This window comes from Acomys russatus, chromosome 29 (assembly GCF_903995435.1).
Source record: "Acomys russatus chromosome 29, mAcoRus1.1, whole genome shotgun sequence".
NCBI lineage: Eukaryota > Metazoa > Chordata > Mammalia > Rodentia > Muridae > Acomys > Acomys russatus.
The window spans coordinates 16,823,941-16,968,119 of record NC_067165.1 but is presented as its reverse complement, the minus strand read 5'-3'; the positions used below and the strand labels follow the sequence as shown (position 1 = coordinate 16,968,119).

At 42.4% G+C, this 144,179-nt stretch overlaps 1 protein-coding gene and 1 non-coding gene across 2 annotated transcripts; one reads left to right on the top strand and one right to left on the bottom strand.

Moving 5' to 3' along the window:
• Window positions 1-11,263: 11,263 nt before the first annotated feature.
• LOC127212102 (small nucleolar RNA SNORA17) lies at window positions 11,264-11,398 on the bottom strand. Its single transcript, XR_007833487.1, has one exon. It is a non-coding gene; the product is annotated as a small nucleolar RNA SNORA17 (small nucleolar RNA).
• A 43,246-nt stretch (window positions 11,399-54,644) lies between these two features.
• On the top strand, window positions 54,645-117,960 carry Rlf (RLF zinc finger). Its single transcript, XM_051172018.1, has 8 exons — window positions 54,645-54,911; window positions 79,854-80,008; window positions 81,767-81,848; window positions 86,410-86,542; window positions 91,726-91,928; window positions 104,180-104,316; window positions 108,628-108,769; window positions 112,738-117,960. Exons 1-8 carry the CDS (start codon window positions 54,669-54,671, stop codon window positions 117,388-117,390), a joined length of 5,748 nt encoding a protein of 1,915 aa, XP_051027975.1. The 5' UTR covers window positions 54,645-54,668; the 3' UTR covers window positions 117,391-117,960.
• The last annotated feature ends 26,219 nt before the right edge of the window (window positions 117,961-144,179 follow it).

Below are 144,179 nucleotides of genomic sequence, written 5' to 3'. Positions count from 1 at the left end.
GCAACAAACTGCCCCCTCGGACTTCTTGTTATCCATACCCTTAATATTCTGATTTAAACATTTTTAGAAGTTCAAGACGGTCGCTTCAAGCTAACACTTTCTAGGACTACTTGGTCTTGGATTGCACAAACAAAAAACAAAGTCATCTTGTAGTGGATCAAAAAGTTTATTTTCCAAGCACCAAGCACTGGCACACAGACATGCATCTCCAAGCTAGGAAGTTGGAACTGGGAGTCTAAACAAAGTCATTAAATATCTTTTTTTGTTTTGTTTTGTTTTGTTTTTCGAGACAGGGTTTCTCTGTGTAGCCTTAGCTGTCCTGGACTCGCTTTGTAGACCAGGCTGGCCTCGAACTCACAGTGATCCGCCTGCCTCTGCCTCCTGAGTACTGGGATTAAAGGCGTGCGCCACCACGCCCAGCACTCATTAAACATCTTTTAAAGCAGAAAACCACATGGCTGGGGTGGGAGAGGTGTGTGAATTACCTGGGCTTGCCAGTACCAGATGGAATTTTTATTTTTAATGTGGCTAAAGTCAGCTGGATGTGATAAAAAATAAAAAATAAAAAAAAAAACCAGGGAGTCAATATACAAAACCCAATGAATTTAAAATAACCTTATTTGTGAGTAACAATTAAGACATTAAGTTGGGGAGTAGATTCAATAATCTACTTTTTGTTCTATTATCTCTATATATTTCATTATCCTCATTCTCTCTTTTCAACCCCTATCTTCAAAAAAAAGATAAAGGAAAAGAGAAACATCCCTGAGTCCAACCTCATTTTCTCTCTGAATAAGACCAACAATAACTTGTAACCAACTCCCAGTGAAAATAAGCATCTGTAGCCTAAGGGAGCAAACAAAAAACCTACCCAACCCCCCTTAGGGGAAATGAAGGTCATTCTCTTAAGGTTTCTTCTGGCTGATTTGGGGACATTTGTAGGGGCCTAAATAAGGTGGGAGAAATACTTAAACAAGCCAGGAATAGCATTTGTGATCCCGGTTCTAAATGTTGAGAAATTCCAGGCTTAATAGGAGTCCTATGTGGGACAGTCTGAAATGCTGGACCAATTGGGATGAGAAGCTTTCTTTGAAGCTGTCCTGAGAGCTGTCCTGTTCTGATGAGTAGCAGCAACTGAAATGCCTGGGACTGGAACATGAAGGACAGAGGGTGTCAGCATCTAGCATGCTGAGAAGAATGAATCCTGTCAGATCTGATCCATCATCAGTGTCCAGTTCTTTTGTTCTGAAAACATGTAATTTCTCACAAGCATTATATAGTCCTAAAATTATAAATGTATGAGGTGTGCAGGATGCACAGAACAATTAAGGCTGGTTCTCTGCTCTTTATATGAGCAGAAGAAAAACATCTGCAAATATTTATCCACCTGATACGAAATTGGTATCTAATAATGTTACAAGAATTTTGTGACCTACAAAATGCTTCGTCTATGCGCAGACATCCATGTCTCAGCCATCTAAGAGCTATTCCCGTGTAGTGGGATTAACTATATAAGTTACCTGCTTGTTCTGCCATTTGAAATTTTTACACCGCAATTGTATCCCTCATTGCCTCCCAAACCCACCCTCCTTCACTCATCTGCTCTCCCTACCTCCCCTAGTCCCCAGAAAGAGGAGCCCTCCTCCCCTAATATCTGACCTCAGCCTATCAAGTGTCATCTGTACTACCTGTGTCCTCTTCCTCTGTGGTTTGGCAAGGCCACCCTACCAGGGGGGAAGTGATCAACACTGGGAGGCCAGAGTCCATGTCAGAAGTAGTCCCTACTCTCCATATTGTGGGACTGAAAAAGGACTGTGCTGCCTGTCTGCTACATCTGAACAGAGGGTTCTTGGTTGGTGTATCAGTCTCGGTATTGTAATGAGGTATTAAGTGGCTAATATCTGCTTATGAGTGAGTATATACCTTGTGTGTCTTTCTGGGTCTGGGTTACCTCACTCAGGATGATTGTCTCTAGTTCCATCCACTTGCCTGAATTTTTCAAGATTTCCTTGTTTTTGATAGCTGAATTGTATTACATCATGTAAATGAACCATAGTTTCTTTATCCATTCTTCGGTTGAGGAACATCTTACATTGTTTCCAGATTCTGTCTATTATGAACAAGGCTGCTATAAGCATAATTGAGCAAATGCCCTTGTTGTATGGTGGAGCACCTTAGGGTATATGCCCAGGAGTGGTATGGCTAGGTCTTGAGTAAGAATTATTGCTAATTTCCCGAGATAGTGCCAGATCGATTCCCAAAATGGTTGTATAAGTTTGCACTCCCACCACCAATGGAGGAGTGTTCCCCTTTCTCTGCATCCTCACCAGCATGTGCTGTCACTTGAATTTTTTTTTAATCTTAGCCATTCTGATAGGTGTAAAATGTTTTGAGAAGCATTTCCCTGATGACTAGGGATGTTGAGCATTTCTTTAAGTGTTTCTCAGCCAATCGCTATTCATCTGTTGAGAATTCATTGCTTAGTTCTGTACTCCATTTTTTAATCAAGTTATTTGGTTTGGTGGTTAATATCTTGAGCTCTTTGTATATTTTGGATATCAGCCCTTTGTCGGATATAGGGTTGGTGAAGGTCTTTTCCCAGTCTGTAGGCTGTCATTTTGTTTAGTTGTCTTTTGCTTTACAGTAGCTTTTCAGTTTCATAAGGTCCCATTTATTAATTGTTGATCTTAGCGTCTGAGCTGCTGGTGTTCTGTTCAGGAAGTTGTCTCCTGTTCAAAGAGTTCAAGGCTCTTACCTCCACTTTTCCTTCTAACAGATTTAGTGTGTCTGGTTTTATGTTGACGTCTCTTTAATCCATTTAGATTACACTTTTGTATAGGATGATAGATATGGATATATTTGCACTTTTCTACATGTAGCCATCCAGTTAGACCAGCACCATTTGTTGAAGGTGCCATCTTTTTTCCATTGTATGTATTTGACTTCTTTGTCAAAAATCAAATGTCTATATGTCTTTGAATTGATTCCACTGATCAACCAGCCTATTTCTATGCCAGTACCAAGCTGTTTTTTTTATTACTGATGCTCTATTGTACAGCTTAAGATTTGGGATGGAGATTCCTCCAGAAGATCTTTTATTGTACAGGTTTTAGGTATTCTTGGTTTTTTCTTTGTTTTGTATATTGATGTAAAATAAGTTTTATTCTCATACATTGGTATAGAATTCAAATTAAGATTATTCTTCACACACATTATATATACCTGTACTCTATAAATACAAGGTATTGTACCCATACGACTCAAGTAGAATACAATGTTCACTTCTAATACCTTGAAAGTGCTATTGCAGACTGCTTAGGATAATTAATTAATACAAGCTAATTGTCAGTTGATCAAATCATGGTCGTGTTAATAGCCATTCTATTTTTATCACAAGAATATACATCCTAGGTTTAACAGATAGATATGATTCTATAGCTATAGAAGGTAAAATAGGTATATAAGGACTTCAAACACCTCAGAGACCTACAGAATATGGCATTTAAAGATGTTTTTTACTGTTTTAAGGAATCTTTGACAAGACAGGTTAACTCCTGGCAACACCCAGCCTACCTCAAAGAAGAAGGTGAGCATCAAAGAACCTCCTTAAGGAGAAGGCTTCAAATGTGGCAAACAGTTATGGATTACATGGGTGATAGGAGAGCGGGGATAGCTGGCAAAGAAGGGGCAGCTCCTCTCTGCTAAGACACAGCTGAGAGAGGAGGCACAGTTCAGTTCCTTGAGGTCAGTAAAATTGTCAACACCATGCCCTTATGCACCAAATGGGAACATTGCACGAGATCAGTTAAAGGACAGCAAAACAGCTTCTGCTGTGTGGTAAGCACGGAATAAAATACATGTCAATAATGATTCTGCTCCAGGGAACACCCAGACTGTGGTGTCGAGCAGGGGCGTTGTCACCTGTGTCCCTGCAGGGCATGTGATTTCCAGCCATAGGTGTAAGCACTTGTCACTGAACTAAGATGGTGTTGTCCGGCTCCTAGTGAGTCATAAAACAATTTGGGGACATATGTCATTTCTTCTCCTATATAGGTTCCAGTTATTGTACCCGGGTCGTTATGTTTAGCAACAGGTGTATTTTCCCACTGTAGCACCTACTAACTTTGCCTGTTGCCGTCTTTAGTCCCCTATAGCCCAGGCTAACCTAGATTTTTTTAAGCCACGGATGCCCTTGAAACCCTGATCCTCTTGGTCCTATCTCCCATGTGCTGGGGTCACAATCCGTGCTGAGATGGCTGATGAACTTGACTCTTGGAGACAGTGAATCATGCATCCCAGCTTGTCCTGCGTCTTGATATGTTGCCAAGAAGGAATGTTTCCTTTTTCTTTCTGTCGATTTTATTTTAATTTGTTTTGTTATTTTATTTTAAGACAAGGTATCACTGTGTAGCCAAGAATGCCTTGGCACTCACCAGGTAGTCCAATCTCTCTGTCAATCTTCTTGCCTCCACCTTCTGAGTGCTGAGATTACAGGAGCTGCGAGGGCTCCAAAGTTAGCCTTGAACTCCTGACCCTCATCCTACTTTCTAAGGTGCCGGGTTCAGAACGTACCACTATGCCCAGCTCCTTGTTTTCCAGGGGAGAGGCGCTTTCTTACCAGTCTCAGTGTGTAATGCAAGCTGAAGTAAACCTAGGATCCCTCTGTCCCACCTCTGGAAGCCTGTGATAGCACACCCAGCGTTGGGCTTCGGACACTGTGTGAATCTGATCCTGTTTTCACACACCTGGGAGGTGATACAGAGGTGTTGGCACAGTTGGGCACTTTAGTTATATGACATTGGCCTCTGGAAAATTTCAAGTCCTGTCATGTGGTGAGCTCAGTACCAGGAGTGAATATGCCAGGAGTGAGGCTACCTCAGCTGCTGAAGGTGGAGTGGACAACAAGGAAAGACCCTAGGAGAGAGAGAGAGGGAGGGAACATCCCGAGGAAACAGGGAAGTCAGGAGAGCTCAGTGTCCTGGAAACAACTGAGGCAGAGAGGGAACACCCTGAGGGACAAGAAGGTCAAGAGAGTTCAGTGTCCTGGAAGCCACTGAAGAAAATGTTCCCTGAAAAAGGACAGAAGCCACGAGTGATGGCTGACACCTGCAGCTCCAGGGCTGGGGAGGCTGAGGAAGGTAACTGACTGCAAGTTCAAGACCAGGATGGGTTGTCTAGTCACCAGTGAGATTCTAGTGAGTTCCTAAACAGTCTTGAGTGGCATCCCACCTAAAATAAACAAACACAAACAACAACAACCGAAGGAAAAACAGCAGGTCATTGGGCCAAATGTGCACAGGTCAGTTAGGAGCCGCCTGGGAACTGATCATTGGACTTAGCCCAGAGAAGACTGGTATCCACGTTGACAAAACAGTTTGAGACTGGTCTTTTGGGAGAGGGTTAAAGAAGTACACAGAGAGGAATTAGAGTCCATGTACGTGGACAGCTCTTGCAAGACTGCTTCAGAGACCAGGCTCAAAGAGGGTGTAGTATAGATGATTCCCTCTCTGGCACCCAGGCTGTTGCTCAGAAAGTTGTGTTGTGCTGGGGATGCCCAGCTCATGGTGCAGGGGTAAAGGAGCTCATAGGAGCAGAACTGACAAAAACACTTGAATGAAAAAGAGACACTGGGCAGAAGCTCAGCTGGCTCAATCTCAAGGAGAGAGGATTGTGCCACAGCAGGAATGGGGCACTTGTCCCACAGTTAAGAGAAGCTGCCTGGCTTTGCTTCGTTTTGCCTTTTGTGTACTTGCTTGAGCAGACCGAGTGCAACAGCTCACTATTGGTTAAGCTGTGACGCACAGAGCAGCATTTGTCCTCTATAGGGCTGGCCATTTGCGGTACAGGCTCTCTAAGGTGTAGTTGTTTGCAAAATGTCACAGATCACTCTGTGAGGATGTGAAAAACAGGCGAGTTTGATTTTCTTTCTTTCTTTCTTTCTTCCTTCCTTCCTTTCTTTCTTTCTTTCTTTTTCTTTTGGTTTTTTAATACAGGGTTTCTCTGTGTAGCCTTGGCTGTCCTCGACTCACTTTGTAGACTAGGCCCGGCTTAAACTCACAGAGATCCTCCTGCCTTTGCCTCCTGAGTGCCGGGATTACAGTGGTGCGTCACCGTGCCTGGCTTGATTTTCATTTTTAACTTTTGCTTGTGCATGCTTCAGACACTTCATGTACCTCATCCTGGAAATATTCCTACTTCAGTCTTCCCGGGATGAAATTACAGATTGATGTCAGTAGATCTGGCTCCGCCCCTTCTTTTTTTTTTTTTTTTTTCTTATCCTAATTTCCTAATTATTGGATAATAACCATGAACTTCTAATCCTCTTCCCTCTGCCTTCAAATCTCTGGGACAGTATGTGTGTACCCCTTGCCTAATTCTTAAAGTCCTGGGGGTCCTACCCAGGGCCTGGTGCATGCTGGGCAAACACTCTATCCCCTTCGCTACTTCTCCAGCCCCACGTGGCCTTCTGACCCTTGTTAACACCTGATAGATGGTGCTGAGCAGGAAGTGTTCTGTTGCCTGCCATTGCTGAGATGAATTTATGAAACAGCACAGTTTTCACCGCACAGTTCAGTGGGGTTGAGCCTGCCCACCAGCTGAGGCAACCACAACTTCTCTCTAGTCTCAAGACTTGTCAGTACCCAGGAAAACTCCATATGGGTTAAGTCATTGTTTCCTCCCCACTCCTCTCACTCCTGATAACCTCCAGCCTATTTCCTATGCTTGAGGGGTGTCTTGTTCAGGACTTAACAGTTAAAAGGGACTGCGTACGTTATGTCTTTTATGTAGGGTTATTTTAAGTCCCATGCTTTGATGTTGATCAATTTGTAGTGTAGGTCAGGACTTCATTTCTACTCATGTGTCACTACCATCCCATGAATTAATATACCACAGGGTATTTATCCAGCAATGGGCATTTGGATTGTTTTCACCTCTTGCCAACGATACTACTGTAAACATTTGTTTTATCTGAATGTATGCTTTCATTTCCTTGGGTACAAAGGGAGGAGTGGGATTGATGGGTTGTTTGATAATGACCATTATTATTATTATTATTATTATTATTATTATTATACATTCAAAATAAAAATTAATCTTTTAAAAGTAATATGTCGATTCTTGAACTTCCATCCTTGATTTTAATGGCTAGGAGAAACAACAGGTATGGATGACACTGAAAAGATGGCTCTAATAGAAACACTTGGAGCTACTATCCCGTCTGTAGAGATTTGGAAGCACATGATGGAGGTAAGATGTCAGCTCATTCCCCGAGTAGTTTGTTGAGGGTTTGATGAAGAGTGCTATTTGAACACTTCACCTTGAAAAACACATCCCCACTGGTTTGTTTTATATTGTTTTGGGATGCAGGATATTGCTCTATATCCCTGGCTGGCCTGGAACTTGATCGTCTTGCCCCAGCCTTGTGAGCGTTAGGATTGCAGGTGAACTGCAACGGAGATACGGTGGGCTCAGCCTGCATGAGTTACTTTTCCTGTTGCTGGGATTAAAAACCTCAGGATGAAAAGCAACTCATGTAGAGTGTATATGGGCTTATGATTCCAAAGGGGTAAGAGTTCATCATGGCAGAAAGGAGAAGGAGCAGGAGAAGGGAGGTGAGAGAGCACAGCTTCTACTGCAGCATGAATCACGGAGAGCAAACTGGAAGTGAGGCAAGGCTGTGAACGCTTAAAGCCAGACCCAGTGATATACGTCTTCTATCTGCACCTCCGCATTAACATCCTCATACACCACAATACACCACAACCAACCCAGGACTATATGACTATATGTTTAAATATATGAGCCTATGGAGGACATTCTCATCCAAGCCTATGGAGCTTCCACTTTAGAAAGGATCCAGTTACCAACCGTGCCATCCTTTGATTTCTCGCTGCTCTCTCTCTCTCTCTCTCTCTCTCTCTCTCTCTCTCTCTCTCTCTCTCTCTCTCTCTCTCTCTCTGTCTCTTTAGGATGTAGAGAACAATGTGTCGAATAACAGTCCCAAATTGTGTGTGCTTCCTGCTAAGGATCCTAAGTTGCGGCGAAGCTACACAGTCTCTGGGTTCTCTAGCAGATTCCAGATGCTGTAAGTATCCTTCAAGTACATGGCGCTACATACACAGAACTAATGCTTCTTCTATTCAAATAAATTGGCTGTAATTATTTATAGACTCCCATAGCAATGAAAGGAAGATATTCTTAGAATATCCATGTAAGAATCTTTGTAGAACTGTGTGTGTGTGTGTGTGTGTGTGTGTGTGTGTGTGTGCATGTTGCTTTGTGTGTGAGCACATTTTTTGAACACTAGTGTGGAGGTTAAAGATCCGTGTTGGGTGTCTTCTTCAATTGCCTTAACTTTAAAAATATATGTTAAACTTTTATTTGTTTGTTTGTTTCTTTATTATGTTTGGTTTTTTCCAAGACATAGCTTCTCTCTGTATCCCTGGCTAGCCTGGGACTAACTCTGTAGACCAGACTAACCTGGAACTCATAAATATCTGCCTGCTTCTGTCTACTGAATGCTGGGTTGAAAGGTGTGGGCCTACACCACTGGTAAAATTTTATTTTTTATTAACCATGTGTTTATGTATTTTTGGTGGGGTGTGCATGTCACATGTGAGTGAAGTACCCATAGAGGCCAGAGGAGGGCATCAGGTTACCTTAAGATGGAATTACAGGTGATTGTGAGCTATCCATTATGGTTGCCTGGAACTGAGTTTGAGTCCTCTTGAAGAGCAGGAATCCCACTTGACCACTGAGCCATCTCTCTAGTACTCTACCTTACTTTAAAAAAAAATTTTAAACTATATTTGTTACTTAATGTGTGCTTCCTGGACAACATAGTGATGATGATAATAATGATGAGGTCATTGACGGTGATGATGATGAGAAAAGACTCTCCAGGAACCTGTAGCTCACTGTTGAGGTAGACTAGCTGCTTGGCAAGCCCAGAGAATCCCACACACACCTATCCCTGCCTCCACAGTGCTCATAGTCCAGACTATTTCTGAGTCTGGATATTTACCTTTTGTTTTTAAGATGGAGTATGCAAACCTCCACACTAATGTTCAAAAAATGTACCCACACACAAAGCAACATGTATACACACACACACACACACACACACACACACACACACACACACACACTTTGTTCTTCATGCTTGCATGACAAGCTCTTCACTAACTGAGGCACCTTCCCAGCGTCTCTTGATTTATTTTCAATGCTAGATTTATATTCAGCTTTAGGGGATGAAGACCCTGTAACCCTGGTATATTAAATCTTGATCTGGAGGGGACTATTGATACATTCTAATCTGGCCATCACAGCTGACAACCACCTTTGTTTCCTCCAGGTATGCAATTCTGAGAGATGTGATCACAGTTGCTGCTATAAATGAATAGAGGTAACTTCTGTTCTTTTAATTTTTTTTTAATTTTTATTATCTTGTGTGCATGTGTGTTTTCCTGCATGCATATCTAAGATAATGTTTAAGTCTCTGGAATTGGACTTACCATTATGAGATGCCAAGTCAGTGCTCAGAATCAAACTAACCTCAGCTCCAACAACTAAACCTTCTCTCCATGCCCAATGTTGGATTTACATACAATTGGGAGCTGCCAAGCCAGTGCTCAAAATTGAACTGCACCTGAGGAACTTAACTAACTTAACTCAGGCCCCAACTACCAGGCCTCTCTAGACCTGACCTTTACTATTTTATCCCACTGTTCTCATTTTTTTTTTTTTATTGATTGTCTGTGAATTTCACATTATGAAGCCTAACCCCACTCATCTTCCCCTCCCTTCCCACCCTTGTAACATCCCTGCCAATAGGGGAAAAAAAAATCTCATTGTGAAAACTGTAGTGTGTCACAGTGTGTCCCACAGTATACCCTTCTGTCCACACTTCCTTGCTTACAAATGTTCATTTCAGTGATTCACTGCTCTTGTAGGAGGCCCCTGGCTTCTGCTACTCTGTAGATACTGTAATGTCACTGGGACTCCTCTCAGATACCTCAGAGAACCTGTATTTTTGGATCTGTAGAAATGGCCCCTTCATGCACTCCATCGGTTCATGGAAGAGGTAGATGTTGGGGTGGGCCAATTAAAAGCCATGGATTTGGGCCTGAGAGGTATCTGACCTGGTCACCCCACTTGCTTTTTCACTCTCACGCCCTCGGGGCAGGCTTACTTGTAACCTTCTCAACCAGGGCCAGCTCTATTCAGGTGAGGTACAGGACCCACTTCCCTGAGTGTGGCTGCTAGTGAGAAACATGGCCAGTTCTCCCACTCTCATGACCACAGGGCCAGCTCTCCTGTCTGCCATAGGTGAGGATAGTCTAGGGAAGGGATGAAGGTTTCTCTCCCATCTCTGCATTACTACACAGCAAACTAGAGGCAGAGCTAGCTCTTGTGTGTTTATGCCCTCACTACTGGCTCACCTACAACCCCCAGGTCCAGAGGCAGCTCTACGTGCTGTCCAGGCAAGGTGCATGGCCTGCTCTCCTGAATTCTGAAGGAGGTGAGGGGAAGGACCCACTCTCCTGCTCTGAAGACTTTGGGGTGGGTCTCTCACCTGCCTTGCAGATGAGGAGAGGGGGGGGGGAGGGTATCTCCCTGTCCTCCACATCACTTCACAGGAGACAAGAGGCAGGGCCAGTTCTCTCATGCCCATATCCTTGGGGGGGGGGGTCTGTTCACATGCAACTCCAACAATGTTCTAGCCCCGCACTCCCAAGTACAGTAGCTGGATATGGGCAGGGCAAGCTCTCCTGTTCTCATGCCCTAAGGGCCAGCTCTCCCAGAATGCCCAGGTTAGTGCTAGGGCAACTTCTGCACAGTCCACAGACATCAGCATGTCCCTGCGCAGCAGCCCAGACCAGGGACATTGGCCAAGTCTTTGGTGGTAACAGGCCCGGCTGTTAGCAATACATGGTCCCTGGGGGTGGCAGCACAGGCCAGGACCCCCCCCCCCAAATGGTCCCCGGTTGCATCACTGGCTGCTCACATCAGGCTGTTCCTCACTACCCTCAAGTCTCCGCTCTTCATTGTGCCCACCTCTTTCTGTTTCTGTTTCTCTTCCATATCTCCACTACTTACTTGTTCCTTGTTGTGGTGTCTAGGGTCAATCTCAGGAGGGCTATGCCCTACTCATGCATTTTTTGGCACCAGAAAGAGATCATCATGGACATGGTTTGCCCTACCAGGCCTGTAAACTGACCTACTGGACTGATGGTCATCTCAGGCTGGCTTTTTTTCACGGAGTGTTAGGCTACTAATCGTGCAGATGTTCACAGGTCAGAACACAGTGCTTAAACGCAGCCTCTTTCCTCTCAGCCACCTACTGACACACATGTGACACACCAGCAACAGCAACTTCATTGCCTCTAGGGACAGGATTGTTCTCATTTCTAACCTGTCTCCACCTGATAGTTTGAATTTCTGTTTTCTTTCTGAGATAAAGTCTTGCTTTGTATCCCACAGTATCCTTGAACACCAGCAGCACTCCTCTCTGCTGAGTGCTTCTGGGTTATTGACATGTGCCATAACCCAAAACCCACTCATTTAAAGAAAAACACTAGTGGGTTGATTTGTACACCAAGTCAACTATCACTGCCAAAGGCCATTTGTGCAACCTAAGACAAACTAGCCATCACTAATGAGGAAGGAGGAAGTTTCTTGGGACTGCAAAGCTCTGTGCCACAGGCAAAGCATTAGGTATGCATCTCACTTTCTGAGATCAACTCTTAATTGACAAGAGTTCATAGAAGTAAAATGGTTCCAGCCATGTGGCAGGTAGTAGCTGAAGTGTGTGTGGCGCGGGGTGGGGGTGGGGGGGGGGGGGGGGGGGGGGTGTCTGCAGGTGCCAGAGAGGCTACAAGAGGGTATCAGATCCCTTGAAGCTGGAGGCAGGCATCTGTGAACCAACTGATGTGTGCTGGGATCCTAACTTGGGTCCTCTGCAGGAGCAGTACACACTCAACTACCATGCATCTCTCCAGCACCTAAATTTAATTTTCATTAAATTTATATATTATTGTGTGTGGCCACACTCATGCCGTATTGTGCTCGTGAAGGTCAGAGGACAATTTAAGGGAGTCAGTTCTGTCTTTCTTCCATAAGGTGCTCAGGGACTGAACTCAGGTTGTCAGTCTTGGCAGCAGGTGCCTTTACCTGCTGTGCCATCGCCACGCCCCAGGTGACGATCTTAAGTGAACTCCTCTGCATTCTTACGGAGGACAGGTGCGAAGAACGTGGATAGATTCGTGGAGACTAGTGGGAAGCTTTGTAACAACTCAGGGTAGAGTGAAAGGGAAGGCTGCTCTCAGCAAGGTGGTGAGAAGGGGTCAGAGCAGGATATATTTGATGATGGAATGTGATCAGAAAAGAGAGGGGTCAAGGATGCCTCCCAGGTCATCAGTATGAGCAACTGGCTGAGTAGCATTGTCCTTACAGTGACAGGGAGCCACTGGGGAGGGGCAGAGGTGTGTATGTTGTTGGTTTGTTTAGGCAGGCCGATGGACTGTGGTGTGAAAGGACGGGATGTACTTCATATGTGAGCACACTGTTTGAGATGGCAAACAGAGCTGTACCTCAGGCCATTGAAAATACATGTCTGAAGTTCAAGATGGGGCAGGGCTGGACGCGCTCAGAAGTCTCCAGGATATAAATTAATCCTGTTTACTTTAACTGTTATTATGGGAAGAGTATAGATACAGCAGAGAGAGTAATAGAAGGAATATCTTTGTCATTACTTTTATCCCTTCTTAACAATTGTGAATTTTTGTCTGGTAAAGTGGCACAGTGGATTAAAAATGGTTGCTAGGAAAGCCTGACCTGCTGACTTGGACTGTTGGATCCCTGGTGGAAGGAAATACCAACTGCAGCATGTCATCGCTGACCTGCACAAATGTGGCCTGGCACCCACATTCACACATAGCCTTTTTTTTTTTTTTTTCTTTTTTCACTGTGAACATTTGACAAAAGGACAGCAAATTTCTTGAAATAGATGTTTACTTATTTTTTTTTTTTTTAAGATTCGTTTAGTTACTATTATGCATACAGTGCTCTGCCTGTGTGTACACCTGCAGGCCAGAAGAAGGCATCAGATCTCATTATAGATGGTTGTGAGCCGCCACCATGTGGCTGCTGGGAATTGAACTCAGGAACTCTGGAAAGGCTGTCAGTGCCCTTAACCTCTGAGCCATTTCTCCAGCCCGAAATAGATGTTTAATTAGCAGTTAAAAAAAAAAAACAAAACAAAACAAAACAAAAAAAAACCTTCATATTTAATCAGGCTCTTAAAATCAGGTTATATTTTTTCAGTTTTTAATTATAATTTATTCACACTACATCCCGATTGTAATCCACTCACTCTTACTTTCCTGTTCCCACCCTCCCTCCCTCTTCTGCCCTATTCCCCTCCCCTAGACCTCTGACAGGTGGGATCTTGCTCCCCCACCACCTGACCACAGCCTATCAGCTCTTATCTGGATAGCCTGCATCCTCTTCCTCTGTGTTCCCACAGGGCCTCTCCGTCAAGGGGCAATGATCAAATTAGAGGCACCAGAGTTCATGTCAGAGGCAGGTCCCCATTCCTCCACCCCCTTCCCCATGTGGAGAATGAGCTGTCCGGTGGCTACATCTGAACAGGGGGTCTAGGTTCTCTGCTTGCGTTGTCCTTGGTTGGTGCACCAGTTTGTGCAGGGCCCCCCCCCCCGGGTCCAGATCCTCCAGCCTTGGTGGTCTCCTTGTGGAGTTTCTAACAACTTCCCCAGCCCCGACACAGTCCTTCCATCCCCCAGCTCTTCCATATAACTCACAGCTCTTCCCCCAGAGTCTGGCTGTGAGTCCCAGTATCTGTCCGGACCCCAACTGGTGTTAGTCTCTCAGAGAACATCTGTGTTGGACTAATATCCACTTATAAGTGAGTATATACCATTCCTGGCTTTCTGGGTCTGGGTTACCTCACTCGGGATGATCATGTCTAGTTCCATCCATTTGCCTGCAAGTTTCAAGATTTCCTTGTTTTTGATAGCTGAGTTGTATTCTGTTGCGTAAATGTACCAGTTTCTTTATCCATTCTTTGGTTGAGGGACATGTAGGTTGTTTCTAGATTCTGGCTATTATGAATAAAGCTGCTATGAACATAGTTGAGTGAGTGTATGTCCTTATTAAATTGTGGAGCATCTCTTGGGTAGCTGGGTCTTGGGGTAGCACTATTCCCAAATTTCTGAGAAAGCACCAGATTGATTTCCAAAGTGGTTGTGTAAGTTTGCACTTCCACCCAAATGGAGGAGTGTTCCCCTTTCCCTACATCATCGCCAGCAAGTTTTTTATCTTAGCCATTATGATAGGTGTAAGGTAGAATCTCAGAGTCATTTTGATTTGCATTTCCCTGATGGCTAAGGACATTGAGCATTTCTTTAAGTGTTTCTCAGCCATTTGATATTCTTCTGTTGAGAATTCTCTGTTTAGCTCTCTACCCCCATTTCTTTAATTGGGTTATTTTTGTGTGGTGGTGTTTAATATCTTGAGTTTTTTATATATGTTGTATGTTAGCCCTTTGTCAGATGTAGGGTTGGTGAAGACCTTTTCCCAGTCTGTAGGTTGTTGTCTTGTTCTGTTGACAGTGTCCTTTGCTTTACAGAGTCTTTTCAGTTTCATGAGGTCCCGTTTATTAATTGTTCACCTTAAAGCCTGACCTGTTGGAGTTCTGTTCAGGAAGTTGTCTCCTCTGCCAAAGAGTTCAAGACTTTCCCACTTTTTCTTCTAACAGACTTAGTGTGTCTGGGTTTATATTGAGGTCTTTAATCCACTTGGACTTTAGTTTTTGCAGAGGGATAAATATGAATCTATTTGCATTTTCCTATATGTAGACCTCCAGTTAGACCAGCACCATTTGTGGAAGATGCTATCTTTTTTTCCATTGTATGGTTTTAGCTTCTTTGTTGAAAATCAAGTGTCCATAGTTGTGTAGGTTCATTTCTGGATCTTAAATTCGAGACCATTGATCAACCAGCCTATTTCCATGCCAGTACCATGCTGTTTTTATTACTGTTGCACTATAGTACAGGTTCAGATCCAGGATGGAAATTCCCCTGGAAGATCTTTTATTGTACAGGATTTTTTTTTTTCTATTCTGGGTTTTTGTTTGTCTGTTTGTTTATCCATATGAAGCTAAGAACTGATCTTTGAGGGTCTGTAAAGAACTGTGTAGGAATTTTGATGGGAAGTGCATTGAATCTGTAGATTGCTTTTGGTAAGATGGTCATTTTTTATGTTGATTCTCCCAGTCTATGAGCATGAGAGATCTTTCCGTCTTCTGATATCATCTTCAATTTCCTTCTTCAGAGTCTTGAAGTTTTTTTTTTTTTTTTCATACAAGTGTTTCACTTGCTTGCTTACAGTTACACCAAGATATTTTAAATTATTTGTGGTTATAGTGAAGGGTGTAGTTTCCCTGATTTCTTTCTCAGCCCGTTTGTCATTTGTATACAGGAGGGCTACTGGTTTTTTTTTTAATTAATCTCGTATCCAGCCACTTTGCTGAAGGTGTTTATTAGGTGTTTTTCAGTTCTAAAGATGGAACCCAAGGCTTGCAATTACTTGGCAAAAACTCTACCACTGAGCTATACCCTCTGCTCCATTTATAGATTTTTTCCTCTTTTTTTCTTTCTTTTTTAATTTCATAGTTTTAATTTGTTCACTTTACATCCCAATTGCATCCTCCTCCCTCCCTCATACCCTCTCCCTCCCTCCCCCTAGTCCTCAGGAAAGGGAGCCCTCCTCCACTAACATCTGACTTTGGCCTATCAAGTCTCATCTGGACTGCCTGTATCCTCTTCCTCTGTGGCCTGGCAAGGCCACCCCCCCCCCGCCAGGAGGAAATGATCAACTTGTGGGGGCTTCCATTGATGGTGGCAAGTGTCTAAAAAAGAAGGGGAAAGAAGGAGAGAAAAGAATCACACACACACACACACACACACACACACACACTTATGCTAGATGACAAAGTAAGACAGATTCCAGCAGATAGGTTTCAACAAGCTGCTTCTTCCTTTTATTATTCTTATTTTCATCCCTGTTCTTATTCTTCTCTGTGTTCTTATCCTTTTTCCTTCTTCTTTTCTGTTTTCTTCTTCTTCTCACAGTTTATCTACCCCAACAAAATCTTTCAAACAGTACAAAAATCACAATGTATTTCCATTCTATCTCTATAAATAAATGATTACAATGGAGATACATAAGAAAATCATGTTCCCCAATACCTTCACATAATCAGATGTTTTACCTATTATGGGTGAGGAACAAACATGAATAACAAGTTATTTCTAAGAACCCACATACATTTGTACATAAGCAACTTGTTACGTATTAACAGAGTATAAGAAAGCAAGGGAATTTCTCAGCCAGCTTTTCTTTACTGGCAGGCTGCAATTTGTGGTTATAAAGAAGGAATCTTAAGCCGGGCGTGGTGGCGCACGCCTTTAATCCCAGCACTCGGGAGGCAGAGGCAGGCGGATCGCCGTGAATTCGAGGCCAGCCTGGTCTACAAAGTGAGTCCAGGATGGCCAAGGCTACACAGAGAAACCCTGTCTCGAAAAAAAAAAAAAAAAGAAGGAATCTTAAGAAATAATCTTATAACGATCTTAAAAGAATCACAAATCCAAACTCCTATATAAAAATAATCAGCCATTTCTACTTTAAGTCCTAAAGGTACTCATCTACTCATTAATATGTTTTATTAAATCATATCAGGAAGCTGAGGGCAGAAATTAGAATAAGGAAATCAATCGTCATCTCAGTCACCAGCCCAGCTTGAAAGAGTCACATAAACCAATGCTGCTATGGGCCATTGTTCTTGCTTTGCCAACCTCAAAAAGTCCCTAGCTTTACTAACAAGAGTGTACTTTCTATTAACTTCAATTGTCCCCTAAGATTTCCTACATCAGGGCCAATAAAAAATATCCTTACTTTGCTAAACAATCTATTTTACCCTAAGACTTTCTACATCAGAGCCATTAGCAAAAACATCTTTACCTAATCTTATTGAACAATCTATTTTTCCAAATTCTTTCTAAGGGTAACGACCATTGTTAACAATCTACACCTGTAGATTGTTTTCAAAGTTGGTAGTTGAATCATTAATCTGCTCCAACAGCAATGCCTGAAAGAGATCACTGTTATTGAGTATGCCAATGACACTGCCCAGTGAGGGGCTGGGAGCCCCCCTTCAGTACTCACACAATTCACATATTAAGGGAATTACAAGGACTACAAAGGTAACAAGCTGAGCTATACTCCACAACAGCATGAAGTCCTCAGGACACATAGTTCTTGCAGTTATGCCTTGCCGAGACACCCATCTTGGGTTTGCTAGCCGGTGGGCCACATTCCGTGAGTTCTAGATCTGTTTTTCTGTTCCTCTTGGATGGACCCCAACACAATATATAATGATGAAATTACGGAGTGGGAAGCTTTAGCTAGTGAGAGGAAGAGGAAGGTGTCTTATGAGAGATCCAGCCAAAGCTTCCATGACATCATGGACCAGCATGTCCTGGTTGTAGCAGAGAGATGTGGAAATATGGCTTCTTCCTGTGCAAGCTGCATCTGGTTTGTAGCCAGAGACTCTTGTTCCCCATGCCTCCCCTCTTTAACGCCTTGTGTTCTGTGCCCAGATTCTCTCTTTCTAGAATCATTGTCTCACCTACTCAGTTTTTTTTTTCTGAGAAACATTGAAAATGTGTAGATGAGTCTGTTAAGTAGGATGTATCCATGGTACAGTGGGATTCTACAACATTGTCTTTATAAAGGATGAAATAATGAAAGCCTTTCAGTATCACACACACACACCTTTATCTTAGCAATTAGCAGGTAGAAGTAGGCAGATCCCTGATCCCTGTGAGTTCAAGGTCAGCCTGGTCTAGAAAACATGTTCTGGGATGGCCAGGCTATATAGGGAAACCTTATCTCAAAGCAAAAGGAAAGAGAGAGAGAGAGAGAGAGAGAGAGAGAGAGAGAGAGCGGAGAGGAGGGAGAGAGAGAGAGAGAGAGGAGGAGCGAGGGAGAGAGCTGAGGAGGAGAGAGAGGAGAGGAGAGAGAGAGAGAGAGAGAGAGAGAGAGAGAGAGAGAGAGAGAGAGAGAGAGTCATTAGGTCAACACAATGTGTTGCATAATATTTGATCCCATTGTAAACCCTGAGATTGTGAACTGTAAAAACCTGTGTCTTGCTTGGCATGGTTCAGCCCTAAAATGCACCTTTAATCCAAGAGCTTTCTGTTTATTGTAAGCAGGTGATTATGGTGTGGCTCAGCCCTAGCACACACCTTTAATCCAAGAGCTTTCTGTAAACAGGATTTAATAAATAAAGTTAACCCTAGGTCAAGAAGTGAAGCAAAAAACCACCTGACAGGGATTAAGTAGATGGGAGGGACTTTGATGGAAGACCATTTAAGACATCATGGAAAAGAGCTCTTTAGCATTTTGGCTTTTAGCTCTCAGCTTTTTCCTCCTGGCATATAGGGTGAGCTAACAGGTCTTTTCCTTCTGGGCCATCAGCTGAGCTAGCAGGCTCTTTGGCTTTTGGCTTTTGGCTTTTTCCTTCTGAGATGTGAACTGAGTAGGAAGGTCAGCTGAGTGCTTTCTCTGCCTCTCTGAGCTAGCACATTTTCACCCCAGCATCTGGCTCCTGAGCCTTTATTGGTAAAATTGAACATTTTGGATTTTTCGCTCTTTATAGCAACACAATGAGTTAGCATGTAAAAGTCCTGCCTACCAAGCCTGAGGATCTGAGTCCCACAGCTGGTGGGAGTAGAGAACCAACTCCTGAAAGTTGTTCTCTGATCACATACATCCATCATGATACATGCATGCCCAAACACATGCTTATACACACACTAAATAAATAAACAAACAAACAAACAAACATAGGGCTAAGAGAGTATTCATTGTTAAGCCCACTCATTGCTTTTTGAGAAGACCTGGCCTCGGCTGCAGGAGCCCATAGCCATCTGTATCTCCAATTCCAGGGAATGCAATGCTCTCTTCTGGCCTAGCAGGTACCACATATGCACATGGTGCACAAATACACATGTAGACAATCACACAATAACATAACATTATAAATGAATAATTTTTAAAAATTGTACTAAAAACAACAAAAAGAAAAATAGGCTTGGGGCTAGGGAGACATCCCAGTCAGTAAAGTGCTCGCTGCAGAAGCCTCAGTTGGATCCCCACACCCACAGGGGTAGACATACGCCCCTTCATCCCAGTGCTGAGCAGCAAAGGCAAGGGGATGCATAGGGATTGCCGGCCAGACAGTCTGATCACATCAGGGAGTTCCAGCACTAGTGGGAAATGCTGTCTCAGAAATAAGGTGAGAGGGACTGAGGAAGAAATTAGATACATCTCAGTAGCCCAGGTTAGCCTGGAACTCTATGTAGCTTTGGATGACCTTGAACTCTTGTTCCTCCTGTCTCTGCTTTGAAAATGCTGTGATTATAGGCCTGGGCCACCATACCCAGCTCATTTTTTTTCTTTATACACTGCTGTATGGTTTGTATTCTCACAGCAAGAATATATAGCAAGGCTGTCTCCGTGTCCGTGTGTGTGTGTGTGTGTGTGTGTGTGTGTGTATGTGTGTGTGTGTAGAGCAGAAGATATCCTCAGTGTCGTTCCTGAGGAGCTATCTACTTATTCTTGAGACAGGATCTCTCACTGGCTTGCAAATTGCCAAGTGCCTTAGGCTAGCAAGCCAAAGATCCCCCAGGGACCTGCCTGCCAAGTGCTAACCAGCATGCCTGAAATTTTTACCTGGGTTCTTGGGCTCAAACTCAGGCCCTGGTGCTCACAAGGCAAACACCTTCCTGACTGGGCTATCCCAGCCCTTTGTTGGATTTAGATATTTACTTACTTACTTATTTACTTAGTACGTATGGGTGTTCTGCCTGGATGTGTATTTGTGTAGCCCATGGATGCCTGATGGCCACGGAAGCCAGAAGAGTGTATCAGATCCTTTGCTACAGGAGTTACATGCGGTTATGATCCATCATGTCAAAGAGCAGCTAGTACTCTTTACATGCTGAGCCATGTATGCAGCAGCCCCCACACACCCGCGCCACCAAGTCTTTTTTTTTTTTTTAAGACAAGGTTTCTCTATATAGCCTTGGATGTCCTGGAACTCACTTTGTAGATAAGGCTGGCCTTGATCTCAGAGATCCACCTCTCTCTCTCTCTCTCTCTCTCTCTCTCTCTCTCTCTCTCTCTTCTCTTCTCTTCTCTTCTCTCTCTCTTTCTCTCTCTGCCTCATGAGTGCTGGGATTAAAAGTGTGAGCCACCACCACCCTACCCCATTATATAGTTGGCTGGACTGGAAATATCCATGTAAACCAAACTGGCTTAGAATTTGTGGCAATCTTCCTGTTTCCCAATGCAAGAATTACACACATGTGCCACCATGACTTCTATGAACACATAACTTGATGATGATGATGATGACAATGATGACGATGACAGTCACCATCATCATCATCATAGTCATCATAATTATTTTGGTTTTTCCGATACAGGGTTTCTCTATCTAGCCTTGGCTGTCCTGAACTCACTTTGTAGACCAGGCTGCCTCAAACTCATAGCAATCTGCCTTCCTCTGCCTCCTGAGTGCTGGGGTTGCAGGTGTGCACCACCACGCCTGGTGGAAACATAACTTTAAAAGGCAGAATAAAATAATATATGCACATCAAAAATGTGATGTAAAATGCTGCACCAGCCAGTCATGGTAGCACAGGCATTTAATACTAGTACTTGGAGGGAAAGGCAGGTGAATCCCTGTGAGTTCAGGCCAGCCAGGACTTCATAGTGAGTCCCTGTGTAAGACAAAACTAGACCAGCCAAGGCAGAGACTGGTTTTGTTGACAAACATGGGGGAAGGTTGCATTTCCCTCCCTGAGGTTGATTGTTGCAACCCCCCCACACCCCAAATGAAATCTACATCCTGTTTCTTCATAACACAGAAACATCACGTTTCAGAACACACAGAGGAGCCTCCTCCACCCAGATCGAGGCAGCTGTCACCAGCCACCCAGACCCCTGGCCATCCACACCGCTGCTGCTGCTGCTGCTGCCGCCACCTCCAAGAAGAAGCACACACACACACACACACACACACACACACACACACACACACACACACACACACACACACTTTAGGGATTTCTCCGTGCTTAGCACTACCAACCACTATACCCAACACTGTAACAGGATACCTTCCCCAAGCTTTGGGGAGTTCACAGCTATCCCCACCCCCCTCCAGTCCTTCAGCCCAGAGTGCCTGACACTATCACTACTCCCAAGAGCTATGTAGCCCTAGAGCAGTGGACCACTAAAATTTAAAGTGGCTCGCTGCCCAGACTCCCTTCCTGTCTCAGGGCAGTCAGCCCCTCCTTCCCACCCTGGGGCTGTGGAGACCTGGAGATAAATGTTGGCGGCTCCCGTCAGAGCCTCAGGGGGAGCTGTCCATGGTGACTATTCCTGCCTCAGCCAACTAGACACCTTTCCTGCCTCAGAAAGCCTGCTGTCGCCACTATGGGAGCTGTCCATGCTGACGACAACCTTTCCTGCTTCAGCCTACTGCCTTCACAATGGACTATTTGTACATTTTGGACGCATTGTAAACTTTATTACCCCTCAAGGCAATTGAACTTTAATATCCATTTATTACACAAGAGAGCTCCAGCAGCCTAGCCACCACCACCCCTAGACCTCTGTAACTGCCATCTCAGCCCCTCACCCCCAATCTCTGAGCATCCTCCAGCTCAGGCTTGAAATCCCACCAATCCACACTCTGGAAATCCCTGCCTTAGGAACCCTACATAAAGGTTGTGTTTGTCCACTTCTCTGCTGCCTTCTCCTGGGAGCAGAAGCAGCCACTCCTGGATTCATCCCTCCAATAAATCTCTTTTAAGAGATTTACTGCCTGCTGTGACTCTTTCATCGGAGGAGGAATAAGAAGGAGGAGGAGGACAAGGAGAAACAGAGAAGGAGTGGGGCTCAGGTTCCAAGGCTCCTTGGTTCCTCAGAGTTTAGGGGCAACCTTACCCTGGGAGTTGCATCGTCTCTGTTGAAGAGGCCTCTTCTCAGAGCTGTGAGGTTTCTGAGCTTCTCTGCCCCAGGATACCCTTGGGACACTGTCCCACCTCAGGGCTGGGATACCTTCCCAGCTCCTGGAGTTGTGGACACCCTTTCCACCCGAATGCCAGAAGGCCAGCCACACAACCCACACAATGCACATAGTAACAATACCTTCCCAGGCTTTGGAGTTGTGGGTTTCCTGGACACCTTCCCACCTGGGCAGAAAGGCCAACACTAGGGGCTGGAAAGATGACTTAGTGGGTAAGGGCACATACTGGTCTTCTCTAGGACTTGAGAACTCAGCACTCTCATTGGTTGCCTCACAGCTGCCTACAACGCCAGCCCCTGAGGATCTGAGGCCCTGCTCTGTCCTCCACAAGAACCTACACTCACAGGCACATACCTCCCACCATGACATATTTAATAAGCTATTTAAATTAAAAAAAAATTTAGGGCCGGAGAGATGGCTCACACTGGTTAAGATCACTGGCTGCTCTTTCTGAAGACCCATGTTCAATTACCAGCATCCATATAGGGGCTCATGACTGTCAGTACCTGAAGTTCAAGCAGATCCCTGTGGCCTCCATGGGTACCATGTTTGTATGTAATTTGCATATATAGATGCAAGCAATGCCCCTTAAACATAAGATTTTAAGTTAAAATAAATAATTTTAAAAGAAAATGTTATTCTGACCAAGCATTGTGGTACACACCTATAATTAAAGCACTCGGAAGGGTGAAGCAAGAAATTTAAGAGTTCAATGCCAACATGGCTTACATAGCGAGATGTTGTATCAGGAATGGAGGGAGGGAGGGAGGAAGGAAGGAAAGAAGGTCTCATGAGCACATCATAAAGAATCCTACAAGATCATCTCAGTCTTTCTGCCCAGTCTGCTCTTCCCGGCATCTGCATGGCTTGTATCCTCAATCCTACTTCTAAAGATGCTACAGGTTCTGGGGAGAGGAAGAACCCACTAACCTCCCTCAGGGATTTATGAGGAGAGATAAAGCACGGTGGCCACAGACAGTCACAGTGGGGACTTGAAAGAAAAAAGCCTTCAGTTTGGACACAGAGTTTCTGGCCATTTCAGGTTTCCAGGAACTGGGGAAGGTTCCATGCCACATGACCTGCGTGTTATAAACCATGAAAGCAGGGGATAAAAGTAGGTCCATGCCGCCATAACTTCACATCCAGCCAGAAGTTAGCTTTGTGTCTCTGATTGGAGTGATTTTGAGCAGAGTGAAGAGGGAGAAACTATTCTGAGCAGCTAAAGATAAGATACATGTTTTCAGGCTTTATTGGTTACATGAAAAACTCCCTTGGAATTATGGGTAACCCCACCATGCCTAGCCTTCCTTAACACCAAGGTCTTTTTGTTTGTTGTTTGGTTGGTTTTTGCTGTAGTTATTTTTTTAAGATTTGTGTATATTTATTTGTAGAGGTATTTTACCTGCATGTGTAAGTGCACTGCATGTGTGCCTGGTGCCAACAGAAGCCAGAAGATGGTGTTGGATCTCCTGGAATGAGAGTTATGAATGGCTATAAACCACCATGGGGGTGTTGAGAAGGGTACCTGGGTCTTCTGCAAGAGCTGCAAGTGCTCTTAACTGTTTGTTGAGCCGTTTCTGTAGCCCCAGGCTTAAGTGCACTTCTTTCCTGGCTAAACTGCAAATTTTTTCTAAATTTTCTCAGAGATATTTACTTCTTCTCAGTACTGAGGATTGAACCCAGGCCTCACGCATGCAAGACAAGCACTCTACCACTGAGCTGTGCCCTCAGCCCTAACTTTTAAAAATGATTCTGTTCTCAATTTTCACTGCAGAGCTGATTTAAAAGCAGCTAGAACCTGGCGTGGTGGTGCACACCTGGAATCCTAGTCCTTGGGACTGTGGGCAAGAGAATTCTACTTAAGATAGGATCTTTCTATGTGGCCACCCAGGGCTACACAGTAAGACCTTTTCTCAAACTAAAGTGGGGGAGGAGCTATTTGTGTAGCATAGTGGCAGAGTCCTTACTTAATATATGCCAGGTCCGCACTTCCCCTTGGTGGGGAGACCTGGTGACACTCAGAAGAAGAGTAAGCAGGCTGCCAGGAAAAGACCTGATAGGCTGTGATCTTATAGTGGGGGACGAGGTCCCCTTCTGTCACAGACCTAGGGGAGGGGAATAGGATGAAAGAGGGAGGGAGAGGGAATGGGAAGATACAAGTGAGGGGATAACAAATGGGGTGTAATCTGAATAAATTACTAAAATAAAAAATAATATGCAAGGTCTGAAGTTTGTTCCCCAGTACAGAAGAAAAAGTGTCATAGCATCACAGGAGAAGAAAGTCTTTAAATTTCCATCTTGCACGCAAAGCAACTACCAATTACACACTGCATTCTAGATTTTATTTGCATAGAGATGACTTTTTGCTATTTTGCAAATACAAAGACACAACCAAACTTTCCTTTACAGAGCATCCCCAAAGTCCAAATGGAGCCTGATTCTTAAAGCCATTTGTCTGTCTGTGGTTTCTCCAGTGAAGACGAGCCATAACCCATAGCCATCTGAACAGTCCAACCATGCAGAAAGTGGGCTCTAATCACCGCATAACTGTTGAGGAAGAGCTTATCAAAGACCAGCTTCAACATCAACTGGGGAAACTGAGGGTGGGTATAGATCCATCAGCTGGCTGGTCACCCTGCAGACTTTCTCTGAGGACAGCTTTCTAGGCCGGAACTGATTGTTGCCGGCAATGGCTTCCACTGATAGAGGCAGACTGAGGGGCCAGAATTAAATTGCTGACGGTGAAGCCAGTGCTGATAGCTTCCTGGAGGGGGCTTCCAGCTACCATGTAAGTGGCAGCGGGGGAGGGGGGCGGGGGAGCGCTTTCACTTGTGGTGGCAAGTGTGTAAAAATGAAAAGAAAAAAAGAGATAAAAGAAACACACACACACACACACACACACACACACACACACACTTACACTTGATGATGAAGTAAGACAGACTCCAGCAGGTAGGTTCCAACGAGCTTCTTCTCTCAAGCTTCTTTTACTTTATATATTCACACACATACATACATACATAAATACATACATACATGCACATATACACACACACATTCACCTGTTAGGTGGACGGAAATGGATTCCCAACAACCTTACACATGTACATATATACACATACACACATCTTAGTGGGTGGAACAAACTCCAAAGACCGAGCTCCAACAACTTTATTATGTCTCCCACAGCTCATATATCCTAGCAAGAGCCTTCAAGCGCTACAAAAACCACAGTGTGGTTACATTTTATTTCTCCTTAAGTGAAGGATTACAGTGAGTATACACAAGAAAAGCATGCTCCTCAATACCTTCACATGGTCAAATGCTTTACCTATTATCAGTGAGAAACAAACATGAAAAACAAGCTATTTCCAAGAACCCATATACATTTGTAACTAAGCAATTTGTTATATAGTAACAGAGGATAAGCAAGCAAGGTAATTTCTCAGCCAGCCTTTCTTTACTGGCAGGCTGCAATTTGCGGTTACAAAGAATCAATTATATTAAAAAGCAATCTTATAAAAATCCTAAAGGAATCACAAATCTAAAATAATATTCCATCTTTACTTTAAATCCTAATGGTGCTCATCTACTCTAATTATTTCTATTAAATCATATGAGGAAGCTGAGGGGAATATATATGAAATTAGTCACCTTGAAGTCCAGCTTCAGTGAGAGGGTCACATCAGCTAGTGCTGGTTGCACACCAACCTCAAAACGTCCCTAGCTTTAGCATTAAGAGTTTTACCTTGTCCCACACGCCCGTTCTGAGTATGCTAACCAGTGGTTAGGGCTCCATGAGCTCTAGGGCTGTTTTGCTATTCCTCCAGGGCCCCCAAAGGTCCTGCTGCTTTATTCATTCACCCAAAGGCCATTAAAGTCTTCTACGGCACCTCACAAATGCTTTCTCTGCTTTTAGAGGTTCTACTATGTTCCTTATTATGGCAAGCTAGCAGGTACAGGATAATTTATTAAACCTATCCCACGTTGGATTAAAGAGCATTTATGTCTCCTTCACTTGACTGTCTTCTAAGTGACATTGCTGCCATCTTCAGGAGTTTGGGAGCACCTGCTCCCAAAAGATCATCACAGCCGGGCTTGTTGACAATTGACATTTCCTCACTGAAGGAAGAAGTGGGGAGGGCCATGCCACCCTCACATGAGTATCCAGTCACCCCTCCAATCAGTGCATGGAAATCTGTCTGAATTACACACATGGTTTTGGGGCATGGGGAGGGGCTATAGCATTTAGGCAGGAAAGAACTAGGGGAGGGACTCCATCTACACAATCCTGGGGGCGTCATCTTCCATGTTGAATGTAGACATTCCAGTGTGGCTGCTTTCTCCAAGGCTCTATAAAAAAGTAAGCCTTTTAAACAAGCTCCTTGGAGGCTGGAGAGATGGCTCAGTAGTTAGGGAGTACTGGTTTCTCTTCCAGAGGCCCTGGGTTCCATTCCCAACACCCACATGGCAGCTCACAACTGTCTGTAACTCCAGTTCCAAAGGCTCCGACACCCTCACAGAGATGCACATGCAGGTAAAACATCAATGCACATGAAATAAAAGTAAATAATTTTAAAAAGAACAAGCTTCTTAGTTCCTCAGACTGGACTTTGGTAGAGCCTTCCTGTTAGTGGCTGATGTGCCTACTTAACATATCGGACTCTGGCTACAGGGTTCTTCTGCATCCCTCAGTCCCTACATGTTACAGGGCTCTCCTGGCTGGCGTAGCCCACTGGATGCTCTTCCTTATATAAACCCACCATTTGGGTAACCCTGCCCTTTTTGGGGGCACCCAGGCTGTTACATCTGCTTCCTCTCTCCTGTCCCCTCTCCTGTCCCCTCTCTCCTTTCCTCATATGGCTCAGGGTCATGTCCACTCTGGACCCTCCCAGCTGTTCTTGCCTCTGACTATGCTCTTCCTTTAAACCACAGTGAACCTTCTCCCCCACCGTACCTAGGAGCAGTTATGTCTTTTGCTTTTTATTTTATTAATTTTTTTTCATTCACTTATTTCAGTTTGTCATTGGGCCCATAGAAAGAGGGGGTAGGTATTGCTTATGTCATCTCTAGGGAAGGAACAACAAAACTTTATTGGATCTTTGCAAGGCAAAGACAAGAGTTTCTCTGTGTATCCCTGTCTATCCTGGTACTCACTCCATAGACCAGGCTAGCTTCGAACTCAGAGATGTGCCTGCTTCTGCCTCTCAAGCACTGGGCTAAATGTATGTACCACCACTGCCCAGCAACTATTGGATCATATAGGACCCGACAATTAGCTCTATCTGTGTGGAAATTATTGTTTTCAACATAATCTTTTCTTATAGTATTGTTATCTAGTGGAAAACCCTAAATAATTTCCGTAGCTTCATCTAATCTCAGTTAGCTTAAAAATTACTAGTTCTGGAGGACACACAGCTGGATAACACATTGTTATTCTTCTATTAGCTTTGTACATAGTGCCTGCCTTTACCATGTGGGTTATGATGACAATGGTTGCCTAGGAAACTTCTTAGAAACTTGAAAGAAACTTTTGCTGAAAACACTTGATTATTCACTTTGAGCTGTAGGAACAAGAAGAGAAGGCTAATTAACATCTCTGTCGTGTGTGTGTGTGTGTGTGTGTGTGTGTGTGTGTGTGTGTGTGTGTTGGTGTTTCTATCTTTAAAACATATTGTATAGCACAAATACCGTGGAGTGCATGTGAAGGTCAGAGGATCACATATGGAAGCTGGTACTCAGGCTTGTGGCAAACTCTTGACCCACTGAACTATCTTGCTGGTCCTTCTTTAAATACATTTTTAAAATTAAGAGCATATGCTGCTTTTCTAGAAACTGAGTTTTCTTCCGAGCATCAAGTCAGGTGGCTCATAACTACCTATAATTCTGGCTCCAGTGGCTCTAACACCAGCTTTCGACTTTTGCAGGTACCTGCATACATGTGGCATACACACATATAAACACACAAACACACACATAACTAAATAATAATTTAAAGTGTATTTAAAATTTTTTACTTTGTGGGGGTTTTCTGTCTGCTTGGTTGGTTGGTTAGTTTGGCTTGGTTTTCGGTTTTTCTTTTTTTTTTTTTTTTTTTTTTTTTTTCTTTTTTGGTTTTTTTTGAGACAGGGTTTCTCTGTGTAGCCTTGGTCATCCTGGACTCACTTTGTAGACCAGGCTGACCTCGAACTCACAGCGATTTGCCTGCCTCTGCCTCCGAGTGCTGGGATTACAGGCGTGTGCCACCACGCCCAGCCAGTTTTCGGTTTTTCAAGACAGGATTTTTCTGTGTAGCCCTGGCTGTCCTGGAACTCACTCTGTAGACCAGGCTGGCCTCAAACACAGATCCATCTGTCTCTGCCTCCCTGAGTGCTGGAATTAAAGGTGAGTGCCACCACCACTGCCCTGCTTGCTTGTTTCCTTCCTTCCTTTTTTTTCTTTTTTCTTTTCTTTCCTTCAACACCAACTGCTTTTTATTATGAAGTTTCAGAAAGCTTTCACAAAATGGTTTTAAAATAATCCCAAAATAACTTTACAACTATGGCTAATGTAACAATTTTCATTGTTCCCGGTCAACTCTAAACCCACTTGGTGCAAAGCTTAATTTCCCATGCATCAAAATGACAAATCGGGTTGTGAATTCCTTATTCTTATTCATAGACGCCTATACAGGTACAGCCATACTCAAAGCTTTGGGATAATTGTCCAAACTTTACAGTGCTGTATTTGAGTTTAACATATGAAATGTAAAGTCTACACAAAACTGATTTTAAAAATCTGATGCCAGGACTGGAATGTAGAGCCCACTGTGGGAGGGAGTCTTATTTCAAGTGCTCTGCACTGCTGCAGAACAGGCAAAGCGAAAACGGGAAGCTTTGTGGTTAAATTATACACTCTGCAGATGTTGTACCAATCGCAAACCCTACACATAGATCAACACATCCAGAAATTGGCAGGTCCAGCAAATGCGGACAGTAAATCTGCCTGTGCAGCCACCAAAGTGCTTCTGTTGCCCTTCCTCCTTATGGCTTAGGAAGTTTGATGAATCGGGTACCCTTTACTGTTGGTTTCTGTTTCAAACCTTTGTCTACTTAGCTACAATTGTTGAAACTCTTGTTGAATAAATGATTCCTTAATGCCAAATTCAGTTGCAGTGTTGACTTGGTCCCCATAAGTGCCCTGTAAAGGGTCTTCGTTGTCCTGTTTCAGCCTTTTCTTCATTAGTTCAGCATCTTCCCTGTAATAGAGCTGCTCCTCTCAGCACAGTCCTTCTATTTTAATGTACCTAGAGTAGGCTAAGGACAGACTTAGGATTTTAGAAAGGTCTGGGGCTATGGCTCAACTACCGCAGTGCTTGCCAGGCATGCGCAAAGTCCAAGGTTCAATTTCCAACATGACATAAATCAAAAATGGTGCCACACACACCTGCAGTCCAGGAAGGCAGAGACAAAGGGATCAGCAATATAAAGTCATTCTCCCTTACACAATGAGTTTGAGACCAGCCTTGGGGTGGGAGGAGCATTGGGGACTGGGAAGAAATGTCACCACTTTTTCTAAGGGGAAATTTTTCATTAAAATACAGAGAACTCTTGCTGTGACTCTTGAAGATAAACCAAGGAATGACATTGAAGTGGCCAAGCTCTGTCAGTGAGCCCAAAGACCACAAAGCTCACAGTAGCCTTGTGGTAACAAAATACTAGGTGTCTGAACCCTCATGAGGGATTTCTAAAAATTCCTCTAGTTGTGGCCATCCCCTGAGAGATGAGGAAAGGACTCCAGATGTTACTCTGTTTGCCTGGAGAAAGATGGGAAACCTACCAAGATTGATAGAGAGACCCTGGGATTGTAGATGACTCGCTGGCTATTTTGTTTTCCTGAACACACAACTGAAGATGCCATTGACAGCTCTTCGGGTCAGGAGGGAGTACTGGATAGGGTGGGCAATTAGGAAGAGTGTGGTTTCAATCCTATTGCTTACTCCTGTGTCTACTGGTACCCAATAAGCAAGCACCCATCCCACTCTTATTAATGGCCTCGAGTTTGGTGGGCTCCTCTAAACCATCTCCTGTGGCTGTGTCAGGAAGAACTGGAGCCCTTCTGTCTGACCTCCCTGTCTCACTTGGGAAACACTTAGAACAAAACATAAGTATCCTCCTTGAAGGGAATGCTTTTACCCGCTGAGAAACAAAATAAAGTACTAGCCATGCAACCCTGAAAAGCAAAGGAACGATGGAGGTTGACCAGAAATACTGAGCTGTTAGAGTAAAGAGAATCCATGTAAGTTGTTGGAAGTAGAGTCATGAGGGACGATCAAAGACAGAGGTCACTCCAGGAGGAAATATGGCTTTGCAGGCAGCAGGGAGGTCCAGCCTCTGATGGTCTGACCTTAAACCTCTGTGTAGAAGCATATTTATTGATTGTTACACAAAGTTGTTGTTGTTGTTGTTGTTGGTGTGTGTGTGTGTGTGTGTGTGTGTGTGTAAAACAAGTTCCTCATACCAGAGCCGCTGGTCTTATCTATGTTTCATGAAGGAAAACATCACACCCCTGCAATGTTGGTCCTCACTGTGCACTGTTTTCAGTGCCCAATAATGCAAGCCATGCCAGGTGTGCCAGGACTGCCTTGTGACCAGTGTCATGCAAAGGCTATAAAGCTCCCTCAGAAAAACAACTCAATAATTCACAGAAAACAATCGCTGTTTTCTACACTGATTTCATCAGGTCTAAGTACTTCTAGAAAACGGCTACTTCATTCTGATGTTTACCCTAGATACAATGAGTCTACTAATTTTTCCTCTACAGTAAGTGAACGTAGTTCGTTATTTACTTAGAACAAATAAAACATTTATTTATTTATTTATTTATGTGTGGGAGTGTGCTTGCATGTCATGACATTCATGTAGAGATCAGAGGACAGTTTAAAGGAGCCAGTTCTCTCTTTCCACCATGCAAGTCCTAGGGCTCAAACTCAGATCAGCAGCCTTGGCAAGTGCCTTTACCCACTAAGCCATTTCTCTGGTCCTCTATTTTACTCATTCATTGTTTGTTTGTTTACTTGGTAGAGGCAGGGTCTCTCCATGTAGCCTCGGCTAGCCTTGAACTCCATATGTAGACCAGGCTTGCCTCTGCCTCTGCCTCCCAAATTCTAGGAATTAAGGCTTGTGCCACCACAGGTGGCTAGCAAAATTTCTTATTTCTAAGTAAAACAGAAAATTTGGACCAACAAGAATGCTCAGAGGCTAAAAGTGTTAGCCACACAAGCCCAACCACCTGGATTTGAGCCTCAGAACCCAAGTAAAGATGGGAGAGAACAGATGCTCCCAGCAAGATCACCACTACTCACTGTGCAGTGACACACCTAACGTATCTGACTCATGTCATCTCAATCACCAGAATGTTCTCTGTGCAGCTCAGGAGAGGGGACCCCCACCCCACACCTCCTATCTGCTCAAAATATTCCATAGCCCCTATGTTCTGACTTCAGTTCATGAAGCTCCCATTCTCCTGTTCCTCTCCGAGTCTAGCTGCACTACAGGGTTAAGTTTATGATTATGAATAAAAACTAAGTAAAAGAAAATACCCCTAGGTACTTGTGTTTTTATCTGTGGATCTGTGCTGCTCTCAACCTTGATCAGAGATGCATTTTTGTTGCAGAGGGTTGTAGTTAGCGCACTTATAAGTGAGAATAAGCAATTGTGAGTACTGAGTCATACATGGGACATCCTGAGGCTCAGAGAACGTTAAGGAAATGAAAGTAAAAACATGTAAGATGCTGTGATGGCTTCAATGAGAACGGTCCCTATAGGGTCATAGATGTGAGTGTTTGGCATCCAGTTAGTGAAAAGGGGAAGGGTTAGACCGGAAAGCCATAGCCTGCCATGGTGGCGCACGCCTATAATCCCAGCACTGGGAAAGCAGAGGCAGGCAGATCTCTTATGAGTTCAAGGCCAGCCTGGTCTACAAAGTGAGTCCAGGACAGCCAGGGCTATACAGAGAAACCCTGTCTAGAAAAAAAAAAAAAACAAAAAACAAAAAGAAAGAAAGGAAGGCTGGAAAGGAGGGAGAAAGAAGGAAGGAAGAAAGGAAGAAGGAAGAAAAGGTGGCCATGTTGGAGAATATGTATCATCAGGGGTGGGGCTTGAGATTTCAAAAGTCCACATCATTCTAGCTTCTCCCTCTCTCTCTCCCCCATCTCTGTCTGCTGCCTGTGGGTCAGGATGTAAAGTTCTCCACTTCTTACACATCGCCGTGTCTGCACCATGCTCCCTGCATTAATGGTAACTAACCCTCTGTAACTGTAAGCATGCCCCCTGCTAAATCCTTTCTTCTGCATGTTGCCTTAGTCATGGCATATCTTCACAGCAGTAGAACACTAACAATGACATGAAATTGGTGGTAAATTGAAAATATGTAGGAGGGCAGGGGATGCTGGAGGGAGAGGGCAGGCATGGATATGGCCAAGATACATTGTATATATCTATAAAAATATTCCCCCGAAATTAAATATTTAAAAATGATGCCTATGGCTGGGTGTGGTGGTGCACGCCTATGATACCAGCACTCGTGAGGCAGAGACAGGCAGATCTCTGTGAGTTCGAGGCCAGCCTGGTCTACAAAGTGAGTCCAGGATAGGCCAGGCTACACAGAGAAACCCTGTCTTGAAAAATAAAAATAAAAATAAAAATAAATGATATCTATGTTGGAAAGTGGTATCTTGTTATCAAAACATACAAATATGGGGGCTGGCGAGATGACTCTGCAGTTAAGAACACTTTCTGCTCTTCCATAGGACTTAAATTCAGTTCCCAGCCCCCATATGGCCACTTACAACCATTAGCTGCAGTAATTTCTTGAACAACTATGGGGAAAAAATGTCCCACAGCCTTGCCTATGGGCCAATCTGATGGAGGCAACTCCTAAATTGAGGTTCTTCTTCCCAGATGACTTTAGCTTATGTCAAGTTAACAAAACAAACACCAGCCAGGACATGGGGTTACAGGTGTGCACTGCCACACTTGGTTTCTCCTGACACGCTTAGTTGAAAAGACTCTCTCTCTCTCTCTCTCTCTCTGACAGGGTTTCTCTGTGTAGCTCTTGCTGTCCTAGAACTCACTTGACACCAGGATGGCCTCAAACTCAGAGATCCACCTGCCTCTGCTTCCCAAGTACTAGGATTAAAGGTGTGAACCACCACACTCAGCTTCCTCCATTTATTTGTTTGTTTGTGTGCGTATCTGTATCTATTTACTACTCCACCTACAAATTGCAATATTTATTTACTTCCCAACTTGTAAAAGCATCCTCACTTTGTTGATGTAGCAAACAAATTTCAACTCTGCTTGTATGCAGAACAGAAAGGAACCTGCCTGTTTTGCAGTCGCCTCATAGTTCACGCGCATGCAGACAATGCGATATGTGTGGGGAAATGACTAACTGAATTACTGGTGTTGAATACTGGAAACAAATCAGCGGCTTGTTATCATCTGTTTTATTTCACAATCTAGGAAGTTCACCGTCATCAGCAGTGCCTATGCAATTTTGGGTGCAGTTGGGATATTTTGAGACTGTCGGTGAAGCAGTTAGGGTAGCAGGCCCTTGTAATGCCTACTTTCTCTAGCATATGCCAAGGGATTCCTCCCAAACTGACCTCATTGGTTTTACTCCCATCAAGCTGGCGTGGCCCACAGCATGGCTTTTACTGCTCCCGGTGTCAGTGTGTGTTTCCATGACCATCAGAAGATATTAATTTTTTGTTGTTGTTTTTCAGGGGAGAATCAGGATCTTACTATGTATAAGCCAGGACAGCAGTGAAACCACTGAATGGGACCACTACACAGATGGAAAGGTTTATTGGGGATCAAACTGCCAAGATTCTCTCTCTCTCTCTCTCTCTCTCTCTGTCTGTCTCTGTCTCTGTCTCTGTCTCTCTCTCTCTCTCTCTCTCTCTCTCTCTCTCTCTCTCTCTATCTCTATCTCTCTCTGAGGTACACAGGGTGGCAGAAAAATGCTGGAAAAGCAAGCAGATTTTATTTGACAGTCAACAGGGTAGGGGCCTTTGAGCTGATACAAGCTGTTTGGAACCCTAGCTTGAGGTAGTTAATGGGATTAAGGGAGGTTTATGAAAAACAGAGACTGCTTTTAGACCTCTGTTTACATAATAACAATCCTGTTTCCCTGGCCTAAATCCTTCTGTTTAGGACACTGTCACCAGCTTTTGCCATTTTACCTAACACTATGTAATCCTTGCTCTGCCCAAAACTCACAATCTAAAGCAGGCTGGCCTCAAAGACATAGAGATCCACCTATCTCTGCCTCAGAGTGCTTAGATTAAAAGAGTACACCACCAAGCACAACCGGAAGATATTAGATTGACACATTTGGTGCCTTCATGGCCCTCTTTATTCATTCATTATATTCTATAAAATTCTACTTTGATCCTATAGAGACTCTAGTAGTTTCTTGATGAGTCAAGGATGAAGCTGTAACCCATCTTCCTCTGGGGAAATGCCTGTTTATTATTTTAATAGCTATATGTGTATGTACCATGTTATAATATTGATATGTAAGTACAGGTTGGGCAAGAAAACTTCACAAGTGCATGAAAGCATTATGTAGTGCATCAAAGTTTGTACAGAACATCTCATAAAACAAGCTTCATCATAAAATTGAGCTAAGCATGGTGGCACAAGCCTGTAATCCTAGCATTTGAGAGAAAGGGCCAGTAGCATCTGGAGCTCAAGTCCATCCTTAGCTATACAGCTACTTGGAGGCTAGCCTAGGCTACATAAGATCCTGTCCCAAAAACAACTAAATAAGCACATCATTAAATACTTTTTTTTTTTTTTTTTTTTTGGCTTTGCTGTGTTCTGTTGAGACAAGGTCTCATTGTGTAACCCTGGCTGGCTTCAAACTCACAGAGTTTTACCTGCCTCGCCACCATGCCTGGTCAATCACTTTCATTTTTGATACTTTAAAAGTTATGATTCTTACAAAGAAGATAAATGTCCTGATCACATTTTAACGCTTACTCTTGGGGCTGAAGAGACGACTCTACGGTTAAGAGCACTTGCTGAATTTGCAGAGGACCAGAGTTTGTTTCCCATCACTCTTGTTGGGGAGTTCACAACTGCCTGTAACTTTAGCTTCAGAAGATCCAGCATCCTCTTCTTGTCTCTTCAAGGACCCACACTCATGTGCATGTGCGCATGCGCACACACATGCATACACACACACACATCCATACACATAAATAAAAAAATAAATCTTTAAAAGGAAAAAAATCGATCTTCATTTGCTTTTGTCATTGCTGGTTGGTTTGCTTTGGCTTGGTTTTGTGGTAAAAGAGCAAGAGGAAGAAACAACAAATGAAGCTGTTGACTCATTAAAGAAACTACAGGTCACACAAAACAAAACAAAAAAGCAGGCTAGTGCTTGGGGTGGGAGCTTTTGTTCTACATCGCTAATTTATTTATTTTTTTTTTTTTCAGCTTCTGCTCCAAGGGAGAAGACAGTTTTCCAGAAGCGAGCTTCACTTCTGAACCTGTAGTGACTTTCATCTGTACACAGATTCTGGGATCTCACTCCATACAGCACATGCAGGAACTGTACCAATGAGTGCCCTTCATTCTCATAGAGTGAGTCATCGTCACATCATGGCCCCACTGTAGGCCTGTTAACCTCATGAAACTGTCATTAGTCTCTAAAAGATGGGCATATACATACATATGTGAAGAAGGAGACTTCCTCACTAAAGCAGCGCTTCAATTTTTTTTTTTTTTTTTTTTTTTTTGGAAACTTTGACAGTGTATCATGTGAATTCAGATTTACCTCAACTCTAAGAATTATGTTTAGCTGTGAAAAAGAAAATTTGTTTTGATCTCAGGTAGAAAATAGATTTTTTTGAGTTTTGTGTAGTTTTAGACATTTAAAAAGTTATTAATTTGTTACTAAAACTTGTTTGGAAAATCATGCCTTTGGGTTAAATTATTGATGACTGCACTGCCTTACACACAGAATCAAATTTATGCAGATGCTGAAGTGTTAGGAAAGCTGACACTTTAGGAAAGTTTGTCACCTTTGTTTAAAAATTAGCATCTGTATACTTTAGAGCTACCAAAGTAGATTGGTTTGACAAATAACCATTGTTTGATTCTTACAATTAAATTTTGTAATTAATGTTATTGTTCTTTCAAATACATAAGTGTTTCAATGACTTACTTGTGCGGCAGTCATTTTATCAGCTTTTGTTAACAAATTAAAGAAATGCCCATACATCAAGCAAAAGAAAAAAAAATGGCGGAAACCCTGGGGATGAGAATAAAAGGGCTTGCAGGTGGTAATGAGATAGCAAAGCCCAGAAAATAAGAGAAAGGATAGGGTTTCATTGATGGGCGGGGCGGGCGGGGGAAGGGTGGGAAAGCGGGTCCTCGCAGGCTCTGATTGGCACCTGTTGTTCTTTAACAAAATCTCAATCATTCAGTTTTTACCACTAAAGACTCGGGATCCAGATGCTGGCATGAAAGCCTGCTAGCTCAGAGAGGCAGAGAAAGAACCCAGTTGTCCTTCCTCCTCAGCTGATGTCCCAGAAGGAATGCCCATCAAACTGGATGTCCCTCCTTTCTACTTCCTGTGTGTCTCTTGATCTGTCCTCTTGACTTCTTACTCTCTATACTTTTTCTTAGTAATCCTATGTTCACTTCCTGGCACTGGTGTCTTGTTCCACTTCTATGGTTGACTTTATTTAATCCTGTTTACAATATACAAGCAGAAAAGTCTTGGATTAAAGGTGTGTATTGGAGCTGAACCACACCACAACTAGAAGCAGGTTTTTTTTTTCCCAGTAAATAACACAATCTTGGGGTTCGTAGTATAATCAAACATCCCGCAATGACCACCTGAAGCCGCACCTGTTCCAGGGAGTGGACACCCCCACCCCCACCACAGACAAGGCGCTAGATGTGATGTAACCGAGGAAAACCACTGATGCATATTGGTAGCTGTATCGGCTGCTAATCTGACAGCTCTTTTGTGGTTGAACATCCCTGAAGCTGTAGTGAGGCTGTTCTCACCAGGTCAGAAACTAATACACCAGCGCATCCTCCTATCGTATGCGGGAACAGAGGGTCTGCACCCTCAAAAGGCCTTATGCCATTGTAATGTCATTTGCACCCCTCACCTTGTCTGATGACCATAGGAGAAAGTCCCTAAAAGATTTGGCCCACTATATTTTAGACAGAAGAGGGGTCGCCTTACTCTATGAATATGACACTTACCTCATAAATATTCATGCGGATTTCCCTAAACCCCACAATACCTGGTCCTATGCAGTTCTCCACTTTGGAGCAGTCCACTCTAGGCTGTCTTTCAAGTTCTTGTTTTGCTTAGATTTGCTTCTGCAGCTTTGCTACTTAAATGTCTGTTCAAACTAAATTCATTCCCTCAAAAAGAAAAGATCCTAGGGCTGGCAAGAGGGCTGGGCAAGCCTAACAATCTAGCTAGATCCCTGGAAGCCACATAAAAAGCCTGACACACTGGTACACATCTATAATTCCAGCTCTCCTGTGGTGAGACGGGAGGTGATAACAAGGAGAAACACCTGCAGTGTCAACCAGCTTAGAACATGTGCCACGGCAGAAATAAGAGAAACCTTGCCTCAAAAACAAGGTAGAAGGAAAGAGATGGCTCCTAAATGTTGTCCTCTCACCCCACTGGTACATACACATCGTCGTCGTTGTCGTCGTCATCGTCGTCATCATCATCATGATTTTTAAAATTAGGTTTGTTTGTTTTGGACGGATTTTCACTATGTAGACCGGAATAGCCTCAAACTCACAGAGAGCCTCCCTCTTGCCCCTTCTCATCCAGTGCTGAAGTTAAGAGTATGTGCTACCATACCCAGCTTTAAAATTTTTTTTTATTTAAAAAAGAAGCCAGAAGGTGGCGTGGTAGGTACACCTTTAATCCCAGCACTTGGGAGGGAGAGGCAGATGGATCTCTGGGTTCCAGGCAAGCCAGGGCTACATAGTAAGACTCTGTCTCCAAAACAAAAACAAAAACTATTTTTTTTTAAAAATTAACTCTTAGTTATCGTGTGTGTGTGTGTGTGTGTGTGTGTGTATGTGTGTGTGTGTGTGTACACTACTTGGCAGTGTCGGTTCTCTCTTCTACCATGCGGGACCCTGGGATTGAACTCAGGTTGCTAGTTTTAGTAGGATTGTTCCTTTACCCATTGAGCTATCTCTTTAGCTCTTCTTTTGATGTAATAAAAATTAGTTATGGCAAAGCTGCTTATGGCAAAACAAAAACAAAAAACAAAAAACAAAGCAAAGGACCCCATTTCCCCTTATGGAGAATAGTCAAAGGGGAAAAAAAATTTAACAAGGCATGGTGGTATCTGCTTGTAGTCCTTGGAAGATGGAGGGAGGATGGGATGATGATTTGGGGAGCCAGCCTGGACTACATAATGAGAGCCTCATGGAATAAAGAAAAGAAGGAACTTGGGTATAAAAGGTACATGAATTTAAGATATCTGATAAACATTGGGCATTGTACTTTGTGTTTTAAGGGCGGGGGGAGAGAGGACTTAATCATCTGGGTAATGAGGAGTTTTCAAAAGTTTTCGGGTTGTTAGTGAAGCTGCCTCTAGTTTGTCAAGTACTAACTGAAAGAGAAGAGGGGTAGATGAGGACGTCCCTGTTCCCAGACTGGAACACTAGACCTCAGCTAGAACAAAGAACCAGGCCTGAAAACACACCGGAAGCACCCAGATAGTGGCTGTCTGCTAAAAACCGTCCAGAGTGCGCCCTCTCCTGGAGGGGTAAAGAAACCTCCTCTTACAGACACGCCTGGTGCCCTTGGCACTTGGAAAATGGACACTGTCAGATCGCTTGGGTTTGGCGAACTCCCTTCTGGCACCTGGTGAGAGAACTTGTTCAGGGCTTCAAAGTAGATCTGTGCTCCCAGAGTGCAGCTGTTAGCACTCTGCTGGGGGTAAGCAAGGCTCATCTGGTTGGCTTTTTTTTTTTTTTTTTTAATACCAGTCTGTGCAATCCATGCTGAACATGTAACAGTTATCCCAAAAGACATCCGGGTATCATGCGCCACAGAGAACACACTTAAGAATCTTTTATTCATTCTCAAACATATACACACAAAACAAACAAACAAACAAAAACTTTTTCTCCTTTTCCTGTAATTGGTAGTTTTGGATATTAGATTCTCCTCATAACCCCATGAGACCTAATGGTACCTAGCTATATAATTAGGATTATAAAAACACAAGACAGGAATCAGGTATTAGCAGCTTTTCCTATTTTCATGTTTGTGTGGTTTTTTACACATCACACGTTACACATTTTACACACTAATGCAGGGACATAGCACATACATCTGAAAGTTTCCATGAGAGGGCCTCAACCATTCACCCTGACAACAACAATTGACAAACTCATTCCATTTTGTTCCCTTTGTTTGTTTGTTTGTTTTTTATATTATATAAGGTTTATTAAGTGAGTGTGGAGAGAAAGAAAAGAGGGAGGGGTACCCCAGAGAGAAAGAGAGACAGACAGACACACACAGAGACAGAGACAGAGAGAGACAGAGAGAGAGACAGAGACAGAATAAGAGAGTAGAGAGAGAAGAAGGAGAAAGGGCTAGAGGGGTAAGAGAGAGGAAATAGAGAGCTTTTGTTTGCTTGGTTGGTTGGTTTGGTTTTTCGAGACAGGGTTTCTCTGTGTAGCCTTGGCTGTCCTGGACTCACTTTGTAGACCAGGCTGGCCTCGAACTCACAGTGATCCTCATGCCTCTACCTCCCTAGTGCTGGGATTAAGGGCCTGTGCCACCGCCCCCCCCCCCCCCGCCCCGGTGCTTTTGTTTGTTTTTGAGACAAGATCTTCTGTAGCCCTGGTTGTCCTAGAACTCCACATGTCAGGCTGACCTCGGACTCAGAAATCCACCTGCCTCTGCCTCCCGTGTGCCAGGATTAAAGGCATGCACCACCAAGTCTAGCTTTCTGTTCAATCTTTCTTTTTCTTTCCCTCCCTCTTTCTTGTCCAGTCTTGGGCACCTCACACAGAGCCTCGCCCATGTTTAGATAAGTGCTTTTCCACTGAGGTTCAGCCTCAGTCCTAAGCTTGTGAAACGTTGCTTCAGAACAACAAAAGCTACTAGTGAGGCACGAAAGAGACGGCCCAGCAGCTAAAAGTGCTCTGCTATTCTTGCAGAAGACCTGAGTTCAATTCAAAACACCCCCGTTACTTAGGGTTTCATTGCTGTGAAGAGACACCATGACCACAGCAACTCTTATAAAGAAAAACATTTCATTGGCGCTGGCTTACAGTTCAGAAGTTTAACCTGTTATCATCCTGGCAGAAAGCATGGAAGCACGCAGGCAGACATGGTGCTGGAGAGGGAGCTGAGAGTTCTACATCTGGATCGGTAGACAGCAGGAAGAGAGAGCAACACTGGGCCTGGCTTGAGCATCCGAGACCTCAAAGCCCACCCCCAATGACACACTTCCTCCAACAAAGCCACACCTCCTAATAGGGCCACATCCTATGGGCTTATGGGGGCTATTTTTTATTCAAACTACTACAGTACTCAGGCAGACTCCTGATGTGCCTCCCAATGGCCTGTAACTCCCATTCCAAGGTATTTAATGGTCTTTTCTGTCTTCCACATGTGTACACACAGGTAAAACAAAACAAAGCTAGTGAGCTACTTTACTCTCTACTCAGCTATCTGCTACAACAGAGATTTATGGTTCTAGTTTTATTTTTAGTTTTTTAAGACAGAGTCTCCCTCAGCTTTGGTTGGCCGGGAGATTGCTAAGTAGACCAGGTTGTCCTCGAACTCATGCTGCCTGCCCTCTGCCTCCTGAGGGCTAAGATTAAAGGTGTGTGCAACCACATCCTGTCCATGACAGCAGTTTTCAAATTCCACACAATATCACTTGTGAACTGGATGTATATTATTTGTGAAATGATCCTGTGTAAAAACGTACCCCACCAATACTGACATGGGTTTTCCTCAGAGTGTACTTCTACCTTTAAGTGAAGCTTAACTCAAGCTGGCCAAGCCTGGTTCAAGGACAGCCTGGTCTACAGATCTGGTTCCAGGAGGTGGGGAGTGAAGCCTGACTGTAATTGTTTTCTTTCTTTCTTTCATCTGCCAAATGGAGCAAGTCTGTAATTTCAGCACTTAAGAGGTTGAGGTGGAAGAATTGGAAGTTTAATGACAGCCTCATCTACAAAGTGGGTTTGAGTCCAGACTGGTCTACACAAGACCTTGTCTCAAAAAATAAGCAAATAAACAAAGGCAGGCCTGAGGGTGTAGCTCAGCTGGCAGAGTGGCTGCCTAGCAGACACATGGCACTGAGTTGTCTCCCACACCCAATAAACTGGCTATGGTGGCACACACCTGCTGTCCTATCACTGGGGAGGTAGCCAGAGAAAGATCAGAACTTCAGGGTTATCCTTGGCTACATAGTAAGCTGGATGGCAGCCTGGGCTATATGAGTCCCTGTTTCCAAAATTCAAAGCAAGACAAAACAGTAACAGAAACACCTTTCCCCCAGCCAAAAAAGACTGAGTCTTGATAGACAGTCAGGCAAATCACCAAGTCTATTTAAAAATGTATTTATTTGATGTATTTGTTATTTGTTTGTGATGGCACTCCTGTGGAGGTGAGATAACCACGTTTGGAGATTGGATCTCTCCTTTCTGGAACAGGCCCCACACCTTAGCACAGCTGACTCCAACATGAGCCTTCCATTCAGGCCATATACCTCAGCATGTAGACAGCACCACTAACCAAAACGAAAACCCAGACCTAATCCATCAAAGTCCTTAGTTCTGGGAAGTCTCTAAATGTACTAACCTTGCTTTTTGGCTTCTGTGGTCCTGTTTCTGTTCCTGCTAACTGAAGTTATGTCAGCCCAGGACATGCTCTTTGTGCTAAAAGGTCGCACTGAGAAAGGCTCGGGGCTACACTGGGGTCGCAAAAACTCAGCGAGGTCGCAAAAACTCAGCGAGGTCGCTTGCCGGCTAATAAAGATTTTCTATTGGCTTAAACTCATATCTGAGCGGTCTTCTCTGCTGGATGTTCCACAACGCTTTCACCTTGTGGGTGCTCAAATCCGGATGATGGCGCCATCTCACCGGCCCTTTTGGAGACAAGCTCCCCCTCGGTAACCCAAGACGGCCTGGAACTCACTGTGTGGTCCAGGTTGGCAATCCTCCACTACAGCCTCTGGAGTGCTAGGATGTAGGCATGAGCCACTGCATCTAGCTAGGCCTGAAACTTTTAAAAAGCAATTCAATCTCTTACAATTTTATACGTGTATAATGACCACGTCCCTCTTACTACCTCACATCCTCTGCCGGGCCACTGAGCAATCCACTCTCTTACAGCACCCCCCTTCTCTCTGCCTAAGGACCAGGACCTAAAACTTGTACAGGGGCTGGAGAGGTGGCTCCGTGGTTAAGAGCACTGGCTGCTCTTCCAGAGAACCCAGGTTCGAATTTCAGTACCCACATGGCAGTTCACACCTGTCAGCAGCTCCGGTTCCAAAGCTTCTGACACTCTCACACAGGCACACATACAGGTGTAACACCAATGCACAGACAATAAAAATAAAGTATATATTTTAAAAAATTATGGCTGGGCGTGGTGGTGCATGCCTTTAATCCCAGCACTCAGGAGGCAGAGGCAGGTGGATCGCTGTGAGTTCGAGACCAGCCTGGTCTACAAAGTGTGTCCAGGGCGGGCAAGGCTATACAGAGAAACCCTGTCTCTTGAAAAAAACAAAACAAAAACAAAAAATAAAAAAATGTACAGGGCTGTAGAGATGGCTTGGTGGTTCGGAGCACTTGATGCTCCTACAGAGCACTCAGGGCTCAGGTTTGGTTCCCAGCACCCACAGGTATTCACAGCCATGCATAACTCTAGTTCAAGGGCATCCAGTGCCCCCCTTCTAACCTCTGTGGGCCCTGGGCACTCATGCGCCAGCAAAATACTCATATACATAAAATAAAACAAATAAATAATCTAAAAAGATTTTTTAAGGATTTTTTTTAACGTGTGTGTATATGCACTGTATGCATACCCACAGATGTCAGAAGAGAGAATGAGATCCCCTGGGGCTGGAATTACAGGCAAGTGTAAGCTACCATGTGGATGCAGGGAGCCAAGTGGATTTTATTATGTAGCCCTCAATGGCCTGGAACTCACTTTGTAGACCAGGCTGGACTCCAACTCACAGAGATCTGCTGTGATTAACAGCATTTATTACCTCTTTTGGTATCAGACATGGAAATACAGAGTTTGGAGTTTGCCCACCTGGCTTCTGGTCTTGTTTTGGTCCAGTATTTCCTCATTCTGACCCCTGTCCTCCCTTTTGGAATGGCAACGTATATTCTGTGCCATTGTGTCTTGGAAGTATGTGATCTGCTTTTTGACTTTGATTTTACAGGGCATTACTATTACTAGATTGCTATGAGTCTCAGAAGAGACTTTGAACTTTGCAATTTTAAACGATGTTGAGACTGTATTAGGCTGTGAGGACTTTTGTAGTCAGACTGAATCCATTTATGCGTTATAATGTGGCTACAAGCCTACAAAGGCCAGGGAGTGGAATGTGCTGGTTTGTGTAAGAATGGATTCCATAGGCTCACACATTTGAACGCTTAGTCACCAGGGAGTGGGTCTGTTTGAGAGGGTTATGAGTTGTGGCCTTGCTGGAAGAGGTATGTCACTGGGGGCAGGGACGGAGACTGTGAGGTTTCAAAATTCAAAGGCAGGCATAGTCTCAGTGTCTCTCTCTCTCTCTCTCTCTCTCTCTCTCTCTCTCTCTCTCTCTGTTTCTCTCTCTTTTTCTCTCTCTCTCTCTCTCTCTCTCTCCTCTCCTCTCTCTCTCCTCTCTCTCTCTCTCTCTCTCCTCCTCTCTCCTCTCTCTCTCTCTCTCTCTCTCTCTGTGTGTGTGTGTGTGTGTGTGTCTTTGCATCAGGATGCAGCTCTCAGCGACTTCTCCAGCACCATGCCTGCAATGCCTGCAGCCATGCTCTCACCATGATGATAACAGGCTAAGCCTCTGAAACCATAAGCCAGCCCCAATTAAATGCTTTCCTTTATAAGAGCTGTAGTCACGGTTTCTCTTCACAGCGATAGAACAGTGACTAAGACAGATGGGAGGGCTGCTGCTAGCTCAAATGTCTGAGCTACATTGTGAGGTTGTCTCAAAAAGCAAAAAGGAGAACAAAGACGTCTTTTTAAACAGTAAAATTTGATGTAATACTAGTATCTTGTCTTCACTTCTGCATTTCAAAATGTTAATATGTTCTCATTTAGATAGGAGCACATCAAATGTAGGACAAAATCTTCCCACTGTTGGATGTCACTAGAGTCTGCTTATGGTCAAGGCCACTAGGATTTGAAGTTCTAGGGAGAGATATCAGCATTCCAAGACAGCAAGTTACAATTTTTTTTTTTTAGACAGCATCTTGCTGTGCAGCTTAGGTTGGCCTGTAACTCACTATGAAGTCCTAAGCTGGCCTTGAACTCTTAGTGACTGTCTTGCCTTGGCCTCCTAAGTGCTGAAATTATAGAGGTGAGCCACCCCAGCTGACCAGGTCGCATTGTTTTGTCTTTGGATGTGATTATGAGGTGGCCTGCTCATCATCACAAAGTGGGCTTACCTGACATTTATGTTTTGTAAATTTTGTTTATATTGAATGCTTAAATACCATTACTAAGTTGTGCGTGTGAGGCTAGTATCCACTGTGCCACTAACTACTAAGACAGCTGTAGGTGCCAGGGCGTGCTTTCTTTTTCTGTGTAACATTATGGGTATACATGATGGGGCTGGAGAGATGGCTCAATGGTTAAAGCATTACTGCTCTTACAGAGGATCTGGGTTCGATTCTCAGCACCTACATGGTGGTTCACAATCATCCATAAGTCCCGCCCCAGGGGATCGGATGCCTTCTTCTGACCTCCACAGGCACTGAACACGAAAGTGGTGCACGTGTGTACATGCAGGTAAAACACTAGTACATAAAATAAAATGAATACATCTAATAAACATTTTTATAAAAAAGAATATGACCTGGGCATGATGGCGCATGCCTTTGATTCCAGCACTTGGAAGGCAAAGGCAGGCAGATCTCTGAGTTCAAGGCTAGTCTAGTCTACAGAGTGAGTTCCAGGACAGCCAGGGATACACAGAGAAACCCTGTCTCAAAAAACAAACAAACAAACAAACAAACAAAGAATATATATGGCTCTGTGGTGAGCTGCACAAATTGGGCCCATCAACAACCAATCATGGAACAGCGAGGAGCTTATGAAGCCCCATTGGTCTCTGGGAATATATAAGCAGGTAATGGTTGCTGGGGGAGGAAAGTACTTTTTTTTTTTTCCAGTGATGTAGCCACTTGTAAGCTGCCCAGGCTCATGTGAAGAATCACTTACCTATGCTCCTATAAGTAACCCTACCTAAACTGAGTGGGGCACTCCCCTCCCCTTCTCTCCCTCTCCCATAATATGAATGCATCACGCACTAAAAATAGAACAGAAGTCGGTGAGATGGCTCAGCTGGTAAGGACACTTGCCACTAAGCCTGATGACCCAAAGATTCCCAGCACCCATGTGGTGGAAAAGGAGAAGCAGCTCTCCCAATTTCTTCTGACCCTCCACACATCTGCCATGGTATGTATGTATGTGTCCATGTACACACACGCGAGAGAAAGGAAGGAAGAAGGAGGGAAGGACGGAAGGAAGGAAGGAAGGAAGGAAGGGGTGGGCCAGGTATGGTGGGAAATGACTGCAGTCTAAATATTCAGGAGGTAGAGCGAGGAGGAATAGGAGCGCAAGGTTATCTTTTGCCAAGTAGCAAATTCAAGATTGTATGAGGCTATATGAGACACCATTAAAAAAAAAAAAAGAGCAAAGATAAAAGAAAAACAGAAAGAAATTGGGTTAGGAATTGGTGGCTTACTTGCATAACATGAATGAAGCCCTGGTTTTAATCACCCAGTTTAAAAACCAGTATAAACTGGGGATTTTGACACAGGCTTGGATGCACAGTACTTGGAAGGCAGAGGCAGTCAGGACTGCATGACATTCGGTCTCTAAAAACCAGGCAGAAGAAAGGAAGGGGGGGGGGAGGAAAGGAAGAGAAATACAGTGTGGTGGCTCACACCTGATCCTAGCCTTCAGGACTGCAAAATTCGAGGTCAGGTGGCTACATGCTGAGTTATTTATTTACTAACATATATGAGACAAGGTCTCCTGTAGCCTATGCTGGCCTGGAATTAATATAGTTGAGGAATAACCTTGAATTCCTGGTCTGCCTGCTTCAATTTCCCAAGGGATGAGATTACAGATACGAGTCACATGGCTACCTTTAGATTTTTTTTAAATTAATAGTTGTATTAGCATATAAAATACTAAGGTTTCATTGTGACATTTCCACACAGGTATAGTGCTTTTTTCCCATGTTCATGATCAGAGACAGGACTGGGACGTGGCGAAGCTGGCAGCGTGCTTACCTAGCATGCACAAAGCCCTCGCTTAAACCTCTAACGTCACATACACGGGTGTGGTGGCACAAGAGGTCAAAGGAGGATGACACGGAGTCCAAGGCTACTCCTGCGCTACAGAGCAAATTGGAAGCCAGCCATGCCACATAAGACCCCTGTCCCGAAATAAATAAGGAGCTGGTCCAGGGGGACAGGCCTGTAATCTCAGCTGCCTTCCAGGCTGAAGCAGTTTCACTGAAGATCCAAGACTTGAGACAGCTAGTGATGAGTTCAAGAACAACCACCTGGTTACTAAATGAGACACACACACACATATACATACACATACACATATACACACATACACACACATACACACACATATACATACACACACATACATATACACACATACACATACACACACATATACATACACACATATACATACACACACATATATATACACACACATATACACACACATACATACACACATACACACACATACACACACATACATACACACATACACACACATATACACACATACATACACACATACACACACATACACATACATACACACACACATATACATACACACACATATATACACACATACACACGTACACACACATACATACACACATACACACATACACACACATACATACACACACATACACACACACATACATACATACATACACACACACACACACACACACACACACACACTTCATTTAAAACAAATGTTTTTGGTTTGGTTTAGTTGGGTTTTTTGAGACAGGGTTTCTCTGTATAGGCCTGGCTGTCCTGGACTGTTTTGTAAACCAGGGTGGCCTCGAACTCAAAGAGATCTGCCTGTCTCTGATGAAGGGATAGTTCAATGGCAGAATCCCTGTCTAGCAATGAAGGAGCCTGGATGGAGTCCGCAGTGTGTGGGGGAAGGGAGGAATCGAGGGTGTGGACAATGTTTTAAAACACAAGCACTCAGGAGCCAGAAGTAGGAGGGCTGCCTCAAGTTCAAGGCCAGCCTGTTTTATGTAGCAAGTTTCAGACCAGCCAGCGCAGCCTAGCAGGACTCCTTCTGTCTCTAAAGCCAAATAATAGTGATGGTGGTAGCAGTAACGCTAGGAAAGTGGAGGGCTGAAGAGCCACGTAAGCATATGATTCACAGGACAGCCGAGGCCACCCAGAGGAACCCTGACTCAGAAAAACAAAAACAAAACGTGACTGTAATATTTGTTAAATTTTGTTTGGAAGCAGCCCTATCAAGAGACAGCGAACTCTTCGTGACTGAGAAGTTCCTGACAAGCAAGTGAGAGGTATGCTCTCTTTTAGGATGAAAATATTCTGGTACTAACTCATCTTTATGTCTGTATTAGAGAACAAATAATATTTGTTTACAGATTCTTTGTCACAGGCCATAAGAAAGGAAAACAGAGGGTGCTGCATTGTCAGCAATAACAGTTGCTATTTCTTGAGCAATTGTCTTGCATCGGGCATCATATTAGGACTTCACACAAATCTATTATCTGATCTTATTTTTACAACCCTGTGTTCAGAAGTATCCATGACCCCACCCACAACTGACACAAGCCTAACACACGTTTAGCAAAGCTTGAAAACACACCACGTTCTGAGCTGGGATCGCAGTTTATTTAGTAGAACACTTGCCTCATGTATGTGAAGCTCTGGGTTCGAATCCCAGCACAGCATAACTCAGACAGCTCACCCATGCCTGTAATCCTAGCACTTGGGAGGATGCAGTGGGAGGATGTTCGAGGACACCCTCAGCTACATAGTAAGTCTGAGCCCATCCTGAGCTACATGGAACTCTACCTCAAAAAAAAAAAAAAAAAAAAAAAGCTAAGAAACAAAACAAGCATCCACCCTACCAAGTACTGAATAGCCCCTTCCATGCTCCTGTGACACTCTGGTAAGCTTTCAACCAGGCTGTGTCTCTGCCCCCTACCCCCCACCACATCCCCAACACCTAATTCTCTGAAATAACTGGAACTCCCACAAACACTTTGTTGATTGTAAATCTGTTTATTTGACGTATAGCTTCTTCCTGGACCCACGAGCATTTTATCTGGGGTCCACTACTATGATGCAGCCAATGTCAGAGATGATCTGCACCTTTCTCTCCAGTGTATTTAAATAGCTCACAGACTCTTAAGCATACCTAGACCCAGGGTCTGTTGTCTTAAAAACAAATTCCTCTAGGGGGCAGTGTGGATAAACTCCTTGGCCAAGCTAACCACCTACTCCTTGGAGAGTTAATTATCAAAATGGGCACTGAGTCTCAGAGAGGTAAAAACAAAAGCAAAAAAAAACAAAACAAAAAGAATTCACAAAATAACAAAATAACCACCTTGACAAAATTAGGTATAAAGGCACATGCCTGTCATCCCAGCACCTAGGACATCGAGGTAGAACTTGCCCATTCCAAGATGCTTGCATATTTGGGAAGCAGAAACGGGAGTATCCAGAATTCAAGGGTACTTGCCTACATAGCAAGACACTGCCTAAAAATAAATAAATAAATAAATAAATAAATAAATAAATAAATAAATAAATAAATAGCAAGGATTGGCCAAGGAGAAGAGAGAAGGGGCTGAGCAGTTAAAAGTACGTCCTGTTTTTTTTTCAGAGGACCTAAGTTCAGAATCTAATGCTCAAGTCTGGTGACTCACAGCTGCCTGTAACTTCAGCTCCAGGGGATCTGCCACCTTCTTCAGGCACCCATGGCTACCCTCACACACATGGCATGCACTCACTCACACACATTACATAAATAATTTTTTGAAAAATATATTTAGGGCTGGAAAAATTGCTCAGTGGCTAAGAGCACTGGCTGTTCTTTCTTGTAGAAGACCCTGATTCGCTAGTAACTGTCCAACAACCTCTTATGGCCTCTGCTGGCACCATGAACATATGTGGTCCACAGACTTACATGCAGACAAAACATATAATAATACTAAATAAATCTCTTTTTTTTAAGGAGGAGGGGAGATTATAACACATCAGACTGGGTGTAGGGATGACTGCAGAGATTATGTCGCTCCCTCCACACTTACTCTGCCTTCCCTAAGGAAACTCCTGGTGCTAATTCTGTCCCCAAGCTGATTTTCCTATAGGGATGTCAATAACTTCCTTAGGATCAATTAGTAAATTGGACTCTTGTGACTTGATCAGCAGCAATAATAGGTCAAATCAAGTTCTTGAACTTGAGAAATCCCAAACTGAAGCCTGACCAGCTTCTTTAATGATGGATATGGATAGTTCCCCTTGATCACTTTTTCATGCACAGGGCAAAGTTCTGAAAACAGATGACTGCCATAGTGGGCGTTCTGTGTGGCCAGCCCAAAATAAGGAGGAACTGAAGTCACCCTCTCGGACCTAAGCTTGGAGAAGTGGCAGTGATAGCACTTGCCAATTACTTCCTATGCATCTGGACACTTCCGACAGGTATATGTCTCATTAGATGTCATAGCACTTCCTCTGCTCTGCATGCTGCTATGTCTACCTTCAGAGGAGAAAGGGACACAGGCTCAGCATTGCTGCTTAGGGACACAATGCTTCTTTTCTCAGACGCAGAACAATGACAAGGAGTTCACAGCCTCGTGCTTGGCCAGCACAAATGCTCCCAAGTCCAGGACTCCATGCAGACAAGCATGGCCATGTTCCACTATGGAGCTCAAGCATCCCCCACTAGCCCATGGCTTAATCCCCAGCTCAGCAATTTCAGATGCATTAGAAAGGTCTTGGGAGGTCTTCTGGTCTTTGAGAATGTGCCTTAGAACGGGATTTTGAAACCTGGACCATCTTCTCCATTTTTGTTTCTAGGCTATGAAATGAGAGGTTTTATTAAACTGTAAATTCCCTACCGAGATATGCTAGCCATATGACTAATCTGTTATGGATTGAAACTCTGTGACTAGAAGACAAAAGAGCCTTTTCTCTTTATAAGTTAACTCAGGAAATTGTGATACTGACATAAATTGACTAACAGACATGGGCAGGTTGAATGGTCTGTTTAGAATTGGTGCTAGGGCTATTTGCCAGGCCATTCAAAGGATAGATTAATCCAGTGATTTTTTTTTTCAGATTAATAAAGAACAATAGCACCATATCAGTGAGCTGCCTACCACCCACCACTTTACTTTAAAAGATAGGGTCTCACCATGTAATCTTGGCTAACCTGGAACGTGATGTATAGAGACTCATCTGAACTCAAACTCACAGAGATCCACTTGCCTCTGCCCTCTGAGTGCTCTGATTAAGGGTGATCCTGCCTGGGCTGGGCTCTTGTCTTCAAAGAGTTAATACTAGTGTACTGAGAAATACCTAGCTTCAACCAAAGGAGAACCGTGGAACATGTTTCTCCTCTCTTCTCGTCTTCTCCTTAAGGAAATAATTCAGCCGAGACACAAACTTTAAGAGAAGTTTCTTTAGCAAAGCAAAGTCCACTCCAGGCAAATGTGAAGCAGGCTGGCCGAAGGGAGAGAGAGGAGCAGCTACTCGGGTTCTGCATTATGGGTTTTTAGGGCGTCTCTTACAACCCGCTCCTCTGGTGAGATCGTAGTCACTTTCCTCTTTTTGAGGACCATCTTCACGCCACACTCCACTGAGTATGCACCAAAGGTCACGGTGTCCTTGTGTTTCTTTTCTATTTTCTCCTTATCAGGATGTTCTTTAGTTGTCTTGTATGGTCACTGGGAAAGTGTCCATGGGGCCTTTATTTCTGATCTGACAGGAAGAACCTATTTGTAGCTTTAATGATGTCAAGTGTCAAAGGGTTATTTCAGCCCACAGAAGACCCAGCTAGCAACCAAGAAATAGTTGTAGTTTCCTGAATTAGTGCACGTCTAAGTCTCTGCCTACTCTATCAGCTGGTCTCTAACTGCAAAAGAGGCGGACGCCTTCCCCACATCTGCTCATGTCCGTCCAGCTATCTCTTCTAACAGAACTAGGATGTTGGGAGAATTCCCTCTCTAGGGAGACATTAAACAACATCCACCCCCTCCTCGTAAGATCCCAGTAACAAACCAAAGAACAATTCCACCAAAGTTCACCCTGGGGAAGCCAATGATTTTATGGGGCTTACTTACAAAGCACGAGGGAAGGGCTACATGTAAGAGCATGAGTGACCTCAAAGCTGCCACACTGATAGTCAGTCTTCACCCAGCACAGATGATGGTTTCCCCATAATATCCCCGCAGCCTATACACTCTTAATACTTCCGAGTCCAAGTGCAACTAGGGAAGAATTGCATACAAATGGCTGAAAAGAGCAGCTGGAATTGCAAGTGTAGGTGTAATGACCCCTCCCTACTTTCTCTATGAAAGGGTGTCAACGGTATTCTGATGTACTCTTGGAAACAGATGCAGCTTCTCTGATGTAGACAGTGGTGGCTGTTTTGCTGTGAGAACTGCCTCTTTTGTTTGGTTTGGTTTGTTTTTTGTTTTCTTTTTTTCATTTTTTGGTTTTGGTTTTTCTTTGTGTAGTCTTGACCATTCCGGAGCTAGCTCTGTAGACCAGGCTAGCCTCAAACTCATAGAGATCTGCCTGCCTCTGCCTCCTGAGTGCTGGTATTAAAGGTGTGTGCCACCACAACCCAGCAGGACTGCCTTTTATAACATAAGCTATTATAGGGAGTAGAGCATGCTCTGAGCAGATGTATCTTTTGACATAGGCAAAGCCTACCAAGGACCCCACAACCAATTGGTCAATGGAAAATTAGTAAACTTGTTACCAATAAGGACCAGGCTCAAGAGAAATAAGAAAGTTTTTCTTGAGAGGCTAAGTGTTTATGAACAATTGATCAGTATATGTAAAGGCTAGCAACTGACCAGTTTCCTCCTCCTGGATTTTTTTTACCCTGAGACTGCTGACCTACAGAGAGACCTACAGAAACCAGCTAGCGCCTCTCTCTCTCTCTCTCTCTCTCTCTCTCTCTCTCTCTCTCTCTCTCTGAGCTGTAGCTCATAAACATGTTCCTGTTCCAGGTTGCAGTGATAGTGGTAGCCTCTAAGAAGCCCACCTGACCCCAGCTTTTGTGTCTGTCTGTCTGTCTGTCTGTCTGTCTGTCTGTGCATCTATCTCTTCTTTATTCCCTGGCCACCCCTAGCCAGGGTTCCAGGACCCAAGCCTCTGGAGATGATGAAAGACAGGTGTAAATGAATGAACTGCACTGCAACTTCCAGGGAACAAAAAGGATGCAAAACTCAGGACTAGTCCTATAGGGCAGAATCAGACACATAGTACACTGTTGATGAGTACTTCTTGAACAAGTGAATTGCATTCAGCACCTCCCTAAAGTCTTCCTGTGTCTGTCTAGTATGAGCTCTTTCCTACCTCACTCTGAAAACAACCTGAACAAGGTTTTGTTTTTGTCTCAGAAGCTCAGTTTGGCCTTGATGACTATCCTTTTATTGGTGTGACCAAAAGCAACTTAGAAAAGAAAGGGGTTATCTGGCTTCACACGGCCCTGGTCCAGATGCTTATGGAGGGGTGTCATGGCAGGAGCAGGAGCTTCTAGAAGCAGGAACTACGGAGGAGCCCTAATAACTGATTGGCCTCCATGCTCATATTCAGCTACCTTGCTTATACTTCTGCCCAGGGGTGGTACCACCCAGGACAGTCTGGACCATTCCACAGCTATCAACAAACAGAAATTGCCACAGACATGCCTACAGGTCAGTGTGATGGAGGCATTTTTCAACTGAGTCACCTCCTCCCGGGCGACTCTGTTTCTGTATTAAAGTTCACAAACAACTAATCAGCATAATGACTCATATTTCATGGGGGAGAAAACAACAGTTAGGCCATGACTCTCAAATCTCCCATTACCAAATCATACATTTCCCCTCATCTAGACCCCATATAGACTCCACCCTCCCCTCCGCCCCCCCTGCACCCCCAGTTGAAACTATTATATCCCTTGTTTGTATACTAGAGTAAGCCTCTTGCGTTCTGGATGTTTCCTTCTCTGGCCTTCTCAAGAATTGTTCTCTTGCAAATCCCCCGGTTCCTTTTGCATCATAAATCCTCCTTGGCTCCAGCCATACCTGCCTTACCATTCTCCCTTTTCTTTTGTTATTCTGTTATTCTTTACATTTCTTTCTTGCCCCTCCCCCTTTATCCCCCTCCCACCACCAAGACTTGGAACTCATGATCCTCCTGTCTCCGCCTCTCAAGTGCTGGGATTACAAAGGCTTTTCCGTTTTTTTGTTTTTCGAGACAGGGTTTCTCTTTGTAGCCTTGGCTGTCCTGGCACTTGCTCTGTAGACCAGGATGGCCTCGAACTCACACAGATCCAGCCTGCCTCTACAAGCCTTTAATCTCAACAGAAGCAGAGGCACGTGAATCTTTGAGTTTACAGTGTGAGTTCCAGGACAGCTAGAGCTACAAGGAAACCTGTCTTGAAAAACAACAAAAAACTAAAACTAAAGCTAAACAAAAAGAGCATTTTCCCCCCTTTTTTAGTAGAATCATCTCAATGCCGTATGTTTTGGCTGAACCTTTTTCTAGTAAACAGTAATGTCATATCCATTATAAACCAAGTTCCGTTGAGTTTGTTTTCAGTTCTGCCTAACAATCTTTCTTTTCCTCCCACCGAGGATGCTTTTCTCCATCTTCTTTCTGGGCTACCTTTCCCTCGTTCTTCAATCCGCAGCTCGGCTGACATCTCTCTCTTATCTCGATTGTGTCTAGGCCCTAAATGCTCCACGACTCTCTTAAGATCCCTGGGCCGCTGGAACCTCGTCGTTGCTAGGCTGTTGCTAGGGCGGCTATGGTAGAGACTTCCGAGAGGACCAACATTGGGCGTCCTAGTGACGGAATAAAGTTGGCGCCAGCGTCGCCAGGCAGTGCATCACCATCACGGGCGTTCGGGGGGGCGGGGCCAGGCGGAGTCACGTGGTTTGGTTGCCTACGCGCTGCTGGGCCGTGGGAAGATGGCGGACGGAAAGGGAGACGCCACCGCCGCCGCCGGGGCCGGGGCCGTGGCTGAGGCTCCGGCGGTTGTGGGAGCCGGAGCCGGAACCGAGACTGAGTCCATGGCTCGGGGTCATCGCCCTGCATCTCCGGCGCCGGGGGCTCCGGGCCTGCGACCGTGTCTCTGGCAGCTGGAGACTGAGCTGAGGGAGCAGGAGGTGTCCGAGGTCTCATCTTTGAACTACTGCCGGAGCTTCTGCCAGGTGAGGGGCGGCGGGCTTAGCTGGCCTTGGGGTGGAGGGGTGGCGAGGCCCGGGGAAGAGGCCCCGGGTCCGCTTCAGCAGCCCGGAGCTAGAAGGGGAAAGCGCCACCCCCGTGTCTCCGCCGCGCCCCCGGGCCGGGTAGGCCCAGCTTTACCTTAACCCCGACTTCAGTCGCTGCCGGGGCGGGTTGCGCTGGGCGGTACTGAGAGCTCAGAGAGCTCCCTGGAAGGGCTGTGCCCTGTCGCCGTTGCCTAGGTCCTGGCCGGGTGGCTAGAGCGCCACTGCCCCCCTGAGGGATTGATTGCCAGATTCTTGCAGGGAGATGTTTTTTGAGTAGTGTGCGGGTCTCCAAACTGGAAAAGCCTGGGTTTGGTTGGTTGGTTGGTTGGTTGGTTTTCTGAATAATCGGGAGAGGTGGGCTAGGGCCAGAGACCTATCTTTGGAGTCAGCATCTTTTGGCTTCCCTAAGATACGACGGTTGGTTTTGGATGGCGTCTAGAGCTTTCTGATTCGGAATTACTGAGCCGGTTGGTCGGTCGGTTGGTTGATTGGTTTTTGTTTTTGCCACTTTGGCGCGGGTGTGAAGAGATATGTTTGTGCCGTTCTTTGACCTGTTTTGTATTCATTTGCGGATTGTACTACTGGAAATGGAGCTGATGAGCCTTACGGTGGAGATTAGTCTTTGAGTAGAAGCGATTGGGAGAGAGATGTATAGACTAGCCTCTTTTGGCAGTCGGGTGATTGATCGTTTCTGTGCACGTCCCAATCTATGGGGCTACATGCTGACGGATGTGTTTTTAAGTTTGGTCTCCGTGATCACACTGCCATTTTCCCCCATGTTTTCAAGGGCTTTACAAGTGTAAGCGCTTGCCGTTATTGTTTGTGCTTCTGGTACTTGCACTATCAGGTTTCAGTCATCCCTTTGCTCCTCATTTGGTGTACCTTAGAGAATACAAAATAATCAAAGTACGTTGGTACGTGCACTCTTAATGAGCTGTTGAGTGCTGGAAAATTGTGGAGTTACAAGGTTGTAGTTGGGGTAGTGACCAATTCGTTCAGTTGGTCCTGGGAAGAATTAAAGTTATCTCTGTTGAGTTTCGTCGTGTCCCGCTCTTTGGAATTTCATCTCTGCTAACCTTTTCTGGATACATTAGATTATTCCAGTTCTTGTGTGTATACTCTTCAGCATTTCCATTGTTGTCTGTTTTACTAGTAATGATCATTCTTGTTTTAGGACAGGCATTTATTCCACAACTTTTTGCCAACCCTTAGCATGGTGCCAGACGTTTAATCAAGTGTTGAGGAAACGTGAATAAGACCCAGTACTTAGCCGTGATGGGATGTCAGTATTTGCAAAGCATGGTGGTGCATACCTGTAGTCCCAGCACTGAGGCAGGAAGGTCTATGCAAGTTCAAGGACATCCTGGGCTTCATAATAGGCTACCTGGCTAGGCTACAGTGTGGCATTCCTTTCTCAAATCCACATTTCACACAACCCCACAAAGGGAAACGACGGTATTAATCAGTGCAGTTTTGGTAGTGATGAGGAAAAATGTAAAACAAGAGAGTGTGAGGAGACATCATGGCACATCCTAGTGAGAATGACAGAAAATAAATACTGGGTGCTGAGAACTGGGGGAAGCCCTTTGAATAGGGTAGACCTTCTGACTTTAAGGCTGTAAATGACTCGCCTAGGGTGATGGAGGTAGAGCTGAGGAGTACAGACAGCGATGGGAGAGTGGGGTAAGGAAACAACTGTGGATTTTGAATAGAGCTTTGAAGCTTAAATTATTTACCAGCAAAGACAAGAGTGAATGTAGCCAGTCAGATTGGATTGTGTCAGAATATACTGTGTACATAAGTATTCCTGAAAAATTGGACCATTAATTAGGTTGGTTGAATAGCTTTCTTGGTTCCACTTTTCCCCCCTCTGTGGCCCAGGTTATCCTGAACTTGCTCTGTAGACCAAGCTGGCCTTGAACTCCATCTGCCACTGCGTCCTGAGAGCTGGGGTTTGTAAGGATTTCCTGCTTTTCAAGTGGGGAACCAAAGCCAGACACTGGTGGCAAAAAACGTGCCTTTAATTTCAAGTCATCCTAGCCTGGGTATTGTACATACCTTTAATCCTATCATTCCAGAGGCAGAGGTAGGGGCAAGCGGCCTGAGTTTAAGGCCAGCCTGGCTTGTGGGGTAAGTTCCAGATCATCAAGGTCTACACAGTGAGACCCTGTCTCAAAAAGAGAAGAAAAGAAATATTGTTCTAAAGACTTAAATTGAAGGCAACATGGTGGCACATCCCTTTAACCCAGCACTCAGGGAAGCAGAGGCAGGTAGATCGCTGTGAGTTCAAGGACAGCCAAGGCTACACAGAGAAACCCTGTCTCAAAAACAAAAGACTTAAATTGAACCAACAATTGTAACATGTTGTTACCATATACTAAATATGTCTATCAGGCCTTTAATTCCAGCACTAAGGATGCAGATGGGTGGATCTCTGAGAGTTCCTAGACAGCCTAGTCTACCTAGTGTGTATATCCAGGACAGCTAGTTACATAGTGAGACCCATCTAAATAAATAAATCGTATGTCTATCCAAAGTGTCTTAAAAGCCTAGTGAGTGTGGTGTCTTACCTGAAATTCCACCTTCAGGGAAGTAGAGACAAGAGTGCCCCTGAGGAGATTGGCTATCCAGACTATGTGAAAATAGGAACTCTGTTTTGTTTTTTAAGATTTACTATTTTTATGTGTCCTTGGTGTTTTTCCTGCATGTATATCTGTATAAAGGTGCCAGAGCACCTGGAACTGTTGTTACAGACACTTGTGAGCTAACATGTGGGTGCTGGGAATTGAACCCTGGTGAGGTCTTCTGGAAGAGCAGCCAGTGCCCGTAACCACTGAGCTATCTCTCCAGTTTCAGGGAGGCTCATCAGAGACCCTGTCTCCGGGTGTGGTGTAGAGCAAGCAAGGACGATAGGCCAGCCTTCAACCTCCATTTGGAGAAGGGGAACCAATCCCTAAAAATTGTTCCTTGGTCTCCATGATACCACACATCTGCACATAAATGTTTTTTTTTTTTTTAAGTAACTTTTAAAAAAGATTCATGTGAGCCAGGCGGTGGTGGTGCACACCATTAATCCTAGCACTCGGGAGACAGAGGCAGGTGGATGATCACTGAGTTCAAAGACAGCCAGGGCTACGTAGGAAAACAAGCAGAAAAATAGATTAATGCTACTCTTGTTACTGGTGATGTTTTTGTTTTGTTGGGGATTTTTTTTTTTTTTTGGTTGGTGTTTGTTTATTTGTTTGTTTGTTTTGCTATATTTATGAAACCAAAATCCTCAGTCTGGGTTTTCAAGGTAATTCAGTGGATAAAAATGCTTGCTGCCAAGCCTGATGACCTGGGATTGACCCTTGAAACCCACATGGTAGAAGGCAGAGTTGTCAGGTTGTCCTCTGACTTCCACATGCATACTCTAGCGTGCCCCTCAAATGAAGGCATGAATGAAAATTTAAAAATATTTTGAAAGTCTTAGAACTGGTGGCTCTATATGCAGCACAAGTTCTGAAGGCTTTTTAATTAAACTTACATTTAGCATACATGAAATTAGTAGGAAGAGACTGTAAGAATAAGAGAATTACCAAAGTAATTTTATGAGTAAACATGTTACACACTTTTAGATTTACAGTAACATTGCAGGCATTTTTGTTTGTTTGCTTATATGTTTGTTTGTTCTTGTTGTTAGTTTTCTTTTTTAAGACAGAGTCTGAGGCTGACCTCAAATTGGCTACGAGAGCACGCTATCCTGGAACTGATATGCCTGCTTCTGTCACACAAGTGCTGGAAATAAAGGCTTGTATCACTGTACTCAGTTCAACTTCATAGATTTTTAATGGTTACAATAAGTACTGCATATATCTTTCTGGATTAGTTGTTGAGTAAAAGGATTCTGAATCAAATAGACCATATAATAATAATTAGCTCTCTGTGGGCAGAGTATACATTCTAAGACTGTCCTAGATGTCTGAACTTATAGGTACTGTGAAAAAACTCTTTGCATGCTGTTGTCTCCTATCTTCCACCCACCACACCCTCACTCCTGTGTTTACCCATGAGGCAGGTGAGATGGCTCAGAGAGTAAAATCAATTGCTGCAAACCCTGATAACCTGAGTTCATTCCCCAGAGCCCACAACGCTCCAAAGCAGTTCACTGGCCTCCAACAAATTCACCCTGGGATATGCTCCCACCTCAGCTCCCGCTAATACGAACAATAAATAGGCTTGCTTTATAAGTCAGACACAGTAACATCTTACCACAGAACAGAACAATTACAACAGTATGCTGTACTGGAGGGTATATGAATGTTGTTCTTTCTCAAGATACCTTAGTGTGTATCCTTTCTGTAAATATGTGAGATGACAAAGTGCCTAAAAGATAAAACCAATTGAAAGATGGGCTTCTTATGGCTTGCTTACTAGCTTGAAGCTATTCCGTAAAGATCATTTGAACACAAGCTCTATAATAGCTGAGCTGGCTACTCAGTAACATTGTAGCATATACTAGCTATTTGGATATTTTGGACAGAGGGATATTTATGTCCCTAGTGGGACAGAAATAGGTGACCCAAGATTTCATCACGCTACTTCAATCATGTACCATATATAAATTAATACATTATTATTTGGGGACTTTTCCATTTGATATTTTTGACTAACCAAAAAAATGGAGAGGACTGCCATTCTGACTTCATTTAAATTAGCTCTATGAACTTAGGCTTTGTTTTGGTTTTGTTACTCAATTTGCTCATTTGCAATTTGAATGGTAATATATTTATTATATTCTAAGTAAATACATTGTGAGGGCTAAGACTATCTTTTAAAAAACAAAAAGCAAAACAAAACAAAAACATGCCTTCTTAGCATGCATGAAGCCCTGGTTTCAATACCCAGAACCCACTAAACTGCATGTGGTGCACTCAGCCAGGTCAGCCAGGGCTATGTAAGAATCTGTCTCAACAAAACAAAACAAAATCTACATCTAAACTCATTATGTAGTGGTGATGGAGTATTGGGATAATAGGAGTATGTCTCAAATCATCCTGCAGGGCGGGCTGGCTTTGTAGACCAGGCTGGCCTCAAACTCACAGAGTGCCTCTGCCTCTGCCTCCCAGAGTGCTGGCATTACAGGCGTGCGCCCCCTGCAGGATTGGCTTTTTAAGGCAGGGTCACTGCTATACACCTGTATATACCAGCTTTAGGACTGTGTAAGCCAGCTGGTCTTTAACGAGATCCTTCTTCCTGCTCCTCAAATGCTAGGGGTGCAGGTGTGGACTAACACAGGAAGTTGGGTTTGTTTGTTTGTTTGTTTGTTTTTTAACCCAGTGGCCTCAGTGCTTGGCAAGTATTTACTACTGAGCCCTTCCTGTTTTTGTTTGACACTTTGTATATAGTATCAGCTGTCATTTTCTTGCTGTCAATGTTTTAGTTGACTTCCTCTTATTTGTAGCATATTTTTACTAATTTCTTGCTTTCTGATTGCCCTTAACTATGGTTTGCATTTTAAAAATTCCCTGTAGAGAGTATCTTACTCTGTTATTCCCGCCCCCCTTTAAAACAGGGTCTACTATGTAGAGCAGGCTAGCCACACTTGCCTTTGCCTTCTGAGTGTGCCACCACCATTGCCCCAACAGTCCTATTGCTTCACCCTCCAGAGTGCTGGGCTTACTGCATGAGCACCCACGGCACCCAAGTCTCCTTTTGTGCTTTGTATTTAATAAGTAGTACAATGCTGACATATAAACATTTTAAAAAGATTTGTCCTAGCCAGGCATGGTGGTGCCTTTGATCCCACCAGTGGGGAGGCAGGGGCAGGTCGATCTCTATGAGTTTGAGGGCAGCCTGATCTACAAAGTGAGTCCGGGACAGCCAAGGCTACACAGAGAAACCCTGTCTTGGGGAAGTTTGTTGTAGTGTGTGTTTCTGTGTGTGTTCTTGAATGCATGTGTGTGTCCAGGGCGGCTAGAGGATGACGTTAGATCCTGCCCTGGAGCCAGAGTTAGAGTTACCAGGTACAGCTTGCTGCCCTTTGAGAGAACCAGGAGCTCTCTTGACTGCTTGCTAAGCCGTCTTCTGCTCCTACCTCCCACCTCAAATAATAAGTTGAATGGGCTATAGTGTAGGAATTGCACGGTATTTGAAAGAGACAAGAACTTTTTCTTTTTTCTTTATTTTTTTGAGACAAGGTTTCACTTTGGTAGACCAAGCTGGCCTCAAACTCACAGAGATCCACCTGCCTCTGCCTCCCAAGTGCTGGGATTGAAGGTGTGCGCCACTGCCCGGCCTGAGACAAGAACTTTAAAAGAGACACCTGTCTTGGGTAAGTAGGGGGCTGGAGAGATGGCTCAGAGGTTAAGAGCACCGGCTGTCCTTCCAAAGGTCCTGAATTCAATTCCCAGCAACCACGTGATGGCTCACAACCATCTATAATGAGAGCTGGTGACCTCTTCTAGCCTGCAGGTGTACATGCAGGCAGAACACTGTATACATAATAAATAAATAAACTAAAAAAAAAAACTGGGTATGTAGACAGAATTCTGCCTAAAAATGGGCAAGGTTTTATGCATGCAGAGTCGCTAGCCAAACTCTGCCAAGACAGATAAGTCCTCAGTAGTTCCTGCCTCACAGTTATGTCTGTCAGATGTACTGAGCCAGAAGGCTGAAGATGATGTTCCAATGTTATAGAGAGTTTTGGGTAACTGTTCAGGCAGCAAACTGTCTGTCTTTTTTTCTCTTCCCCCCACTTTGGAAGCTGCTAACCTGCACTTCCTGTTTACTCAGGTTTGTTTGTTGTTGTTGTTGTTGTTGTTGTTTGGTGGGGTGTTTTTTGTTTGTTTGTTTTTCTCGAGACAGGGTTTCTCTATGTTATCTTGGCTGTCCTGGACTCGCTTTGTAGACCAGGCTAGCCTCGAACTCACAGCAATCCTCCTGCCTCTGCCTCCCGAGTGCTGGGATTAAAAAGCGTGCGCCACGATGCCTGGCTTCAGGTTTTAATTTTATTCCTTCTCAAGTCTCTGATGGGGTTCAAGACCAGATAGTTTAGTTCTACAGTTAAGCTTAGTTGTTTAGTGGTTAAGATGTTTCTAGGTCTAGATAGATGTTTTAAGTTGATAGAGATGAGATACGATAGCTATTGATTTAAATTCAGAATTTTAAACTCACCAAGATAGGAAATATGTTTTCTTCAAGGTTGCCAAATACAAATAGCCAAAACACTATGAATGTAACATTAATATAATTCCTGATTATTTCATGGTTCTTCTTGCTGTATGTAGTTTATTTTATACATGTGTAATAATAGAAGTGTACATGTAAAAAATTTAATTAAATTATTAAAAAAAAACTTTGGTAAAGCACAAAAAAAAGAAAAGAACTAGGTAGAAGACTTTGACTGCTTCCTAAGGGATTTACCCTTAACCTGTATTTATATAACGCACCCATTTCACTGTACACATTGTTAGTGAGGATGGACAGATATTATGAAAAGCATTTTAGTATTGCGGAAGAGTTGAGTTAGCAAACGCATAGGACAACAGTGCAGAGATGCTGAGATGGGAGAGCTTGGTGACCATGACGATTCTTGGGCTTAATATTTTCTTTTTTAATTTACTGGTTTTTTGTTTTTTTTTTTTAATGTGCATTAATGTTTCACCTGCGTGGGTATCTGTGTGAGGGTGTTGGAATCCCCTGCAACTGCAGTTTTAAACACTTGTGAGCTGCCATGTGGGTGTTGGGAATTGAACGTGGGTCCTCTGGAAGAGCAGCCAGTGTTCTTAACCACTAAGCAATCCAGCCCTGGGCTTAATATTTTCAATATATTAAGAAAAAATCAGGCTGAGGGTATAACTAGAACAAAATTTGTCTAGCATGCCACATTCTATCCTCAGAACCACAGATATATTTTAAAGCTTTAATTATTGTGTGTATATTCCATTTTTGTGTAATGTGTACATATCTGAGTATGCATGCCGGCTTGTCATCATATCACTCTTGTGTGTGTGGAGGAGGGGACAACTTTGAGAGAGTCAGCTTTCCTCCCACAGTGAACTCAGGTTGTCAGGCTTGTGGCAGGTGCTTTTGCTTGTTAAAGCCTCTCCTTGGCCTGCAAACAACCAATTTCAAACACATTAGCTTTTCTTCTGCTGCTGCCTTCTCTTGGGAAATGTCTGAATGGAAATTACATGGCAAGTTACTCAGAAGCTAGCTTTGTAGCCCGTGCTACCCAAACCTTGAACAAAGTGATGCTCGAAGCACCGGAAACTCTGGTTGCAGTGTCTGCTGTGGTACCATTGCTGCTTCTGCTGTTCTCTGAGACCACTGCTGTCATGTTTCATTCTGTGCACCCCACTATCTGAGCATTGTTAATTACAAATAAATAGGAAGCACTACTAATTTTAAGACTGTGAAGACTGCCAAAGCTTAGGTGCTTTGTTTCATTCAGACCAAATCAAAGTCTGTCACCTCTTCCAGACTTAACTGTCTTTGGTTTTGAGGAGCAGGTCTCACTATGTAGCCCAGGCTATCTTGCAACTTATCAGCTGTCCCAGTGCTAGGTGTGCAGGTGTGAGCCACCACCTTCAGCCCTGACTATCTTACCTAAAATCGCACCTCCTAGTTATCTTCAGGTTACTGACTGTCTGACCTGACTCCACAGCTGGAATGTAGGTGTCACAGAGATGTTAACTTCATAGAAGTTCCTAGCACTTTATTGGGAGTACAGTAAATATGGTAATTGCTGGTTTTACATTTTTTCTTAAAATTTTCTTAGGTATTATTGTATGTATGTGTGCACAAGATGAATAGGCCTATAGAGGTCAGAGGACAGAGTGCCTCTCTCTTCTACTGGGTGGGGTCCATCTAATTGAATTTAGGTTATCAGACTTGATGGTAGGTGTCCCCACCCATACGACTATTTCCCAAGCCACCATCTTGTTTGTTTTTGTTTGAGAAAGGTCTCATTGTAAGCCACATTGGCTTGGAACTCTTGAGATAGCTGCTGCTGACCTTGAAACTTCTGATCCCCCTGTTTCTACCTCTTGAGTGCTGGCCTTATAGGTATGGGTCTCCACATGTGGAAGCTCCTTAATCTACCAGTCTATGTTGCTTTTTGGTTGTTATCACAGATATTTCAGAGAAGCTCTTTAAATATGGTTATTTAAATCCCCAACATAAATTCATTAGATGCTTTGCTTTCATTCAGATCCAAGTGCTTGGCTTCTCTTGCAGAGGCCTTCTTTTGCCTGCCTTTGGTTTTTGAGGGGCAGGTCTCATGTGCGGGAAGAGAAGAGTCTGCACACATGCATTTAGAGACTAAAAGTCAGATATAACTTTCTGAGACTTTTGTTTTTATTCTACTTATGTTGTTAAAAGGTTACTTACGGCATTAAAACTAAATTTTACCTAATCGTTAAATTTACTCTGTAAATCTTGAGGTGTTTGTTGTGAGAGAGAGTATTTATTATGGCTCAGATTATTAACTTCTTAGCGTTGAGATTATAGGTGAGTGTTATCACACCTTCTCTAATCTTAAAATCTATACTTTGTTATCAAGAAGTAGACATAGCAGTGTATAGTGTCTTATTGCTTTACTGTAAAGTAGAAGCAGGAGAATCAGGAGTTCAAGACCAGCCTTAGCTAGATAGAGAGTCTAGCCCATGTCACATAGAGCCCTGTCTTCAAAACAAAGCAAACACATAACAGCAAAAGCAAAGGAGAATATGTCCTAAAGAGTTAAGGCACAGTCTGCTGAAGCTTTTGGGAAGTGTGATATAGTGTGGTCATAGATTGTGGCTGTGAGACATTTGTCTTTTTTTTTCTAAAGAAATGTTTGGTCTCTTAGTTACTGTTCTGTTGCTGTGAAGAGACACCATGACCAAGACAACTTAAAGAATAAAGCATTTAATTGGGGCTTGATTACTGTTTTGGAAGGTGAGTCCATGATTACCATGGTAGGGGGTATGGTGGCAGGCAGGCTTGTCACTGGAGCAGTAGCTGAGCGCTTACCTCTGAACCACAAGCAGCAGCCAGAGAATGAGGGAGACTGGCCTGGTGTGAGCTTTAAAACCTCAAGAAAGCTAACCCCCAGTTGCACACCTTCTTCAACAGGGCCACACCACCTAATCTTATTAGTCTTTGGGGGCATTTTTATTCAAACCACTTTAGTCTTTGCATCCGAGGTGCTGGGGTTAAAGGTGTGTGTCATCTCACCCAGCCTGGAGACATTTGTCTTTTATGTATCAATGCTGCTAAGCTCTGGGAACATTAAGCCATGGATGAATAACTAGAAAGACCTAGACTTTCCTTTACCCAGTTTTCTTACTTTGTGATGTTTGTTGGCTTTGCAAACAGGGACATAGAGTGCCACTGAAGGGATGTATACGTGACTTTGGATTTAAGTCATCTCCAAACATTTGTCTATTGTATCATTACCAAAGTAATCAAATGTATCTTTGTGTATATGTGGTGACAGTAGAGATTGAACATGGGCCTTCCCACAAGCTAGGCAGTCTCTTTGTCACTAACTTTGAACTGTGTATCCCTAGACTTTACACTATTTATTTTGAAACTGGATCTCAGTAACATCGCTCAACTGGCCTTGAACTTACTCTGTAACCTGTTCTATTCTTAAAACTTTGCAGTCTTCCAACCTACCTAGGATTGATTGCACTCTTGTACTACTGGGCCCAAATATCAATCTTATGTACTATATTAATAAATCATATAAATTATAGTGCCAAACCAGAAATGTATAAAAGAGATGATGACCCCTCTCACTCTAATCCAAGCTAACCTGGAACTCATTTTGTAGCCCAGGCTGGCCTCAGACTCAGTTTTCTTACCTGAGTCTAGATAGCTAGCATTATAGTAGTCAGCTACTAAGCCTGTTTTGTGTGCTACTAGAGATCAAACCCAGAGCCATTTGCGGGAAAGACAAGCCCTCTGCCAATTCACCTACATCCCCCGCGCCCCAGGGATGAGACTTTTTTAAAGGATAGTATTTAACTATAAGTATTAATATTATATTTGTGCCCTGGATGAGTTATCATTTACACCTCTAGAGTAAACGCCTATCCCAGTGGAAGCCTTACTACTAATTTAACTAAGATTGCTTGTTTACATAAGTTGGTATGCTTACTCTTTTAATTTGGCGTTTCTTTGTAGTGAAATCTTGATTTCTGTTTGGAAGGACTTGTAAATGCAACTGTTACTTTAACAGTAGTAAGTGTGGAGAAAAGATCATGCTTGGATGGGCCTATTGTTTCATTGTGGTGAGCTGGAGAGCATGTGTATGTACCTTTGTTGATGTTAGGAGTTTGCACTTAAAATCTTCCAATACCTATTGACCTTCAACGGTTCTGCAGGTCTGTATTGATACCTAGAGTTAGAGGTAATAGATTGCTGCGGGCATAGGTGCTTAGGACCCGATGCCATTGCCTTTATCATTGCTTTGGATAAAAGATAAGTACCCAGTATATTAATTTCGTGATTTTGCTGTATAGCTCAGGCTGTTCTAGAACTTGCTACTCCTTTCTGCCTCTACATTTTGAGGTTATGATGAGCATGTACTGCTGTCAGCGGCTCAAAAGGGCTTGTTTGTTTTGTTTTTGAGACAGGGTCTTATGTAGCACAAGTTGGTCTTAAACTTTGAACTCTTAATATTCCTGTGTCTCCACTTCCCCGCTGCTAGGATTACCGGGGTTTCGTCTACAGATGGAGTTCAGGACAGCCAAGGCGACACAGAAACTCCTGTCTCTGGTGTGGGGTTTTGTAGAATCCAAGAGAAGCCCGAGAGTGGGTGTTAGGACCATGTGACTCAGGTCCTCTACAAGAGCAACCTTGCTTTTAGCCACCTCTCCAGCCTCATAGATTATTCTGGATAAAGCTTTTTTCCCCCTTAAGCTTGGCTATCTGCTTATTTTTAAATTATGTGTTTCTTTTTCCTACTTTTGGTTTTTTGAAACAGGTTCTACTTAGCTCAAGCAGACTCATGATCCTCTTGCCTTCCCTAGTGCTGGCACTATAGGCATGCATTATGATGCCTAACTGTGTGTTTCATTATATTGAAGTATTCACATATAAAAATTATTTGAATGTATAACCTACAGAAATTCATGTCCCTGGGGAAAAATAAAGCCATGTTACCATAATTGTAGAATTTTATGTTTAAAGTAAAAAAGAACTTTGGAAGTTATCTACTTGTCAGCCAAAACTTACTATAATTTTTTAATTACATTTCTATTAAGAGTGTGTGTGTACACCATAGCACTTATGTGGAATCAGAGGACAGCTTTCATGAGTCAGTGTTCATCTACAATGTAGGTCTCGGGGACCAAACTCAAGTTATCAGCCTAAATGACAAGCACTTTTACCTACTAAACCATCTTGCTCGCACTAAGACCTGTGTTTCAGGCTGACCATCAATTCACTATAGGTTTTTGTATATATTTTATTTTAGACAGGGTGTCAGTATGTATTCTGCCTGCCGTGGGACTCGAGATATGTCTGCCTCTTTGTTCTCAGTACTGGGATTAAAGGCATGTGGCCCTCCATCAAACCTACCAAATTTCCTGAAGTAGATGGCATTTTCCAACTGACCAAATACATATTTGAAAAACTGCCTTATTATACTTTGAAAACAATTTAGCATGTTCTTTAACAAAAGTACAGTCCATAGAGCCCTCTCTTTTGGGGGATGGGTTTGAGGCCAAGACGGATTCCGGTCAAGGCTCCATAGAACCCTCTTGTGAGTCAATTTTCTAGTGGAGAAGATGACATTAAACACATGTTCATATTGCATTTGCAGTAGAGCAATAGTCAGTGTTTGGTGGCCAAGTGTTTTTATTTATCTACCTTCCAACCAGCTTGTCCTTAGGGGACAATAGCATAAGTAGAGTAACTCCCACTGGGGCTGTGGATGTAGCTCAGCCATAAAACACATGCCAAAGCATGCTAAGCTTTCTGAATTTTATCATACAAACAAACCAAGCATTCTAGTTTTGTGCTTTTTACCATGACTTTTTAATGTTACTCTTCTTTCTTGGCTTGAATTGCTATGGAGACCAGGCTGACTTTAAAGTTGCAGTAATCCTGTTTTGCCTTTAATCTTCTGGGATTACCAGAGTGTACCACTCCAGCTACGTAATTTCTCTCTTTTTTTTTCCCAAGTTAAATTTTAGTTATTTTATATGTGTCTAGGGTTTTTGCCTGCGTGTTTCTTCACAACATGTATGTGGTGCCAAAGAGACCAGAAGAGGGCAGCAGATACCCTGGAACTGGAGTTTGTGGGCCACTATATGGTTGCTGGGAATTGAGTCTGGGTCCTGGAAGAGCAGCCAGTGCTCTTAACCACTAAGCCATCTTTCCAGCCCACAGGTTGCATTTTTTAGGATTTTACGTAAATACAACCATAGAATCTGTTGGCCTCTTTCATGAATATTTTGTAATTTGTGCCATACAGATAGTTGGTTTTTTTGGTGTGGATATACTATAATTTTAATATTTATTGGCTGTTGATAAGTATTTGGGTATTTCTAGTTTGTGTATACTATTTATTGAGCTGCTGTGAGCATTTTGTGTTGTTGGTGTGGACAGATGCTTTTTCCTTCTCTAGGTATATATAATAGCTGGATCCCTTGACAGGTTATGTCATTTTACACTCCCATCAGCAATGGATGAAGTCTGTCCTCTACCTCCTGATGCACACTGGCTTGGCTACTTTTTAAGCTATCACTACTTAAAATTAGTGGTAGCTCACTGAAGCTCTAATTTGTGTTTCTCTTTTCAGTTATGTTCAGTTTGGTTTTTTGTTTGTTTGTTTTTTCATACTTATTTTTGCAATCTGTATCTGGTCCAGTGTCTGTTCAGGTCTTTGGCATTTTAAAAGATTAGTTTTTTGGATTTTGGTTTTTAATACTATTGAGATTTGAGAAAAGTAAAGGCTGTGTTTATAGCCTTGATAAAAGCTTTTTCTTAGATGTGCTTGCGAAGGTTTTCTTTTGCTTCTTCGACAGTTAATTCAAAGAAATAGATGGGTGGGTTGAGACAGGGTTTCTCTGTAGCCTTGGCTGTCCTGGACACTCTTTGTAGACAAGGCTGGTTTCAAACTCAAAGAGATCCACCTGCCTCTGCCTCTGCCTCCCCTAGTGCTGGGATTACAGGCGTGTGCCACTGTACTCAGAACATAGATTCTTAATTTGTTTAAACTCAGTTTTTCCAATTTTCCTTTGGATTGTATTTTTAATCATCTGTGTAAAGAAATCCTCTCACCATAAGAGCATTAAGATAACCTGTTATCCCTCTAGAGATTTTAGTTTGTTTTAAAATTCAGTTATATGGTTGATTTGAATTAATTTTTATATTTAGTGTGAGGCATAGTTAGACATTACTTTTGAGATGTGTGTGTGTGTTTGTGTGTGTGTGTGTGTGTTTTGAAACAAGGTTTTCCCATGTAGCCCAGGCTGTCCTCAAACTCACAGAGGTCCACTTGCCTCTGCCTCCCAAGCGCTGGGATCAAAAGGCATGTGCCACCACCCTTGGCAAGACTGAGTTTCTGATTAAACACTGTTTGTTGAAATATTACCCTTACCCTTTCTCCATTGAACTTGGTCTGTGCCATGTGAGAGTAATATTTTTAGAGCTGCATTTCTGGATTCTGTCTCATCCTGTTTGTATGGTTTGCTGCCAATAACACATTTTGCTCTTTTCAAACTATATTATGAAAGTATAGCACATAGAAACAGAAGAGTGGAACTTGCCAAGGGTGAGAGCGTATGGAGAACATAGAGGGGTTTTGGTTGTTTGTTTTTGTTTTTCTAGACAGGGTTTCTCTGTGTAGAGCAGAGATTTGCCTTCTTCCCTGCCCCCCATGCAAGACCTGGGCTTAAAGGTGTGGGCCACTATGCCCAGCCTGGGGTTCTTTTTTTAAAAAGATAAATTTTCAATATTTTCAGTCTGTGGATGAGTGTTAGTGACTTTAGCAAAATAATGTGCATATGCTTGCCACTATAGAGTTGTAGGCATAGCTGTGCAAATAACTGCTATACTGCGTATTTCACCCCAACATTTGGAAAGGTTGTGCAGGGTCTAGTACAAAATGAGTATTCAGTCAACTTTTAATTGTTCAACAGAGGCCCAGGGTCCAGTCCTCAGCGCTGCCAGACACAAGAATCCTAGAGGGATTGTCTTAAAAATTATGGGGCTTGGGCTGGAGAGATGGCTCAGAGGTCAACAGGGGCAGAGCTCTGCTCAAACAGCCAAAAGGCATGTCTTTCCCTCTTACACTGGTAGGATTATAATGCTTTTATCATAAATGGTAAATCTCAGATGTATATACACTTTGGGGCCTAAGACTGTAACTAAACTGATGATGCTTGCTGAGCTTGCAGGAAACCTTGGGTTCTATTCCTAGAATCCATTAACCTGGCTGAGTGGCACAAGTCTGTAATCCCGATACCTGGAAGGTGGAGGCAGGAAGATCGTGCATTTAAGGTCATTGCCAAGGCCAGTATGGGGGCACATTAGGCCAGTCTGAAAAAGAAAAACTCATTGCAGCAGTTAGCAGACAATGTAGATTAGTCTCTTTGGAATGATGACTCACTAAAGCAGAACTGGATAGTTATTTATCTCCCTCTCCAGAACCTTCCTGTTGCAGCTTCCAGTTTCTACAATCTTGAGGCTCATGGTTGATTTTCATTTATTTAACCTTTCCTTTCAGTTAATTTATTTTAACTTTGTATGTGTATGAGTGTTTTGCTGCTTGTGTGTGTATGCTTGTGCACTATATACATGCTGGGTGGCTGCAGAGGTCAGGAAAAAAGCATTAGATCCCCAGGAACTAAAGGTGCAGATAATTTTGAAGCACCATGTGGGTGCTGAGGACTGAACCCAGGTCTTCTACAAGGGCAGCAAGTGCTCTTAACCACTGAGCCAGCTCTCCGGACCCTTATTTAAACTTTTATAAAGATGTATTTCTTTTATGTGTATGAGGGTTTTCCTACATGTATGTATGTGCACCGTGTACATGCCTGATGCCTTTGAAGGTTATTCAGATCCCCTGGAACTGAAGTGGATGGTTGTGAGCCTCCATGTGGGTGATGGAAACCAAACCCAGGTCCTCTGTGATAGCAAATGCCCTTAACCACTTAGCCTTTTTCCAGCCTCAGTTGACTTCTTTTAGATTAATTGTAAATGTAAAATGTATGCAGTAAAATGTATATGACATGTTACTTAACATGGAATGGGGCTTGCTATGTTCCCACATCTGGTCTCAAATTCTTGAATTCAAGCTATCTTTTCTGTTTTAACTTCCTCTGTATGTTCAGTCTCCACGCCTGTGTTCAGTTAGCTACAGCAGTACATTAATTTGCACTGTTTGTACAACAGAACTTTTCATTTTTCCCAAATGAAACTGCTCATTAACCTTTTCCTCTTTCTATGAATTTGAGTGCTCTAATACGTACTTTTGAGGGGTAGTCTCTACTGGGATTAAAGGCATGTACCATCAAGCCTAGCTTCCCCCCCCTCCCATTTAAAAAAATCTTTGTATTGTGTGTATGGTGTGTGTGTGTGTGTGTGTGTGTACACACATGGGTGTATGAATGCCACAGCATTGCATATGCATGTGGAGGCCAGGACGACTTGTGGGAGTCTGTTCTCTCCTACCCTGTGGATCCTAGGGTTTGAAATCAGGTCTCCCAGGGTTATCAACAACTGGTTGCAGCCAGGCATGGTGGCGCACACCTGTAATCGCTGAGTTCAAGGCCAGCCTGGTGTGCAGAGTCTAGGACAGCCAAGGCTACACAGAGAGACAAAATAACAACCGAAAAAAACTGGTGGCCTCTGAGCTATACCAGCTGCTCCCAGTTTCACCCTTTTGCATGTGGATATCTTGTTTCCTGGCAGTAGTCAATGAAAAGGTTGCCTTTCTCCTATTGAATGGTCTTGTTACAGCATTGGAAAATTATTTCACCATGTACGCTATGTTGGATTTCATTTATCTCTGTCTTTTACTAATAACTCTCGATTTTAAAAGTTGTTACAGTATTAAAGAAATACAAAACTCAGCTGCATGGTGGTGAAAAGCTTGTTAGCTGGGCATGGTAGCACAAGCCTGTAGTCTCATCACTTTAGAGGCAGAGGTAATAGAATCAAGAATTCAAGGCCAACTTCTACAACATAGGAATTGAGGCCAGCCTAGGCTACACCACACCCTGCACCAAAAAATAAAGAACAAACAACAAAAATACAATGGAAAAGATTGTAACCTGAATAAGCAAGATGCTATATTTCTCCATTAACCTGATCTTTTATTCATGCAAAAACACACCTCATACCTCAAAAAGAATAAGAGATAGATTGTTCTGGAGCCAGATATGAGTAGCAGTGGTCTGGGAACATGGATTCAGGCCACCCCCAGTACCCTGTTCCATTGAGGAGGTGGTTTATGTGAGATTTTATTCATTATAGAACAAAGAAAGACATTTACCAAATTTGTTGTGTTGCTCAGGACCACGTGTTCCAACAAAAAGGTGGTGGTGGTGGGGTTACAGGTATCAAAGCTATTTGACATTCTTTAGCTTTTGGAATGGTGGAAACTAGTAGTTTACCAAAAGTACAACTTAAAGGGTTTGATAGCCACAGGGATGTTAGGTCAGATAGACATTAGGGTGAGCAATGAATAGCTTTAAAAAGGACAAACAACAACAACAAAAAAAAAAAACCAACAACAAAACCAAGGCAATTTGGCTCTGGTCTTTAGCTTTTTAACTTCCATAGTCACAAAGTTCTGGCATTTGGCCTCGTAGAATCTTTGACACAAGTGTGACTACCCCTCCAGCTTCAGCACATACTTTAAAGTTTGTATTTAAAATATGCTATCTGATGTGATAGCTCTTTAGTATGCCACTGTCTTATATTGATAATGGAAATGTAAATTGGAATTAATTTTCTGGAGCAGAATCCAATATTTTCTGTAAAGCTTTAGAAGTTATGGAGCCAGAAATTATATTCATAGTCCATTGTAAGAAAATAGTTATGGGGCCACCAAGCTCCAGTGGATAGTTTCAAACCTGTGGTCACTAAACAAAATGAAAAGATGAATATAGAGGGAAAAATGACTGTGGTAGGAGGTGAGAATTAGGTGAAGAGAGTACCTAATATGTGATTTATGAAACTGTCAAAGGACAAGGTAAGTCAATAAGATTGTCATAAATATAAGTAAAACTTCAAACATAGGAGAATGTATCTTAATTTTGTATATAATACTTCAGAATTAAGAGACCGGAGCAAGATGTGGTAATAGACACCTGTAATACCAGCATTTAGGAGACTGAAGCAGAAGGACTGAATTTGAGGCCAACCTGGGCTACATTGTGAGTTTTAGGGCCAGCCTAAAACTTGGATACATGGTGAGACTGCCTCAAAAAGTCAAAACAAAAGTTAGAAACTATGATGTCCATAAGCCTACAGTGTGGCTAGGGATATAACTCAGTGGACTCGTGCTTAGCATGCTGGACTTGGGGGGGGTGGAGTGTCACATGGCAGAACTAAAAATGAAGTCAAAAGAAGGCCCTACAGTAAATGTAGAGACATAACATCAGCACAGAATGTTTCACTTTATACATTTTCTGGGTGGTGTTTTTATGCATTATGGAAATTTTTGCATATTTAAAGATACACCACTATTATGGCAAAAACAAGAGGCATTTTAAAACTGAAAACGAGATGAAGCTAGAAAGCATATTTATGACCCATGACAGGATCAGTATCGAAAATAATCTGGAGACATCATGGATTGAATCCAGTGAACTGTAATCAGGGTGGATGAAGAAGTGTAGATGGACGGATGACGAGTAGGCCAGATTTCTGAACTTGAAGCAGCTGTAACCAGTGTGCAGCATATATGTCTTGGGGCGCAGAGCAGCACAGGCTCCAGACTTTGGACTTTAATTTACTCTGGTGACTTCCTGAGGTGGAACAGCCAGCTGTTCTCTTCCCGCTCAGATTCTTGTCAGCCTGCTTCGTCCTCACTGCTTAGTCTTAGGTCTAATCACCTCTCAAGTTCTCCCACCTCCACACCTTTCCATTTGAGAACTTGTCCCTTAGCCTCAGGGATGAGACTCAGTTGCTGACCCCCCCCCCCCAGCCTGCCCCTGCCCCTTTACAATATAATCACATTGCTCAAATTTAGAATTTTGTTTTAATCAATTAAAAAACAAGATTTCTCTGTGTAGCCCTGGCTGTCCTGGAACTCCCTCTGTAGACCGGAGAGACCTCAAACTCAAAGGTCTGCCTGCCTCTGCCTCCCAGTTGCTGGGATTACACTCACAAATCACCACTACCAGCTAGATTTAAAATTGTATGTATTTCATGAGTTGAGACATTTAAATCAGATCAAGATTTCTTGTGTTATGTGCAAATTTAAAATAATGCATGCTGTTTTCTTTTTTTTAAAAAAATTCCTAGTGCCCTAGGATGTTCAGCTTTCATAGTCAGTAGCTATCTTTTCATTTCTGTAGTGCACTACCAGCACTTGTGGTTGGTTTGCTTTTAGAGGGATGGGTGGGGTCTTCTGTAAGTGGCTGAGGATGAGCTTGAACTCCTAATCTTTTGTCAACACCTCAACTGTTGGGATGACAGGCTTACAAACCGAGTCCATCTTATGGTGGTGCTAGGATCAAACCCAGAGCTGTGTGCAGGCTAGGCACACATTTTACTTAAACTGACACAGCATTGCAATGTTGTGAATGTCACACGGCACTATTGCAGGAAAACTCTTTCCAGAAGCAGTGACTTTAGAATAGGAGGTAGATGTGGTGAACTCTCTGGAGGAAGGCCAAATGGCCACCGTGATGCAGTGACTGCAAATGCTTCTGAGGAAGAGGCAGAATTTGGCATAATAAAAGGCATATGTAAACAGTAGTAGAGTTGGGTATTCTGAGGAGGTATAAAGAACAGTGATAAAGCATGGGCTTTGGGGCCAGGTGACTAGGTTAGATCATCTGTTCAACATTTACACAGCAGATAATTTAAGGTAGAAAATATGCCATATTTTTAAAAATGAGCTAAAGGTCATAGATGTAGATCAGTGGAGGATGGAAGTGCCAAGTCTTTTTAATCAGCTGTAGGGGCAGTATGTAGTGCAATTTATAAAGTTCTTATCTACCCTGCGTGAAGCTCTGAGTTTGTTCCCTGCCCAGTAGCACACAAAACAGTCCTGTGATTCCATAATCCCACCTTCCCAGAAAGTGGAAGGAAGCAAGTGGATCAGAAATCCAGAGTCATCCTGCCTAAATGGGAAGCTTGAGACTGGCTAGAGACCTTATCATTATAGCTATGACTATGAATTATTCCTCCTCCTCCTCCTCTTCTTCTTCTGTAGCTTATATGGAAAGTGTGAGTTGGGTGCAAATATACAAGAGTTGTGGTTTTAATTAGCTGCTTCCTCTTTCTAAGCAGGCAGCTGCTAGTTAGGCTAGAATGCTTGAAGCTCTAGGTTCAACTCCACACCTTCCCCAACCCCTTCCAGGGCCTAGCATGCTTAAATATGCTTAAACTTAGGGGCCATAAGAGCCTACTGTGTATCTAAACTATATGTTGTATCTAGCTTATTGCTTCTAGGCTCTGAACTTGTACATCAAGTTACTATACTAGATGTTGGCAAGTTGTAGCAGGCATCTGTTTATCCAAACGTGGAAAGGTATAGTAAAAATAATAGACAACAGAAAAATTTCCGCTCCAATTAATTTTAACTATAAGCCAGTTTTATTTAAATCAGGACTGTTCAACAAAAATACTGTGTTAATTATTCATGATTTGAATTCTGGAGTGTACGAATAAATTACGATCTACATTAAAAGCCACAAAAATGTTTTATGATAAATAAGGCAGTGTGCTAATGCTCGTAGCCTTTTCATGATAAACTATAGGGACCTGGAAAGACGGCTCACTGCTTAAGAGTACTTGCTGCTCTTGTACAGACCTGGGTTTACTTCCTTGTACCCACATGGTGATGCACAAGCACTGGTAACTCCAGTCCTCGGGGATCTGAAGCCCTTTTCTTACTTCCAAGGGTACTGAGCATGTACATACGTGATGTACACCCACACATCCAGGCAACACACACACACACACACACACACACACAGGATTCTAAGACAGCTTTGGCTGTCCTGGAATGCACTATGTAGATCAGGCCAGCCCTGAAATCAGAGTTCTACCTGTCTTGCCTCCTGAGCTCTGAGATTATGTGCCACCATGCCTGGTTCCAAAAAAAAAAATTTTTTTTTTTTTTTAAAGATAAGCTGTTAAGTATATGTCCTTTCCTTTCTTCCTAATCCCAGCACAGATCATTTTTGTTTTGGGTTTCTACATTTTGAGATTCTCCAAATGATTTGTATTCTCTTCCTGGGGATGCTTTGTTCTTGTTTGCACCTTCCTTTTCTTGTTTTAAAATTTGCAGTTATTTTATGTGTAAGGGTGTTAGGTCTGCATACAAGTCTGTGGTACCTGTAAAGGTTAGAAGAAAGCATCATTAGATTCCTTGGGACTGGACTTACAGATGTCATGTGGGTACTGAGAATGAACATGGGTCCTCCAGAAGAGCAGCCAGTGCTGTGCTCTTAACCTACATGAGCAACCTCTCCAACCCTTTTTCACTTTTTTAACATTGCCCATTTAAAAAATACACACACACACACACACACACACACACACACACACACACACACACACACACACACACACACATACACACACACACATATGGTTATTGTTATTCTTACTTATGTGAATTGTAGGTCTATGCATGGGTACGTATATATGAGTGCCAGTGCCTGTGCAGGACTGAAGATGGTGCTGGGATTTTAATAAAGGCAGTTGGAAGCTGCTCAAGGGGTGAAGGATGCTGGGAGTTGAACCTCAGTCTTCAACAAGAGCAGTATGTACAGTTTGGTGTGTCAGCACATACCAGTCAGGAGGCAGAGGCAAGTGGATCTCTGTGAGTTTGAGGCCAGCCTTGTCTAGAGAGCTAGTTCCATGACAGCCAGGGCTATGTAACAGAGACTCTGTCTCAAAACAAACAACAAGCAAAGAGCAGGATGTACTCTTAGTGGGTGCTTAATGTCACTCAGCCATCTCTGTGGATTCATCATTACCCCTTGTTGACCAAAAAACATTGTCATGTGATTCATGACTATAATAGGGAGAAAGCCCTTAGGAAAGTGCCTATTCCATACTGCATGCCCAATAAATATAACTTTATGCTTTGCTTACATAAAATATGACCATCTTGAAATTATTCCCTCTTGATAGTTTCGCAAAATAAAATATAAAGAAGACAGAAAAATAGACCACAATCATATACCATTGCAGTCTAGCTGTGTTAGCATTTTTTAGTCCAGCTGTTTGTGGTGGTTTTGCCCTATGCATTGATTCTTTAATGTACAAATGTGTTGCAATTATAGAACACTTGAGAACTAGAGGGTATTTGGATCTGCAGAAGAGAACTGTTGTAGCAGCTCAGATGTGAGTTGCAGAGACTTGGAATAAGTCACTGGTTGTGGAGATGGTGGAGGGCTGGGTTATTTTCTGATCTAGAATCAACAAACTTTGGTGTGGTGTTTTCAAAATTATTTTTAGTTTGGGTTCCTAAAATGAGGCAATGGAAATAAAGGAAAAATTATATTTTCTAATGGAAAAGATGCTTGATTTTGTACATGTTGGGGTTTGAGACTCGAATAGGACATCCAGATGAAAATATAAAATAGCGATTTCAAATATGTAGCACAGGCTTGAGTAGTATTCTGGTAGTAATCTGCCTGAAACTTGAATTAAGTAGTATTCTGGTGGTAATCTGTCTGAAACTTGAATTAAAAGCAGCCTGTAAGAGTAGTTAAATAGTTAGATGTAGTGTTCTTTCAGACATGCATGTCTGGTGTCCTCATTTGTGGGATAAATGCCACTAGAGCCGGGCGTGGTGGCGCACACTTTTAATCCCAGAACTCAGGAGGCAGAGGCAGGCAGATCTCTGTGAGTTTGAGGCCAGCCTGGTCTACAGAGTGAGTCCAGGACAGCCAAGACTACACAGAGCAACCCTGTCTTGGAGGGGGGGAGGGTTGGGGAGGAGAGTTTACTAAAACAAAGAAGAAATTTCATTAATTTGATTTCTGTAGACTGCCACTGAATGTAAAAGGGTCCTATTTTGTCATTTATTACTTACCCTATTGCCAGCTTTGTTGACGTCTTTTAGAATGAAAAAGAAAAGAATGAGAAAACTTAAGTGCTTCTGATAGGATTTTTTATTTTTGTTTATATGTGTTACTTATGTTATTTAAATGAGTACAACTCATTCAGCCTAATCTGCATTTAAAAATGATAAAACTATGGGAGTTTAGTTTAGTGGTAGAGAATTTACTTACCAAGTACAAGACCCTTGGTTCAGTCTCCAGCAGCACCCAAATGAATAAAAAATAAAACAGTAAAGATTGCTTCAATGGTTCTTCAAATGCTAAGCATGATCCTAGTGGAGACTCCATTATTTAATTTGAACTAGCGATGGGGGGAATAAATATTTAGGAGCATAAAAATATAAATCAAGAGGCTGAGGAGATGCTTAGTATGTCCTACTCGTACAGAGAACCTGAGTTGGTTTGCAGCATTCACAGTGGATAGCTCACAGTAGATCCAGTGCCACCTTCTGGCCTCCTCAGTCACCTGCACTCATGTGTGCCCAAGTACACATAACTAAAGAAAAAAAAAAAAATGCCAAGCATGGTGGTACACACCCTTAATCCCAGTGCTCACAGGCAGAAGCAGGTGAATCTCTAAATTTGGAGCCAACCAAAGCTACATATCAAGACCTGTGTCAAAGTAAAGTGAAACAAATGTTTTTTAAAAGGAAGGAAGGATGGAAGGAAGAATCAGCACAATGCAAACAAATCCCAAGTCTTGGATAGTTGAAAGTGAGACTTGGGCTGTGGCCAGTAGCTTAGTTGGTAGAGTGCCTGTCTGACTTGCTTGATCTCCAGCACAGCAGCACCTGAATATGGAGGACACACCTGTAATCCTAGCACTCAAGTTCAAGGTCAGCTTGGGCTGCATGAGACCCTGTTTTGGCAGACGGTATATTTTGATTAAATGATACATTGCTTTTCTGAAAATACAGAACAACGCTTACTTAGTTGGGCATTCAAGTGCAAACTGACCATATCTTTCAGTATGCTGGACCTTTCTACTATAGGTAGCATGGTGATTTGTCACGTCATTAAAAGGTTTCTTTGTTTTATAATCGATAGTAAAGGTCTTGTATTGTTTTGTTTTCAGGTAGGCAGTCATGTATCCCAGGCTGACCTCAGACTGTGTAGTCAAAATTCACCTTTCACTTCTTGACCCTTGTGCTAGAACTTCCAAGCCCTGGCATTAGAGGTGTGCAGATCACCCTGCTCAAAAATGAGCCTTAATGTAAACATTAATACAAAATTTGGAATCCTGCACTGTTTATATATTTCTATGTAGTTCGTTTTTTTTTTTTTTTATTATTATTATTATTACATTTGTGTGGGGCAACTCTCCTTCCTTTTCTGTCTTCAGTTTAATGCTGTATTAATCAAAGTTGCTACTTGTAATCTACATGTATAGGGAGACCCAGCTCAGGATTGCTATGGCTTTACTCTATGATTTCTTCCCGTCAGAAGAACTGCTCTGCATTCCACTAACTCCAAAGGGATGACTCATGAGTTGGTGAATATAGAATCCTTTAAAACAAACCATTGCCTAAAAAGACAGTTTGTAAGCATTTGTTAGGAAAGAAGGAACAAATAGTACATTTGAGAGCAAAGAACCAATATGTTTCATTTTTATTTGTAAAGTGATTAAATGTGTTTGTTTTTTCAGACCTTATTGCAATATGCAAGCAACAAGAATGCGTCCGAGCACATTGTGTATCTTCTGGAGGTATACCGCCTTGCTATCCAGAGCTTTGCCAGCGCTCGTCCATTTTTAACTACTGAATGTGAAGATGTCCTCTTAGTACTCGGCAGACTAGTCCTGTAAGTTTCAGCGTGTAAATGACTTAAGAACTGAGCACTATACTATTTGCCTGGCTTCTCTTTCCAGTGCACTGTTGGTTCTGTAGAGCATCAGTTCCCTCTGTTCAGAGCGTGTGCCCTGAATTTCCAGGAGTTGAAGTCCACATGAAGCAAGCTCCAGCTAAACAAAAGCTGCAGCCGTCTTTAGTCTCTCTTCTTACTCATGCTTGCACTCCAAGTACAGTCCCATTTTCCTTCTCTTTCCCTTGGGTATAGATGTGTGTTAAACAGTTAATTGTGACCAAATGCCAGAGAAAACCAACTTTTGAGAGAAGGATTGTTTTGGCTCGGTTTCAGGGGTTTTAGTCAGTCACGAGGAGGAGGCCTGGCCCAGCAGACCTTTCCTCACCCTGAAGCAAGAAGCAGAGAGAAAATGCCCAAAGAATGGGCTTGCTCCCTTCCTGCTTTAATCTATCTGGACCTCAGGCTTTAGACAGTACTGCGTACCTCAGCTGGTCTCCTTTTTAGGTAATCATTTGTGGAAATGCCCTCACAGATGCACGTCTTAAAGGAATCTCAACCTAATCAAGTTGACAATCAGTTGTCATAGATTCAGGATCTGGAAACTGGTTATCTTTGAGAAATACCATATAATTTGGAGAAGATACTGTGAAACCTTGCAACTTGATTATATCATTTGAACTAAAAATAATTTTACTGGGCACAGTGGCACACGTCTGTAATCCCAGCACTCAGGAGGCAGAGGCAGACAGATCATGGTAATTTCGAGGCCAGCCTGGTCTACAAAGTGAGTCCAGGACAGCCAGGGCTACACACAGAGAAATCCTGTCAATAGAGGTTGATTGATTGATTGATTGATTGATAGATAGATAGATAGAATAAATACCAGTATAGTAATGCCACCGTAAGTGCACATAGTCATTTAGCTGTTTTACTATTAGGTTGCCTAATAGCAGACAAAATTGCATCATTAACATTGTTCGTTTTGTCAACAACTATGCAGGTGTAGGCTGGTGTCCTCTCATTTCTATCCTGCACTGAGTGAGATACATTCTGGGGTAATCTGTAACATGTCCAACCCACCTGCTTGTGCTCTGTTCACCACAGCTGAATGCCTGCATCATATTTTTGTGGAGATTAGCATTCCCACCCTACAAGGCCCACTCACAGCCTGCCACTTGATATCAGTCTCTAGGCAAAGTGATGTGCTATAAGGTGGAGAAGTGTTTCTAGATTGATGTTTTGAGTAGTTCTTTACTGACATTTTTTATGACTCTTTAAAATCTTTCCTGTTGCTTCTTCCTAGGTAGTGGTTAGGGTAGAAAGAAGAAATGTTTTTGCTTCATTTTTAGAAGTGAAGAAATCACTTTGCTGATCATTCTGCTTCCTCTACAAGTGATAGAAACTGATGTGGGTGACAGCCTTCTTGGTCACTATGTTCAGCTAAACTCCCACTGTCCTGATGTGGTTTGGGGATATAGGTATGGGCAACCCCTCTATACAAACTAACAGTACTTGGAAAATGACTCCTTTTCTGGAAGGCTTACATATTTCTAAAATGTTATGTAAATGTAAAGCATTACAGATTTTCTTCTGCTTTTTTTTAATACTTGAAAAACCAATATAACAATTTCAAGGAAAAAATGAGAGCACAGGTATGTAAAATAGTTTGAACAAGTATAAAAGTCCTGCACATTTCTTTCATGCTGTACTTACTGTAGTCTCCTTATATACTTACATGGTTATTTTGTATTCTAGGAGTTGTTTTGAGTTACTGCTTTCAGTGTCTGAAAGTGAACTGTCCTGTGAAGTCTGGGTACCATTCCTTCAGTCTCTACAGGTGAGTTCATTTTAATTCAAAGAAATTCTCTGCATGGTTACCCAAACTTAATTATTCTCAGCAAAGTAAACTTTGAAACTTAAAAAAAAAAAGCTATACAGGCAGAGTCAATGGCCAAACTCTGCCAAGACAGGGTAAGCATGTCCTCTCAATAGTTCCTGCCTCACAAATATGTCTGTCAGATAGATTGGGCCAGAAGGCTCAAGAAGATGCTCCAACATAATAGAGAGTTTTGGGTGACTATTCAGGTAGCAAACTGCCTCTGTCATCTTCTTATTTGGAAAGCTACTAACCTGCACTCCCGGCACACTCAGGTAATCAAGTTTATTCCTTCTCAAGTCTCTGATGGAGTTGAAGACCAGGTAGCTTAGTTTTACAACAAAGCTTGGTTGTTTAAGGGTTAAGATGTTTTTTAGGTCTAGATAATGTTTAAAGTTGATAATGACAAGATGTGATGGAGATTGGTTTACATTCAAGTTTTAGATGCACCAAGATAGGAAAGATGTTTTCTTCAAGGCTGTCAAATACAAATAGCCAAAACACTGATTGTTTCATGGTTCTTCTTGATGTAGGTAGTTTATTGTATGTATGTGTAATAAAATAAATGTATATGTAAAAAGTGTTTAATAATAGAAAAAAGAAAAAGGCAAGCTAATTACATATTTATATATTTGTGATTATTAAGGTAAAATATTCAGATTGTTCATGACACAGTTCCTTGACAATCAATATAAATCTCTAACCAGTCTAACTCTATCTAAGTCAGTCAAACGAGTTGTCATAGAGCCATTTCATACATTACACTCACAGGAGACCTTGGACTCTCGTTTCCTTTTTGGTTTTTCGAGACAGAGTTTCTCTGTGTAGCCCTGCCTCTCCTGGACTCACTTTGTAGACCAGGCTGGCCTCGAACTCACTGAGTTCCACCTGCCTCTGTCTCCCGAGCGCTGAGATTAAAGGTGTGAACCACCACTGCCCAGCCCAAGGGCTCTCTCACCTTTCTGAGTGGGTGAGCAAATGAGATATTGGCAAGTGTCCTGCCTGGCAACAGGTGTCAAATGATCTGTTAAGGGCAGAAACTTAAGAAGGTGTTTTAAAAATATACTTGGGAACCAGTAAAGCTCTTACCTGCCTTGCAAGCATGAGGCCCTGAGTTTGGATCCCCAGAACCCATGTAAAAAGCCAGAGGTGGTACCACAGGCCTGTAATCCCAGGGGTGATAAGATGGGAGGTATCTCTAGAGGAGATCCCTAGAGCTCATGGCTACCTAGCCTAGACTACTTGGCAAAGCTCCAGGGCTCTTGAAAAAAGATAGTTGGTAAAACACCCAAGGAACAACACCAGTGTAGACCTAAGTGTGCACAACACCTGCATATACATACACTCACATACATCAAGTAATAGCAATCATTTAATTACTGATGGCTAATTAATTAAGGGTCATTGCTCTGTACTTTTAAATATTTTACATTATTTAATCAAGTAAACCTTGTAATGTGGAAATTATTTGAATCCCCTTTTACAAGGAGGCACATATAGGAAAGTTAGTTTGCCCAAAGTAACGCCCACCATCAGATTCAGAATCCTTTATTAAAGATTCATCCAGGACACACATTTCACAGTAGCTTGGAATTGTTTCATATGGGCACAGGTAAAGTTTTGTATATTAAAAACACACTTCAGAGTACAGGAGTTTTTTCCTTTGGGGTATATACTACAAAATGAAATGATCGTAATGTTTTTCTCCTTGGGGAGAAGAGAATTCTTTGTCATATTCCCAGCCTATTTTAAATCCTTGTGATACCCTGATTTCTCACATACTCAAATGGCCATTAAAGTCACCTTCATGTATGGCATGTTGATTCCTGCTTTTGTTTGGGGTTTTTTTGTTTTTTGTTTTTGTTGTTGTTGTTGTTTGTTTTGTTTTGTTTTTGCTTTTTTTCAAGATGATCACACATTGTGGCTTACTGGAAACCCAAGACTGAGACTGTCCTTGAACTTACTATGTAGCCCAGGCATGCCTTGTGGCAATCCTAGCCTCCTGGGTGCTGGAATTACAGGCATGCAGTACCGTGCCCAGATGAGCACAAGTATTTTCTTAATGCTTTGAAGCCTTAATAATTTGGTCCTGGCATGTCGCATCTAGAAGGGCAAATAGTGCTGTTAGTATTTTTATTATATCCTCTCTAGACAGAATACTTTCATAAGCTTAGTGTTTGCCTGAGTAAAATAAGTGTCCCCTCCCCCAGCGTAAATTTTTAGTAGTTATCAAACATGGAGGATATATTTTTGAATCTATGTTCAGGAAAAAACATTGCAGATAAGTAAGAGGCTTCGCCCCTGTTAAAATCTGAAATATAAAAAACCAGTTTTTCTTATTTTATATGACAAATGGACAAAGCAGTACATGGCATTCTGGATACCTTTGGCACAACTTTTTTTTTTTTTTTTTTTTTAAGGACTTGCTATGTTTGTGTCCTGGGTCTTTTAATCGTCTTTTCTCGCCTCCAGGTGCTCTGATTTATAGGCATGCCACCATGCCTGTCTTTTTGGGTTTTATTTTGTTTCATGCTCCATCCCCACCCAGAATAAAAATTTGTATCAGTGAAGCCCTCAGATGGCACCAAGGAACTGTTGGCTGCTGTGCAGCCTCTCCATGCCTCTTCTCTGCATATTAGAAAACACATTGTGATCAAGTTTTTGTTCTTGTTTTCAGTGCTGGAGATTAAGCATGTGTGGCCTTGCTCATACTGTGTGAGCGCTCTTACCCTGACCTGTGTTTCCACCTGATTAGGTTTTTTTGTTGCTCATGGTGTTTAGTTGTACTTTGAGATATCTATATATGTTACCTGGGCTAGACTGGAACCTTGTAGCCCAGGCTGGCCTTGAACACACACAGCGCTCCTGTGCTAGCCATGCAGCTTGTTGTTTGGTTAGTTCATATTATGAGCATACAGCTTATCCTACATGTTGGTCTTCCTCTTTGATAACCACATGGGATTCTGCTCTGCATGTGACCGTTTAGTAATATGAAACTGAACAACTTAGGCCATTTCAGTGATTTCAAAGGGTGACAATTGTACTGTTTTAAAAAAAACAAAAAAAAACAAAAAACCCTATGCTGGCAGGATGGCTCAGTGTGTGAGGGTGCATTTTCTGCCAGGCCTGACATGAGTTCAAGCTTAAGAGTGTACTTGTTGGAAGGAGAGAATTAGCTACCACACATCTGCTGACCTGCACAAGCACTCTTTTACACTCACTGCCCCCCAAAATAAAGCATTTTAAATTAAAAGAAACATAAGTACAAAGTTTTTAAAGTACCTTTAGTGCAATTAATTAATCAAAAACCTACTGACAAGAAAAGTTGCTCTGAATGAAGTATATCCAGGGTTTAACAGATGAAAAATGAAAGTATATGATGTGGTGGTCCTGACCTTGGTTCTCGTTCCTTTGGAGGCTAGGATCATTTAATCCTACAGTCCTGGGGAACAGTGGGACCCTGTCAGATTTAGAGAGATGGGTGGGGAAAAGAAAGCAGTAAAACCGTTTATCATAGAAATGATAGTATTTTTTTTTTTTTCTTTCAAGCAGGGTTTCTCTTTGTAGCCCTGGCTGTCCTAGAACACCATCTGTAGACTAGGCTGGCCTCAAACTCAGAGATCTGCCTGCCTCTGCCTCCCAGGTGCACTACCATCAACTGGCTTAATATGTTCTATCTATGTGTTGTGATAGACATTGTAGATCCAGAGACCTAACAGGAAATTCTGGTTGTGAGCCTAACCTTTAACGGCTGAGCCATCTCTCCAGCCCCATAACAGGAAATTCTGAAATGTTCCTATAGATTTCTTGTCCTCGTTGCAAATTAAATATCTGTCCTATGTTCAGAAGAAAGCCTAAAGACCTGCCAAGCCGTTAAAGGAAATTTACTTGTTGAATAATACTAAAATGATATTGAATAATTACAAATTGAATATTGGTATTAATAAACTATTACTAGATGTCTCTTACATATTTTTTTTCAAGATAAGGTTTTATATAGCCCAGGCAGTCTACTGTTGAGCTGCATGGAGCTCCAGCTTTGACTTCCAACTATTTAAATTCTTGTTAATGTATTATTTAAATAAGAGGCAGCTTTATACAAAACATTTTAAGGTCTTGGTTATTAGTGGTTTTTTAAAAATATATAATTGCTGCTAGGTATGGTAGCACATACTTTTAATCTCAGCATTTGAGAAGCAAAGGCAGGCACGTCTGGAATTCTAGGCCAGCCAGGGCTACATAGTGAGACCCTATCTAGAAAGAAAGATGGATGGATGGATGGATGGATGGATATCCAAGTTGGGTGTGGCCAAAGGGGCACACATCCAGCAGTCAGTAACTAAAAGTAAAGAATATATTTTTAACTTAGTTGAAACTATCCCAATAGAAAAACACTAACATTTGAGGTTAATTTCTCTCCCTATTGAGTTACAAGTCCTTTTCAGTTTATTGATACTTAACTAGATGAGACCGCAAGGCTTTGTTACTAGCTTCTCTCCTAAATATGCTGCTTTCATTTTAGGAGTCACATGATGCATTGTTGGAATTTGGGAATAATAATCTACAAATACTGGTCCATGTTACAAAAGAAGGGGTGTGGAAAAACCCTGTTCTCCTTAAAATTCTGTCTCAACAGCCAGTAGAAACAGAGGAAGGTAAGTCTGAAAACTTCATTGGCCATGTTGAGTTCTAAAAGAATTAAAATTTTGTACCTGAATATTCTTTTTCTGAGTAGTAAGAAATAATTACTAACGTGTGTGTGTGTGTGTGTGTGTGTGTGTGTTTTACACACTGGAATCCCAGCACTTTGGAGATGGAGGGTTGGCTCTAGGTCAGCCTGTTTAATAACATAATGGAGACCAGTCCCTGTTATAGTGACAGCCTGTCTCAAACATTGCATCACAGCATTCCTATGTTCTTGTCATTAAGTGGCAAGAAATTGATTTTTAGAGATTTATTTTTGGTTTATGTGTATGAGCATTTTGCCTGCATGTATGTAAGTGCACCACATCCATGCCTGGTTCCCACAGAGGCCTGAAGATGGTGTTGGGAATTCCCCTGGAACTGGAATTACTGATGGTTGTAAGCCATCATGTGGGTGCTAGGAATTGAATGTGCGTGCTCTGGAAGAGCAGCTGTGCTCTTAACTGAGTCATTTCTCCAGCCTAGAGGTAGAAATGTTAGGCTCCACTGTAGTCTCTTTTTTTCTTGGATTTATTTTATGTGTATGAATGTTTTGCTTGCGTGTGCGTGCATGTACATGTGCGCGTATGCACCACATGTCTGAGGAGGACTTTTGATCCCCATGGAACTAGAGTTAATGAACGATTGTGAACTACCATATGGGAGCTGAGAGTCTAACCCAGGTTCTCTGCTACAGCAACAAATGCTTTTAAACAATGAGCCATCTCTCCATCCCCCTCATTCTACTCTTACAGAATTTATAGGGCTTCACTATGTAGTCCTGGCTGGCCTTGAGCTCACAGGCATCTACTTTCCTCTGCGTCCAGAAATCTAGGGTTAAGTTTTCTTTTGAATTTAAAAAGCCTAAAGTCTATAAGTGCCACTTGACTCTTCTGACTGGAGTGATTGCTAAAGACATCCAAGAAGAGTCTCTACCATCACTAAGCTACATTCCTGGCCACACCTTTTAAAAAAGATTTTTGCATATTATTTGTTTATATGTGTGCTACAGCATGTGCAGAGTTCAGAGGACAACTTAATTAAGTATTGAAACCTGTGGGTTCACACAACCCCCACTTTATTTTGCAGTACTAGGCATGAACCAAGTACCTTGGACATGCGAGATAAGTGCTTTGTTGTTGAGTTCCCTTTCCGATCCATGGATTTCCTTTCAGCAAATAAATGTATTAACAAGTAAAAAAGAAATAGGTATCTAAGAAATAGAGATACTTTTTTAAGAAAGGGAAGGAAGCCAGGCATGGTGGTACACACTTTAATCTCAGCACTCAGAGGCAGAGGCAGGTGGATTAACCATACTGTCTTATTGAGCAGAAGCTCATCAGTGCTAGTTGGCTGCAGAGCGCTGGAGATCTGCCTGCCTCCGAGCTTCAGTGCTGGGGTTACCATCTTCTGTGAGTTCTGATTGCAAACGCAAGTCATCACGTGCAGAGCAAGTGCTTTTATCCAGTCAGCATCTCCCCAGCCCTTGAAATTACTTTTTAATTATTATTTTAATGATTTACTTATTGTTTAGATTTTTTTTTCTGTGCATTGGTATTTTGCCTGAATATATGTCTGTGTGAGGGTGTCAGATCCCCTGGGACTTGAACCTGAGCCCTCTGGAAGACTATCTAGTGGTCTTAACTGGGGGCGGGAGCATCTTTCCATCCCCTGAACTGAGTTTTTAAATGTAATTTTAACTTTGTTAAAACTGATGAGTGAGGATCTAGAGATATAGCACAGTGAAAGAACTGCTTGACTGGCAAGCTTGAAGCTCTGGGTTCAGGGTACCCCCAAAAAATAAAAATAAAGTTTAGAAATTGTTTAAAATTTATAAATAGTAACAAAGTTGTAATGTATTGAGTAGAATAGTTTTTTCTTCTAGAAATACCAGCAGTGAGTGATACTAGAGTGCCTACTGTGTGTTGAGAATTATATTAGAGTGATAATATCTCATAGATAAGCAGATGAGAGCTCACACATGACCAAAGACCATGTACTTAACATTGTAGATGGGTTCAAACATATGCGACTTTCAAAGTTATCATCAAAGTAACCCTTATACTGCTGAGCTCATGGTGCTTAGTTCTGTAGAGAACACAAGGTCCAAACGTTGTATTTGATCATAGATTGGTAACAGAAGATCAGAGATAAACAACAGCCGATGAGAGTGAGCATCTATTCCATGCTGGCTTTTGTTCCCTTTCTTATTTGTACCACTCCCATCTCATGTGATTATGTGATTCCTTCAAGGTGAACACATTTTACTAACATTTTTATAGATGAAAAGTTTGGGCTTCAGAGTGGTCAGTGAATTTGCGCCAAGGTCAGGCTGATCCTCAGTCTAGCTTCTTTTACATTACAAGCCCTTATTCTGCGCTTACAGAGAATTGCTACAGTACTGTGTAAACAGCAGTGCTGGGGGCTTAAAAGTAACATTACTGTTTTCAAGTGTGTTGCCTCCTATGGGATTCATAAGCTGCACATAGCTCTGTAAGGCAGATAGAGCAGGGTCTGATATTAGGCAGAACAGGATGAGAGGGAGACAGGGCAAAAATGAGAAGAGTTTTAAAGAGCAACAAGATTAGGGATAGGTGGTTCCCTAAGGAAAGGAGTAGCATGGGAGAATGTTACATAGTTGTGTTTTTTTATCTTGACATAACATTACTGAAAACAAAAGAGGAAGGAACTATTGACAGAGGAGCTATGACAATGAATTATTCTGTGGGTTTTAATGACTATAAGTCTAAAATGGAAAAGGATAAGGTAAATGCTCTCCCTTCATGACTTTTGACTTTGGGTTCATTTTCTGCAACTTAAAATCAAAAGCATATACTAAGATCCAAGCTCTCCGTGCTCAATCTAAGGCTCCAGAGTTGTAGACTGAAGTAGTTAAAAGTGGATACAACTGGTGGAGAAGAGTTTGGCAATACGGGCCAGAGTTATTGAACAAAGCCTTTAACCTAGCACTCCCACTTTGTGCACTTGGGTTGCTTGTTTGCTTTATATGCTCATGGGTGAAATGACCCATGCACAGGCTTGTGAATTGCATCATTAATGATAACTGGTAAAGATTGCAACCCACTTGCAAGTGGATCAGTAGAGAATCATTGAGGTGAATTACAGTACACCCATATAGTGTGCTTCCATTTGGTTGATAGCGCTAAGGCAACTCTAAGAGTTTGGTGGTAGAAGGAGCTGTGTCATGTACTTAGTTGTTCAAGAAAGAGAGCATTTATGGAAGGGTACATAAAAAGATGGAAAGAATTGTTTCTCTGGGAGGGAAACTAGAACACTGATCCCAAAATAAGACAGTTTTTTTTTTTTTCTTTTTAAAAGTTGAACCTTGCAGTCTAGAGAGATGGTCCTATGGTTAAGAGCGCTCACTCGTTCTCACAAAGAGGACCTTGGTTCGATTCCCAGCATACATACGGTGGCTCACTACTCTCTGTAACTTCTAGATATTCACATGGTATACATTTAAGCACATAAATCTGGGGGGAAATATAAACCTAAAAGAATTGTGCCAGGCACGGTGGTGCACGCCTTTAATTCCAGCACCCATGAGGTAGAGAGGCAGGTGCATCTCTTTGAGTACAAGCCCTTGAGCTAGCCAAAGCTGCTTAGTGAAGCCCTGTCTCACGAAAGAAAGAAGGAGGCTTTGCCCTATAGTGCTTGTAGGTTGTCCTGGAAGTCTGAAAGTCTTATTTGGCCTCCCATGCTAGGATTACAGATATGCACCACCACACCTTATTTGGGCAGTAATTTTAGCTGTGATACACACACACACACACACACACACACACACACACACGTTGTACATACATATGTAGACAATGAGTTATCTTATTTTTAAAAAGCTAACTTAAAGGTAGGATGGAGGAGCTGTAACAGAGGGGGGTTTTATTAGAAAAAAAAAGTTAAGTTCCAGGAAATTGGTTGCACTTACTTTAATCTCAAGAAAGGCAAGTGGATGTCTGGAGTTCAAAGCCCAAGATTGGTCTACGTAGCGACCCTGTGTCAAATTATTCTTTTTAGGTTCCGTCTTTAGACCAAATGAGTCAGAGTCTACATTTAAATAAACCCCTAGGTGTCTTAGGAGGCATTTTCAAGTCTGAGAAGCAATCCCTAAGGCTGACAACCTAAAGCATAAAGCAGTCTTTCAGCTTGCTTGAATGCTGCATTTCAGGCTCTGTTCTTTAGGTAACACTATATAACATCACAGACTTGGTAAGCGACTTTGTAGAGTTGAGTTGGCTGAGCACTGTATTTTAGTGCTCTGAGCAGCATTTTCCAAAGTGTGTAATAAGCCAGTAATATATATTTTACAAGGGACTAATACTCGTAAAAGGGTTCTCTGGTCAAATCAGCTTGGGAAACTCTGGGCTAAATACACGTGAACAGTTTTATTCGTTGCAGGACTGTTCAGAGATTTGACCAAGGAATCCTTTTTTTTTCTAGGACTATCTCTCAGGCCTTTTGGTCGGTGGAACACACTTTGAGAAATGCCTGGTTTAGAGGAAACAGCACCACTGGCTTTGGAATCCTTGGCAAGTTACCTAACTTCTCTGAATATTAATTTTCCTAACTTTAATCTGTGGACATTACTTGCCTTGGTGGTGGTGTGAAGAGTAAATGAGAGGCACATGAGAACACTGAGCATAAAACTTGGTACCTCATATGCTTCCAGTCGGTGATAGTTAGTATTGTGTAGGTCACTTGCTTCATTTTCTTGAATTTATTTACATTTAGAGTTGATTTCACTATTCTTTACTTTTCTTTACTAGACTTATCAGAAAGTGATGGGAGATGATCAAATAATTTTTGAAATATTGACAGTTTCATTAAAATATTTGATGTTTAGAATAAAACTAATTAATATGGAAATTGTTATCTTTCTTTTCCTCTTGCCTCTGTTAGAGGAGTCTTGCCACTAGAATAAACACTTAATTATAGCAACTCAGGGTTTAGCAACAACAAGCAAAGAGCAGGAGAATCAAGAATCAAGGTCATCCTCAGCTGTATAGTGAGCTTGAGGCCAGCCTGAGCTCTACCACTCTCAGAAGGAAAAAAGGCAAAGCAGAAAAACCAAAGTGTCATCAGCACTCTGGCATGTGGTGCATTATCACACTCTTGCGTTTTCCCTTTTTTCTAGTTAACAAATTGATTGCACAAGAAGGACCTTCCTTTCTACAGATGCGAGTCAAACACTTGTTGAAATCTAACTGCATCCCCCAAGCTACTGCTTTATCAAAACTGTGTGCAGAGTCTAAAGAGCTTTCACAGGTGTCGTGCTTTCAGCAAGCCTATATCACATGTTTATGTTCCATGCTTCCCAACGAAGAGGCTATTCAGGAGGTGAGTACATCAGTCTCGCTACCAGTGTGTGATGTGTTAGTACAGACGTTGCATGGTTTGTTTCCTCTCATCCAGAATGAAAACCAGGGCTCATCTTTTAGGTTATGAAAAATTGTGCTTTAGTTATCTTGAACTTCTTGAGATTGAATATGAAGTTCCTTACAGGTATAGGTGGATCTCTAAAGTAGGTAATTAAGAGTGTACCGATGCTGGGGCTGGAGAGATGGCTCAGCCGTTAAAGGCTAGGCTCACAACCAAAAATATAAGAGTTTGGTTCCCAGCACCCACGGCTGTCTTTCCAGTCAATTAAAAAAAAATGTACAGATGCTGTTTACAAGTGCTTAAGTGATGGTCTACTGTGGGATCTTCAGGTGTGAAAGTAGCTTTTCTTTTACAGTAATAATTTTACTGGATTTGGAAACTAATAAATAATACATCAAGGAATAATCCAAGGAGAGTGGAACTTAATTTTAACTTAGTTAACATATTTTTAACTTTGTGCTTTTACCTCCAAAACCACAAGTGTAGGACTCTAAGCTACATGAATATATTTTAGTTATAATTAACTGGTTAAACTGGACACCGTAGAGTATAATGTTAATAACGTGGTTGAGTACTTTAAAAACTGTTTTATCAGTTGCATTTTTTAATGAAATCTAAATTATTTTCCTTAGAAAATTTGGAATTAGTTATCTCCAAATTTTTAATGAATCATACAGACAAAATTGAAATGCTTTACTTAATTTATTGACCTTTAATGCCATTTCAGATTTGACCCATGAATTCTTTTTTTTTTTTTTTGTTTTTTGAGACAGGGTTTCTCTGTGTAGCCTTGACTGTCCTAGACTTGCTTTGTAGACTAGGCTAGCCTCGAACTCACAATCTGCCTACCTCTGCCTCCCGAGTGCTGGGATTAAAGGTGTGCGCCACCACTGTCCGGCTCTTGTTCTATTTCTACACTTAAATTTCTTGGTTGTGCGTGTGTACACCTGTGTGGTGTATTTTTGTAATCATGCATGCCATGACACTCATGTGGATGTCATAGGACAAGTTTTGGTGTTAATTCTTTTCTTTACCTGGATTCCAAGGAGCTTGGGTCACCAAGATTGTGTGACAGGTGCCTTTCCCTGCTGAGCCAGCTTCCAGCCCTGCCCTGAACTTTCTTTCTAAATATAGGCATCTCAAAGAGTGGGTTCACTGCTAGATAGTAGTCCCTAAGGGTTAGAGTCTCGCAATCATTCGATTTTACCAGACTAGGGAGCCAGATGCTGGGGTGAAAACCTGCTAGCTCAGAGAGGCAGAGGCAGCGCCCAGCTGACCTTCCTCCTCAGGTAATCTCCCAGAAGCAATGCCCATCTCCTACACCAACTCAAAACCTCCTTCAAACGGCATCTCCCTCCCTCCTACTCTCTGTGCAATCTCTGTGGGTCCTCCTGACTTCCTCTTACTCTCTATGGTTTCTTCCTCAGTTCACTGTCCTGTCAACTGGTTCCTTGCTCAGCCTCTTGACCTACAGTTGACTTTATCTAATCCTGTTTACAATATTCAAGCAGGAAGCTCGTGGATTAAAGGTGTGCGCTGGGGCTGAGCCACACCACAACTAAAAACAGGCTTTTCCATTAAATAACACAATCTTGGGTTTCACAGTGTGATCAAATGTCCTACAACAGTACTTGGAACAGATTTTCTTTAAGCTCCTTTCTGAATGCCTATCTCTCTGACTGTGTATATGCACCTCTTTTGTTATTAGAGATAGACAGTAGCTCTTCTTCAGGCTAACTTCATCCACTCTTTGCCATCCTTGCAGATAATGCAGTAGTCCTTCTCCATTCAATTAGAAGTCTTTAGCACCTAATTGCTCTTACAGTGACTATCCAATTTCTTGTCCTGGCCTACTCATTGAATAAATTTCAGTGTAAATTCACGGTGCAATGTCTTTCTCCTCTCAGGACATTCATATTTATTCTTTTCGTTTCCTCCACCCCAGTCCCCCTGACTGAGTCTTATGGAGCTGGGTCGGTCTTGAATTGAACTCCTGCATCCACCACTAGAGTGCTAGGATCACAGGTGTGCACCACCAGACCCAGTTTTATTCAGTAGTAATGGAGATCAAATGCCATTACTTGACTGTGTTAAGAAAATACTCTACCAATTGAGCTATACTCCCTAGTGCCACCTCCCCCGCACCTTCAGCTTGTGACTAGCCTGCTACTACATCTGACTATGACTTTTTCGTTTGCTTTTTTGAATCAGGCTCTCTCTATGTACCCCCTGGCTGGCCTGGAACTCAACAAAGATCAACCTTCTTCTTCTCCCTGACACCCCCACCCCCACCCCCCACCCCACACACATACCCAGTACTAGGATTAAAGCCATGGGCTACCCACACCCAACCCTGACATTCTAATATGACATTTGACTCACAGTCACATCACTGAATGAATCATTGTTGGCTTTTGGGTTTTTTCTTACCAGTCTTGTCTTTTTGACTTCCTAACTCTTTAGTGATTGTTCCTTCTCAGTTTGGCTTTACTTTCCCTTGGTGCCACACTGAGTATGTTTCTGGTTTTACTTGATTGCCTTTGTAACTTTCTGAGCTTCCGTTTGGTTTGCCAGGCTGATGTTAGAGCTCATTGTAGCCCGTGCTGGCCATCAGTTTGCAATGCTCCTGCCTCCATGTCCCTAGTTAGGGGATTGCAAAGGCATGCCGCCATAGCTTGGCTTGAGCTTGCTTTTAAATAAAGTCAGAAAAGAGAGGGAGTATAGCATAGTGTTAAGCATTTGCCTAGTGTTGAGCAAGATCCTCAGTGCAACTAAAAATGAACCAGTGAGTAAAGTCAGTTGCCTTTTAACTATGGTCTCCATGCTAGAAATAGAAAAACTAGTGAACACATAGCTCCTTTAGACTAGGCATATTATGTACTTTATCACACTTAGTTTCACATTTCTGACAAAGCTCCTTATTGATCTAAGGAAAGAGGGGTTCCAATTAAGAAATATGTTGGCTACTGTAAAGCTAAACTAGTTAATAATGCTGGGATTCAAACCTGGGTTTGCTGTACTATTAGCAGTTCCGTATTGAAAATATAAGGTGATGGAACTGAAGGTGCAGCTCACCTCTGAGCATGTTCACCTAGCTTGCATGAAGCCCTTGGTTCAGTATTCAGTACCATGTACACTAGCCATAGTGGTGCAAACCTGTACTCCCATCACCGGGGGAGGCTGAGGCAGAAAGATAAGTAAGTTCAAGCTCGTTCTTCTCTGCAGCAGGTTTGAGGACAACTCGGTATATATGTGAGACCTGCATAATAGTTAGAAATGCAAGGATGAAGCCTCTGCATTGTCTTGTGTAGTTTCATCTATGGCTTCTGCATTTTACTCTCTTCAAAAGAAAATTCCCTTTAGTGTTTAGGTCAGGCAATTTTCTATTCGGAACCATCCAGTAGTTTTCCATTTTCCTCATGATAAATCTAGAAGCCTTCGTTCTGTTTGCTGTGGCCAATGTCTTATTTTTCTGTCTTGCACAACTTAATGTTCCCTGCTCTCTAGCTACCTTGTCGTTGCGGTTTAAGAGCGAGCCACATGTATTCTTGCCATAGACCTCTGTGCTTGCAAATCACTGTGTGTGGTTTACTTTCTTTATCAAAGAGAGCTTCCTTCATCATGGTCCTATGTGTAAAAGTTGTCTTCTACTTCCACATGTATTCTATGCTGCACACATACATGTATACACATATACAAACACAAATAAATTGCAAAGAAATGTCAAATAAAATAATGTCTCATATTCCCTAGTCTACTCTGTTTTCAATAAATATCTGCTATAATACAGTGTTGTAACAATAACTTCTCTTTATTTGAATCCTGGACCAGTGTCTGGGTCAGTAGTTATTTGAAGTGTTTGAATTATCCTTTGGCCCAGGTCTTACCTCCCTTTTGTGAGAAGCTTGTCAGCCACATTGTTGGAAGTTAAGGTACTTTCTACTGGATATTGACTCCAGTAGCTTGTTCTTCCATCCTGACCCCCTTAATTTTTACCTTCCTACTGACTTCCTTGTTTTTAAAAAGTACTTACATACTCTTCATCCAGAGATAGTTCATTAGCAGTATCCCACTGGGAACAATGTGACCTCTACACTAAAATTTCATAGTTACTTGTATTTGGGAAGATTGTTTTGTGTGTAGTGTGTGAATAGTGACAGTGTTTTGAGATGTCCTAGACAGTGTCCCAGTTAGCATGCAAACATGAAACAGCTATTTAGTGCTTTGGACACCTTAATTGAGTGAGCATTGTGGTTGTAAAGAAATCAAAGGCTGAGTCAGGCGTGATGATGCATACTTTTAATCCCAGCACTCAGGAGGCAGAGACAGTCAGATCTCTGTGAGTTCAAGGCCAACCTAGTCTGCCCAGGACAGCCAGGACTACAAGAGAAACCCTGTCTCGAAAAACCAAAAAGAAAGAAAGAAAAAAGTCAAAGGCTGAACTGCTTCACACTGTCTTGTCTTTTCATACTTTTCACTGCAATGTTAAAAACAGTTGCAGGAGCCAGGTGTGGCGCTGCGTGCCGGAGTCAGAGGCAGACCAATTTCTGTGAGTTTGAGGCCAGCCTGGTGTACAAAGTGAGTCCAAGATAGCCAGAGCTCTGTTAAGCAAAATAAATAAAAATAATATAAATAAAAATAAAAACAAATAATAATAATAATTATTATTATTACATTGGTCCATTCTAAGTGCTGTGCTGTATATGCCTTTTTTCCTAATCTTTAAAATGTTTTTGAAGGGTGTGTGTGTGTGTGTGTGTGTGTGTGTGTGTGTGTGTGTGTGTAGCCAATCTAGCCTAATTGGTGATTAACAAGCATTGAAAAACTCAGACTCATAGGAGGGTGAATAGTGTTCATGAGCATGACACCACAGTGGTTCTCCATCCTGTACATGCACACTCGGAGAAAAAAGAGTCCGTTGTCAGCACACCATAGACTCTGTACAAATACGGACTCATTATAGATTCTTTGGATCTAACATGTGGTACTTGTGAGAAGCAATTTGGAAAACAAGACAAAAAGATTTTGGGTTCAAGGCTAGTTGGGGCTATATAACAAGAAACTGTGTTAAGGAGACAAAGGAGGGAAGGGAAGTACTGTTTTATGCATAAAGGTAATTGGCCTCATATAAATTTATTCACATTTTTAAGAACATACATTTGTTTGTTTGCAGTGTCTGATAATTTTAGGTACTAACCTGATATCAACTGCAATAGTTTGTGTTCAGAAAACATAAGTTAAGAAACAGCATTGAAAACAAAGAAACAGCCATTAACTTTTGTACTTGAGACTTGCCAGAAGAACTCAGAAGCAGCAGCAAAAAGTCTAACCTTGGCTTTGATTCCTTCTTATCCTGTAACAACTTTCACTTAACCTTAATCACAGTTTGAACCTACTTTGATTCTAGCATTTTATGGCATTGGCAAATACAGAGTTCATAGGTGGTTATTTGCCAGAAGCAGTTATAGAAAGTACTAAATAATATTAGGCTGCTGCTGTGTTCAGTACAAAACTAGATGTGGAAACAAACTATCCATGTAAATAGCATTTAAAGGCCCTTACAGAGAACCTGGTGCCAGAGTTGGACCTTGAAGTAAGGTTTGATGGATAGAATGTGTTAGGGACAACTGACTGGTAATAAGACATAGAAACTAGCTTGTGCTTCCGGTAACTCACAAGAGAACACCTTGTATGAACCAGAGTGCTGTATTAAGGTCTTGTGAGAATAAGAGCCGTTGGCTTGGGGAAAGGAGGTCTTGAGAAGCAAATGCATTCAATGCAGTTCAAACTCAGCTTTGAAGGTAACAAGTGATATGTATCATGATATTTTAGGGAAATTTGACTTAAAGAGTAGTGTATTCGGGTGGGGGCAAGAGATTATGAGAAACAAAAGTGCTTGCTGGCAGGGCGAAAGTGGTGATAATGATCAAAATAGAACATGACTTCAAGACACTCAGAATAATAGTAGGTGGTAGTGCACACGTCTGATCCTAGCCCTCTGGATTTTGAGGCCAGTGTGGCCTCCGTAGAGAGACACCACACACACGCACACACACGCACACACGCACACACCACACACGCACACACACACACACACACGCACACACACACACGCACACACACACACACGCACACACGCACACACACCTCTCCCCTCCCCTCCCTTGGGGGCGGGGATAGGACTAGAGAGATAGTTCATATGGTAAAGTGCTGAAGACCTGAGTTCCATCCCAGAACCTAGGATGGATGGGTGCCGGATTGTCTTTGTTGGGGTTTCTATTGCTATGAAGGGACACCATGACCAGGGCAACTATGACAAACTAAAACATTCAGTTTAGTCCATTATCGTCATAGAAGGAAGCAGGACAATGTGCAGGCAGACATGGTGGTGAAGAGGCTGAGAGCTCCACATCTGGATCCCCAGGGCAGTAACGCTGGACCTTGCTTGATCATCTCAAACCACAAAGGCCACACCCAGTAGTCCCACATCCTATAGACCTATGGGAGCCATTTTCATTCAAACCACCACGTGGATCCCTGCTCTGAGAAAGTGGAGATGTGGATCCCTGAGGCTGCCTGGCTGGCCGGACTAGCCTATTTGACAACGTCCAGGCCAGTGAGTGATAGAACCAGTCTTAGAAAAAAAAAAAAAGGCAGTTTCTTGAGGAGTGAGACTGAGAGTTTGTCCTCTGGCCTTCCATATCTGAGACAGGGAAGGCTTTGAGGCTGAAGATGGTGGTGCTGTGCTGCTGCTCACTAAGATGCTAGAGGAGGGCAGGAGCCAGGAAGATGCAGAAGGCGAAGCTGCACTTGGACCTTGGACTGTGCGTGTGTTCAGGATTATACATGTAGCTGTCAGCTTTGTTTTATCCATGATCTTTCTTGGTTTATTAATAACAAATTGTTGAATGACAACACAAATTAAGGAACTAGGTTATAACTCTGATTAGAGTACTTGCCTAGTATGCTATGCTAAGTCAATCAAGCAACCGAGTAAGTAAACAGGATTTTTCCTGAAGTTACTTAATTGGTTCCATTTTCGAGGTTGCTGAGTTTGTAGGGAACCACTATGGGAAATGGGGCTGCTGCTGCTTTACAGGGTATATGGATTGGCAGACCACTTGATGAAGAACTATGTCTGCACTTCATCTTTGTGCCAGCATTGTTGTGTAGTTACATAACCTGGATAAGATTAGCCTACTACCACACGGCCTGTGTGGCAGATGGTGCTGTCTGATTGACGCATTCTATGGCACCTGGCTGTGCCTGCTTTGTTTTTGTTTTGTTCTTTGTTTACCTAAGATAACATGGAACATTCTGTGTAATCCAGACTGGCTTCAAAGTCTTGGTCCTCCTGCATGTCAGCGTCCCAAGTAATGGGGTTCCTCCAGGCATGCACCAGCATGACCCCCTGTATCTGTTTTTGAGTCTTTTGAGTGCACAGTCACTCTCAGCCCTTTCCTGTCACTGGCCACTTTTGTGCCACAATGGTGGGGGGCACTTAGAGCAGAAACTATTTGGTTAAGGCTAAAAGTATTTTCTTCTGTCCTCTTTGCCAAAAAAAAGTTTACCAACTCTTGTTTTTGGTTTTTGAGACAAGATTTCTTGTCCTGGAATTCACTCTTCTTGGCTGGCCTCAGACTCACAGAGATCCACCTGCCTCTGCCTCCCAATGCTAAGAGTAAAGGTTTACACAATCACTGCCTGGTGTTTACCAACTCTTAAAATACTAAAAATGTTCAGTATGTTACCACCATCAAATGACAGTCTCTGTGACAACAGTCCTCATATCTACCAGTGATGAAGCCATAGTGGCTTCATATGGTAATGTCCCAAGACCTTCATGTATTATGCTAATGATAGAGTCTGAAGTCAGACTAGAAGGCAGTTGAGTTGATTCCTTGGCTAACTTTCCACTGCCATTTATTTCCATTAGATAGAGACTGATGAGCAGTGTCTCTCCCTGCCCTTCTTCAGTGTAGAGAATTGATCCCAATTCGTGCTTGGCAAATATACAGATAGGTGTAGTTTTAAGTATTTCTTGTAATTTGGATTAATTTGTTAAATTCATCAGAAAAAAGACATTTCGCACACAAAATTACTTTTTAAAAAGCACTGATTTCATCTAGTTATGCTTTCTTTTGCAGTCAACAGTAGAACTATAAAGAACAATTAGTTTGGAAAACTACTGGTGGCTTGCTACCTGTTTATTAATTGGTGTTTGAATCAGCATATGTTCTAATACACCATAGTTTTTACTCTGTTTTAGCTTTCAGGAGAAGAGTTAAATTAACCTGAGCAACAGCTGGGAATAAAAAAGTTCTTTGTATGTTGGCACCTGTGGGTATCCTAGTAATGGGGGTGTGTAATGAGAACCCTCTGCTGGGTAGCGTTCTGCCAAACACATACAATTAAGATTAATTGACTGAGTCATGTAAAAGCCAGAATTCATTGCCAGTCCATAATTAGACAAATTAGGAACTGCGAGACCCAAAAAACAGAATATTGTGGAATCTGGAGTTCTGGGTCGAAACATATAACTTGAATGAGATGTCATTGGTACTAGTTAAAATGTATTTTAGTTTTGTTTGTTTGTTTTTAATGTGTATGAATGCTGTGCCTAAATGCATGTATGTGCACCACACACATGCCAGTGCCTGTGGAAGTCAGGTAAGAATGTCAGGTACTCTAGAACTGGAGTCACTGATGATCGTGCGCTGCCATATGGGCTCTGGGACTCTTAACTTGGGTCTTCAGGAAGAGAGCCAGTGCTCTCAACCGCTGAGATTGAGAAGTATTACGTGTGTATCTCTCTCTCTCTCCCCCCCCCCCTCTCTCTCTCTGTGTGTGTGTGTGTGTTTTCATTAAATTAATAAAGGTTAAATCTGTGTTTCTTTGTTTTTTTCATTATTCCCAAAATATATGGGTGAGTGTTATCTCAAAAAAAGGAAGAAAGACAGAGAGAGAAAAGAAAAGAAAAAGAAACTGAAATAACAGAGGTCCTAGACAAAGTAGTAGTGCAGTCAGGGTCATCTGTGAATAAACTATATATTTACTGACTCTTGTGGTTGATGGGCACAGTAACAGATTCTTATTTCTTCTCTTGATGGAGACAAGAAAATATAAACAGGATCTAATTTACTCAGCCGTCTAACCAGCTCTGTTGGGAATTGGCACAATCACTAAGTATAAATGATAAACAGAACAAATACATTTAAGCAGGACCCAGTGGGAATTCAACTGGGGAATAGAAAAGTAAACAGTAGCATAGAAATTCTAGGTGTAGCTTTAGAGTAAATATGAATTTATATTAAAATAAGAAAAGAATGAGGAATAATTAGAAAATGTTTTAAAATGTATATTATATAAATTCTCATTTAATTAATAAGTTTTTTAGACAATGAAGGTCTTAACTATATCACCTTAGAGGCTTTTAAAGCTGTGTAGATCAGGCTGGCCCTTAACTCACAAAGAGCCATCTGATCAAATTAAAGACATGAGGCACCACTCGTGGCTTTAAAGTTATAATCTTAATACTTATTTTTTTTATATAGTCATATAGGGAATTGAGAAGTATGCTCAAGAAATACACCAACATAGGAAGGTCATGAGGAATTGAAGACTTCCGATTTAAACATCTTACTCTTGGAGTTCTTCTAAATAGTTTTTAACCCAGGGCTTCATGTCTGTTATGGGATCAAGCTACCATGGAGCTGTAGCCCAGTCCTAAGCAGTTCTAAAGAGGCATTTTCCTAGAATTTTATATGAGCCTGAACTTTTGATTTTCTTTTGGTTTTTCAAGACAGGGTTTCTCTGTGTAGCCCAGCTGTCTTGGAACTCCCTCTGTAGACCAGGCTGGCCTTGAACTCATAGAAATCCACCTGCCTCTGCCTCCTGAGTGCTGGAATTGTAGGCATGCATGCCCACGCCCCCGATTATATTTCGTGTCTAGTCTATGTTAGTATTAGTTGGTGATTAATGTTAGGGTTAGTGTTGATATTTTAGCTGATAACTCTTTGGACTGGAGAGATCATTGCAAAATCAAAGATAATTTTCAAGAATCCAACCAGGTGGCTCATTCTAGTAATCCCAGCATTTGGGAAATTGAAGGATTAGAATTGCTGTGAGTGCAGGGCAGTGGTGGCGCACGCCTTTAATCCCAGCACTCGGGAGGCAGAAGCAGGTGGGTCAATGTGAGTTCAAGGCCAGCCTGGTCTACAAAGCGAGTCCAGGACAGCCAAGGCTACATAGGGAAATCAAGTCTTAAAAAACCCAAATTAAGAAAAAAAAAAAAAAAAAAAAAGAATTGCTGTGAGTACAAATTAGCCTGGGCTACATAGTAAATTCCAGGCCAGTGTGGCCCTGTATCAAAAGTAAATAAATAGGGCCGGAGAGATGGCTTAGAGGTTAAAAGCACTGTCTGCTCTTCCAGAAGTCCTGAGTTCAGTTCCCAGCAACCACACGGTGGTTTACAACCATCTATGGTGTGATCTGATACTCTCTTCTGGCCTTCAGGTGTGCGTGCAGGCAGAGCACTGTATATATAATAATAAATAACTTTAAAATAAATAAAATTAAAAGGAGGATTGTAGAAACAACTTGAGTCAGTAAAGTGCTTGCCTTACAAGAATGAAGACCAGAGTTTAATACCCAGAACATGTTTAAAAAATAAAACAATTGGGGGCTGGAGAGAGAACTCAGTGGTTAAGAGCATTAACTGCTCTTCCAGAGGTCCTGAGTTCAATTCCCAGCAACCACATGGTGGCTCACAACCATCTATAATGTATCTAATACCCTCTTCTGGTCTGCAGGTGTACTTACAGATACACAAAATTAATAAAGCAATCTTTTTTAAATAAAAAATAAAAATAGAACAAAACAGGCATGGTGGCACACTTGTGTAATCCCAGCATTGAAAAGGGCGGAGCTAAGGAAATACCGGGTACTTGTTGGCCATGGCAAGCTCAGGCCAAGAATCTAAGCTGGACGAGTTCTTGGAGCCAAGCTGGGTGTGGTGCTGCACACCTTTAGTCCCAACACTTGGGAGGTAGAAGCAGGTGGTTCTTGTGACTTCAAGCCCAGCCTGATCTACACAGTGAGTTCCAGGACAGCCAAAGCTACATAGTGAAACCCTTTGTCAAAACAAACAAACAAATGTGAAAGACAAACAGGCAGACAAACTGAAGCCAGGAATGAGTAAGACTAGCTATTTTCCAGGGCCAGCAAGATAAGCTCAGCAGGTAGAAGCACAGGCATGCCCAGGGGATAACCTGAGTTTGATTCTGGGTCTCACGTGGTGGTAGGAGAGAGCCTGCTCCCATGAGTTGTCCCTGACTTCCACTTGCGTGATGACATGCACTTTTGTTAGTGTGCACACACTCACACAATAAATAAGTAAAATTTAAAGGGGGAGCATTAACTGGTCTCAGAACTCTAGGAGGTAAAGGTTTACAATATTTGAGGGGTTTATTCACATGCGGAAAGAAAGAAACAGTGTGAGTGCCTTTAACGTTAGGACACAGAATTTCATACAAGAAAGAGAAGAGACAGGATGCAGTGGTGTGTTCCCCATCTACTGAGGAGCTTTAGTCATGAGAATGAGGTTGAGGCCTGCTGGAGCAACTTAATAGGACTTTTTCATTCGAGGGCAGCCATGGCTACACAGAAAAAAACGGGGGCGGGGGTGGAGGGAGACCCTATTTCAAATGGAGGAGTGGTGAGCAGTGCTTTCCTTACTGTCCATTCTTCTCCCCTTTAGTAAATGTTTTTCTTTCCTCTAAAAATGAAGGAGGGTGGGTGCAGCTCAGCTGCAGTGGGGTGGTTGAACATACTGGAGTGCTGAGTTCACTGCCCAGATCTGAGGGATTTCAGGGACGAGGAGAAAAAAGATATTACTTTTGTTGTGCATAATTTGACTCACTTACAGCAGCCATGTTCATGAACACTCTAAGACTACAGAATGATTGTGTACATATTAATAAAGAACAGAAAATGTTTGCTCCTTTCTCATCTTAATAACTGGATAAATGAAGCATTTGTGCTATACTGCTCAGATATTAGTCAATAAAATGGTTACCGTGCCTCAAATTCCTGTCTTGCCAGTCAGTCATCAAAGAAAAATATTACAGAAAAATTTCCCTTTTGCATAGCAAATTTTACAGGAAAAGGTCACCATTTTCTTTTTAACTCAGTTGTCTCATTTTTGATAGATTGCAAAGGTGGACTGCAAGGAAGTACTAGACATCATCTGTAATCTGGAATCTGAGGGTCAGGATAACACAGCGTTTGTTCTTTGTACGACTTACCTTACCCAGCAGCTCCAAACGGCCAGTATATATTGTTCTTGGTAAGTACACTTAGTTTGTAATATACTTTGTTTGCTAGTATGTAACATAGCATTTAGGGCCGGTGTCCAATTTAAGTCTTGACATGTAAGTAAAAACCCTGATTACTAATGACATCATTTAAATAAACAGGCTAAGTGCAGATTGTAGACTTCTGCCACTGAGCTCATGACACCAGCCAGTCTCTGTCCTGTAAGCAAGGAGACAATGGAATAAATATCTGATGCCTTAATACTCATTGTAGGCATTTTGCCAGGGTGAAATAATATAAATAAAAGAAATTGCTAAATAACAATGAGATGTTTTCCATTAAATCAAGTAAAATCAAAATTTCCAACCAGAAATGTGGAGATTAGAAAAGTTTTAGCAAGCCGGCGCACGCCTTTAATCCCAGCACTTGGGAGGCAGAGGCAGGCGGATCGCTGTGAGTTCGAGGCCAGCCTGGTCTACAAAGTGAGTCCAGGGTGGCCAAGGCTACACAGAGAAACCCTGTCTTGAAAAACCAAAAAAAAAAAAAAACAAAACAAAACAAAAGAAAGAAAGAAAAAAAAAAAAAGAAAAGAAAAGTTTTAGCATCAGCAAGTCAATTAGGCTTAGGAGCAAACCTAAAATTTGCTTGGTATGGTTAGATGTATTTCATTTTTCAATAATAAAAAACATCTGGGGCTGGAGAGATGGCTCAGAAGATAAGAGCGCTGTCTGCTCTTCCAGAGATCCTGAGTTCAATTCCCAGCAACCACATGGTGTCTCACAACCATCTATGATGAAATCTGGTGCCCTTTTCTGGCATGCTGGCTCACATGCAGGCTGAATATGGTATAAATAATAAATAAACAAACATCTGCTAGTTGTATCTAGACTTTTTTTTTATTTGTTTTGCTTTTTTTGAGACAGTCTGTCTACATAGCTCTGGCTATTCTGGAGCTCAGTGGGTAGTCCAGGTTGCCCTTAAACTCACAGAGATCCTGCCTCTGCCCCCTAAGTGCTGGGATTAAAAGCATTCTTCTTTATGCCTAGCTATAGTTAGACTTTGACTTCAGAATAATAAAATCATAGAGACAGAGAGATGCTTCTGTGGGCATAGCCACTGGCCATGTCAGGCCTGTGGAGCTTAGAGACAGTCTTGAATGCAAGTTTTCACCTTCCACTCTCTGAGACAGGGTCTCTTTGTTGTGTGCTGCTGCTTCATATGTCAGGCTGGCTGGCCTGGGAGCGTGTGGAGCGCTCCTGTCTCTCTCTGGCGTCTTGGAACAGAAGCGCAGGGCTACAGACTCATAGACTGCTGTGTCCGTCTTTGCACAAGTTCGGAGAACTCCAAGTCAGGGCCTCATGTTTGCATGGCCCAAGATTCTTAGGATTTTCAAAACTATACCCACATATTTATTATGTTTTTCTTTCTTGTTTGGTTTCCTCCTTTTGGTTATTTGGGATAGGATCTTATTCTGTAGCCTAGGCTGGCCCTAAATATAAGGCACCGTCTTCCCTCTGCCTCCCAAGTACTCAGATTGCAGATAGAAGGCACTACATCCACACCCAACTTCAGCACTTTTTTTCTGTTTGTGTGTGTTCCTGTCCATGTGTACATGTGCTTAGAGGGCAGAGGGCAGTGTCAAATGTCTTCCACCCTTTTCCCTGCTTCCTCTCCTTAAACCCAAAACTTTCCAATTGAGCTGGCTGAGCTGGCCAGCAAGCCTAAAGGATCCTCCTGTCTCCAGCATCCCAGGCTGGGATTCTAAGTGTTCACCACCACACCCAGCCCAACCCAAGTTGTATTCTTGAACAGCAAGAACCTGACACACTAAGCCATCTCCCCAGCCTCCTCTCACAACTGTGCTTTTACAGTGGTCTTCCCTCTTTTCTTTACTCTGCTGCCATCCACATGAACCGGTAGCTAGTTCTAGGATTAATGCTTTCCCTGGAAGCAGGAAGGGATTAATGGGGATTTCCTTTTTGCCTATGCAAAAAAAAAGAAAGATTTTAGTCACTTAACACTTTGTTAAAAGCTGCTTCTAAGCAATTCAAAGTGAAATCAAATCTAATTTAAAAAAATAAAAACCCTTTCCTTCTTTTTGAGGGGTGCCTCTAGATTGGAGTTAGAAATACCACACAAAACAATAAACTTAACTAAGAAAGGCTGAACTTTAGAACTTCTATTCAAGTAAGGCTATTTGTTATGCTGGGAACTTTTGTGAATTCTTATTTAGAGAAGTATTTTAAGGCTGGAGTTGTGGCTTATACCTGTTATACCAGAATTTAGGAGTCTGAGGGAAAGAAAGATGTGCCATGAGCTTAAGGCTAGCTTCCTTACATAGTAACAACCAATTTCAAAAAACAAAGTTTAAGGGTGGATCTGGCCCTGGGGTCCTGCTCAAACTATGGCACCAGCCAAGGACAATATGTACAGCAAACTTCGAACCCCTAGCCAGTGGACAGGACATATCTTGCTATGTTGTAGACCAGGCTGACCTCCAACTTAGAGTGATCCATCTACCTCCGCCTCCTGAGTGCTGTTAAAGGCATGTGCTACCACACCAAGCCAGATTTAGTTTTTTGGTGTTTTGGTTTTTTTGTTTTTTGAGACAAGATCTCACTATCACAGTTCTGGTGGTCTGGAACTCAAGAGGTCAGCCTGCTTCTGCTTCCCAAATGCTAGGTCAAATTAAAAGCAGGCCCAGCTGATTGGTTGATTCGGGGCAGGGGGGTGTGGGCACTGGATTTTTTTAGAGTTAGAGTTACAGACAATTAGTTACAGTGACCTCCTGACCTGGAAGCTGGCATCCAATTTGGGTCCCCTACAAGAGCAGCGAATATTTTGAATGGCTGGGCCATCTTTTCAAACCAGTGGCTGAACATGTATGTCTCTGTATTCATGTATGCTCATGTGTGTGTGCATGTATGTAGAAACCAGTAAAGGACATAAGGTCCCCTGAAAACCGGAGGTACAAGCTATTGTTAGTTTAGTTTCTAGACATGGATGCTAGAAACAGGACTCAAAAGATAGCTCTTAGGTACTGAACCATCTCTGCAGCCCTAGTGAAGTTTTTTGTTTAGGGTTTCTGTGTTTTATGTTGTGTTTGAGACTGAGTCTTACTGTAGATCCCAGCTGACTCAATATATAGCCCAGGCTGTTCTTGAACTGATAACAGTGCTCCTAACTCAGCCTCTGGAATGCCAAAATTACAGTGTGCGATGATCATGCCTGGCTTTAGATAGTAAATTTTAAGATAGTTTACATTATGTATCCTTTAAACTTCATAATCATGTGTAACTGGCTTTGTTCAGTAGATTTCACATACACACAGGCTTTGAGATGGCACTCAGGCCTATTGCACATACTAAACAAGTATTATACTACTAAAGAATGTTCTCAGCCTTCGCATACATATGTATTTTGACAGATACTCTTTTTTTATTACTTATTTATTCATTTATTCATTTGTTTGTTTTGGAGGCAATGCCTGTCTACATAGCCCTAACTGGCCTAGAACTCACTAGATAGACCATGCTAGCTTCTAGCTCACAGAGATCTGCCTGCTTCTGCCTCCCATGTTCTGGAAATAAAAGGCTTATGCCGAAACACGGCTGTAGAGACTCCTTTCTGCCTGCATGTAAGTATGTGGACCACATGCATGCTTACTGCCCTCAGATGCCAGGAGAGAGTGTAGGGTTCCCTGGAGTTGAAGTCACTTATGGTTGTAAGCCTTTACATATGCATGCTGGGAACTGAAGCTGCATTCTCAGTAAGTGCTAGAGTGTGGTACTATTCTCCAAAGTTTCTGTGGCGGTCCTTAACCCTGCGGTGACGCAGTCTTGTGAGTGAAAGGTGGAGTGCTGTGCTGGGGAGATGAGGCACTCTGGCCTCTGATGAGGAAACCAGGTTTCACACTAGTAGTTTATTTCCTTCAAGCTTTTCATTGCTTCCCTACTGAATACTTGTAAAAATTCTGTTGTTTAACCATTTCTCAGAGTGTCGTTTTACTTAAGAATGCACATAGACTCAGTAGGGCCATCACATTGACTGGCTGCATAGATTTTCTTGGCACTTGCCCAGTTAATTAGAACAGGGTTTAATTCACTCAGTATGACTAGTGACCAATGTAAAAGTTAAAGCTTTTAGGACAAGGGGGAACCTAAGAAAAGAAGCCGAAGGCCATCATAAAGGAAGTAGTTGTTTTCTATGGTTACACAGACAAAGAAACTGATCTTGAAGGACAGATCTATCACAGTGTTAAGTAGTAGAGGATATATAGACAAAGAATGGACAGCAAACACAAGTTTAAATATATTTAATACAGCCATTTTCCTTTTCACAGGGAGCTGACTCTGTTTTGGAGTAAACTGCAAAGAAGAATTGACCCATCTTTGGAGACGTTTTTGGAACGCTGTCGGCAGTTTGGTGTTATAGCCAAAACACAGCAGCATTTATTTTGCTTGATCAGAGTCATACAGACCGAAGTGAGTAGCTTATGCTTTCCACGCTAATCATGGCACCTTCTCAAAGATTTCTTGTTGGATAAAGAATCTAAAATTAGGGAGTTGGTCCTGCCTCACTGATTGGCAGACTGGCCTCTCACAGGTTTGGTTTGGTCTGCTTTTTTGAGACAAGGTCTCATGTAGTAGAGGAATTGGTTCCTGTTTCCACTTCCACCATGTGGGTACTGAGGAGTCAATGTCAGGTTATCAGCTTTGGACAGCTTGTTTGCTTGTTTGTTTATTTCTCTGCTCACTTTGGTTCTCCTGAAGCTCGGTCTATAGACCAGGCTGGCCTCAAACTCACAGAGATCTACCTGCCTTTGCCTCCTGAGTGCTAAGATTAAAAGGTGTGCCACCACTGCCCTGCAAAAAGTAGGAGTCTTTTGGTGGTGGTGGTAGCGTTTATTTTTTGTTTTTTGTTTTGGTTTGGTGTTTGGGTGTTTGCTTGTTTTTGGACAGGCCGAGGAAGTTGCCACCCACCTGTAGCACCAGAACTCTCAGATGTGGGTGTGGGGCCTAGTACCTCACATGATGTCCACCTGAGGGACAAACAAAATATGAAGTGGTAGGTAGAGGGGGCGTTAAGAGCGGGCACTCTTTAGAATTGAGATTGCTTAACTCAAGTCCAGTGAGGGGAGCCTTGCACAGAATTTTTTTTTTTCATATAGAAATGTAATATAGGTAGACAGGCCAGATTGATTTAGAGACTGCACATTTAGAAAGCACGTATCATACCCCAAATCCTGGACTCTATGACCCAATTCTTCCCATTTTGACTACGATATGTCCATTGCAGAGAGCAGAACAAAGGAGGTAGAAAGACAGACTACACCACGACACATTTTTCCTAATCAAGGTATCAGCACACGCACATGCTAGGATATATTTCATTGGTAAGGGTGACTTTGTAACAATTTAAAAATCAAGTGACTCAGCCAGGCATAGTGGTGCACACCTTTAACCCCAGCACGTAGGAGGCGGAGGCAGGTGGATCTCTGAGTTCAAGACCATCCTGGTCTACAAAGGGACAGCCAAGGCTACACAGAGAAACCCTGTCTTGAAAGAAAAAATTTAAAAATCAAGTGGCACATACTTGTCTTTTATTCCAGTACTTGTGAGGCGAAGTAGAAGAAATCACAAGTTCTAAGTTCAAAGTGAGCTACTATAGCAAGTTCTGCTCAACTAACCCAGGACTGGGGTTATAGCTTAGAGGCGGTCTGGCCTAGGATTTGCAAGACTCTAATCACAGTGCTTGTACTGAGATATGGTCCAAGGCTGTCGTGACTTCACATGACTAGTAACCATGACACACATGCTCATTTCTCCTAGCCCCAAACAAAAACAGGAAAAACGACAAATTGTAACCTATAAGGTATGAGATAGTTAGGATCCTAGGCTCTGGAGATAGAGTGCTTGAAAATTAAGCCCTTCTCTGCTCACTAGAGCCAGTGATACTACAAAACTCAGTCTCCTGAGCCTTGGTTTGTTTTATCCGAAATGAGGATTATATGTACAGGAAATTTTATCTAGAATAAATAACTAGGCTATGTTAGAGTTCTGCAGATTCATAGCAATTATTTCTTTATATTCCTAGTGTATTTTTAAGATTTAAAATTGTGTGTGAGTGTTTTGCCTATCTGGCTGTCTATGTATCACCTTCTTGCTTGGTACCCATGGAAACCAGAAGAGGTTGTCAGATCCCCTAGAACTGGAGTTAGAGGTGGTTTGAGCCACCATGTGGGTTCTGGGAACGAAATCCAGGTCCCCTGGAAGAGCAGCCAGTGCTCTCAACTACTGAATCATTTCTCCAACCCCATGTTTCCAGCATTAGAATGATGCCAGCACAGAATAAGAGTTTTCCAAACTCTAGAATGCTCATCATGTTCTGTGGCAGTCAGCTTATATTCTCTTTATTCATTTTTATAATGACCATGAAGAAGATAGAACACTTGCCAGTACTGTTACCATTTTGTCAATAAAGAAGCTGTGGCTCGTGCCTTTAATCCCATTATTTGGGAGACAGAGGTAGGAGAATCTTTCAGTTCAAGGCCAGCCTGGTCTACAGAGTGAGTTCTAGGACAGCCAGGAGTACAGAGAGACTCTGTCGAAAAGAAGAGGAGGAGAAAATGAGGCTTGGGAGAGTTAAGAGCTCGTATCAAAATCTGACTCTAATCTTTGCTGTTGGTCACTGCATAGTAAAGCCCTGCCACATAATCCTCCTCTTTGCTCACACTGTGTCACGTTCCATTTCAGCCCCTCTGTTTTGTGACCATACTTTTTTGTGAGTTTTTAACTGCTTTCCGAGGTTGTTATTTTAGAGAGATTATCTGATTTCTCTTCCTCTGGAAAACTGAGGTTTGGTTACACCTTTGTCTAGAATGTACAAAACAGTTCTTTCTGGAGAGATTGAAGAAGGATCAGTTAATTGTGTTTGAAGCTTTGAAAAACCAAGTGCTTTTCATACAAAGAGTTCCTTCAGCTCAACTGTATAGTTGCTTCTGTACGTGTGTCTCCTCCTCCATCTACTTAACACCTTCTGTGTCTGTGTGACTGTGTGTACCTTCCTGCCTCAGCCTTTTCAGTGTTGGGGTTACAGGTGTCTATTAAACACCTAGATTGAAATTCTAATTTTACCCAGCATGCCACCATTCTTTTTCTCCTTTCAGTGAGCTCATATATCGCATGATCCTTTGAACTCATGTGCGCTTATTATGTATTTGACTCAGGGGTAGAACTACATCAATATATAATACCTCAGCAGTGCCTAGTGGCACACCACACACCAAGACTGTCCCCAAACAACAACTGGAACAGTTTATGATGCTGTGTGGGACGATGCAAAATCTGTAAATACACTTACAGCATCTAATTCGGTCTTTTGCACATTGAGGCAAGAAGGATCTAAATGTGACTCTGGGTGTTGTGATACAGTATATGCCTGTGATCTCAACATTTGGGAGGTGGGGTAGTTCAAGGCCTATGTGAGATCATATCTATTTGCCTGAAGGGGGGGAAAAGATTTAAGATGAAGTTTAAGAACCCAACAGGATTATTTAGTTGGTTGTATTATGTTTTTGTTTGTTAAGTGGTTAAAAATCGTTTTAGAGTGGACTCTTTTGATTAGTGGCATTTTTACATGCTCCATTACTTATAAAATAAATAGTTCTTTTCTCTTGAAATTTTAGTACAAACTGGACAGGTGTATGTATATGTATATATATATATATATTTTTTTTTTTCCGTCTTCCATGTACATCTTTGATGAAGAATCCAGGCCTCTGTGCCTGCTTATACAATAAACAGAAAAACATGCTAGAGAGTATTATATAGTTATAATAGTGTAACTCACATTGTCTCTATAGATTGGACCCCTTGGTGGCCAGTGCCTTTATATACTGCGATAGCTCACTGGCCGTTTATTTTTGAAATGTGATTTTACTACTATAGTTCAAGCCAACTTCCAACTCTCTAGCCCTAACTGGTCACACTGGTAATCATCTTGTCTCAATCTCCTGTAGACATGTGGTAAGAACTCTAAAAAGTTTTGAGAAATAATCGTGTGTGACCAGCATGGTGGCACATGCCTGTAATCCCAGCACTTGGGAGGCAGAGGCTGGCGGATCTCTGAGTTCGAGGCCAGCCTGGTCTACAAAGCTAGTCTAGGACATCCAAGGCTAACCGAGAAACCTTTTCTCAAAAAACCAAACTAAAAAAAAAAAGTGTGTGTGTGCCTTTTCTTGAGACAGGGTTTCTCTCTGTAACCCTGGCTGTCCTGGAACTCTCTCTGGAGGCAAGGACAGTCTCGAGCTCAGGCTGCTTCTGCCTCCAAGTGCTGGGATGAAAAGTGTTCACCACAACCACCCACCATGAGAAGTAAAATATCTTAGCAACAGAAGTTAATGTGACCCTTTGTGTATGAAAAGACTCACTTTTCCTTCCTTTGCTTGTAGGCACAGGATGCCGGCATTGGGGTATCAATTTTACTATGTGTCAGAGCTCTTCAACTCAGATCCAGTGAAGATGAAGAAATGAAAGCTTCAGTCTGTAAAACAATTTCCTGTCTTTTACCAGAAGATTTGGAAGTTAGACGAGCCTGTCAGCTTACAGAATTCCTAATTGAACCCAGTTTGGATGGATTCAATATGCTGGAAGAACTATATTTGCAGCCAGATCAAAAATTTGATGAAGAAAATGCGCCGGTTCCAAATTCTCTGCGATGTGAGCTCTTACTAGCTTTAAAAGCCCACTGGCCCTTTGATCCTGAATTTTGGGACTGGAAAACTTTGAAACGACACTGCCACCAGCTCCTAGGACAAGAAGCCTCAGATTCCGATGATGACCTAAGTGGCTGTGACATGTCAATTAATGACACAGATGTCTTAGAGTCGTTTCTCAGTGACTGTGATGATGGTAAAGACGATAAACAATACACAAGAAACCCGGCAGATCAAAATAAGGAGAAAAGAGACAAAAAGCCTATCGGCTCCTCTGAAAGATATCAGAGGTGGCTTCAGTATAAGTTTTTCTGTTTATTATGTAAGCGGGAATGCATAGAGGCCAGGATTCTTCATCATTCTAAGATGCACATGGAAGATGGAATATATACCTGTCCAGTTTGTATTAAAAAATTCAAGAGAAAAGAACTATTTGTTCCTCATGTAATGGAACATGTTAAAATGCCACCAAGCAGAAGAGAACGTTCCAGAAAGAAATTACTGTTGAAAGGCCCTCAACGGGGCATTTATCCCAAGAGTCCTACTGGAAGTCTGGAGCAAAATCAGTCATTGAGTGAACAAGCCAAAGGAGAGTGTCATGAGTATGTCACGTTTAGCAAGCTAGAAGACCGCCGCCTGCAAGACAGAGACTTGTACCCTTGTCCCGGCACAGACTGTTCCCGAGTGTTCAAACAGTTTAAATACTTAAGTGTGCATCTTAAAGCTGAACACCAAAATAATGATGAAAATGCCAAGCACTACTTGGATATGAAAAATAGAAGAGAGAAGTGTACTTACTGCCGGAGGCATTTCATGTCTGCTTTTCACCTGCGAGAGCACGAGCAGGTGCATTGTGGTCCTCAACCCTATATGTGTGTGTCTATAGATTGCTATGCAAGGTTTGGCTCAGTGAATGAACTCCTTAACCACAAGCAGAAGCACGATGACCTCCGCTACAAATGTGAGTTGAATGGCTGCAATATTGTGTTCAGTGACTTGGGCCAGCTTTACCACCATGAAGCACAACACTTCAGGGACGCATCCTACACATGCAATGTCCTTGGCTGTAAAAAGTTCTATTATTCTAAAATTGAATACCAGAACCACCTCTCCATGCATAATGGTGAAGGCCCAGATGGAGAATTAAAGAAATCAGTGAAACTTGAGGAACCCCCAGCAGGTGGAAAGCAAGATTGCATGGACCAGCCCAGTCTGCCTGACCAGACTGATCAGTCCCATTCTCCTGAAGATCTTCTTTTCCGTGCCCAGTCAGCTAGCGCTGACATAGACACTGCAGAAAACCTAAAGGACAACAGTGACAGCAGTTCTAGTGATCAGTTAAGTCACAGCTCTTCCACTTCAATAAATGAGGAATTAATTGACACACTAGATCACTCTGAAACCATGCAGGACCTGTTACTTTCTCATGAGAAAGTCTTTGTGCCCTCCAGTTTAAAAGAGAAGTGCTCCAATGTGGCTGTTTGTTTTGATGGAACTAAATTCACCTGTGGTTTTGATGGCTGTGGATCCACCTACAAAAACGCAAGAGGGATGCAGAAGCATCTGCGGAAGGTGCATCCATACCACTGCAAGCCAAGAAAGGTAAAGACAAAAGACCTCTTTACCTGCTTGGGTGACAAGCATAATGAAGCTGACAAGTTTGATACAGAACCTAAACCCAGCTCCGATACGAACAGTGACTCCCCAGATGAAGGTCCAGACCACAGTATCCATGCTAAATGCAAACGAGAGCATCGAGGCTATTCCTCTGAACCTTCCATTTGTGCCTCTAAAAGGCCATGTACAGAGGATACAATGCTGGAACTTCTGTTACGGTTGAAACATTTAAGCTTGAAGAACTCTTTCTCAGGGTGCCCATCTAGTGGTGCTAAGTCTCTTCAGTCAGTCCCATCTTCCATTTCAGACCTTAACCTTGAGAATCAGGATGAAAATATGCCAAGTCAGTACCTTGCACAGTTGGCTGCAAAGCCTTTCTTCTGTGAGCTTCAAGGATGCAAGTATGAGTTTGTGACCCGAGAGGCTTTACTAATGCATTATCTTAAAAAGCATAACTACTCAAAAGAAAAGGTCCTTCAGCTATCCATGTTTCAGCACCGCTATTCCCCATTCCGGTGTCACATCTGCCAAAGGTCATTTACAAGAAAAACACACCTTAGGATTCATTATAAAAACAAACATCAAATTGGCAGTGACAGGGCAACTCACAGACTGTTAGACAGTGAAAAATGTGACCATGAAGGGCCATGCTCTGTAGACCGACTGGAAGGTGACTGCTCTGCAGAACTGGGTCCCAACAGTAACTCAGAGGTGGCTCAGTGTCACTCTAAAAAAGATGAATGCAGCTCAGAAACAGACTTGGAGTCCTCTTGTGAGGAAACAGAAAGTAAGGTATCTGGTGTTTCATCACCGATAGGTAGCCATAGAGAAGAGGGAGAGGGGAGAGAGGGGAGAGGAAGCAGGCGGACTGTTGCTAAGGGAAATCTGTGCTATATTTTGAATAAGTACCACAAACCATTCCATTGTATCCACAAAACGTGCAACTCTTCATTTACCAACCTAAAAGGCCTGATCCGCCATTACAGAACTGTGCACCAGTACAACAAAGAGCAGTTATGCTTAGAGAAAGACAAAGCAAGAACCAAACGGGAACTTGTAAAGTGTAAAAAGCTATTTGCTTGCAAATACAAGGACTGTAACAAGCGCTTCCTGTGCTCCAAGGCCTTGGCTAAGCACTGCAGTGACTCTCACAACCTAGACCACACTGAAGAGTCTAAAGTGCTTTCTGAGACTGAGTCTGCAGCGAGGTTTTCTTGTAACCAGCCTCAGTGCCCTGCTGTTTTTTATTCATTCAGTAAGTTGAAACACCACCTGTTGGAGCAGCATAACATTGAAGGAGAGATCCATTCGGATTATGAAATCCATTGTACTCTTAATGGCTGCGGCCAGATTTTCAGCCATCGAAGTAATTACTTCCAGCATGTCTATTACCGGCATAAGGACTATTATGACAACCTGTTCAGCAGCCAGAAAGTAGCGAACGAGCGGCTCCTAAGGAGTGAAAAAGTGTGTCAGACAACTCAGGCTCAGGGGCTGGCACAGACACAGGGACAGGAACAGGGCCAGACGCACGGACAGGTGCAGCAGACTGCCAAAAAGCCATTCAATGCTAAAGCTAAAAAATGTGGCTTACTCAAAGATAAGAAAGCTCCAATTAGCTTTAAAACAAGAGCAGAAGCAATCCATATGTGTGTTGAGCACTCTGAGCACACGCAGTACCCATGCATGGTGCAGGGATGCTTGTCTGTGGTGAAGCTGGAGAGTAGCATCGTGAGGCACTACAAACGCACCCATCAGATGAATAGTGCCTATTTAGAGCAGCAGTTGGAGAACCTTGTGGTTTGTGTTAAGTATGGTACCAAAGTTAAGGAGGAGCCCGCTTCTGAAGCGGAGCCCTGTGTAAAAACAGAGGAAGATACTGGCTGTGACTCAGTGCACACGGAGCACCACTCCCTAGGAGGCAGTGGTGAGCTGCTCCAAAACACTGACGGCACTTACCCACCTGAGCAGGACGGTGGTCAGAAAGGCTGCCCAGAAAGAAACTCGGGTTTTGGCCCAGACAGTCTGCTCTACAGGGGAACGTTGAAATGCAGCCATACTTCAGAACCCACTTCTTTGGAACAGTGTAATATAGTTCAGTCTCCTCCCTGTAAAGTAGAAAGCCCCACACCTAATCCCAGTGGGACAGAAAGTGGTACATGCTTCACAGACTTCCAGCTGCCGTTATCAAGGATCAAAGAAGAACCCGGGCAGCATAGTTCAGGGCAGGAAAACACTGTAAAGAGTGCAACCCAGGTCCCAAAGGAGAACATGAGGAAGCATTCTCAGTCCAGGTCATTTGATCTGAAGACTTACAAACCTATGGGATTTGAGTCTTCCTTTCTGAAATTTATTCAGGAAAGTGAACAGAAGAAGGATGATGATTTGGATGACTGGGAGCCTTCAGAGCACTTAACATTGAGTAACTCCTCTCAGCCCAGTAGTGACTTGGCAGGGAATGTCATGGCAGATACCGCAGTGAATGACAGTGACCCTCCAGTTGACATACCTCATTCTTCCAGCGACCCTGCAGCTGCAGAGAACCTGACTGCAATCCCACCATTAGTAGTAGCTGAAGCAACAGCTGTTCCTTCCTTGGAAAACCTGCGGGTCGTCCTGGACAGAGCATTAACAGACTGTGGGGAGCTTGCCTTAAAACAGCTTCATTATCTTCGGCCTGTAGTTGTCCTTGAACGGTCTAAGTTCTCCACACCAATTTTAGACTTGTTTCCAACTAAGAAGACAGACGAGCTTTGTGTAGGAAGTTCCTAAGTCGATGTTGTTTTTGAAGCAACTAGCTCCAGCGCTGCAGTGTGGGGACACTTGCCAGCGTGAACAAAGGCTGGGAACCAGCCACACTTGCTTAGGGTAGAATAGGCTGTGTATTTACATGAATGTACAATATCTCTGTCAGCAGTATTGGCGGCGTCCAGTAGCTCTCCAGTTGGTTTATTGATTGGGGTTTTTGTTTGTTTGTTTGTTTATTAAAAAATGGAACTGTACTCTTGTTTGGTGCTAATTAATACATCAAAATATACTGGGGCTTCCTTTTTCCAATTAAGTGTGCATGATTGTATATGGAACATATATTAAAGTCCCAGGGTGGGAGGGCTAGGGAAAGGGTAGGAAGTTCTTACTTGACTTGAATGTGCACCCAAGGGTGCTTTGTGTAATATATTGTACACTACAGCATCTTATATTTTTTGAGTTGAGTTTCAATAAATTACAATTTTTCACCCACTTCTTGTTTACTCATAATGAGTTTTCATGTCACGTGCAAACTGCAGTTGCACTTGTATTTTCTGGAGTGTGTCTCATATTTTACTCCAGTGATTTTCTGCTAATTAAACCGTTCACACACACATACACACACACACACACACACACACACACACACCCAGTTGTTTTTTTGTTTTGTTTTATTGTTGTTTTGTTTTTTTGATGACCCTTGTCTTAAATTTTTTGTGGAAAGAATTCTGAGATTTGAGTTATTTCCCTTAGGATTCAAGAAGTTGGCTGAAAAGACAGGAGACGAGGATGGGGCTGGAGAGATGGCTCAGAGGTTAAAAATACTGACTACTCTTACAGAGGTCCTGAGTTCAATTCCCAGTAATCACATGACGGCTCACAACCATCTGTGATCTGATGCCCTCTTCTGGCGTTCAGGCGTACATGCAGACAGCACTATATACATACTAAATAACAGCTTCAGAGGCAAGTTCTCAGGGAGCTACCGACAGTGTCGCAGGCCGGCAGCAAGGGGCATGGCATTCCTACAGAGACCAGGAGTTGGTACTTAGATAGCTGAGAGCTGCAGAAGCATAGTGAGGAAGCATATTCAAATGTATGGTTAGATGTGTTAGGGATTTTGATCTGAATATCTGAGAATGAATAGGAGATAATTAGACAATAGGGAGCTCAACAGTTAAAAGTACTTGTTGATCTTACAGAGAGCCTGAATTCAGTTCTCAGGAACTGACACCCTTTTCTGGCTTTTGCAGTCACCAGACGTAAACGAGGTGCATATACGTAGGTGCTTGCAAAACATGAAAATAAATCTTTAAATAGTTAAGAGAAACTTGGTGATCGTATATGCTGGCAATTGCAGTATAGAGAAGAGTAAATGAAGCCAAGATACAGAAAGGGACCAGAAAGATGGGTCTGTGCGTAAAGGGGCTTGCTGCCGGTCTTGACAAACTGCATTTGGTCCCTGTGACCTGGTAGGACGACAGAACTGACTCCTGCATGTTTGTCCTGGTCAGTACATTCACCATGGCATGTGCACATAAGAAATTTTTAATCCTTATTAAGGACTGTTGAGACTTGGAGCAAGAAAAACATGACCACTAAGGTGGAAATACAAAAGGGAGTGGACATTTGGGAAGAAGGCAAGTTCAAGGTGAGTCAGGTTTTGTGTGACTGGGACATCTAGGATAGAGTTTTGTTTTTGTGGAGTTTCTTGCTTTAGTGTCTATTCTGCAGCTTCAAACTAGATGTTTCTGCCTCAAGCTTCTGAGTGCTAGAATTACAGTCACACCAGCTCCAAGTCAACTCACTGCAAGTTGAATAAGCTTGAGCTGTATGTGATGCCCTACTGAGTGCCGGCTACAGGCTTGTCCCATATCCGGCTAATGCAGTACTGCTTTCTGCATGCTTTTGTGTAGCCTAAGCTGGCCTCAAAACAAATCCTCCTGGTTTCAGGTACATCCCAGGCTCAGCATTATAGTCTCAGTGTCCCTGTGTCCTTAAGACATTTTTAGCCACTTAATGACACCTCCATCTCCTTTTCTTTCCTCGGGTAACTTCTCAACCCACTTCTGTTCTGTAACTGTTTAGAGCCCTCTGATACCTCCCTCAACAGAATAAAGCACTCCCCACAAGCCCAAGTCCTTTCTTGGTGCAGATGCCTATAGATGACATTCTCAAGTGAGGATATTGATTAGGGTTTTTCGTTTTGACACAGGCTCTGTGTAGGCCAGGATGCCTCAACCTCAAACTTGAATCCTACCTCAGTCTTCCCAAAACTATAGAGGTATACATTATGCCCAGCTTCTTGTTAAATTCTTTACGAATAAAATCACTCTGGTCCTTAGGGTGAAGCAAAAAGTGTCAGTGGAACAATTTGCAGGCTGAGACCCTGCTGGCCCTTGAAGTCCAATGAGGAGGCTGGTGATACGAGTAGAAAAACCTCGGTGATTCTGAACCCCAGCACACCTGTAATCCTAGCTAGCGCTCAAGAAATTTCCACGAGTTTGAGGCCATTCTGGTGTACATTGAAATTTTTAGGGCTTGGGGCTGGAGAAATGGCTCAGAGATTAAGAGCACTGACTTCTCTTCCAGGGGTCCTGAGTTCAATTCCCAGAAGCCACATGGTGGCTCACAACCATCTATATGATCTGATGCCCTCTTCTGGCATGTAAGTGTACAAGCAGACAGAGCACTGTATATACATAATAATCTTTTTTTTTTTTTTTTAATATGGCTCAAGGCAGAGAGATGGCTCAACAGTTAAGAGCACTGGCTGCTCTCCAAGAAAACCTGGGCTTAGTTCCCAGCACGCACATGACAGCTCACACCTGTCTGTAACTGTCAGTCACAGGGAATCTAACACATTCACACATACATGCAGAGAAAACACAAATGTACATTAAAAATGAACAAAGCTTTTAAAAATGAAGGAAAATTCCAGGGCTTTGTAGCAAGTCCTGCCTTGAAAAAAAAAAAAAATAGAGAAAGTTGCTGGTTTAATACTCCAGAGTGGAACCGAACCCTAGGTTTCGAAGTTCATTTGACAGTTCAAGTACAAGGCAGAGGGCTTGACCCAGCTAAGGTTACAAGTTGCAGTTGTCAGTGTTTCAGTTCATGTTTTTGAGCCTTCTATTTGTATATATTAATTGTACAAAATAATGGTGCTCATTTTATTTTTTTGTTTTGAAAGAAGACCTTGCAATGAAGTCCAGGTTGGCCTTGAATTTGATTGAAATCCTCCAGCCTTAGCCTCCCAAGTGCCAGGAGCCATCATGCTTATTATTTATTGTTTGTTTCTTTTCCTTTTTGTTTTTTGAGACAGGGTTTCTCTGTGTCGCCTTGGCTGTCCTGGACTCACTCTGTAGATCAGGTTGGCCTTAAGCTCACAGAGAACTGCCTGCCTCTGCCTCCCTGAGTGCTGGGATTACAGATGTGCCTCTGCGCCCAGATTTTTTTTTTTTTTAATGGTTTCATGTACACCAGATTGGCTTTTAACTCCCTAAATTCTTAAGTAGTTGAAAATGACTTGAACTCCTAATCCTCTTCCACATCCTAAATGTACTAGGATTGTGGGTGCCTAGTTTACAACTGGTGCCTTTCTCCTCCTTCTCCTCCTCCTCCTCCTCCTCCTCCTTCCTCCCTCCCTCTTTCCTTCTTCTGGTATTCCCCCCCACCCCCTTTTCTCTTTTTGACCAAGTCTCACTGTGCAGCCCCAGTTGGCCTGGAACTTGCTATGTAGACCATGCTGACCTGGAATTCAGATTCATTTGCCTCTGCCTCCCAAGTGCTAAGACTGAAGGCATGTGCTACTATACTTGGCCAAGCTAATGCCTTTTAAAATGTAGATTCTACATATGAGAAAAGAATGATAATCTCCAATGGATCCACCTTGCTACAAATGCATGTTTTCTGATTATGCCATTATGTATATATGCCACATATTTTTTATTAATAATTTATTCACTTTACATCCCAATTGTAGCCCCCTCCCTCCTCTCCTCTCCTCTCCATCCCCACTCCCTTACTACTCAGAAAACGGAGCCCTCCTCCCCACTCCCTTACACCTCAGAAAAGCTCATCAAGTTGCATCAGGACCGAGTGCATCCTCCTCCACCATGGCCCAGCAAGGCAGTCCCACCAGGGGACAGTGATTGAATGCAACAGACTCCCTGTCAGAGACAACCCCAGCTCCCCTTACTCGGGGACCCTCAGTGAAGACCAAGATACCCATCGGGTACATATGTGTAAGGGACCTAGGTCCAGTCTATACACGGTCCTTGGTTGGAGGTGTTTCAGTATCGACAAGCCCCCCTGGGCCAAGGTTAGTTGGCTCTGTTGGTCTTTCTTGTGGTGTTCCTGTCCCCTTCAGGTCCTGTATCCTTCCCCAAACTCTTCCACAAGGCTCCCTGCACTATGCCAAGTGTTTGGCTGTGAGTCGCAGCATCAGTTTCAATCTGTTGCTGGGTAGAGCCTCACATAGGGCAACTATATTCGGCTCCTGTCTGCAAGCATGGTGTTGGGTTGGCTCTCATAGTGTAGCCAATGGCTGGTTGGTCATATCTTCAACCTCTGCTCTATCTTTATCCCTGCACATCTTGTAGGGAGGGCAAATTGGGTCGAAGTTTTTGTGGGTGGCTTGGTGTTCCCTTCCTTCCACGAGGGGTCCTGTCTGGCTTATAAGGAATGCCTTTTCAATCTCTGTGTCCCTGGCTACTAGGGGTCTCAGCTTGGAGTCACCACCATAGCCTCTCAGGAGCCTACTGTCGTAGGGCTTCAGCTTGTTTCAGAGATGCCCCCACCCACAGTTTGTCTTCTCTCTGCAAGCTCTGCGCGTGCGCGCGCGCGCGCGCACACACACACACACACACACACACACACACACACACACACACACTTTCCCCACATCTGGTCTCTACCTTCATTTCCCTCAGCACTCCCTCTCCTAAGCATTTCCTCTGTCTATTCAAGCATCCTCCCTTGGGTCCCACTTTTGTTACTTACCTTCATTGGTTATGTGAATTGTAGTATGGCCATCCTGTACTATATGGCTAATATCCACTTATAAGTAAGTACATACTATGTGTGTCTTTCTGGGTCTGGCTTACCTCGCTCAGGATGATCTTTTTCCAGTTCCATCCATTTGCCTGCCAATGTCATGATTTCCTTGTTTTTAATAGCTGAGTAGTACTCCACTGTGTAAATGTACCACAGTTTGTTTATCCATTCTTTGGTTGAGGATCATCTGGGTTGTTTCCAGTTTCTGGCTATTACAAATAAAGCTGCCCTGGATATTAGAGCATCTTTTGAGTATATGCCTAGGAGTGGGTATAGCTGCGTTTTGAGGTGGAGCTATTCCCAAATTTTCTGAGAAAACTCCGGATTAATTTCCAAAGTGATTATACAAGTTTGCACTCCCACCAGCAGTTGAGGGGTGTTCCCCTTGCTCCACATCCTCACTAGCATGTGCTGTCACTTGAGTTTTTGACCTTAGACATTCTGATAGGTAAGATGGAATCTCAGAGTCATTTTGATTTGCATTTCCCTGGTGATTAAAGATGCTAAACATTTCTTTAAGTGCTTTTCGGCCATTCGAGATTCTTCCACTGAGAATTCTCGCTTTAACTCTGTGCCCCATTTTGAAATTGGATTATGTAGTTTGTTGGTGTTTAATTTCTTGAGTTCTTTATATATTGTAGATATTAGTCCTTTGTCAGGTGTAGGCTTGGTGAAGCTATTTTTCCAGTCTGTGGGCTGCTGTTTTGTTCTGTTGACAGTGTCCTTTGCCTTACAGAAGCTTCTCAGTTTCATGATACTTCATTTATTAACTGTTGATCTTAGAGCCTAAACTGCTGTTGTTCTATTCAGGAAGTTGTCTCCTACGCCAATAAGTTCAAGGCTGACCTCTACTTTCTCTTCTCGTAAACTCAGTGTGTCTTGTTTTATGTTGAGGTCTTTGATCCACTTAGACTTGAGTTTTATGCAGGTTCATAAATATGGATCTATTTGCATTTTTCTACATGTAGACATCCAGTTAGATCAGCATTATTTGTTGAAGGTGCTATCATTTTTTTCCATTGTATGATTTTGGCTTCTTTGTCGAAAATCAAGTATCTACAGGTGTGTGGATTTATTTTTGGGTCTTCAGTTCCATTCCATTCATCTGTTTTAATGCCAATACCATGCAGTTTTTATTACTGTTGCTCTGTACTACAGCTTGGAATCAGGGATGGCAATACCGACAGTTGTTTTGTTTGTTTGTTTGTTTGTACAGGATTCTTTTAGCTATTCTGTTTTGTTTGTTTGTTTGTTGTTTGTTTTACCATATGAAAATGAGAATTGTTCTTTCAAGTTCTGTAAAGAATTGTATTGGTATTTTGATGGGAATTGAATTGAATCTGTAGATTGCTTTTGGTAGGATGGCCATTTTTACTATGTTAATCCTATCAATCCATAAGCATGGGAGATCTTTCCATCTTCTGATATCTTCTTCAGTCTCATTCCTCAGAGACTTGAAGTTCTTGTCATACAGGTCTTTACTTGCTTGGTTAGAGTTACACCAAGATACTTTATATTATTTGTGGCTATTGTGAAGGCAGCTGTTTCCCTGCTTTCCCTCTCAGCCCATTTGTCCTCTGTATACAGGAGGACTACTGATTTTATTTTTTTTAGTTAATTTTGTATCCAGCCACTTTTCTGAATGTGTTTGTCAGCTGTTAGAGTTCCATGGTAGAATTTTGGGGTCACTTATGTACAATATATCATCCAGGAATAGCGATCCTTTGACTTCTTCCTTTCCAATATGTATCCGTTTGGTCTCCTTTAGTTGTCTTATTGCTCTAGGAGGACTTCAAGCACTGTATTGAAGAGCTACAGAGAGAGTGGGCCAGCTTTGTCTTGTCCCTGATTTCAGTGGAATTGCTTTAAGTTTCTCTCCATTTAACTTGATGTTGGCTCTTGGCTTACTGTATGTTGCCTTTGCTGTGTTTAGTATGCACCTTGTATCCCTGATCTCTCCAAGACTTTAAACATGAAGAAGTGTTGGATTTTGCCAAATGATTTTTCAGCATCTAATGAGATGATCGTGTGGGGGTTTTTTAATTTCAGTTTGTTTAGATGGTGGATTATGTTGATGGATTTTCTGATGTTGAAGCACCTCTGCATCGCTGGGATGAAGCCTACTTCGTCATAGTGAATGATATCTTTGATGTGTTCTTAGATTCAGTTTGTCAGTATTTTATTGGGTCTTTTTGCTTCAATGTTCATAAGGAAAATTGGTCTGAAATTCTCTTTCTTTGTTGTGCTTTTTGTGGTTTAGGTATCAGGGTGAATGTGGACTCACAGAATGAGTTCAGAGATGTTCCTTCTCTTTCTATTTTGTGGAATAGTTTGAGGAGTATTGGTATTAGCTCCTCTCTAAAAGTCTGATAGAATTCTGCACTAAAATCATCTGGCCCTGGGCTTACTTTGCTTGGGAGACTTTTAGTGACTATCTCTATTTCCTTAGGGTTTATAGGTCTATTTAAATTGTTTACCTTATCTTGATTTAATGTTAGTAAGTGGTGTCTATCAAGAAAATCATCCATTTCATTTAGATTTTCCAATTTGTGGCATACAGCCTTTTGAAGTAAGGCCTAATGATTCTTTGGATTTCCTCAATGTCTGTTGTTATTTTCCCTTTTTCATTTCTAATTTTGTTAATTTGGACACCCTCCCTCTGCCTTTTAGTTAGTTTGGCTAAGAGTTTGTCTATCTTGTTGATTTTCTCAAAGAACCAGCTCTTGGGGTTTGTTTGCTTGCTTGCTTGTTTGTTTGATTGATTGATTTTTATTCCTTGTATTGTCCTCTTTGTTTTTACTTTACTGATTTCAGCCCTGAGTCTGATTATTTCCTGCTGTCTACTCCTCTTGAGTGTGTTTGAATTTTCTTTAGGAAAGTTCTTAATGCTATGAACTTTCCTCTTATCACTACTTTCATTGTGTCCCATAAGTTTGGGTATGTTATGCCTTCTTTTTTGTTGAATTTTAGAAAGTCTTTAATTTCTTTCTTAATTTCCTTCCTGACCCAGTGGTCACTGTGTAGAGAGTTGTTCAGTTTCCATGAGTTTGTAGGCCTTCTATTTCTGTTGTTGTTGAAGTCCAACTTTACTTTATGGTGGTCTGATAGAATACAAGGTTTATTTCAATTTTCTTGTATCTCTTGAGGCTTGTTTTGTGACTGTGTGATCAATTTTGGAGAAGGTTCTGAGAGGTGCTGAGAAGAAGGTATATTCTTTTGTGTGGAGGTGAAATGTTCTGTAGATATCTTCTGTTAGGTCCAATTGACTCATTGTGATGGTTAGTTTAGTTAGTTCTCTGTTTAGTTTCTGTCTTGATGCTCTGTCTGTTGGTAAGAAAGGAATGTTGAAGTCTCCTACTATTAATGTGTGAGGTCCAATGTGTGATTTAAGTTTTAGTAATGTTTCTTTTACAAATGTGGGTCCCATTGCATTTGGAGCATATATGTTCAGAGTTGAGAATCATCTTGGTGGATTTTTCCTTTGGTGAGTATGAAGTGCCCTTCTTCATCTCTTTTTATTAATTTTGATTGAAAACAATTTTTATTAGATATTAGAATGGTTGTTCCAGCTTGCTTCTTGTGTCCTTGTGCTTGGTAAAACTTTTTCCAGCCCTTTGCTCTCGGGTCATGTTTATCTTTGTTGCTGAGATGTTTCTTGTGTGCAGCAAAATAATGGATCTTATTTTCATAACCATTCTGTTAACCCATGTCTTTTTATTGGTGAGTTGAGACCATTGATGTTGAGAGATATTAATGACCAAAAATTGTTAATTCCTGTAATTTTGATGTTGGTTGGCGTGTTTCCCTTCTTTTGTTTTTACTGGTGTGGAATTATTTAATGGATGTAGTTACCCTTGTTGGGATGGAGTTTCCCTTCTTGAATTTTCTGTAAGGCTGGATTTGTGGGTAGATATTCTTTAAATTTGGTTTTGCCTTGGAATATTTTGTTTTGTCCATGTATAGTGATTGAGAGTTTTGCAGGGTATAGTAGTCTGGGCTGACATCTGTGATCTCGTAGGTTTGCACAATCTCTGCCCAAGTCCTTCTGGCTTTCATAGTCTCTGATGAGAAGTTAGGTGTAATTCTGATTGGTCCACATTTATATGTTACATGGCCTTTTCCCCTTGCAGCTTTTAATATATGTTCTTTGTTCTGTCAATTTAATGTTTGATTATTATGTGTTTGGAATGTTGCTTCTCCTCCGGAGGAGGAGTAATGCACATATGTGTGAGGTCCAGTAGATAGAGGGTGCAGGGGGCTTGGGCATAGTTCACTGCTACTATGTTTGCCTTACAGCCTGGTGAGCCCTGTCTTCCCCAGGTAGCTGAAGAGTACCTCCATGGGTGGAGGCAGTGGACCCCGAGTGAAGTGTGCAGGGAACTGAGTGGAGCTCTCTTCTTCAAGGTTTGCCAGGAGAGCAGGGGGTCTGGGAATTGTAGTCCAAGGGGGCCTCCAGGAATCGAGTGCTGCATGTTTGTTGTCCCCTCATCCAATGGTGGATGGTTCCATAGTTTGGCTGTTGTGAATAGTGCTGCAGTAAACATGCATGAGCAGAGATCTCTAATATATGTCGACTTTGAATCTTTCTAGTATACAGCCATGAGAGCTAAACTGGAGCCTTTGATAATTCTGTTCCTCTTTGCTTATTTATATAATTTTAATTTATTCTTTGAGAATTTAGTACAGGTACACACCATAGTTTGATCGTAGTTACCCTCTACTCCCTTCTCTAACTTCCCCCAAACCCACCAACACATCCTCTCCCAGTTTTCACGTCCTCTTCATTTTCCCCTTATATCCCATTAAGTCCAATTAGTACTGCCTTTATGCAGATGGGTGTGGGGTCATCCACTGGAACATAGGCACCCTACCAGCAACCACATGTTGCTTGATAAAAATGCAGGATTTCAGGAACAGATGTCAACTTCTAGACCAAAATCAACATGTGTGATCAGATGATTCATAGGCAAAGAGAGATTCTAAAAAACACCTGGAACACACAGTGAAAAGTCCTCTGAGAAGTTATAGTAATTATAAGCTTGATAAGTGTGTTTGGGTGTGTTTCTGTGTCTGGGTGTTGAATGTTCACAAACCCATGAAATAAGTGCTTTTCTCACCCTTATTTGACAGATAAAGAACCCAAGATAGGAGAGATGTCTCAGCAGTTAAGAACCCGAATGATCTTGCAAAGGACCCACATTAAGTTTCCAGCACCCACACGGTGGCTCACAGCTGCCTGTAACTCCAGTTCCAGGGGGTCTGGCACCCTCTTCTGACCTCTGTGGGTTCCTGCATGCATATGGCACATATAACTCATGCAAGCAAACACACATATACATAAATGAATATTTTTTAAAAGGGGAAATATCTTGCCTAACTGATAGGGAGCTCCGTTTCTGATCTTTAACTAGAAACCCAGCAGGGTACATCCAACAGTCAGAACGAAGGGCAGAGGAGAGTGGTAGGTGGTGTTTCAGCTTCGTGAGGTCCCACTCCTCTGCAAATCAACTGAGAGGAGCCTTGTGGACATGGGTAGCAGAAGGGAGAGTGTGGGAGTGGCCAAGTTCTACAGCTCCAACTCCAGCTGTCCATCCAGTGTTGACGTTTTTCTCCCGTGAGACCAGAGACTGGAAACTTGTGTGTTGTTTCTGTGAGTACTGTAACACGCGAAGTAAGTCAGGCTGGCTTGCATTCCTCTCCAGTTTCCACTCTGTGTGGATTATGATGCTCCTTGGTGAACTGCTGCTCTATACCCTCTATGTGTAGCTGTTCTAGAAGGTCCAGCCTACTCTACTCAGTCTGCCTGGTCTGAACCCCAGGAATGATAGATTGCATTTGGAGGTCTGAGCCCCTTCATATTAGCTCAGCAGGATAAGTAGAAGAGTTCAAAATCTATAAATGGAGCTGAGGGATAGCTCAGTGGTAAAGTTCTTGCCAAGCCGTCTCAAGCTTTGGGTTCAATCCACAGAACTCCAAAACGCAAAACAAAATTTGTATTTGTCAAACTTAGTCTGAGCCAGTACAAGAAAGGCAGAGGCAAGCAGATCTCTGTAATTTCAAGGCTAGCCTGATCTACATAGCAAGTTTCAGGCCAGGCCAGGCCAGGGCTACATAATGACCTTTTTTCAAACAAACCAACCAAAATATATTTAGTCTAGAAAATAAATTACCACAGCCCTGAGAAAATTATCTAAACTTAAAATGCCAAGAATTTTTGGTTGTGAGCCTAGCCTTTGAAGGCTGAGCTATGTCTCCATGCCAGGTGTTGATGGTACACGCCTTTAGTCCCAGCATTCGGGAGGCAGAGATAGATGGCTCTCTGAATTCAAGGCCAGCCTCACCTACAGAGTGAGTTCTAGGACAGCCAGGGCTACACAGAGAAACCGTGTCTGGAAGAACCAAAATAAATAAATAAATATAAAAGAAATCAAATGCCAAGTATTTACTATGCATATTTGATCTGTCCACCTCTTGGTAGGATGGTATTAAATGAGATGTCTTTAATTTCCAGCATCCTGCTAATGGCGTCTGGTAGGGAGCCTGACATGAGGCAGAACAACACAGAGGGAAGGGAAAGCTGCACAAACGTGATATGGAAACAGAAAAGTGATCCAATGTGAAGGCAGTGTTGAGACTGAAACCCAAAATTAGAGCTCAGCCAGGCAGAGTCTACAACCCTGGGCCATGTAGCTTCAAATCCCCTTCCCAAGCTTAGGATGAGCGATGAAAGCAAGGCTGCTGAGTTTGTGGCTGGGGCCCTTTGCCATCTTGGGCTTAACCACCTTAGGCTTCACAAAGGCCTTAATGGCCTCTGCACACACACTCCCTGCTGTTGTGTTGTTTGCCTGCGTCTTCTTCGGTCCTTTCTTGTTTTTCTTGGCAAGGCACATGTTCCTCAGGAACTTGAGAGATTCATATCTTTGTGACCTGGGTTTCTTTGTTGTTGTTTCTGTTTGTTTGTTTGTTTGTTTGTATTTTGTTGGTGGTGGTGGTGGTGGGGTTTTTTGTTGTTGCTTTGGTTTTTCAAGACAGGGTTTCTCTATGTTATCTTGGCCATCCTGGACTCTCTTTGTAGACCAGGCTAGCCTCAAACTCACAGCGATCCGCCTGCCTCTGACTCCCGAGTGCTGGGATTAAAGGCGTGCGCCACCACGTCTGGCTCCTGACCAGGGTTTCTTGATGCCTACTTTATCCTTACAAAGATCAGCAGTTGACTTTCCTGCACCCAGTTTGTTTAGTATACTGTCTGCAGTTGATGCAAGAACATTTTCTTTCCCAATGGCTAGCTTGCCACATATGAAGCAAGACCCACATGGAGGTTCTTTGATGCTCTTTGAAGTGGAATGAAGGTGTGGTGGCGCACGCCTTTAATCCCAGCACTCGGAGACAGAGGCGGGCAGATCGCTGTGAGTTCGAGGACAGTCTGGCCTACAAAGCGAGTCTAGGACAGCAAAGGTTACACAGAGAAACCCTGTCTCAAAAAAAACCAAAAACAAATAAATAATAAAAATAAAACATCTTTAAATGCCATATTCTATAGATCTTGGGGTTTTTAAAGACCATCTGTCTATCTCTAGTATATCTGAATTGCTTGTTTCTAACTATATACTTCTGATTAACTTAGAAAACACCTGTGATTAACTAAACTAGTTCCTAAAAGAGAAACACAAGTTTGATTGGCTATTAGTTTACATTTCTTAATTATCCTGAACAGTTTGTAATAGTAGCTTTCTTTGTTATTGTTGTTTGGTTGGGTTGGTTTGGTTTCAAGACAGGGTTTCTCTGTGTAGCCTCGGTTGTTCCGAACTCACTTGTTAGACCAGGCTAGCTTTGAATACGTAAGGATCCCTCTTGGGATAAAGGCATGTGCCACTCACCTGGCTGGATAGTAGCTTTCAAAGGGACTAAAACTTCACATTACATTTTAAAGAATTACATAGGTACAATACTTTAAGAAGAGTTGATACATAGTATTCTGTAAGTAAAATATAACCTTAATTTTGTATCAATATACAAAGATTATAAGAGTCGATTTAATAATCTACCTTTTTTTCCTATTATTCCTATATTATTTCTATATCTCCCAATTTTTCTCTTCAACCCTTCTACCCCCACATAAGAAAGGATAGAGAAAAGAAAGAGAGAAATCCCTGAGTCTAACCCCCTATATTTTGTTTCCTCCCTGACAAAGACCACTCACAACTTGCAACCAATCCCCCCACAAAAATGCCAACAAACATCCATCACCCATCAAATTACAAAAACCCACCCACCCCGCCGTTTGGGAATGGGGTGTAGTTCTCTGAAAATTGCTTCCACCTGATTTGTAATATAGTTTCCTTTTGAGGGCGCAGGAAATTGAGAAATGGTCAAGTCTTAAGAAAGCTAGCTATAAGTTGGGCTCAGAGTCACATGCCTGTAGTACTAGAACTCAGGGAGGCAAAGGTAGTGCCTCTCTGAATTTGAGGCCAGCCTGGTCTATAACGCAAGTCCAAGACAGTCAAGGCTACACAGAGAAACCCTGTCTCAGAGAGAGAGAGAGAGAGAGAGAGAGAGAGAGAGAGAGAGAGAGAGAGAGAAGTATAACATTTGCTGTCCAGTCTCCATGTGCTATGAAAATGCAGGCTTAACTGAAGTCCTGACTGGAACAGTCTGTGAGGCTGGACCATTTTATCTAGCTGTTTTGAAGTTATTCTGGATGCGGATATTTGAGGAGACAGCTATTGAGGCAGCCTGTGAGACTGAATCACCTGGGCTACTTGTCTTCTTTGGTGGCTGGTCCTTTTTCTTCAAATGTTTCACTTATCCAATGGTCTCTGCTTTTTTTGTTTTTGTTTTTGTTTTTTTTTTCAAGACAGAGTCTCTCTGTGTTAGCCTCCTGAGTGCTGGAATTAAAGGATCTTTCCTAGAAAAAAATGCTTTTTGGCAATAGAAAAGGTTATTATCTCTCAATTAAATTTTTTAAATTCTTTTGGAAATTTGAAACTAAATATACCTATATGTGTATTTCTTTTTAGATCATAAAGAACATTCACTTTATTTTATTATTTATTTATTTATTTATTTATTTATTTTTGTTTTTCTGAGACAGGGTTTCTCTGTGTAGCCTAGGCTGTCCTGGACTTAAACTCACAGAGACCTGCCTGCCTCTGCCTCCAGAATGCTGGGATTACAGGCGTGCACCACCACCCAGCCAATATATCTTTAAAATATACAGGTTGACTTAATTCAGCAGGTTATTTTTTCTGCTATCTAATGTCTCTTTGCAGCTGTTGTTCCTTTCTGATTAGCATTTTAAATTTTTTAAAGTTAATAAAGCTTTATATAATCTATCTCTGGGGGTCTTTACTACCCTTTTCTATTAAGCGTATCTTTTAAGGTACAATCAGATCTTTTTATAACTGCTTGTCCTGTGGGATTGTGTGGCATACCTGTAATATGCTGTTGTAATACACAAAGAAAATAAATAATAAAAAACTGTTTCATTTTGCTAGAGACATATGCTGGAGCATTGTCAGTCTTAATTTGTACAGGTATCCCCATAATAGCCATAACTTCTAATAAATGTGTAATTACAGAATCAGCCTTTTCAGAACTTAAAGCAGTTGCCCATTGAAATCCTGAATAGGAGCCGGGACGTGGTGGTCCATGCCTTTTCTAGCACTCAAGAAGGCAAAGGCAGGCAGATCTCTGTGAATTTAAGGCCAGTCTAGCCTACAAAGAGAGTCCAGGACAGCCAAGGCTACACAGAGAAACACTGTCTTGAAGAAGAAAAAAAAGAAGAAGAAAAGAAAGAAATCATTCAACAATCAATCCTAAATAGATATCTATGGCATGGGGCACATATTTCCATTTTCCAAACAGCAAAACGAAACACATCCATTTCCCAAATTCCATTTATTTGGGTATTTTTTTAGTTACTTCCTGAGGTAATGGAGTTTGATTGTACAAAGAACAAACAGGATATTGCCTTATAATTTCCTTGGCTTGTTGCCAAGTAATAGAAAACTCTTTTTTCTAACCTTTGCTGTTAACATCATGTTTCTTATGAAATTCTGAAGCTTCTAGCACATTTCCTATAAAAAGCTGATCAATTTCATCATTTCCTTGTGCTATAGAGTCTGGTAGATCCATATGGGATCTGATATTATGTATAGAAATATGGTTTCTATTTCTAATTACTTGTTGTAGTTGAATAAATAGTGAAGTTAATTCTGAATCATCTGGAATAAGTTCAGCAATTTCAATATGCAAAATAACTCTTTCTACATATTGTGAGTCAGTAACTGTATTAAGAGATTCATGAAAATCATAAAATACCATAAGAATAGCATACAACTTGTTGTAACCTACTTAACCTGCTTAAACTCTATAGCCCCTCCGTTGAGACCTACTTTAGTTTTTTTTTTCCAACATTTTTTATTAATTTATTCATATTATATCTTAATTGTTATCCCATTCCTTGTATCCTCCCCTTCCTCCTTCCCTCCCATTTTCACCCTATTTCCCTCCCCTATGACTGTTTCTAACATGATTATAGCTCCTCTGTCAACAACAGCTCTTAGCATATTAGAAACCATTTTAACTCCAAGTCTCCATTTTGGTTATAAGTTGAAATTAAGTTCAAGTTCTCAGGCCCTAGGTGCCCAAAACCAGAGAGGTTCAATGCTTGCAGCTGAGAATAAAACAATAGACGATAAATGCATGTTCTGATTGAGTTAAAGATCAATGTATGTTCTGTTAGAGTTAAGGCCGCAATATCCTGTCATGTTCCTGACTCCCAGAGAGCTGGAAAGCTCCCAAAAACTCTCCTATCCTAAATCCTAGCCAATCAGCTTAAAATGCTTTGTCTAGCCACCTGGTTATATTGTGTTCAGAACAAAACCTTGTGTTTAACTGGTCAAAATGATGTAATGATACCCTCCTCCTTGCTTCCAACCTGGCTGCCTTCTTGTTACCTGGTTACAGTTTTTCTTATAAAAACTCTGCCTTAGAAATGGACCAATGTCACAGTCTAATACCCGAATTCAGACTTCGGTTCTTTTTACCAGTGTCACAGTCTGAATCTCAGTCTGGTGTTCAAGTGATCAGTATGCAATAATTCCTGAACCCTAACAAACTGATTTTTGAACTGAATTGTAGGACCCACTTTACTTATTTTTCCTGACTTATAAGCTGCCTTTCCTGATTTATTTTTATCAGTATAGAATGTAGGTGTTCCAGAAATTGGTGTCCCTTTTACTATATGAGCGAGAATCCAATTAGTTCTCTTTATAAATTGAAGTCTCTTGCTTTGGGACATTTGTTGTCACTCTCTCCCAAAAAAATTACTGCAAGCTCTTTGCCAGTGTTCATTTTCTTCCCATAATGAGGCAATTTCAGCATTAGTAAAGGGTACCCCACAATTTCTGCTGGGTCTATTCCTGCTAATTGACAAAGTCTCATTTTTCCTCTCAGAATCTATTCAGAAAATTTTTCTATATAGGTCTTTATTATTTTTTTTACTTTATTTGTGTGCTAAAAATATTCATTCTGACATATTATCTTCTCTCTGCATAAGAATTCCCGTGGGAGAATGAGTAGAAGACAAAATAACCAAATATAATACAGCTTTGGACCCAAATGATCCACATGTGCATCCTGTAATTTCTTTTCCACCAGAGAATTCCCTCTCAGCTTCAGCTGAAATTTTTTCTTTGACTATTTAAGTTCTTATCACTTTGTAAGGTTTGAGGTAAATGAATTAGCTCTTGAGTAGTTAATCCAATTATTGACTGTAGCCAGTTTATATCTCCCAGCAATTTTGAAAATCATTAAGAGTTTGTAATTGGTCTCTCCTGATTTGTACTTTCTGCAATCGAATTTTCTGTAACTTATCTTATATCCTAGATAATTATAGAATCTCTTCTTGCTTTTTCAGGAGCAATTTGTAATCTCCAGCAAAGCAAGTTTCCCTTTACTTCATCAAACATTTTTCCCAAGGTATCTGCATCTGAATTAGCCAATAAGATATCATCTATATAATGGTAAGTTTTAGATTGGGGAACTGTTTATGAATTATTTATAACACAAAATATTGGCATAAGGTAGGACTGTTTAGTATTCCTTGTGGTAAGACTTTCCAATGATAATCTCTTTATTGAAATACTATTATTATAAGTTGTCACTGAGAAAAAAAAACCTTTCTCTATCATGCTCATGCAAAGGGATGGTGAAAAAACAATCTTTTAAATCAATTACTACCAAAGGCTATGACTTACGTAATAAAGAAGGCAATGGGATTCCAGGCCAAAGCGAGCCCATTGGCTGAATCATCTTATTTATGGCTCTTAAATCTGTTAACATTCTTAGACGGGCGTGGTGGCGCACGCCTTTAATCCCAGCACTCAGGAGGCAGAGGCAGGCGGATCGCTGTGAGTTCGAGGCCAGCCTGGTCTACAAAGTGAGTCCAGGATGGCCAAGGCTACACAGAGAAACCCTGTCTCGAAAAACAAAAAAAAAAAAAAAAAAAAAAAAAAAAATCTGTTAACATTCTCCATTTTCCTGATTTTTTAAAGGTGTATTTATTTATTTATTTATTTATTTATTTATTTATTTATTTATTATTTGATGTATATGAGTGCTTTATGCCTGCAGGCCAGAAGAGGGCACCAGATCCCATTATAGATGGTTGTGAGTCACCTTGTGGTTGCTGGGAATTGAACTCAGGACCTCTGGAAGAGCAGGCGGTGGTGCTCTTAACCTCTGAGCCATCTCTCTAGCCCTCTGATTTCTTTTTTAATAACAAAAACAGGGGAATTCAACCGGCTGGTGGATTCCTCAATGTGTTGAGTATTTAGCTGCTCCTGTACCAGCTGTTCGAGTGCCTGTAATTTTCCTTTTATCGTAGGTCATTGAGCCGCCCACACAGGCTTATTGGTGAGCCGTTTTAAAGGTCGGGCTGTTGATAAGACCAACACCTATTGTGTCCCACTTACGGAAAAGTTGGACAATCTGTGACTATTCTCGACAGTCCTCCTGCCTCACCCTCCCAAGTGCTGAAATTACAGGTGTGCTGGCGTGGTTCTTTTCCAAAAATAAAGTATTGTTGTGGGGGAGGGGTACATAGGAGCCACAGAGCATATGTGGAGGCCGGATGACAACTGTGTGGATTCAGTTCTCTCTTTACACCTTTATGTGGCTCTGGGAATCATACTGAGATCACCAAACCTGCGCATGAAGTCACTTGACATGCTGAGCCATTTCTCCCGTTTCTCGTGTACCACCATTCTTTAATGGTGTCAGACCCGTGCTTGACCGGTTGCAGTCATATCCTCAGGTCTTGTCTTGGTTATTCCTTCCTGTGGTCTGACCCTGGCTGTGGTCAGTCCCTTGTAGACTGAATTAACTTACCAGTCTCTTCTAAATCCTGTTGAGGGGGTATCCACTTGAGGAAACTGCTTGGATATGGGTTTAAGCCAATAGAAAGTTATTAGCTAGTGGTGATTATACTGGGTGTTCTGGATCCAAGTATAGCCCCAAGCCTTTCTCAGGGTGAACCTTTACACACAAAAGCCATGAGCTGGGTTGACATATTTCACTTAACAAAAACAGTTAGCCGGAAGTGGAACTACTAAGAAGCTAAAAAGCAAGGTTAGTGCATTTAGAGACTTTCCCATAACTCTGGACTTTGATGGCTTGGGACTTTGTTTTCAGTTTTGGCAGGTGATGCTGTCTTCGTGCTGAGTTTTATGGCCTGACTCGCACTTCCATCATGGAGTCAGTGGTGCTGCGGTCTGGGGCCCTGTTACAGATGCTTCAGCCATTTTGCTCTGGAATACACACTCCGTGTGCAGCAGCAGCATAGATCCAATTTCCTCTTGCCCTGCTGCGGAGACAAGCACCTCCTTTATTACCCCCTCTCTGTTCTTGCTCTTTGTCCCTGACAACTAGAATGAAGAAAGTGGAGCCTACCATGTTTACATTTCTACTTGTATGTCAGACAAGATTTAACCAGTAACAATATTTATCATAAGTGACCCTTTTTTTAGTATATTAACTTTATTTTAGTGAAAATAGTTCTCTGAGCAGTGCTGGCGCACGCCTTTAATCCCAGCATTCAGGAGACAGAGGCAGGCGGATCCCTGTGAGTTCGAGGCCAGCCTGGTCTACAAAGTGAGTCCAGGACAGCCAAGGCTACACAGAGAAACCCTGTCTTGAAAAACTAAAAAAGAAAGAAAGAAAATAGTAAACATTTTATTTTTATTATATAAAAAAATATATATTGCATAAATATATATATTAAAACATAGTGTGTGTGTTGCCTACCTGTGTATCTGTGTATCGTGTGTAGGAGCCAGGACAGGGAGTCAGGTCCTTTGGAATGGGAGTTACAAATGGTTGAAGCCTGCATGTGCACACTCAGAATGGAAAGCAGGCCCTCTGGAAAAGCAGCCAGTGCTCTGATGCCCTGAGCCATCATCTCTCCAGCCCCCAACTGACTCCTCTCTGTGTTCTTCTTCCTCTTGTTGCGAAGTCTTGGATTCTTGTTTGTCTTGTGTTTCAAAATATGGAACACTTCACAAGTTTGCACGTCATCCTTGGATGAGGCTATAATCCTATTCTGATCACTTTACTGTGCTGCCAAAACAAGCACTCTCACTGTCCTCCTAATCTGGCCTCACAATCTATTCAATTTGTATGTGAACTGCCTTAACTCATGAAACCCTTTTGGGTACCTTGCTGGTCAGAGAGGTACGAGGCAGGAAGTAACTGATCTCATAATGCTATATAAGCACATAAGGAAATGAGGCACACATATGTGAAAAAAGGAGACAGGAAGTGAAGGCCATTATCACAAATAATTAACATATGCTAATAAAAACCTTTTTTTCCAGACAGGGTTTCTCTGTGTAGCCTTGGCTGTCCTGGACTCCCTTTGTAGACCAGGCTGGCCTCGAACTTACAGCGATCTTCTTGCTTCTGCCTCCCAAGTGCTGAGATATTTAATAAAAAACTTTTTAAAAGTGACCCAAGAAAAGAAACATATTCAGCCAGGTGTGGTGGCATAAGCCTGTAATCCCAGCAAGGGGAGGCAGAGGCAAGAGGATCTCTGTGAGTTCGAGACCAGCCTGGTCTATAAAGTGAGTCCAAGACAGCCAAGGCTACACAGAGAAACTCTGTCTCAAAAAAACAAAGCAAAAAGAAAGGAATTCTACACAATTTCTTAGAAATAACTATTTTCTACATTTATCAAAAGGCCTGAGGGGTCTTTTTGGGTGTCATACAGGGAAGCAAACCCAGTGAAGAGCTAAGAATAAAACCCAGTGCAGATCGACTTCATAAACCTGGATCAGGCTTCAGGGAATCTAATGCTAGGTGGTTCATTGTCAGCGTATTTAAAATAGTACAATTTGGGAAAAGGTTTCCAAGCACCAGTCAATCTAATCAATCCAATTCCAGGTGCAAATTAAAGCAAAGTGTGCCTACATAGAAACTCCTTTACAAACTACATGTGAGCGCGTGCGCACACACACACACACATACACACACACACACATGAGAATGATAGATACAAGCCTCAGAGACTATGTTATATGAGGTTTATTAAATGAGCATGGGGAGAGAAGGAAAGGGGGGAGGGGTACCCCAGAGAGAGAGAGAGAGACTGAGACAGGAAGAGTAAGAAGAAGAGAGAGAGGGAGGGAGAGAGGAGAGAGAGAGGTGGCCACATGGATAGTTTGTCCTTTTATATGGCCCTGGGCAGGGCCACACCCCCGTGGCAGATAAGCAATGACATCATAGGTAGGCAGACTGAAGCAGAATCCTAACATTCCTACCTTTTCCTATAATTAAAAAATGAGGAATGTTGGATTGTTTTTATATAAGGTAAGTTAAAGTATATAAATGCAGGCTCATTGGAAGCAACTTTTGGCTGCCATGTAAGGGGAAAAGAGAGAGAGAAAAAACAATAGCAACAAAGTGTCCAGATTATATAGTGAAGGGAAAGGAAAAATTCTGCTCTGAGAGTTCAGGGTAGAGGGCAGGCTATGTCAGCCATGTCCTGCAGCAGATAGAGACCGAGGAGTGCTGGGAGAACCTGGAGCTGTCTGTCCCGGGTCTGGAGCACACCATTTCAGCCTTTTGTAAATGGATAAGGGGCAAAGTAATTGTCTTAACTACTTCCTGCTGACAGTAGGGCAGTGATGGGGGGGTTAAAAGGCTGAAATGTTGGCCAGGTTCTGGAAGAACAGTCTGTTGATTTGCTGTCCAGGGTCTGAGAACATCTGCAGCTGGGAAGGGCAATGCAGGTCCAGCTACGAGGAACAGTGCAGGCCCAGGTGGCATGCTTTCTGAGGTTGGGCGAAAGCACATGTGGGTAGCTGCTTTGATAATGTCCCAGATGTAGGAGGTCTAGCAGGATACTGTAACATATATGTGGGCAGAAGACAAAGTTGGTAGGTTAGGGAGGAAATTCACGTTAGGTGTACATTCGAACTCTTGGGAGAGCAAAGAGAAAAGGTTTGAGAACAAGGAAAGAGACATGAAAGTTTTGGGAGAGCAAAGAAAAGGTCTGGATATGGGAGCTTTCTTCCATTTACCCGATTGCTGGCAATAATTGAAACAGTTTAGTTTTGGATCTGTCCAAGTTTGGTTGCAGAGGCGTGTAGGCTTAGAAGCCCTTAACGTGGGTGTAGGGATTTGAGATTCTCAGAAGGCATCCCAGAAGAGCCTGGAGAAACAGTGAATGGACTGGTTTTTATGGGCGGTGGCAGCAGCAGCAGAAGCAGAAACAGTGGTAGTGGAAGCAGTGGTTTCCCCCAGTGAAAAAAGTCCTAGCTGGGCGTGGTGGCACATACCTTTCATCCCAACACTCAGGAGGCAGAGGCAGATGGATTGCTGTGAGTTCGAGGCCAGCCTGGTCTACAAAGAGAGTCCAGGACAGCCAAGGCTAACACAGAGAAACCCTGTCTTGAAAAACCAAACAAACAAACAAAAAGAAGTCCTAGTTGTAGGTTAACGAGAAGAAACAGCCAGTCATGCAGACTAGGGTTGTCAGCTGGTGTTGGGTGCAGATAGGTGGTAACTGGGGGAGTCCCAAAACCAGTGAAAAGGGGGGGGGGGGTCTCACCCTCAGAGATAGGCGATAGGTGAGAACCTTAGGCTTTGGGTTGACAGTACTTATGTGGACTCCATTTGACCTGAGGGATGGATTTCCTGTAGCTTACAAGAATCATTTTGAGTTCATAAAGGGAGATAAATTTAGCATCACCACTGTTTGAAATCTGCAGTGAAACACACATTGTAGGAAAAGGCAGTCGGCATACAGCGTAGTAGAGGCTTGGGAAAAGAGCTTTATGTTAAGACATGAAGAGTACAATGACAGACATTTTAAGAAAAAGACAAACAAAAGGAAATTTAAAATCTTGGGCTTGGAACTATGATGGCGTCATACAGTGGAATGTTTCGCCATAATTAGATTAATACGTCATAGCTCCATCGATCAGTGTCAATACTTTGAACGGTTAATACAATAGCATAGCAACAGGAAGAAATAAACCATCCTTTTAGGTATGTTGACATTTATAGCTTGCATTTACCAACTTAAAACACATTCTTAGGCCTTCTAACATTCATGTGTGTATCAACCTTAAAACACCTTCTTGGATCCTCCAATACTTTCTTGCATCTAGACCTGACAGTTAAAAGTTTGGTCTGGTCTCCTGCATATGAAGAGGGCTAGGAAGGTATCTGAAGCCTACTTATCTTTAACCTGAGGTCTGTGAGTAAGACAAACCTGTTTGTCTTTTTAAACAAGAGATCTAACATCTATATAGTTTTAACTGGATATTGAGTTGACTAGCTATCAAGCTAACATCAGCTTAGCCGTCAATGTGATCAGAGACCTGAGAAGGATACACTGTAGCCTAAAGGAATCTATGTATTAATAACAATGACAGAGGTGACTAGTTAGTCATATCCCAGTAAATAGTGTCCCAGTTGTCTCCTGTGGCAGCATGGCACCATGGGCAGAGACAGTCATTCATCAGGCACAGAGGACGAGAGGCTGTTTCTGTGGAAGGTGAACATGGAAGAGACTGACCTCACCTTCTGTTCAGCAATGTGAGACAATGACTCTCCAGGTGTCCAGTTTGCCCACAGGCTGATACATAGCAGATATTGGGAGCAGTTTTGCTCTGTGGCCAGAAACCACAATCCAGGTTTGAAGTCACCTGCCCTTGGGTCCAAATCTTCTGAGACATGAGACTGTTATGATCTGGGAATCTCTGTTTTTATAATAAATTTACACATGTTAAATGCCATATTCAGCAGATCTCTGACAAGTTTGAGGGTTAGCATATTTGAGTTAAGCCATCTTTGTATCTAGTTATCTGCTCTAAACTATAGTTTGTAAACACAAAATAGAATGTTATGATCTCATTCTATACTTGATCTTGAAAATATAATTCATTACATTTTTTAGCTTAACTAAAATACATTTTTGAACATGTTAAAGGACTTGATCATTTATAATACCTTAACAATTAAAGCTAGGAGTTTAGGCTTTATCCTTGTTAAACTGGAGCCTTAGAAACATAAACACAATCCATAAAAGAGAACAGAACAGGTTTTTTGTTTGTTTTTGTTTTTTCAAAATAGTTTTTGTATGACCAATAATATCATATTTAGAATTGTAGCTTAAATATGGTTTAAGGCATTGATTTAAATTTTAACATTTTAAACAAATGAATGTTAATACAGCAGACCATTATACAGGATCCGTTGACCAGGAAGCTTGCAGGAGCCCCGTGGGAGAAACAGCATTCATTTTGTTAATCTGAATAGACCTTTATAACTTTGAAATAAGAAACATTTAGAACCAGGGCACAATACTGAGTTAACACAGCTGCCAGTCCCTGGTCAATGCCTGGAGAAGATTAACTTGGCCCCTAGCCTTCCCTAGCCTGCCTTTGGGCAGGTGGGGCTTAGGGAGTAGGGGCCCGCGCATGCGCATATCCACTGAATCCTAGGCACACCTGAAGTGGAAGGGGGAAGGGCCAGGGCAGCCGGGGGAAGCTAGGGGTCACGTGGTTGGCGCAAGAGGGCCAACGTGGTGTCTACTGCATAGTGGCAGATTTAAAACCACCAAGAAGCTGTAATAACTCAGGGTAGAACAGACAGTGCTCTTAACCTCTGAGCCATCTCTCCAGCCCCTGTATCTCCTTATTGCTTTCCTGTCTCCCTTCTGTAAACCTGCTTTGCAAATACTAGTGATTTTACTCCTTAGGAGAGGCCCAAGAAAAAAAGGGGGGGGGCTCAAGAAATGGTTTCGGGGCTGCTCTCTTTAGCCTGATGTAGAAGGCAATTGCTGGCCAGCTCTTGGGTGCACCCAATAAAATCAAGCTTTCTTCAAATTTGACTCAAATTGTGGTAGTGGTCTTATTCTCACCAACTGGGATTAACAGGCTCACTAGGACTAAGAAGTCTTGTTTGTTTGTTTGTTTAGCCATTTTTTCAACAATTATTTATTTAGGTCTACACACCAGAAGAGGGCATCAGATCTCAGTGGTCCTGAGCCACCATGTGGGTGCTGGAAATTGAACTCGGGTCCTCTGGAAGAGCAATCAGTGCTCTTAACCACTGAGCCATCTCTTCAGCCCCAGGACTAAGAAATTTTATATGTGCTGCCTTTTTCCAATAAGAGCCATAACTGTTCCTGGCTTCTCTTACAAAGATTTTTCCTGCTAGTGTTTTCTAAAGACAGAAGGCCAGCTATGCAGAATTACTGTCAGGTTTCAATAAGATTAGATTTTTTATTATTATTATTTTTTTTTTTTTTTTTTTTTTTTTTGCCTGATTGGGGCAGGCTGGCTTTTTGTTGAGGCGGGGCAGTCAAGACAGGATTTCTCTGCAAAGCCTTGGGTGCCCTGGACTCACTTGGCAGACCAGACTGGCCTTGAACTCACAGCGATCCGCCTGCCTCAAGTTTTTTGTTTTGTTTTTGGTTTTTGGGTTTGTTGTTGTTGTTGGTTGTGACAGGGTTTCTCTGTGTAGCCCTGGCTGTGCTCAACTCACTTCATAGACCAGGCTGTCCTTGAACTCACAGAGATCTACCTGTCTCTGCCTCCCAAGTGCTGGGATTACAGAATGTGCCACCATGTCCAGCCTTTTGGCCTTCTCGAGAGCCATCTATAAAAGTATTAAAAAGCAATCTCTATGGAATTTTAAGATGTAACTTTGGGCAATACCATGGGGTATTTTTGTAAAGTCTTAAAAAGAGAATCATTTTTTTACAGAGCCCAAGTAACATGTTAATGTAACCTGTCAATTATTGACAGAATGGAACAAATAATTTGTCTACATTTTATTTACCAGAAAAACAATTTTCTAAGTTCTTTATCAATAAGAGATTGGTTCTGTGAGCACTGCCTGAGCAACCACATTAATAAGCCTCAGTAGTGATAAACAGATCAGAGTGCACTCAAAGGCCTGGTGTGGTGGCTTTTAGTCTCAGCATTCGGACAGCAGAGGCAGGCTACTCTCTGTGAGTTCAAGGCCAGCCTGATCTACCAAGTGAGTTCCAGGACAGCCAGGGCTGTTACACAGAGAAACCTTGTCTCAAAAAAAAAAAAGGGGGAGGGAGGTGCCCAATGATATGGTTCAAAATAATGAATTTTGCTCTTTTAGTTTATTTACTATGAAAATTAAGCATTCGTTTAAGCATTAATTAAACAGTCACCTTTGGAAGCCTAAACAGCAACAACTTTTTGCTTTACATCCTGGCGTGATTATTTCTGTACTAGAAGTTAGGCTCATTTTGATTTTTTTTTTTTTTTCCTCCTATGAGGGGACCATTGATATTGAATTATTCCCTTTATTAGGGAAAAGCAAAAGATATTTGAAAAAAAAATCAAGCAAACAAATGCATAATGCTTCTCTGTGAGCACAATGACCTCTGTGCTCCTAACAAAAGCCCTTTCTAAATCTTATATCTCCAGATCCCACTCAGCCTTAATGGGCTTGGGCTTTCTCAGCTGCTGCCCTCTGTGGAAGCACTGGCGAGGTTCTGTATGGACACTCTCTAAGAAATGCTCATGCAGCTATTTAAATTTAAATAAAGCTGAATTGTAAAAACCACTTCTTCTGCAACAGTATTCATATTTTGTTGTTTTGAGCCTGGGTCTCGTGTAGCCTTCTCTGGCCTTGTCATCTTTGTGTATCCCAGGATGCCTTTGAAGTTTAGATCCACCTTCTTTAACACTGGGATTGTATATTGGCTAGTTTTGATGGGGGTGGGGGTGGGGGTTGGTTTTGTTTGTTTGTAGTGTTTTGTTTTGTTGTTTTCCAACTTGAAACAAGCTGGGTTATTGGGGTAGAAGACATCTCAACTGAGAAAATACCACTATCAAGCTGACTGTAGCTAAGTCTGGGGACATTTTCTTGATGATTTGTGTTGGATTTCAGAAGCAGACCTGGCCTCCAGGATCTCCCAGCATTTCTCAGTCCCTACCTGCTACAGTCATGGGCTGGATTATTCTCACCCTTACGTTGAACTCTCACCCAAAGGCTCTTCACTATATAATCCCATAATCCAAACATTCATATTCTCATATTCTCTCTCTCTCTCTCTCTCTCTCTCTCTCTCTCTCTCTCTCTCTCTCTCTCCTCCTCTCTCTCTCTCTCTCTCTCCCTCTCTCCTTCTTTCTCCCTCACTCCCTCTGCCTCTCTGCTGCACGTTCTTTCTTCCCACTTCCCCTCCGTCTCCCTCTGCATGTTGA

Bases quoted from the DNA above. Each gene is read 5' to 3' on its own strand.
- Rlf (XM_051172018.1), top strand. From the start codon at position 54,669: ATGGCGGACGGAAAGGGAGACGCCACCGCCGCCGCCGGGGCCGGGGCC. The intron at 91,929-104,179 runs GTGAGTACATCA...CATTTTTGATAG, and splicing joins ACGAAGAGGCTATTCAGGAG to ATTGCAAAGGTGGACTGCAA. The intron at 108,770-112,737 runs GTGAGTAGCTTA...CTTTGCTTGTAG, and splicing joins TCAGAGTCATACAGACCGAA to GCACAGGATGCCGGCATTGG.